This window comes from Aotus nancymaae, unplaced genomic scaffold (genome assembly GCF_030222135.1).
Source record: "Aotus nancymaae isolate 86718 unplaced genomic scaffold, 86718_ANA_hifiasm-v0.15.2.pri h1tg000036l, whole genome shotgun sequence".
NCBI lineage: Eukaryota > Metazoa > Chordata > Mammalia > Primates > Aotidae > Aotus > Aotus nancymaae.
In genome coordinates, this window is record NW_026988450.1 from 58,158,541 (window position 1) to 58,280,436 (window position 121,896).

Here is a 121,896-nt window from a genome sequence, read left to right on the forward strand (position 1 = left end):
TTTCATAATCCATCCTGTGTAAGAAATACTATTATCACAATTTACAGTGGTAACAAACTTGCACAAGATTACATAGCTAGCATAAGTCGCAGAGCTAGGAGGCAAACCCATGGCCCATACTGTTGTTAATCAGCACATTATATTATCTAGTAATGTTTACTTGGACTCTGAAATGTAGGTGAAACTTGAGCAATAGTTAAAGGCTTAACAATATTACCAAGTCCTAGAAAAATTTAATATTTGTAACATAAATATTATATTTAACATTCATATGGTATATGCAATATTATAATATTTTTATTTGTTGTCTCTGTACAAAAAATTCTACAAAATAGATTAATTATCACTTCTTTCTTACAGATGAGGCAATTACCACTTAGGCTAAGTAATTTTCTCATATGACAGAGCTAGTTAACAGTAAAATAAAGATTTCAATTCATGCAGTCTAACTTTCTATCAACATGATAAGCCTTGACAGACACAGAAGAGTAAGAGAGCATTTAGGCAAAAGTAGTAGCTAATTTAGAGCCAAATTAACAGCTAGAGAGTTAGGTTGGATCAGTTTTTAAAGAGCCTGGAATGCTGAGATAAGGAGTTTAAATTTCATCTGGTTGGTAACAGGGAGCTACTAAAAGGTGTTAACTGGAAATTCCCACCTTTAGGATAACTTCTAGGTAAAATTAGTAGTGTTAGTCTGTCAATGGAAAAATTCATGCGAAACCCTCTCACTACTTTCCGATAATGGTTATGAACAGTAGCTCTGGGGTGATCCAGTGCCAGCTGGGAGAATTAAACAGGGCTAAGACAGATCCTCTCTGCTATGGGATGACAGCTCTCTGCATGTGGGAGGCACTGCCTTAGATAAGAGAGAATGCCAAGATCTTTCCCAGATAGCTCCAACCTTGAGGGAGATAGCTGTCTATTTGTGATAAAACAGCTATTCTTCTTGGTCACTTGTAATACTTCTAACATCAAGACCAAGAGCCTCCTTTTCCAGAACTTAAGTGAGCCTGACCATGATCCTTTCAGACTTAGCAAAATCTTTTCAATTCCAACTTCTTTCCTGCTTAGCCAATAAAAGGCAGTGATCTTTATACCTGGTCCGTACCTCTTTAAACTTGACCGCTTACCTTGCTTCCCTAACCTTGATTAGCCAGACCCTTTCTGGTCCTTGTTTCTCCTCGCTAGTCTCAAACTGCCTTCATTCTACTTTGATTATTTTAGGGTATTAACTCTAGTGGCAGTTACAGAGCAAGCTAGAAGAGGAAAACACATGATACAAGAAGGCCAGATGAGAAATTACTATCATTGTTCACATGTGAGACAGGAGCTGCAACTAGAATGATGGCAGCATGAACAGGAAGCTGCTAAAGACTTTGCAAAGACATAAGAGGATCAACTGTCTAGAGGATAGAGGTGAGAAAGAAAATAAAGAATTCATAGGTGAAATAGCAATTTCAAGTCCAGGTAGGCTGGATAATGGTAGCACCTGAGATGTTAGGTTGGAAGGATGGGAATTCAACTGTAGACATGTTGAGCTTTAATGTGGCCTCTGAACATCCAAATGCAAATCTCCACTGGGCAGCTGAGAATGAAGGCCTTGAGCCCAGGAGAGCCATCAGAGCTGAAGCCATTGATTAGGAATTGTTTACATAGTGAGTATCGGAGAAGCAAGGAACCTGAAAAAGCTCTTCAAGGGAAAAACATTTAACGATCTCGTTTCCCTACAGATTTCCACTAGCTAAAATGTCAGAGCACAGTAGTACCTGTTATCCTCTTTATCTCAAATGGATTCTTCTGCATTTGCGGCTCAGATGAATGTGTTAGGGGGAAAAATAGAGGAAATTGAGAAATAATGAGTATAACAACAGCAACAACAAAGCGCTCCCTCCAAAAATATCCTCTCCACCAAATCCTCAATTATAAATCTTAAAATCACATTCCCACTTTCTCTTATAATAATACTGTTGCTTTAAAATAAGCTCTCTCAATTTCAGTCTTCTTATTCTTGACAACAAACTTGATTATATATTATGATAACAGAGTTTACTGATCTAGTTGTCCAATTATCCATTCCAGATAAGTATAATATGTACAATATGCATGGATTAATAATTTTTAAAGAACTATAAAAATCTCAAAGTATTACTTAAAAGAAAACATAAAGGGGCCTGTCAGGTGGTAGGGGGCTTGGGGATGGATAGCATTAGCAGAAATCTGATGTAGGTGACGGGTTGATGAGTGCAGCAAACCACCATGGCACTTGTACACCTATGTAACAAACCTGCACATTCTGCACATGTATCCCAGAACTTAAAGTATAATAATAAAACAAAGAAAACATTAGAAATACCATTTAATCTTTCTTTGATAATTCAAAAGGCAAATTAGGATTATGAATTCCTCAGGGTCATCACTGAGGCCATAAATTTTCATTGGGGCAGGCATGTGTCAAAGCATGGGATTCATTGGATTTTCTGATATAAAAAATTCTAGCCCATCATTTATTCTCTACCTGAGCCAAGGGACTAAATTAGACTGGCCACAAAAATGTTCAGAGTAGGTACAGTTATGAATTCTGTAGAAATGAAACACATTTGTAATGAAGTTAGCTTTTGCTTTATCAAAGATCTATTTAGTATAATAATTAGAAGGCTGTCACTCACTTTAAGATTGCATCTTTTGGTGCCCCCATTAAATGCAAAAGGTCTTAGTATGGGTCTACTGTTAATTTTATTGATCGATCATGCATTGTCTTTTTAAGCATCTCTTAGGTATTCTTGATTAAAATATATGACATTTAAAAACATATCTCAAGTATAAAAATATAGATTTTGTCATTAGTTCTGCAGTCTTAAGTTCCCTTAGAAAAAAAGGTGATAAAATTGGCAAACCTAAGGAAGTCTAAATGGGACTCATACTACTGGTTGGGTAACTTTCTGCTACTTTCACCCTAGGAGAAAAGGAGACATTTCTCTTAAACTTGAAGAATTTAACTACTTTCCTTCAGAATGAAATCTTTTTCTAGTGCTTCTCCAGCAGTACAAAACACACTAAATAAACACATGGGGGCAACAACATTTAAATACATGCACAGAAACCTCAGGTTGGATGTAACAAATAGATAACCTAAATAACCACCACCACAACAACAAAAAACCCAGAGGTTACCACCCACTCACCACATAGGGTGAAGAACTAGAAATAAGGTTAGTCTTTGTCTAAAAAAAAAAATCAAAATTTCAAAGTACTATAGGCAATCCTTCCTTAGTTATCAAAAGAAATGTACAAAGTGAGTACACAGTTCAGAGATGCACATATTTGAGTTCACATAGTTCCCATGCAAATCAAGAACTGCTTGTATTTCAAGCAGAGGCTGAGATCTGAGTTCAAGGATAGAGAATGCCAACTTACTTTAGTTGTTCAAATGAAATAAATTTGTTTCCATTTAATTTCTTTCTCTTTTGCTCCTGAGAGTGCAGGGAGGGAAGAGAAGACAGAAAAACTAGTCAGATATCAAGATGCCAGATGTCCCATAGAATGTCAGGGTCTTTAAAAATTGCTCAGAGAAAAGACTGTTGCAAATGAAAATATCTAATAACTAAAATTGTCTGTCACTCTAGACTTGCATTGTTCAATGTGGTAGCCACTAGCTACAGGTGCCTATAAAGTACTTGAAATATAACTAGAAAGAATTAAGAAGTACTCAAAATGTAGACTACACATTAGATTTTAAAGACAATATGAATATGAGGACTGTAAAATAAATCTCATTAATAATTATATTTTATATGGATCACAACTAATTATGATATTTTGGATATGTTGGATGAAATAAAATATACTGTTAAAATTATTTTTACTTTTTAAAAATGCAGCTACTCTAACATTTCAAATTATATATGTAGTTCATATTATGTTTCTATTGGATAGTATCGCTCTAGTAAAGCCTGCTACACACCTTGTGGGAACAGGTTTTGGTGAGAAATAAAAAGTCATTTAATCAAGGAAGCACATGTAAGATGGGAAGACCAGCACAAACTGAGTAAAAACATGCACAAGGCACAACTTAAAGAGCTCTGTATATATTTATTTACTTAGTCTTCACTACAACTCTTTAAGGACCTCAGTTTTCAAATGAGCAAACTGAGACACAGAGGGGTTAAGTAATTTTTGCCTTGGGACACACAGCCAATCAGTGGTAAAGATTTGAATCTATGCAATCTGGCCCTGGAATCCATATTCTTTTACAACTGTTTTATTTAATTACCTCTCTAGCAGCAGCAGACCTTAAAATAAAAAAGCACCATGGAATGTAAGTGTCTCAAGAAACTGCAGAAACATACAAGGAGTAGTGAAACTTTGCAATGTGTCTTGTGATGCGTATTTGAGCTAACCTTCCAAGACCTTAAAGGGAAGAATGGTATTCTCTAAGTCTTGGGTAACATTGAAGTTAGGTTTGCTATAGGTCTTCCATAACTCAATAGTTTGAACATAAACTTCATATATACTTCCTGTTTTATTCCCTTCCATTCAGAAGGTTCTATGTTTGGGCCTCACTCTTGGTGTAATCACATTTTCTTATTGGTTCTTTCTACTTTCAAATCTAAATTGAGCTTTCTCATCAAGCTAGGTCTGCAGAAAAGCTCTTCCTTTCTAAGATCCCAATCTAGTACTTTAATTTCTTTTTTATTTATTAAACATTTTTAAATACTTTATTTTTTAAAGACAGGTTTCTAGAGCAGCTTTGGGTTCACAGCAAAATTGAGAATAAGGTACAGAGATTTCCTATATACCCCCGTCTTCACACATGCATAGCCTCCCGCTATCAAAATCCCCCACCAAAATGGTTGATTTGTTACTAAGGATGAACCTACATTGACATATCATTATAACTTGAAGTTCACAGTTTACATTGAAATTTACTCTTCATTGTATATTCTCTGGGTTTAGACTAAAGTATAACATGTATCCATCACTATATTATCATCCAGAGTATTTTCAGTGCCCTAACATCCTCTGTGCTCTACCCATTTATCCCTCCTCCAGTGCCCAAATCCTGACAATCTGTGATCTTTTTACTCTCTCCATAGTTTTTCTTTTCCAGAATGTCATACAGTTGGAATCATACGGTATGTTTCCTTTTCAGATCGGCTTCTTTCACTTGGTAATATGCAATTAAGGTGACTACTTGTCTTTTCATGGCTGATAGCCTCATTTCCTTTTAATGCTGAATAATATTCTATTGATTGAATGAACTACAGTTTATTCATTAATCTACTGAAGGACATCTTGGTTGCTTCCAAATTTTGGCAATTATGAATAAAGCTGTTATAAACACCTGTGTGCAGATTTTTGTGGACATACATTTTCAAGTCCTTTAGGTAAATGCCAAGAAGCATGATTGCTGGACCATATGGTAAGAGGATGTTTGGTTTTGTGAGAAACTTTGAACTGCCTTTCAAAGTAGCTGTATAATTTTGCTTTCCACCAGTAATGCATGAGAATTCCTGTTGCTCCACATCCTCAACAGCATTTGCTGTTGTCAGTGTTCTGGATTTTGGCTATTCTAATAGGTGTGCAATGGTATCTTTTTGTTTTAATTTGCATTTCTCTGATGACATAGGATGTGGAACATCTTCTCATATGCTTATTTATCATCCGTATTAGTTTGTTCTCATGCTGCTAATAAAGACATACCCAAAACTGGGTAATTAATAAAGAAAAGAGGTTTAATTGACTCACAGTTCCATATGGCTGGGGAGGCCTCATGATCGTGGCAGAGGAGCAAAGTTACATGTTACATGGTAGCAGACAAGAGAGTTGGTTCAGGGGAACTGCAATTTATTGCCCCCATAATTCAATTAACTTCACCTAGGCCCACCCTTCACACATGGAATTATTACAATTCAAGCTGAGATTTCAGTGAAGACACAACCAAATCATATTCCACCCTGGTCCCTCCCGAATCTCATGTCATCACATTTCAAAACCAATCATGCCTTCCCAAAAGTCCCCCAAAGTCTTAACTCGAAAGTCCACAGTCCAAAGTCAATTTCTGAGACAAGGCAAGTCCCTTCTGCCTATGAGCATATAAAATCAAAAGCAAGATGTGCAGGCATGCCAAGATGGCCAAGAGGAGGCAACACTGGAATGCAGCTCCCAGCGAATGAGATGCAGAGGGCTAGAAGACTTCACGATTCCAAGTGAGGTGCTGGGTTCATTTTGGTGGGACTGGTAGGACACTGAAAATAGCACAGGAAAGGGTGAGACAAAGCAGGGTTGGAGCAGCTGAGGGAGGGTGAACCGAGACAGGGCAGGGCACGTCCCCACCTGGAACATGCAGCCAGCTCAGAGGGTCAGGGACTTCACCCCCTCGGTGTTCCAATTCGGATCCTGTGCTCCCCTAATCCCTCCTACAACCCATGGTCCACAAGAGCCCCACCAGATGAAGGGGCACCGTGGGCTGTCAATGCAAATCTGAGCAATGGCTCCCCCCCAGGTGCTGCAAGTTGTTGGCACGGACCCGGGCAGAAGTTTGGACTAACGCCAGCAGGATGGAACTACCCATCCCACATAAAGAGGCAGAGTTGAAAGCAGGGAAACAGGCCATAAGGCCTGGCAGGCCCCACCCCCACAAAACTCAAACTGAAGCCCACATGCCAGAGAGCTTCACAGTGAATACACCAGTTTGACCCCAACTGGGAAGATCGATGGAGCTTGGGGAAGGAGAGATGCCATTGGGAAGGTGGGGCTACTCTCACCTCTGTAAACAAACTCCAGGGGAAGACTACCCACCCAGAGGCCTGAATGAATCTGAGGCAGCCCAGCAGCACCTCTACAGGTCAAAAAGATATAGCTCCAACCTCAACAGAAAAGACCTCCACTCAGCGATTCCTCCTGAAATCACCAACTTCAAAGGCCAAAGGAAGATAAATCCATGAAGATGGAAAGATACCAGCACAAAAAGGATGAAACCATCAAAGACCAGAACACCTTTTCTCCTCCCCAGGATCACAACTCCTCACCATCAAGGGAACAAAACAAGACACAGAATGAGTTTGACGAATTGACAGAAGCGGGCTTCAGAAGGTGGGTAATAACAAACTTCTCTGAGTTAAAGGAACATGTTCTAACCCAATGCAAAGAAACTAAGAACACTGAAAAAAGTTTAGACTAAATGCTAACTAGAAGAAAAACCAGCTTAGAGAAGAACATAAATGACTTGATGGAGCTGAAAAACACAGCACAAGAACTTTGCGAGGCATATACAAGTTTCAACAGCTGAATCGATCAAGCAGAAGAAAGGATATCAGAGATTGAAGATCAGATCAATGAAATAAAATGAGAAGGCAAGATTAGACAAAAAAAAGTGAAAAGAAATGAACAAATCCTCTAAGAACTATGGGATTATGTGAAAAGACCTAATCTACGCTTAATCGGTGTACCTGAATGTGATGGAGAGAATGAATCCAAGCTGCAAAACACTCTTCAGGATATTAACCAAGAAAACTTCCCCAACCTAACAAGGCAGGTTGACATTCAATTCCAGGAAATACAGAGAACACCACAAAGATACTCTTCATGAAGAGCAATCCCAAGGGACATCATTGTCAGATTCACCAGGGTTGAAATGAAGGAAAAAAATCCTAAGAGCAGCCAGAGAGAAAGGTCAAGTCACCTACAAAGAAAAGACCATCAGATTCACAATGGATCTCTTGGCAAAAACCCTACAAGCTGGAAGGGAGTGGGGGCCAATATTCAACATCCTTAAAAAAAAAAAACTTTCAACCCAGAATTTCATATCTGGCCAAACTAAGCTTCATAAGTGAAGGAGAAATAAAATCCTTTATGGACAAGCAATTGCTGAGAGATTTCATCACTACAAGACCTGCCTTACAAGAGCTCCTGAAGGAAGTACTAAACATGGAAAGGAACAACCAGTAACAGCCACTGCAAAAACGTACCAAATGGTAAAGAACAATGATGCAATGAAGAAACCACATCAACTAACAGGCAAAACAACCAGCCAGCAACAAAATAGCAGGATCAAATTCAAACATAACAATATTAATGTTGAATGTAAATGGCCTAAATACCCCAGTCAAAAGACACAGACTGGCAAACTGGATAAAAAGTCAAGATCCATCAGGGTGCTGTATTCAGGAGACCCATCTCAGGTGCAAAGACTCATATAGACTCAAAATAAAGGGATAGAAGAAGATTTACCAAGCAAATGGAGAGCAAAAAAAAGTAGGGGTAGCAATCCTAGTCGCTGATAAAATGGACTTTAAACCAATGAAGATCAAAAGAGACAAAGAAGGGCATTACATAATGGTAAAAGGATCAATGCAACAAGAAGAGCTAACTATCCTAAATATGTATGCACCCAATGCAGGAGCACCCAGATACATAAAGCAAGTTCTTAAAGACCTACAAAGAGACTTAGCCTCCCATACAATAATAGTGGGAGACTTTAAAACTCCACTGACAATATTGGACAGATCAATGAGACAGAAAGTCAACAAGGATATCCAGGACTTGAACACAGAACCGTACCAAGCAGATCTAATAGACATTTACAGAACACTCCACCCCACATCCACAGAATACATATTCTTCTCAGCACCACATCACACTTACTCTAAAATTGACCACATAATTGGAAGTAAATCACTCCTCAGCAAAGGCAAAAGAACAGAAATCATAACAAACAGTCTCTCAGACCACAAAACAATCAAATTAGAACTCAGGATTAAGAAAAGCACTCAAAACTGCACAATCACATGGAAACTGAACAACTTGCTCCTGAACAACAAATGGATAAACAATGAAATGAAGGCAAAAATAAAAATGTTCTTCAAAATCAATGAGAAGGAAGACACACGTACCAGAATCTATTGGACACATTTAAAGCAGTGTCTAGAGGGAAATTTATTGTAATAAATTCCCACATGAAAAACAAGGAAAGATCTAAAATCGACACCCTAACATCAAAATTGAAAGAGCTAAAGAAGCAAGATCAAAAAAAACCCCAAAAGCTAGCAGAAGACAAGAAATAACTAAGATCAGAGCAGAACTGAAGGAGATAGAGACATTAAAAAAAAAAAAACCTTCAAAAAATCATTAAATCCAGGAGCTGTTTTTTTGAAAATATCAACAACATAGACTACTAGCTAGACTAATGAAAAAGAAAAGAAAGAAGAATCAAATAGATGTAATAAAAAACGATAAAAGGGAGATCACCAATTCCTCGGAAATGCAAACTGTCATCAGAGATTACTACAAACAGCTCTATGCATATAAACCAGTAAATCTGGAAGAAATGGATAAATTCCTGGACACTTGCACACTCCCAAAACTAAGCCAGGAAGAAATTGAAACCTGAAGAGACAAATTACAAGGTCTGAAGTCAAGGCAGCAATTAATAGCCTACCAACCAAAAAAAGTCCAAATCCAGATGGGTTCACAGCAGAATTCTACCAGATGTACAAAGAGGACCTGGTACCATTCCTGTTGAAACTATTCCAAACAATAGAAAAAAAGGGAATCCTCCCTAACTCTTTCTATGAGACCAACATCATCCTGACACCAAAACCTGTCAGAGATGCAACTAAAAAAGAAAACTATAGGCCAATATCCATGATGAACATTGACGCAAAAATCTTCAATAAAATACTGGCAAACCAAATCCAACAGCACATCAAAAGGCTTATCCATCACAATCAAGTAGGCTTCATCCTGGGGATGCAAGGCTGATTCAACATATGCAGATCTATAAATGTAATCCACCACATAAATGAACCAAAGACAAAAACCACATGATTATCTCAATAGTTGCAGAGAAGGCCTTTGACAAAATTCAACAGCCCTTTATGCTAAAAACTCTCAATAAACTAGGTGTCAATGGAACATATTTCAAAATAATAAAAGCAATTTATGACAAACCCACAGCCAATATTATACTGAACAGGCAAAAACTGGAAGAATTCCCTTTAAAAACTGGCATTAGACAAGGATGGCCTCTCTCACCCCTCCTATTCAATATAGTATTGGAAGTTCTAGCCAGAGCAATTAGGCAAGATAAAGAAATAAAGGGCATTCAATTAGGAAAAGAAGAAGTCAAATTGTCCGTATTTGCAGATGACATGACTGTATATTTAGAAGACCCCATCATCTCATCCTAAAACCTCTTTAAGCTGATAAGCAACTTTGGCAAAGTCTCAGGATACAAAATCTAAAACAGAAATCACAAGCATTCCTATACACCAACAACAGACAAACAGAGTCAAATCATGAGCAAACTCCCATTTACAATTGCTACAAAGAGAATAAAATACCTAGGAATACAACTAACAAAGGATGTAAAAGATCTCTTCAATGAGAACTACAAACCACTGCTCAAGGAAATAACAGAGGACACAACAGATGGAAAACCATTCCATGCTCATGGTTAGGAAGAATCAATATCATGAAAATGGCCATAGTGCCCAAAGTAGTTTATAGATTCAATGCTATCCCCATCAAGCTACCATTGACCTTCTTCAGAGAACTGGAAAAAAACACTTTAAACTTCATGTGGAACCAAAAGAGAACCTGTATAGCCAAGACAATCCTAAGCAAAAAGAACAAAGCTGGAGGCATCATGCTACCTGACTTCAAACTGTACTACAAGGCTACAGTAATAAAGACAGCATGGTACTGGTACCAAAACAGACATATAGACCAATGGAACAAAACAGAGGCCTCAGAAGCAATATCACACATCTACAACTATCTGATCTTTGACAAACTGGACAAAAACAAGCAATGGGGAAAGGATCCCTGTTTAATAAATGGTGTTGGGAAAACTGGCTAGCCATATGCAGGAAGCTGAAACTGGATCCCTTCCTTACACCTTATACAAAAATTAACTCCAGATGGATTAAAAATTTAAACATAAACCTAACACCATAAAAACCCTAGAAGAAAACCTAGGCAACACCATTCAGGATATAGGCACAGGCAAGGACTTCATGACCAAAACACCAAAAGCAATAGCAATAAAAGCCAAAATAGAAGAATGGGATCTAATTAAACTTAAGAGCTTCTGAACAGCAAAAGAAACTATCATTAGAGTGAACTGGCAACCAACAGAATGGGAAAAAATTTTTGCCATCTACCCATGTGACAAAGGGCTAATATCCAGAATCTACAAAGAACTAAAACAGATTTACAAGAAAAAAACAAACAAACCCATTCGAAAGTGGGTGAAGGATATGAACAGGCACTTTTCAAAAGAAGACATTTATGAGGCCAAAAAACATATGAAAAAATGCTCATTATCATTGGTCATTAGAAAAATGCAAATCAAAACCAAATTGAGATACCATCTCACTCCAGTTAGAATGGCGATCATTAAAAAATCTGGAGACAACAGATGCTGGAGAGGAAATGGAGAAAAAGCAACCCTTTTACACTGTTGGTGGGAGTGTAAATTAGTTCAACCATTATGGAAGACAGTGTGGCAATTCCTCAAGGACCTAGAAATAGAAATTCCATTTGACCCAGCAATCCCATTACTGGGTATATACCCAAAGGATTATAAATTGTTCTATTATAAAGACACATGCACACATATGTTCCTTGTGGTGCTGTTTACAATAGCAAAGACCTGGAACCAACCCAAATGCCCATCAATGATAGACTGGACAAAGAAAATGTGGCACATATACAGCATGAAATACTATGCAGCCATAAAAAATGATGAGTTTGAGTCATTTGTAGAGACATGGATGAATCTAGAAACCATCATTCTCAACAAACTAACATAAGAACAGAAAACCAAACACTGCATGCTTTCACTCATAGGCAGGTGATGAACAATGAGAACACTTGGGCCAAGGGAAGGGAACAACACTTATTGGGCTAGGTGAGGGGTTGGAGGAGAGGGGAGGGGAGGGACAGCAGGGGGTAAGAAGAATGGGAAGGGATAACACTGGGAAAAATGTCTGATGTAGGTGATGGGTTGGGGGGGATGGAGACAGCAAACCACCATGGCACATATGTACCTATGCAACAATCCTGCAGGATGCAGGATGTGCACAGTACCCTAGAGCCCAAAGTACAATAATAAAAAAAGAAAAAAAAATCAAAAGTAGTTACTTCCTAGATACAATGGGGGTAAAGGCAATGGGTAAATACACCCATTCCAAATGGGAGACATTGGCCAAACAAAGGGACAACAGGCCCCAGGCAAGTCTGAAATCTAGCAGGACAGTCAAATCTTAAAGCTCCAAAATGATCTCTTTTGACTCCATGTCTCACATCCATGTCACACTGATACAAGAGGTGGGTTGCTATGGTGTTGGGAAGCTCCACCCCTGTGGCTTTGCAGGGTATAGCCCCCACTCCCAGCTGCTTTCACAGGCTGGCATTGAGTGTCTGCAGCTTTTCCAGGTGCACTGTGCAAATTGTCAATTGATCTACCATTCTGGGGTCTGAAGGATGGTGGCCCTCTTCTCACAACTCCACAAGGCAGTGCCCCAGTGGGGACTCTATGTGGGAGCTCCAACACCTCATTTCCTTTCTGCATTGCTTTAGCAGAAGTTCTCCATGAGAGCTCCACTGCTGTAGCAAACCTTTGACTGGACATTCAGGCATTTCCATACATCCTCTGAAATCTAGGTGGAGGTTCTCAAAGCTCAATTCTTGACTTCTGTTTGCCCACAGACTCAACACCAGATGGAAGCTGCCAAGGCCTGGGGCTTGCACCCTCTGAAGCAATGACCTGAGCTTACATTCACCCCTTTAAGCCATAGCAGGGGCACAGAGCACCAAGTCTTGAGAGTGCACAAAGCAGCAAGGCCCTGGGCCTGGCCCATAAAGCCATTTTATCTTCCTAGGCCTCCAGTCCTGTGATGGGAGGGGCTGCATGAAAGTCTCTGACATGCCCTGAAGACATTTTCTCCATTATCTTGGTGAATAACATTTGGCTCCTTATTACTTATGTGAATATCTGCAGCAAGCTTGAATTTCTCCTCAGAAAATGGGTTTTTCTTTTCTATCACATAGTCAGGCTGCAAATTTTCCAAACTTTTATCATCTGCTTTCCTTTTAAACATGTGTTTCAATTCCAAACCACATCTTTGTAAATACATTAAACTGAATGTTTTTAACAGCACCCAAATCACCTCTTGAACTTAACATCTCATTTACTTAGCACTCTGCTGCTTAGAAGTTTCTTCCTCCAGATGACCTAAATTATCTTTCTCAAATTCAAAGTTCCATGAATCTCTAGTGCAGAGGCAAAATGTTACCAGTCTCTTTGCTAAAACATAGCAAGAGTCTAACCTTTACTCCAGTTCCCAACACGTTTCTCATCTTCGTCTGAGACTACCTCCACCTAGACTTCATTGTCCATATCACTATCAGCATTTTGGTCAGAGCCATTCAAAAAGTCTCTAGGAAGTTCCAAGCTTTTCCACATTTTCCTGTCTTCTTCTGAGCCCTCCAAACTGTTCCAACCTCAGTCTATTACCCAGTTCCAGAGTCACTTGCACATTTTGGGGTATTTTTACAGCAGCACCCCACTCTACCAGTACTAATTTACTGTATTAGTCTGTTCTCACACTGCTAATAAAGACATACACCGAACTGGGTAATTTAAAAAGGATGTAGGTTTAATTGACTCACAATTCCACATGGCTGGGGAGGCCTCACGATCATGGCAGAAGGCAAATGAGATGCTAAGTCATGTCTTACATGGCTGCAAGCAAGAGAGCTTGTTCAGAGGAAATTCCATTAATAAAACCATGAGATCTCATAAGACTTATTCATTATCACAAGAACAGTACGGGGGAAACTGCCCCCATGATTCAATTATTTCCACCTGGCGCCATCCTTTATGCATGGGCATTATTACAATTTAAGGTGAGATTTGGGTAGGGACACAGCCAAATAATATCATCTGTGTAACTTTTTTTGATGGGGTGTCTGTTATGGTGTTTGGCTCATTTTTTTCAGTTGGGTTGTTCTCTTATGGTTTAATTTTAATAGTTCTCTGTATTTTTTGGGTAACAATCCTTTATCAGATATGTCTTTTGCAAATATTATCTCCCAGTTTGCTGTTTGTCATCTCATTCTCATGGTAGTAAAGTAATTTAGATAATTTTTCTCCCTATAGTCAAATGACCCACTACTTAGCCCTATTTCCTAGAGTCTAGCTTCTAAACTCCCTGAGTAGGCTTTCTTCAGATTTATATCCACTGAGCATTAGTCTCATCTGTTCTGCTTCAGTTTCTCTTACATAGAGCTCCCACTTCTAAATCCACACATCTAATAGGAGCTCCTCATTTCTTTAGAACATCACTTCATAGTATTACCATTATGGTGTACCACTCTAATTCCCAAAACAGAATATAAATAACCCTGGAGGATGCAGGAACCTGGAGGATGAAGTCTGCAGAAAACAAGGATCCAAGGACCAGGAAAGGACTAATGCTTACCAAGTCTATGGGATACCCAAACCTAGATAATTCATATTAACCAGGCACAATAGGGAAGTTGCAGTGAGTGGGAAAAGGGCTCAGATGTTATTAAATAGGATTTGTTATAGCAGGCCCTAGTACTTAAAAACTTAGAAGAGAGTTACTGGTGGAACTTAATAGGTAGACTTGGGCTGCCTTCTGATGAGTAAGCTTAAGTCTTTCTGAGTGAGGTAACTTTCCTTAGAGTTACTTGAAGTACTAATAGACAGTGGCTTCATACTCTACATACTAATGAAGACAAATATTTCTTGCCCTTTGTGTTCCAAATTTAAATGTAGCTTGTGACATCCTATGAAGGTAACACAACCCAAGAGAACTCTTGAACTGAGTTCTTACCATAAGTTTTTTTCCCATTTCATTGAATAATGCCACTGTTCACTATTACTCAGGACAAAACCTAGACACTGGCCTTGATTCCTCGTTTTATTTCATACCTCACCCCTAATGTATCAGCAAGTCACGTCAACACTCTCTTCAAATATTTCTGAATTCTAACCATTTTTTTTTTACCACCACTATTGCTCCTCCACTTAGTATAAGCCACCATCCACTCTAACTTGGAGTATTTCAGTCACCTCTTAATTTATCACTTGGCTTCCCCTCTTGCCTCTCCAGTTGTGTTATGCTGTTCTCGCACTGCTATAAAGAAATACTGGAGACTGAGTAATTTATAAAGAAAAGAGGTTTAATTGGCTCATGGCTCTGTGGACTGTAGAGGAATCATGGTGCCAACATCTTCTCAGCTTCTGGTGAGGCCTCAGGAAGTTTCCAATCATGGTGGAAGAAAAGGAGGAACTGGCAGGCTACATGGCCAGAGCAGGAGCAAAAGAGAGAGAGTCCTTAGGATATAGATCTGGTATGACCAGATCTCGTGAGAACTCTATATCCCAAGGACATAACCAAGGAGATGGTGCTAAACCATTCATGAGACGTCCACCCCCATGATCCAATCGCCTCCCACCAGACCTCACAACATTGGTGATTACAATTCAACATGAAATCTAGAAGGGACACAGAAACTCTATCAGCAATTTCCACACATGGTGAAATTGATCTCTTAAAATGTAAGTCAGATTACATCATTCCCTTCTTAAATCCTTCCAATATGTTACCATGATACCCATAATAAAGTCTAGGTCCTTAACATGGCACACGAAAGCACTGCATGTCTTATCCCCTACCCACATCTCTGACCTCATCACCTACCTCTCTACCCCTTACTAACCACTCTCCAGCCACAGTGACCTTCTTCCTACTCCTCAAAATGCTAGAATCATTTGTGTTTCAAGACCCTTATACTCATTCATACCATTCAGGTCTTTACTTAAATGTCATCCCCTTTAGAAATTAATTCCCTCATCATCCTATAAAAATTAGCTTTCCCCTTGCTCCCCTCCCTCACTCTCTAGCCCTGTAATTTACTTTATTTTTTTCACAATACTTACCATCCATCACCTGAAAATAATTATTTGTTTCTATATTTATCTACCTTCTCATTCACCATGCCCATCCTCAGGAAATTATAAGCTATCACTTTGTTCAAGAAATATGGTTGTATGAGGAAAGAAATTAGTTTTCTTATCCAATAGAATCAATTAGTGACAAAGTTGTTTTGTCTTAGAACTTTCAGAATAAGCATCTTAAATCTTTTATAAATGCTTGAAGAGGAAAACTCTGATTTCTCTGAGTTATCTAAAAAATGGTCATGTGTGGGTTTTTGATGGATATAAAATGGAAACATGATTGAAACTTATTTTTAACCTAAATTAAAGGAGATTAGCATTTAACTTTTTAAATGTGCCAATTGCTGGAAGGCAAAAGTTCAACAGTATTTCTTGAACATTTACTGTGTGAGGCATTTTTCTAGTTACTAGCAATTAGTTCCTAGAGATAGTGTAATGACCAAAGCAGATATCATAAAGTTTCTCTTCCTTCCTCTACCTGTGCATTCATTTTCCATCTCAGCAATATTCTTCACAAATGAGAGTTTGGAGTAATGTTTCCTCTTTTTATTTCACTTTTTAAAGGAGGCAGTAGAGCATAATGGATGAGAGTGATGCTCTGTTGTTTTTAGACTGTGAGACTGTGGCAAGTTACTTGGCCTTTCTGCACTTCAGTTAAATGGAGATGAAAAAAATAGTGCCTAACTCATGTTATTGTGAAGATTAAGTGTGTTAATACATGAAAGCCCTTGGAACAGCACTTAGAAATAATTCATCATAATAAAATATTCTATATAAGGTTTGTCTATTAGTATTATTGGATAAACATAATGTTGAACTATCTTGTGATAACATGGATGGATTTTAAAACTCAACAAACATCCTATTAAGTATTTCAAAATAATGTGGAAAACCTGACTTGCGAACATATAAATGTGAATAGGGATACATCCATTTAACAATAAGGAAGGCAGGGCAAAATGGGGACATGTATAAGCAGGCTGGTAGACTTGTTAGTGGGAAAATATTCACCTTGAAATAGTTATTCAGTAAATATTTATTCAGTTCTTACTATGTACCAGGCATCATACTAGGTGCCCCTAGCCTAAACAGTAGTGCTGAGCCATACACAATCCCTGCTACGCTGAAGTCGCATTCTAGAGAGTCTGAGGTGAGGCAAATAGGTGAGGAAGAAGCTAGGGAAGCCTTAAAGGGAAAGTGAAAATTGGAAAAGTGAACACTTCAGGGAAATATGAAGTTTGGATGCTACATTGAGAATATATTTGAGTTTTAAATAAATTTAAAGTATGGCTAATTTGGTCCACTTGTATAATTTCTCAAACAGCATTCAGCTATTCTGGTACAAGCACAGAAAAGGTAGATAGCCAAGTCTACTAGCAGTGGTTGGCTGGATTTTGAACAGATGACCTTCAAATGAGAAATTCTAATGATTGGTCATAAAATGTAAGCTGGGTAGGCAGCAGTGACAGTTAAGAATAGAGTGTTTGTTAGATGGGGGAAAATGAAGGGATTAAAAAATTAAAAGTCTAGATGGTGTAAATTAAGAGTTTTGAGGCAGCTGGAGGATAAGAGAGGACTACTTGAAGACTTTGAAGGTGGTGCATTATGGGGGATAAGGTACTAAGGGGAAAAACAGAATTGTGAAACTAAAATGGAAGCAAAGATCACTTTGGAAGAAGGTCAAGAAAAGTGGACCAAGTTCCTGGATGGGTCACTGACAGGTTATCGAAATGGCTGAGAATAATAGAAAGGAAAGAAGTGAACCAGAAGCCCAAACTCGAATATCTACCAAGACCACATACACGCATGAAGCGGCCACGAGAGCCTGCTCCTCAGTCTGCTCCAGTTGAATGTTGCCAGGCAGGAATGTGGACTCAATATTACCAAAGTTCATATCTTTTTCCAGAAATTTTTTTAAAACATAGTTCTTTTAAATTGTCCAAGATAGTTTACCCTGAGTCTTCATTTTTTTCTCCCAAATCTATTCATCCAAATTCTTTGTGGTTTATTGGAAATGTAGTCAATATTTTAAGTGCTATATCTATGAACTCAAAGCTCACGTAAAATCAAAACATCAAAGACTGGAAGTAAGTAGAATCCTTTAGTGGTCTACTTCATTTGCTTCTCCAAGAAGGATAATTTTTCAGGAGACAAGAATTTATTCAACATAATGTTAAACACATGAAAGTTAAATGACACACAGTCTTTATTTGGGGTCTTCATTAGTCAGCTTACAGTTAATATGATTTTTACTTTACTTTGGGGAGAGTTGGTTATAGTTCTCAAAGTCATTTTTCCCCATTTTATTCTTATTATACAGATTAAATAACCTAAATCCTTTTCTTTTCTCATCCATTTTGTTTTTTAATTTTTGAATTGTTATCCTTGTGGGTAACACCCACCATGGGCACTGAGGAAGGAGAACTGCCCAGACCACAGGCACAACTAGTGCCTGAAGAATATCTTACTTTATAGTGTTATTGCTCAGCTGTTTCCTTTATATAATCCTTCATATATAATCATATTATTAGTGCTTTAAGTGTAACTTACTGGTTACATATATTTAGTTTATGTAATCATACTTAATACTTATATCTAGCATGCTTACTTCTATATAATCTTTCTATATAATCATATAGGTATTGTGGTTGGTACTGTACTGACACGTTTAGTGCTGATTTATATAATCCTTCCATATAACCATATAGTAGTTTATAGTAGGAGGAATGCCTAGAGCAGTCACAGAACAGAAGCAATACATGAGAAAACAGCCAGACCAGGACAAGAACCAAAGATCCAGGTGGTGGTGTCCCTGCTTGAAAGGGCATATGCTGTATGGCAGGCTTGGAGCAAGAGCCTCTCCTCCTGATAAAGCAGTTGCAGTGCCTTGCATCCAGTTCCTGTGGAAAGTAGGCCTCAGGCCCGAGATCCTGTAAGTAACTGAGGGAGAAGAACACCTCTGGTGCGACCAGTCATGGTGGCTGTACACCCTGTCAGTCTTTTCTCACTTCTGTGCTAGCTCAAATCATCCTCCCATAAATATCTTAAGAGAAGAGCACAAGTCTGTCAGCTCCTACTGCCTTAAGCTTACAGTATCCTTCTATTAGAAATCCTCTGAAGTCTCCAGCCCCCAGATAAGTGTTGCACACAATACCTGTTGCACACAGCCAACCTCCTTGCCTCAGTAGCCTAATGAGGGTGGACCCCTTTTCTGCACACAACTCTCTACTACTGTGCACAGCACAGACCCCTGCTGCTCACGGCCCACCTCTGCCCAGGTGACATAATGGGCTGGCCCCCTTGCTTGTGACTCATGTGATTATGTATGCCCTATTACTAAGTCTATAGATGATGACCTCACTCACAACCCTGCCCCCTGCTTGTACCTAATAAATACAGATGCTCTATAGTATTTGGGGGCCATCACTGATCTCTGCTGACAGGTGGCGTGGTCCCCTGAGTCCAGATGCTCTTCACCAGTTCTTCAGTGTCCTGTCTCTTTACTTCTCAGATCCTGCACCTCAGCACGGCATAAGGGATACCCCATGACCCTGTGGGGCCCCTACAGCCTTATAATCCTAGTTCCCTTTTAAACTATTGGGGGCTCCAGAGGGAGACAATACTAGAGCCATCAGGCCCCCTTTCGTATCTAATTATGACATCTCTAACGGTGTTATCAGGTAAAACTGAGAATCCAGGTTCAGTGTGTTCCTCTCTTGGTTCCCTCAAAGAGAATTGTTGGCTTTCGGGCCATAAACAGTATTGGGAACACTCTTACCTACTCCTGTACTTAGTCAAGAGGTAAGCAAATTTTTGCTGAAACAACAAAAGAATAGGACATAGAAAATATAAATTTTCTTCTTACTTTCATAGGTTGAATTTATCACTCTGCAAAGCAGAAAATTGTCTGATGATATTGTAGCCTTTCTACAGCCAGAAAAATTATTGCATCAAAGTCTCTGAGTTGGAAAACAGTTTCTTACAGATCTGGAGTTGTGCTGCGGTAATTCTGTTTTTGATGATAAAGTATCCTCAGCCAATCAGCTTCCCTCTAGAAGGGTCAAGGAAACTAATCAAACACACATTATAAACAACACTGAGAACAGAAGTAGAAACTAGGAAAACAAGCATAATGTATAATTGCCATTATTAACAGGTGGTGGGAGAAAGGAAGCCTCTGCTTAGTAGAAGGTCTATTTAGTGTTCTAAGAATATCATGGCCACCAGAGACAGGGCAGAAAGTGAGGGCAGCAGCCTAGTTTCAGTTAATGAGTTCAGACAAGGAAGCAGTTTGTACCCATATCCTGCAGTGTGTAGAAGACATTCAAGAGGTAACTTTTAATTTACAAAGCCTTAGCTACCTCTGGCTCCTTTTGCATGGCAACAGCAGGTCAAAATTAATGGAAGAGTTTTACTTTCAAGCAGCAGCTCTGGGAATTTGGGCCTCTTCAAGATCTATTTGTGGCTTTGTATCACTTGGACTTGAGTTGCTAAAATAGTCTCAGTAATTCTTACTTTCCAAGATGAAATTTCAGTCACATGAGATGAAGCAAATACAAATGATTACTTAAAAAAGGTATTTTGACCAAATCTCGGAATCACATGGTTTTCTTCCATATGCTTCTTCACCATATGCCTCAGTCATTCCTTCCTTTCTTAGCCATAATACAAAAAACAGTGGTCCCCACCTTTTAATCCACTTCCTTGCTATTCCCTCATTCCATAATGCATTGATCTTTTTCCACCTTCACCAAGACACAGAAACTGGCAAATGTGACCAGTGACCAATACCCTTTTCATTCTTTATCTTACTACACTCTTCTCCTGCTTCTGATCATATGGATTTATGTTTCTTGAAACTCTTTTAAAATAGAACTTATGAGAGGCCATTGTTTGGGACTGAGCTCTTGTACCAGGCCTCAACAGATCAGACCAAACCAGAATGGAAAGTAGCATTCATACTAGGTGCTATGTAAATCAAATTTGACTTTGAAAGGGGCCAAAATGGTTAATTGGATCTTTCAACTCAATTTGTTGAAATTTTGTTCTTTGACACTCTTTACTTCCTAGACTTCTGTTGTATATTCTCTCTAATTATTCTTTCTGAGTCTCCTATTTCTGTCTACTCCCTAAAATACTTTTGCTCTCATTCTATTTTCTATAATCGACTGTTTTAAACCATATTTGATTGCTTTAAACACTTATGCAATACACATTTACAAGTTGTATTCCTAGATCTGCCACCTTCTGTGAGATCAGACTTGACTATCTAACTGCCTTTTGGATACATCTGTGTGGTTGTACCATGGGCATACAAGCAACCAACCAACCAAACAAATCCCTCATATTCTCACCTTCTCTTTTACTCCAATTTCACTAAATGCTACCAAAAATCCACCCAGATACACAAGCCAGAGGCCACAAAAATTTGTTGATGCTTCCTAAGATCTCCTTCCTCTCTACCTCTACCTTAATTTCATCCACACCTTTGATGAAATGCAAGCAAAATCATCAAGACCTGTTGGTTACCTCTGCAAAATAGCTCCACTTTACTACCTCACTTGGGAAAAACACAGTCAATAGATGCTGATGCCAATTCCAAGACACAGATGTTGGAATTATCTGGAAAAAACTTTAAAGCAGTGATTATAAAACTGCTCCAACAAGCAATTCTTAACAAAAATTTTATTGGCATTATCAATCATTGAAAGAGAGGTTAAAATCTCCTGCTATGATTGTGGTTTTGTCAATACTTTAATAAATTCAAAGCGGATAAAAGACTGTAATATAAAGAACTGCTGCAGGACTTTTCCTTAGTTCAGCTAAAGATGAGGTCCTTGTCTGTCCCACAGTCATGAAAATTTAGGCTGGCAGATGGTTGCAAGGGTGAGTAAAGCAGGGTTTTATTAGGTGAAAAGGAAGAAAGCGGGGGAAACAGGGACTTTTAGGCCAGAGTCCCTGCTAGAGCACTTCCTACCAGGACTTTGGGATCCAAGGTTCCACAAAGGAAGAAGAGTCCAGGCTCCTCCCCCCGGCAAAGGGTGTGAACTTCCTGAGGTTTCACCCCAGTGGACAGGCTGTTTGGAGTTTCTCCAGGGACCCCTCTCCCACCTGGCTGTCTCAGTATACAACAATAAAATCTAGGCCAGTTCCTCAGTCTGTCCTTGCTTATTATGAACTTGATACTTCTGAAAAGTACTAATCAGTTATTTTCTACAATATCTCTTTAATTGGGGGTTTTCTGATGTTTTCTCCTGATTAGATTGAGCTTGTACATTTTTGGCAAGACTACCACAGAACGGATGTACCTTTATTTTTTCCTCTGTAATTAATATCGTGGGGGCAATATTTTGAGACTGTGCAAACATTCTATTTCTCCTCAAACATTAGATGACAAATTTTAGCATTGATTGATGGTTCTTGGCTGCAACAATTATTATTGTGGTATTTTCATGGTGACTCTATTTTCCTCATTCTGCCTACATTCATTAATTGGAATTCTGTAAGGAAAAGCTGTGCCTTCTTCCTTTTTAATTTATTCATACAATGTATTTATATCAGTATGGACGCATGCATTTTTCTTTTATTCTTTGGATTATAATCTAATAACTCTTGTTTTTTGTTTTTTCTCCTTTTTGCTCAAATTTTCCTATCTTTGGCCATTGGGAGCTCTTTCTGATTGGCTCCAGAGCTTTTCCAACATGACCAACTCCTTATCCTTTTTGAATTTTTAAAAAACTTTCAGATACTATAAGATGTTCTAGGCTCATCTTGTATTTTTCATGTTCCCGACCTGGAATCAAGCACTTCTTTAAGAAGCCCTGCTTCTTACTGGAGAACGGTACATCGTGCTCCAATAGAACCATTATCTGGGTCATTACTACTGGGCTGTCATTTGTTGTAGGCTTGCTTAGTGAACAGAGAATATATACACACACACATACACACACACACACAGAGGCAAATGCATGGTAAATTTCTTTGTGTATTTATCTCAATACATATAATTTTAAAAATAATGAGTTTGTACCCATACCTCAGATTTCAAAGAATTCTGTCCTTCCCCCTTTCCTTATTTGTAACTTCTTTCTCTGGCAGTAACTGGCTCTTGTTATCTAAACTATATTTGATTATTAACTAACATCACCATATACATAGTTTTTGAATTGCCGACCCATGCATTTGCGGACAATTCTTTCTCTTTTTATCCAGCTGAAATTATGTTTTGCAAAGTAGGTTAGTTCTTTACTTTTCCATCTCTCTCAGCATGCTTACATTCATTTATAACTCAGCTAGTTTCCTTTGCTCTTTTTTTCCCCAAAAATCTTTTACAATTAAAAAAAGGTTTATTTTTTAGTCTGTTTCCTTTTAAGTTCCTCCTACATACAGTTTTTTTTTAATGTTTGTTTTTAAGTATATATATAATAAAATTCACTTTTTGTGGTATAGTTTTTATAGGGTTTGAAAATGCATAGACTTTTAAGTTCACCACCACAGTCATGATACAAAATATTTCTATCAACCAAAAAATTCCCTCATAATCATTTTTAACATAAAATATCTTAAAAATGAAAAAGATTAACCATCAATAAGACAACTGAAGATGTTAACTGTATAAAATATGCTTCAAGTTCTTAATTTTTTAATTGGTTATTTTATCTTGGCATTTTGTTCTTCAAATATCATATTTGGTTTTATAAATTTTGTCATCTTTACTGAGATATATTTTAAATTAAACTTATCAAGGTCTAATTTATAAAAAATAAACTACACCTATTTAAAGCTTAAAATTCTATGAGGTAGAGGCAGAGGAGGTGAGCCAGAAGGAAAAGAAGGTGAGATTTGAAGTGTGAGAAGGATTCACATAGCCAGTACTGTCTTTGAATACAGAGAAAGGCAGCTTTCACCAAAGAATGCAAGAGGGCCTCTACAAACTGAGAACGATGTCCAGTGCCCGGTAAAGAGCCAACAAGAAAAAAGGGACCTCAGTCATATAACTACATTACTTATACTGAATTCTGACAGCAACTTGACTGAGCTTCAAAATGGATATATCCCCCTAACCTCCAGAAAGGAACACACCTTATTGCTCTCTGGATTTTGGCCCTGTGACAGAGAAACCAGCTGAACCCACCAGACTTTTGACCTACAGAATTGTAAGATAATAAATTTATATCAAATTAATCATCCAAATTTGACATAATTTCTTGCAGCAGCAATAGAAAACTAATACCACAGAAAACTGATAAAATCCAAAAAGTCCTTAGTTTTAGTAATATACCAATGTTACTTTCTTACTTTCAAGAAATATGCCAAATGTTTATGTAAAATGTTAACACTAGGGGGAACTGGGTGAATGGTATGCAGGAGCTCTCTGTATGTTGCAATTTTTTGTAAATCCAAATTTATTCCAAAATAAAATGTTCATTATAAAAAAAACATGAATTCTGATAAATATCTATTCCTGTGAAGCCAGCAACAGATTCAAGATGCAGAACATTTCTAACAACTGCAAACGTTTCTTCATCCCACTTTGCAACCATTCCCTCCTTCCACTTTCACCATGATCTATTTTCTGTACCTATAAAAATTTTATAGATGTAATCCATTTTAATTTTTCTATTAGTTTGCTGGTATATTAGTCAAGGTTCTCTAGAGGGACAGAACTAATAGAAAAATGTATATATGAAGGGGAGTTTATTAGGAGAATTGACTTTCACCATCACAAGCTGAAGTCCCACAATAGGCCATCTGCAAGCTGGGGAGCCACGATGCCAGTTAGAGTCCCAAAACCTCCAAAGTAGGGAAGCTGATAGTGCAGCCTTCAGTCTGTGGCCTAAGAGCCCCTGGCAAATCACTGGTATAACTCCAAGAGTCCAAAAGCTGAAAATCTTTGAGACTGATGTTTGAGGGCAGGAAAAATCCAGCATGAGAGAAAGATGAAGGCCTGAAGACTTAGCCAGTCTAGTCTTTCCATGTTCTTCTGCCTGCTTTTATTCTGGCCATGTTGGCAGCTGATTAAATTTTGCCCATGTAGGTTGAAGGTGGGTCTGCCTTTCCCAGTTAATTCACTGACTCAAATGTTAATCTCCTTTTGCAACACCCTCACAGACACAGCCAGGAACAATACTTTGCATCCTTCAATTCAATTAAGTTCCTGTTGCCACTCAATAGTAATCATCAAAACTAGCTATATCTTTTGCATTCATTTTTAGTTGTTCTATGGATTATATGCATCTTTAACTTATTCCAGTCTACTCAGAGTTAATATTTAATTATTTCAGGTGAAACACAGGAAACTTACAACAATACAATGTCATGTACCCCTATCTTTAGTACTGTTGTTATATATATCAGTGGATATATAGATGTATGTGCATGTGTAAAACCAACAGTACAGTGTTAATGTTTGTTTTATAATGTGATTTTAAATTATGTCAAAAAAAAAAGAAAACAAGAAAAGCAAAAAAAAAATTTATTGTCATATGTCCTTAAAAAAATTGAGAAGAAAAACTAAATATATATATAATTACCTTTAACCACCAGCTTATCATTTCTAGTATTTTTTCTTCTTGTATATTTGAATTATCATCTGGAGTTATTTTCTTTCTACCTGATAAACTTTCTTCAGTATTTCTTGCAGTGCACATCTTCTGGTTCCTGAGTTTTTGTTTACTTGAAAATTTCCATATTTTATATTAATTATTGAAGATTAGTTTCACAAGACAAAAAATTATTGGTTCCCAGGCATTAATGATATTATTGTTTCCTTGTCTGTGAAATGTCACCTTTTTCTGGTTACTTCCAAGATTTTCTTTTTATCTTTGGCTTTCATCAGTTTGACTCTAATAAACCTATTCTCTTCATATTTATTCTGCTAGAGTTTCATGGAACTTCTTGGATCTGTAAGCTAATGTTTTCTACCACAATTGGAAAATTTTCAGCTGTGATTTCTTCAAATGTTCTTAAGCTCCTTTTCTTTCTCTCTTCTTCTGGGACCCTGGTTACATATATATTGAATTGCTTGGTAGTGCTTCAGTGGTCTTTGAAGCTCTGTTCATTTCTCCATAAAACAAAATAAAATGTTGACACATGCTACAACATAGACAGACCCTGAAAACTGGTGAGTGAAAGAACCCAGGCATAAAAGGTGACACAATGTATGAATTTATTTAAAAGAAATTTCCTTAATAGGCAAGTTTATAGAGACAGAAAGTAAGAGTAGTAGGGGATGGAGGGAGTGAGGAAAAGGTGTATGACTGCTAATGGTTATACAGTTTCTTTTTGGGGTGATGACAATGTTCTCGTTTAGATAGTGACGATGGTTGCACAACCTTGTGAACATACTAAAAACCACTGAACTATTTTATGGTATGTGAATTACGTCTCTATTTTAGAAAAGGGGGAGGGAGGAAGAGGAAAATATTTCAACAAATGAAATCAACAGGAAATAGAGAGGTAGAGAAAGAACTAGGAGATAATCAGAAAAGAAGAGAGAAAAGAGCTTCAAGGAGTTAGTTTTCAATAGTGTCATATATCATGCTGATTAGAGGACTGAAAAACAACTACTGGATTGGGAACTGGGATATAATGTTATCTTAGTGAGAGGCCTTTCAGATTGGAGACAGAAACCAAGGAACAGTGCATAAGGAGGAAAATGGAAAACAAGTAGAAATAGGAATTATTTGTTACTTCTTCTGGAAGTTTTAATTGGTAGGAAAAAATAAACAGATAAAAGGAGGTATATGATTTTATATACAAACTAATTTCTCAGCTTTAAATTATTTTACATATAACCAATGAAAGTATAAAAAAACAACTATAATTTAGACTTTTTTAAAAAAAGAATAGCTTTACCTGGCTTCATTTATTATTATCATTATTTAATATCAATATAAAATGCATAGTGGTTTTCCTATAATTAACAGGCTTTAGGTATGGTTCCTATTTTATGTTTGATTTCCTGCTGATGTTCTATTGCTTCATACTACTTTAGTATTTTGGTAATATGCCAAGGCTATGAAAATTCTTTCTCAAATGTAAAGAATCAAGTAATGCATCACCGAAAGATATGTATTTCCTTTTCTATTTTCTGTTCTTTTAAAATGTCTATATATTGCAACTGATTTGTAGTGAAAAGTAATCAAGTAATTTCAAAAGAAAGGGTTAATGTGATTTAAGTCACTGCCAATTGAAATGCCTTAAGTTTGGCTTATTACACTTTCCAGTAAGAAAGCTTCATTAAATTTGTTCTGTGCTTTTTTTATAGACACGTTTACATTTTTAACAAACACTTAAAAAGCTTAGGAACAGCAACTCTCACTAAATAACTTCACTCTATATTTTTAACAGATCTCTTTTCTACACCTCAAATAGTCTTAAACAGACCAAGACAAAAACATTTAATATATATTTCTATACATTTAACTCATTCAAAGGGAGGATTATCTTAACGCTGTTCAGGTATTCATTTGTTTTCCTGATAGTAAATTTAAAAAAACTAGCAGCTGAAACAAATATAAATGATCCTTCAATATCTTTAATTGTATGTTCTCTAAGAAAGGAATTTTCTTATCATGGTCATTTCATTTCCCTGAACCTGTTTTCTTGTCTATAAAAGACAGAGATTGGATCAAGAGGTCCACAGACATTCACACCCTCTCTATATACCAGAATTAGCTCTTTCATGGTAGATGCTGGTGCCAGTCATTTATATATTGTCTCTGAAATCCAAATTTGTTCTTCTGTGTTCCACTCTGATACTGTGGGGCTAGGATTCTGCAAATTGCCCTTCCAAGAATGCCTGTGAAAGCAAGGTTTCTCAACCTCAGCACTACTGACATTTCAGGCTGTATAATTGTTTATCAATGAGAGCTATCCTGTGCATTGGTAAGATGCTAAGCAGGATCCCTGGCCTCTACCACCAGATACCAACAACATTCTCCACCCATGTTGTGAAAATAAAAAAAATCTCCAGACATTCCCAACGTCCCCTGAAAAGCAAAATCACCTTAGTTGAGAAACATTGCGCTAGAGGGAAACTGGGCCAATGGAGAAGGACTTCTGTACTTTTTTCCCATTCCTGTCAGCATTGCTTCAGTGGCAGCAGTTGCTCTCATTTCCAGCATCTTTTGGTAATACCAGAATAGACCTCATTATGCCCCCTCAGAGATATCACTGGCAGCCACAACTGGGAACTGCCCTCTTCAAAATTCTGATCATCAGCTCCTCAGGGCTTGTGCTCTAAGCTACAAGGTGACCAACTCTGCCCTACTTTATTCAACAGACATTTACTGAACATCTACAAATAGACTGGCACTGTACTAGGCTTTGGGAATAAAAGGTAAACAATATGCACTCCCTGATATCTGGGTAATAAAGAACAGAATTATCGAGAGCCAACTGTAGATGGATTAAGTACCTGCAAAATTGTTTTCCAATCTAGTGCTTCATTTTACAATCCACAAATCAGTGCCAAGAGGTGCACTGGTTTATCCTCATCTCTAGCAGTTTTGGTTTTTGGCATGTCCTATTTCTTTAGTTTAGCTTTTAAATAGAAAATATACACATTCTGACTCAACTCATTTTTTTCATTACCAAAATTGCAAGTTACTTCATTATTTTATAGTTGCCAAGTTATTAGTAAAGGTAGAAAGAGCTTAGAAAATACAAGTCTCTGTCAAACAACTTGGTTACAACTTGGAGGAAATAAGCCAGGTTTATTTAGAGAAATGGATGGAGTGTGAGGGAAAGATAGAAGCTGCTAACCAGTGATGGTAATGTTTAAAATTTCACAAAATCCTTCAAGATTGATTGAAAACACAGATATGTCATATGATGAGAAATGAACAATTTAAAAACTCTGTGTTTTTTAAAGCCTCTTGGCTTCCTAAGAGACTTTGAAAATTCAGACTTTTCTTTTCTGCTTGAATATGCCTGGTTAAAAAGGGAATGGACCTTATATAGTCACTGACTTGCCTTCTGATCTTGTTTGTTTTGAGATCAGTAACAAATGGCCTCTTCTTTCTTTTCTTCTGTGATGGAGTGGCCCTACCAGTGCGGTAACTAGGATACTTACTAGCCAATACCAGCAGCTAAACTCGACATAGCAAAAGCCAAAAGAAAAATTTATTATAAGGGTGTTGGGTGATCTCACCAATATGAGGAATATACTAAGTTTTGGGAATGAAATTCATTAGGAATCTTGATATTGTCTTTCCTTCACATATATTTATGTTAGTTTCTTAAATCTCCTTATAATCAGTTTTCTAACAAAAACTCCCAAGTTTTACAGGGTCCAGCTTCAGCTACCAGAGAATAACTGATATGATGTGTTCTGTTCCCAAGTCCAAAACTATAAGTGAAGAATCTCAGGTTGTATCCAAGCTTGTGATCCATCAAATATGACCTAGATAGGATCATTTAAGAATAATTTTAGAACTCAGTTAATAGAGACAGTAATTATTCCTAGGGACACCAGGAAATGGTCACAGAGCATTTAGGGATGAGCAGAAATCTGTTAAGTGAAGAGCATCCTATGCTGAAGGAACCACCTCTGTGGGAGTGTAAAGGCCTGGAAAATCTGGAGTATTGGGAGAGTTCAGTTTTCTGTGTGATTTCAACATAGGGTACCTAGTACATAGGAGCAGGAGAGTAAGCTGCAGAGAAGTTGGAGTTACTTTGCAAAGGGCTTAATGTGCTGTCAAGATCCTCATATGCCCTTTTACAGAGATTAAACTCAATCATAGAAACAATAGGGAGATGAAAGAGGTCTCTGATAAATAGCTATTACAATAGTCTCCAGACTCTAACCTAAGACAGTGATTCATAACTAGGAGAAATTTTGTCCCCTAAGGGGACATTTGGCAATATCTGGAGACATTTTTTATTATCAGTACCTGAGTAATGCTACTGATATCTAGAGGGTAAAGGTCAAAGATGCTGCTAAAAGCCCTACAAGGCACAGTACAGCCCCACCACAAAGAATTCTCCAGTCCAAAATGTCTTAACTTCAGTGGAACTGAAGTTAAGAAATCTTAATCTGAGATCACAGCTGTGAGTTTAGGAACTAAAAGCCTTTTAAAGAGAACCTTCTAAAATGGTTAGAAGTGGGGGTAAGAAAATGAGACGGATCCACATAGGTCCTGCAGCAGCTATCCCAGAAGCTTAGTCACTTATGCCTTTAAATGAGAGGACATGAAGCAAGGTCTTGTAGGGATGATAATGAAACATTCTGATACATTTTTATCCCATTCATTGCTATGATGCTCCTATCAGTAAAGTAACAACGGTTAACCAAGAAAATTGGGTGAGATTGGTTATATATCATCTCTTGTTTAGCAATATAGAGTAAGATTCTATTAGGTCTTTAGCTCCTACATAAACACAGTAGTAGTGAGTAAAGCCCACAGAATACCGGTCACCAAACAGCTAAAATGAAATACTCTTAAGGCTCCATTCAGGGAAATAATATATACTACCACTCAGAAATATTCAAAACTAATAGTGTCTATGCTGTTTCTTCTCATCTGATTACTTCTTGGTTCCCACTTTGAATAAAGGGGAATTTCCAAGCAGAAATTGGAAATTGGTTTATTAGCATGCCACAATATCCTTTATAATATTCATACCTACTACTTCTATTTATTAGCAAAAAAATTTAGACATTCACAAAGACTCTCTCCATGACTAAATTTTAGTTAGATTTTGGTAAGCCCTTTAAACCTTGATGTTGGCATCTGTCCTTGCTAGGCCTGAGTCACTCAATTATAGCAAGAATCTTGTTAAGCCTATTTCAAGAAAACTCCCTACCTTCATTATCTGGTTGAATTTCCCATCCTTCACCCTTCGTATCTGATGACCCTCTCCATTCTTCTTGGTAATTGTCCATCCTCTGACTCCCTGCTCTGCTACTTGGCTATAAATCTACTCTCCCTGCAGGGGATGGGACACATAGCCCAAGGTGCTGCAGGCAGTTGGCTGGTGTTTTCTACTAGGCCCCACGGAGTTTCCTCCTCCCTGCTCCAGGGAGACCAGCTCTGACGGCAATTAAACTTGTCTCAGCGGTGGAGGAACCACTTGCTTAAGAGTAAGGGGTTCTTCCCCAGACATTTTACAAACTTTCTTTTCTTTTCCCTTCTTTACACTATCAGCAAGTTAACTTTTAAAGTTTCTTCTTTTTTTCTTTTAGAAGACATTTTTACTAGGCCAGGCCCCTCAACTATCACTGTTTATAATTTCTGCAAAGTTTTGGTTATAAAATGAAACCTCCATCTTGTTTTACCTCCTGAGGGCATGGCTAGTAACTGCTTGGGAATGATTTGTTTAGGAATCCTGCCTTAGGGGATGAGCACGTTATTCCTAGCCCTGTCTCTTAAAGGGTTCCACCCAGTGACTGGGTTTTCTTTTGACTCTGTGTGTGTGTACTGTGTGTAATGTCTGTCTAAAGAGCTCTAATTAATTTGGCCTAAAGAAAGACATGCACATGGATCTAATATTTTTTAGAGGGAAGATAAAATCTGTGGTACCTTTCAATTCACCTGACTTTAATTTTTAAGAAATAAAAGTCCGGGCACGGTGGCTCACGCCTATAATCCTAGCACTTTGGGAGGCCGAGGTGGGTGGATCACCTGTCAGGAGTTCATGACCAGCCTGGCCATCATGGTGAAACCCCATCTTTTAAAAAAAGAAAGAAAGAAAATAAAAAGAAATAAAAACAGCCCTACAGACTATTAGTAAAATGCAGGTCAGATACAACGTTTGCTAAGTGTTTTGAGGTTACAAACTGCCTTTTGGGTTTTGAGAACTATTTGACTTGCTGACTTCACAACTGGTAAGGCCTGGGGGCGTATGGAACTAACTACACCCTTAACTAAGGCAAACCTTGGCTGCACTTAGCACCTAATCAAAGTAACTTAACAAGTTTTACCTTAAAAATTGCTAGGAGTTAATTGAAACTACTTGAGATAGATTTACACACAAGTTGTGTAAGAACAGTAAAATGTGTTTTTTTAGTAAAAAGTTACAAGGCATAGAAATGTAAATTTTTGCCTAGGGTTAAAGCATTGTTTTAAATTAGGAAAAAGCTGAAAGTTCAAACAAGTGGTGGAAGCACTGTGGAAATTAATCCCATGGAAGAGGTTCTCTGTGTGAACATATTAACTAAATTCAAAGGAGTTATAAAAGGTTTTTGCTTCTTGAAAATTTCTGAGCCATCTTTTTGGCAAAATAAATAACTTATGGTAATCTGGCATTCTATTTCATAATATCAACAAGTGCTTTAAACATATTTAACAGTCTTCCCCAAATGAAACTTCAGTATCAAAATTGTCTTCCCTGGCACTTGGCTTCTTGAATAATTTAGAGGGCCCCTGAAGTGTCCAGAAAAGAGAGGTAAACAGGATTATTTGACATGTTTAGGTACATGGGATTGCCAAAATGATGTTCAGTCTTCTTTAGGTTATATTTTTGTGAATAATGCTAATACACGTTCCAAAATTGTATGGAATTTTAAAAATTCTGATATCTAAAGTATATGTTATCAATCATAATTAAGGTTAAGTTACTGTAAACAATGGAAATAACCAAATTTCCAAATTTCTGTTAATTGTGTTTCTAATTGTAACTACTCTGAGCATTTTGCTATTCACAGACAATTGTCTTGTTTTAACCCGCTTTAAAAGATGGTTTATAATAAGCTGTAGAACTGTAACAGGTGCTCTTAAATACAATTTCTGATTGTATTTGAGACTATCAGGTTTTTCACAACTTTGGAGATTGTGACATTGGAATAAAGGAAAATGTATAGGACTCATGAAGAGCTGAAATGCTCATAAATATCAAGCAAAACAAGAGTTAACTAAATGGACTGAACTCAGAAAGCTGGAGCAAATTTTTGACTTTAGTTTGGAATATTGCTGATCCTTGTTTTGTCTTTCAGAGTCAAGGAAATTTATTTTGAACTATTTACAGCCTTTAATAATTAAGCAAGATATACTCCTATGATCAAAATTTGGAGCATGTTTGTTTCTCTCTGCCTGGTTCCTCCAGAATGTAGAACCTATCTGTGAGTATTCTTAACTATGGCAATATATTTGTTTGCATCAGTGCAATAAGAATCCATTTTTATTTTGCAACAGGACACAAGTGAAGAAAGTGGTTATTTTACCAAGGCTTTGACTGGAAGGGTATGCTTCCCTTTAAGGAGTCAAGATACCTGAGTATTTGCTAGGAAGATAAGGGAACCAGGGATGCCTGTTCTCTTCTTTCTAGGTGGGTTTCCATTCATCTTCAGTCCATACTCCTTTTGAATGCATCCTGAACCTCTAGGACTCCTTTATAAAAACAAATGACTTTTTTTTTTTCCTTTCTCCTGCTCTGTCCTCTCTTGACTGATAGGTAATTGTGTCTCTGTACTAAGGGACACTCCCTTCAGATGCATCCTCCAAACTGGAAAGAGTTAATTTCCCAAACCTTAAACTGGTTGGCTTAGGATTGGGCTCACAGAAAGGGAACCCAGAAGCCCAACATGCAAGCAAAAGGGTAAGGTTTGTTTTTTTTTGCCATTTGGGCTTTTGGCCTCCCTCTCCCTGTGCAAACTGGTACAAGGGCCTCAGAATTTTTGAGCTGTCCTTACCAACCTCCCCTTATTTCGTTTTGATACATGTTTTCTAATAACCTGATTTATCTGTTCTTGCCTTCAGGCCATCAAACTCTAAACAGTCATACAACCAAAGCTTGGGACGATAGTTCCTTCTGCTGGGAACCCTTAAATAGGCCACTGAGGGAGATCTGACTGTTGTTTCCCCAAAGCAGGCCCCTTGTCAGCAGGAAGCAGTTAAGATCAGTCTTCATCCTTATTCTAAGAGCAGTTAGATGTATTTCTTTAGAGGGGGGAATGAGACAGCCAGGTGGGAGAGGGTCCCTGGAGAAACTCCAACCAGCCTGTGTACTGGAGTGGAGGCTCAGGAAGTTCACAATGTTTACAGCAGGGAGGAACCTGGCCCCTCTTCTTCCTGTGTGGAACCTGGGATTCAAACAGTATAGCAGGACTCTGGCCTTGTGAGAATCCGTTTCCCCCTTTTCTTCCTTTTTACTCAATAAAAACCTGTCTTACTATTCAAATTGTCTGTGAACCTGAATTTTTGTGGCCAAGGAACAAAGAACCCTGTCTTTAGCTAACTAAGGAAAAGTCCTGCAACAGCTCAGAGGCCAAGGGTTCTCATAATGGTACACCTGGCCAGCAGTAACTGACCTGCAGAAGTTGACATCATGGTACACCTGACCAGCAGTAACGGGCCACAAAGGAGAGAGACTGCTGCAAGATATGCTACTTAAGTTGGAAAAGACTAGGGATTGTGGGGATTCTCTGGCTTATCCTTCCCCTACTCCTCTAAATCCCCACCAGGAACATTTATTGATTGAACCCAGCTGAGAGCTGGAAACCCAGGAAATGCAGCCTGCAGGGGTCCCCTTACTTGCAACACAGAACAAAGAAGAGGGAAAGGCAAGGCATGGATCTGAGGTTGGAGACACTACAGGCTAGCAGAGTGGTTTACTCATATCTTGTTGAATTTGTGCAACACTCAGTAAGGTCTTATCACCCATTTTATACCTGAGGAAACTTAAGCTCATGGAGGTTAAGTGACTTGTGCAAAGTCATAAAGTCCATAAGGGGCAGATCTGGAAGTTTTACCAAGGTCTATCCTGATCCAAAGCCCCTGCTGCTTCCTCAGCAGAGGCTTGACCATCACAGCAGGGCTTTCTGATTTCTAACTTTGGAAAAGCAACTATAAGCAGTAGTAGCATTCTCCTGGGAAACAAAATAGAAAGATGGTCAATGTGACAGAGAGATGCAAGGTTGCAAGAGCTCAGTACCTGGCTGCAGGCTGTGAACGTTTTTATTAAACAAAACGAAGATTCTGGTCTAACTTCATACATAAATCATTATTGTTCTGCTTAATGGGGCTACCATAAACCTAATAACCCAAAGGATGTGCAAGCATTTTAATGAAAAATACACTGGTATTTCAGAGGAAAGTAATTGGACTCAGGGGGACAGTCTGGATACAAAGGAGATTTATCCTTGGTAGTCAACAATGAGCTCTGTTACCTGGGAGATGTAACACATTAGCAGAGATGAGTTTATGTGATAAGCTTCTGCCAATGAAAAGCAGAGCCTGAAGACAAGTAGAAGGGCACAGGAGAAATGGTTTTTATGAAGGATAAGAGGTGGTTGGTAAGGGGAAAGGAAGGAAAGTGAGTTGCCCTGCAAAGAGATAAAGGGTGCCTCGAGAATGCTGGATTGGCTACGGAAGTGTATTGGATTTACTGTTAGAAAGCTGTTAATCTATGACTAATATGTGTGGGTTTAAAAGGTTAAGTAACAACATTTTTCTTCTTTGGTGCTTGTAGAATATGTATCCATATATTCTGATCTCCATAGCCTGATAGGTTAATAAAACCTCAGTCCATGGTTTTGGTTATTTTCCCTGGAGCCAAGTGAGAGTTTTTTAAATTCCTGATTTATGATTTTTTTTGGTACTCTTTGCAATTATGTTAGCTTTGGAGTTTGTACTGCTTGCTTGTGTTGTGGAGACAAGCTAGGCTGAAAATTCTCCCATGGCCTTTGTTTGGTTTCCTGTAATCTGGTAACAGGCCTAACCACCACTCCACAGCCGAGCCATTGGAGAGCCTTCCTCCTTAGGCACAATGACTGCAGAGATGGGCACACAAAACAAGGCAAATCCATCTGAGGCTGTCACTGGGATTTTTCAGATTTAAACAGATTATGAAGCTGTTACAATGTAGCACTTTAAACTATTGGTAGTCACATTACCAGCAGATGGACAAATCCAGTGAGCAAGAGGAGAGAATAAAGGTGATACACTAAAAAGCAGACAGGACCAAGATGAAGTGTGTGACAATGGTAAAGTTCTGGTTGAAACTTTGAGGTCCCAGATGGTACAATGTTCATGCAGCTCTGATCCTTTTAACAAGTGCTTCTGTCACTTATAACCCAAGTCCTTATTTAATATAGTTTGTCATGCAAGTATAATGCTGGTGATTCAAATATAGGGGAAATGTCCTTAAACCCTCCTTTTCCAAATCCATTGCTGTAGAAATCAAAGCTGTACTCCTCCTCACTTTCCACTCTTCTGCCAAAGACATTAGCTAACTCTTGGGAAGTCTGTGTTATCCTTGCCACTCTAGTGATTGGGACCCAGCCTCTTTGCATATTACCTTCATATTATACTATGAAGAGATCACACAACTGGACAACCTTGTCTGTGGATAGCCTCCATAAAATCCACTCATCCTAGTACATAGGAGTTTAGCAGACCATACTAAAAATTTGGTGGAGTCCTGCAATACAGCCATGTCACATACCACATGGCCTTTTAACATCACCTCATTTACCCCTACCCCCATCCCTTTTTCTCTCTCATATTTATGATTATATCAGTATTCTTTTCATTAAAAACCCAAGTAGTTTGTTGGGATTGCATTTCTTCCTCTGTTACTACAATAGCTTAACCTTATTAATTCCACTCGAAAGGAAAACTAAGGTTAACATGCTGAACTTCATACTAGGTGCCAACTAGTGTAGTATTGAACCATGCCTTTCTTCAATAATTTTTCTCAGGGATGCTATCTGCAATTTGTTCTTTTGCATTAATTTTATTTAGCATACCTTGAGTTTTTCCTAAGCTCAAACATTGATTTTATTCTATGAAGTCTTCCTTTATCCTAAAGCTCTCCCTCTTAGAGCCCCCAGTACTTGTGTTCCTAACTGGATTGGTTGCTCTTTAATCTACTACACAACAGTCCTCATGAGACCCTTTTTACTTTTTGTTTGGACTTACTGTTTTCAGCATCTCATGTGTGTCCCTGTCTTGGTTCATTTTCTCACTTTGTTGGAGTATATCCTTATAATGAAGATATTCGACTTTCTGAAAATTTACAAGTAGGATAATATATTTATTCTGCACTTACATTATCAAGTTAATAATTCATTGGACACAAATTTCTAGATTGGAAATAACTTTAAGACAGAATTTTGAATTTACTATGTCATTGTTTTCTACACTCCAATACATTTGAAAAAATCTGTTGTCAATATGACTCTTAATTCCTTGTAAATTATTTTTTATCTTTGAACTTTTTAAAATAAGTATTTAATCTTGATATTGTGAACGTTTATGACACTATCTAGGCGTGGTCTTTGACATAGTTTGGATGTGTCCCCTTCAAATCTCATGTTGAAATGTGACCTCCAACATTGGAGGTCCAACATGGGAGGTGTTTGGGCCATGGGGGTGATCTCTTATGAATGTCTTGGTGCCATCCCCATGATGATGTGTGAGTTCCTGCTTTGGTAATTCACACCAAAGCTGGTTGTTTAAAGAAGGCCAGAACCTCCTCCTTTCTCTTGTTCCCTCTCTTGCCATGTGACAAGCCTGCTCCCCCTTCATCTTTTGCCATGAGTAAAAGCTTCTTCACCAGAAGATGAGCAGATGCTGATGCCACACTTGTATACCCTGCAGAACTGTGAGCCAAATAAACCTCTTTTCTTTATACATTACCCAGTTTCCAATATTCCTTCACAGTAATGTAAAATGGACTAATACCATCTTTCTGTACTTATATATGCTGAACTATAGGTAGGTCTTTTTAGCCTGAAGACTCTTCTTAAATTCTAGGAAATTCTTTTCTATAATTGTTTGGCTAATCCTCACCACTACCTTCACTACCACAATTATTCATTTTTGTTTAAAATACATGGGAAAGCTGCCACTGTTAATTTTCTCTGGTACTGGATGTCTTGGTCTTTTTTCTAACCACATCTCTCTCCAGCATAAAAAATTTGGGAACTCCATTGAGGAAATTCAGGGTATAAACATTGGTAATTTCCTCCAGTTAAGCTAACAGAGAACCTATTGTGCAGCTACACATCTGCCCAAAATCTGGAATGAGAAATATTTTTCTTGGAAGCATCAAAATCTTTGGAAGCCTTAGTTGTCTCCAGATAATCTTTTTTTAAAATAATAATAATAAAGGCAATACAAGTTATGCTTTGGAGAAATGCCATCTTCTTGTGATCCATAAGGTAGAGGAAAAAAAACGGGCGCCCATATACATGTACAGTTGGCCCATAAACAGATATTTAATTAATCCCTCTCATTTCAGCCTCATTTGCTTTCCCACTTGATTGAATCTGAGCCCAGGTTTCCCTGGGGTTCCATTTTGGTAAACTGGTTCTTATCTCTTCAGTGGTACTCTCCTAGTGTATTACAGCTCTTTTGTTTCTTTGTTTCATCAACTGACTTCCAAATTCTGTCTTTTAGAAATTGTTCTGAAAGATGTTTAATTTGCTATCTATTTATTTTGAGGGTGGTCTTTAGAGGTTTATACTATCCATTTGTATGATCATTTCATATCTGACTTTTTGTCATAATTACAGCAAATATTTCTACCTTTTTAAAATACATTGTCTTATTTCAAACAGAATTAAAGGTAGAGATTAATATCCAAGTATGTTAAGGTGATACATACTTGGATAACAAAAATAAACAATGAAATTAAGATATATTTGAAAGCTTCAATCTATAACACTAATTTAGGAATCCAGATATTCTAGATAGCAGGCTATCAGACAGCAGTAATAGGTAGAATAATGCCTCCAACAAAGATGTTCACATCCTTATCTTCAGAACCTGTGAATATGTTATATTATATGACAAAGAAACATTTGGGAAATTCCTTTCTACTAGGGAGTAAGCCTGATCTACATAACACTGACACATAGTAGGACGGTTCGGCATTCCTTGAGGCAGCACTTTCCAATGGAATCAGCAAGCTGGTCTTTCATTATTGATAGCTGGCGATGTAAACGCAAATTTTTCTCTGTCCTGTTCTGCAAGTGGCATTGTATAAAAAGTCTTTTAAGTCAATGACAATTATAGGCCAATCTTGAGGAATCGCCATGGGGGAGGACAGCCCCTGCTGAAGGTCCTGTTATCAGAAAGAGGTCTTTCAAATTCTTAAATTTTACTTAAATCTTAGCAGAGAATTATAATCTGGTATATTGCTTCTATACAAGGAACATGAAATTTTGCTGTGGCCCACCTGTGGAGCAAGAGAGCGGTGGCGTGGGTCCTGGGTGGCGGCAGCATTGTGCTTGCCTAAGCACCCACTTTTTGCTTGTGTTGCTTTTTGCTTGTGCCCTCCTTCCTCCCGCTGCCGGGCTGGGCGGGCCTTCCCACATACGCCTGCCCTACCCTAGCAGGCTAGCCTCCACGCACTGGACCTGGGTCACTGTGGCTGCTGCTGCCACGGAGGCCAAGTTCCTGGGAGCATTTGCTGGCTCCAGATTTGTGAGCTTTCTTGTTGTCGAGCCTGTCCTTCCGCCCAATGCTCACTCAGCCTCATGGCTTCGGCCTCTAGTGCTTTTCCTTATCTTGTTATACATTTGATTGCCTTGTCAATCTTGCACTACCGGGCAGGCTAAGAGCTCACCTTCTAATGCCGCGTGCCTATCTCTTGGAGGAGTGAGCTCAGGCAAAACCTCCATTTCCTCTTTGTTATTTTTGTCTGGTGATAACAATTCTGGGACCCATTGCCCTTCTGCATGATGCTGTTTAAGATTTCTTCTCACTTGTTCCTGGAGCTTTATGTCCAGTGTACTTTCTGCTGGGAATAATGGGCTTTGGGAAACAACAGTTTGCATTAGGTCCCTTAATTGAGCCTGGGAAACTGAGGCACCACTGGCTTTAAGCAGCTGTTTCAATACTTTTATATACTGTTTTTGTTCAGCTGATAACTGTTGTCCCATGATGAAACCTTAGCCTGAACAATCCCTCTGAACTTGGATATCCTAATTGGGTTTCAATGACTTACTGACTACACAGTTGTGTTTTCCTTCGTTTTGGACCTTCTATTGTGATTCGCCACAGCAAAACCTCAGAAGGGGCACCATTGATGAGTTTCCTCAGATGGGGCACCACTGTCAGGGTCCTACAGGCAGACCCCGACCCCATGATGAATGAATTCTCTCAGATACAATATTCAGTGAATGAGCAGGCTGGGGTGTCCAGGCCATCCATCTGAAGGAGTTAATGGCCACCGGCCCCAACTCCTGGGCCTTGCCAGCCTTTATTTAGCACACATTCAATGACAAAGGCTTTGAGTCAACTCCACTAGAAGGTAAAGATTAAAGGCCAGGTTCCGAGGCCTTAAGCAAACACCATTTGAAGGTGATAAATCTGGTTGGCCTCCCCCCATTCCCCCGAGAAAGCCACCTGGTCGGTGAAAGATTAAAGGTTAGTTTTAGGACCACATGAGTAAACAAGTTATTCAGATAAACTCTCCCACATTCCTTAGCTATCTGCTTTTCTTAACTAAAGATAAAGGGTAAGCCTGCCTTCAGCCAAAACTTCTACTGAAACTATGCAAACTTCTTGGCTTTCCAAGAAAATTTGTGACTATATTCTATAATTTTCTCTAATACTTTTCCCTTCATATTTTTGCCACCACCCTGACTGAACTACCACACATATTAAGGCTGGAGATAGAACTAAGGTTACTAATCTGATAACTTTAAGATAGATTACCCTGGATTATCTGTGTGGGCTCAAAGCCAGTGTAATCAAAAATGGCCCTGAAAAGTGGAAGAGGGAGGCAGAATAATCATTCAGAATAATGATGCAGCATGAGAAAAATCTGACCAGCAATTGCTAACTTTGAATATGGAAGAGGGCTGTGAGCCATAGAAGCAGCTTCTAAAAACTGCAAAAGGCAAGGAAACAAATCCTCTTCTAGAGCCCCCCAAAGGCATGCTGTCCTGCCAACACCTTGATTTTAGCCCAGTGAGGCCCATTTTGGACTTCTGACCTCTAGCATCTAAGATAATAAGTTTGTATTGTTTAAAGTCACCAAGTTTGTGGTATATTGTTATTTTAGTAATTTGTTACATTCAGAAACTAAGATATCAATAAATATACCAAGTTAAAGAATCTCTCTAGCATTCCTACTGTGATTAACATTCTGGAGTCTAGAATGCAGAAAACTAGAAAGGGAGTACAATTTAGACAATGCTATCTTTTGGCACATTACCTCATTTAGGTGAAAACAATAATGGCATCAAAATATAATAGTCCTTATTTTTTTAATGTGGTTTTTAAAATACAATTCTTGGAGAAAATTGAGAAGACAAGTGCCAAAAGTTTATCTTTAAGTAACCTTAAATGTGTATGAATTCTCTAATTTGTTAAGTAACATTTCTGACCCAATCCATGCTATTTGGTGTTTTTTGGTCATGGACTACTGAAGTTTCTAATTCCATATAAGTGTGAAAAGCTTGCATCACTTGCCTTTAAATTGCTGTCAGACCTAGGATCAATAATTGTTAACACCAAACTGAGCACATTTGGAAGGGGACAGATGGCTTGCACTACTCCTTTCTTTAATTCAACAATGAGTCAATTCTTATGAATCATGATTCCAAAGTCGTATCAGAAATACAATGGAAAACACTGGTTAAATCCCTACTAGAGAAGTTCACTCATATAAAAAAATATGCCTTCACAACTGTCTCTACAGTAGGCAGACTCAGCATATAGGTCAACAAACTTTTCTTCTTTCTTAATGAGTCATGATGACACCAGGTAGATCAGAGAGCTTAGCCTACTGCTATCTTTGTAAAACAAGACCTCTGGGTAAGTAAACAAGTACTTTTAGCCCAGGATTCAACAAAAGTCAAAATGATACCTTAAGAAAAACACATCAAGGGAGGTTAAAAAAAAACAAACACCAAGATTTGGAGAGAAGAGAGTAAAAAAACTGAAAGAAGCATTGCCTAATGGATATTGCTCATGAACAGTTGAATGGCAGTTTTCCTTCTCTTTGTACCAAGTTATAATAAACCTTTTAGGCCTAATTAGGAATTATCACACAGCTGGGGTGAGTCAATCTTTAAGTCACAGGGAAACCATTCAAAAGCATTCATTTGGAAGGAATTCAAAAACAGTGCTATGAAAATCACAGTAGAGATTATCCTGACCCACTCCACAAAGCACAGGTGAAAATAATGAGCTTCTAAAATCATACACCAAGTTTTCCCACTTACTTTCCTAAAATCTGTTTTTATTACTTACTTTCCTAAAACCTCTGTCTCTGAAGACACTGAATACTGACAAATTGCAGAAAAAGTTAACCAAGCAGCAAAAGGAAAGCAATGATTGAGAAATACATTTGTGCCCCAAACTCCATCTGCTTAAAATTTGAGAGACTTAGGGCACATATGATTTAAGTCATCACCACAATTATCAAAAAGTATGTAAACAAATTACTACCTGTGTGTGCAAAGCAGGTTTCAAAAGTGGCTGAGAGTTCAGTAAAGTCTACACTGCCTTGGTTCAAATCCAGGCTCTGTCATTTACTGACTGTAATTCAGACAGATCACTTAACTTCTCTTTGTCCCAGTTTCCTCTTCTGTAAAATAGGGTTGGCATGAAAAAACAGTTAATAAATGCTACAACAGTGGCTAGTATATTGTAGCTACTATATGTGTATTAGCTGTAATTGTTATTATTTTTAAGAAATAGAATTTTGAGGCTGGGCGCAGCAGCTCACGCCTGTAATCCCAGCACTTTGGGAGGCCAAGGCAGGTGGATCATGAGATCAAGAGATTGAGACCATCCTGGGCAACATGATGAAACCCCATCTTTATTTAAAAAAAAAGATACAAAAATTAGCTGGGCGTGGTGGTGTGCACCTGTAGTCCCAGCTACTCTGGAGGCTGAAGCGGGAGAACTGATCGAACTCAGGAGGTGGAGGTTGCAGTGAGCTGAGGTTGCACAACTGCACTCCAGCCTGGTGCCTGGTGACAGAATAAGACTTGTCTCAAAAAAAGAGAAAAAGAAAAATAGAATTTTGAAATGTCCGTGGCTTTATATTCTTTAAAACATTATAAACTCTTTTGAGTAAACTACTATGTACTAAAAATTGGGCACTCTATATAACATATAACCCTCATAAAAACTGCCAGGAATGTATGCAGCATTGTCCCCATTTTACAAAGTAGGTATTGGGGGAAGTCTGACTCCCTATATCATGTTCATTTTAGAAAACAAAGTTCCTTGAAGATTTGTGTTTATATTTTGATCCTTCTCTGCACTAGCAAAGTTACACAGGAGCATAAAGCTGCTACTCAAAAAGTAGTGATCATGAGCTGGGCATGGTGGCTCACGCCTGTAATCCCAGCACTTTGGGAGGCCGAGGCAGGTAGATCACTTGAGCCCAGGAATCCAACACCAGACTGGGCAACATCACAAAACCCTGTCTCCACAAAAAGTAAAAAAATTAGCCAGGAGTGGTGGCATGTGCCTGTAGTCCTAGCTACTCAGGAGGCTGAGGTGTGAGGATAGATTGAGCCCAGGAGGTTGAAACTGCATTTTGAATTACCTCTTCATCGAAGTATCTCTTACTAAAATGAACTGACCATATATGTGTCTGAGTCTCTATCTGGACTCTTTATTCTGATCTATGGATCTGTTTGTCAAAATTGGTGCCAATACCACATTGTCTTGATTACTGTAGCTTTACTGACCATCTTTATTTCCTTTTTTGTGAATTAACTGTTCATATTGGTTTGTCTTCTTTCCTTTTGTATAATTTGTTTGCTTTTTTATTCTTTTTACATTCTAGATTTTAATATTAATGCATTATGCATGAGTCACATATCTTCTCTCAGTCTGTTGTTTTCTTTACCTTTTACCAAAAGTAAGTCATAAAGAAATTTTACATTTTGTGATGATCAAATTCATCAATCCTTTCTCTTATATTTTTGCCTTCTGGATCTTAAGAAGCCTTCTCAACCTTGAGAATACAGATATTTTCTTCTTATGAGTACAGGACAATTAAATATGTGTCTATTTTGTTTACTAATGCAATGATGCCACCTCTTTTTATTGCTTCATGATATATCTTGATATTCGGTTGGGTACCTTCTACCTTGGCTCTTTTTGTGCATCTATTCTTTCTTATTAATTTTAGAAGGCCTTACTTCTCTTTGCTTTATTACTTCTATACCTCCATCATTAGGCCTTTTTTTCTTTACCAGCTCAACTATAATTACTTGTTCAGTAAGACACACTTACTACTAAGAATTAGAATATTCTTCCAGTAATAATCAGTGATGAGTATAAGTTTTGCTTTCTTATGACTTGCTATACATAAACTTGCCATTTGTTCTTTTCTATAATTAATAACATAAAATGTTAGAAATTCCTGTGTAATGATGGTTTAACCTGTTTTTACAGTCATTTCCCTTTTATGTAGAAATGTGATTAGTATTCTTTATTTAAGAGCGTTTTTTTTTTTAACATTGTTAACCATTCCTAATTTCCTGACACTCTTTTTTCTTTCCTTTTTTTTAATTGACACTGATTCTTTTTTCTAACTCTTCCCACTGGCAACTCTTCTGCCTGACTCTTGTGGGCAGTCTTCAAGGTTCCAGTCTTGGTCATACTTCCTTAGCAGAAAAACAACCACTCGATCTACGCCATCCTCTCCTCTTCCCCCCCGAAAAAAAAATTTTACCTGAAAATCATTAGAATGTATATTGTTTCTTTATCCTTAGTAATAGATGATCCTTATTACTGAAAATATCATGCTAAGGTATATAGTTGATGCTTAAATGTGTTAAAAGAGTGAGTATTGTTAAATGACTCTTAATATGCTAAACACATAAAATACTACTTTATTACTATCATATTTATGAATTCCTATTTATAATATGATAAAAATCAACAAAAATACAAAGTACTACATTCTTAGCACTTGTAGTATATACCTCAATGTTCTAAGTATATGCACCTTGGAACACTGAGTTAAATGTTTATGGAATCCCTAAAGCATTTCAAGAAAATAGCTTGAAATCACTGCTCTAGACCTATTCATCTTTTAACATAGGTCAACATGCAACAGTATTTAGGACTAATTATCCTAACAGCTTTCAATTCAACATTAATCATGCAAAAAATCACATGCACAAAGAATACTGATTACTAAAATTTGCAGTATATACATAGTCATGGTTAATTAAGCACCACATTATTATTAGACATTTTTCTTACATTCCCTAAGAGGGTATTTATTATCTTTGGGGAAAATTTTAGAGAAAATTTAGATCAATTTTCACATAGTAAGATTTTTAATAATTCACTATCTAAATGGTCTTTTGTTTCACAAAGTTTTACGACGACACTAAAAAGTTCTGGAAATATCGCTGTTTTGGTTTTTGGTTACTATAGAGTTTTCTATATCTATGATCTCATGATGTTTGGTACCTAGACTCTCTCTTTCCTAATACTAACAGAGTACTATTAGGACTCCAATTGTCATTACCAGTCCTCAAGACTTTTCCTAAGTTTTTACCTAGCACCCCAATACTTTTCTCTAGGAAACTGCATTCTGAAAAAGGATTTAGAACATGTATGTAATCCTCATCTTTTTTCCTCCTCTTCTATCTCTCAAACCTTCATTCATTAAAATTTAGTTGAGTCAAATACTTGCCCAGACAGGCAACAGATATGTTATAAACAAGTATTTTCTATCTTGTATTTCTTATCTTAATCTTCTGCCTCTTAAATGAAGGTCTTAACTTCCTTATTAAAATATGAAATCCAACTTGGGGTTTATATAAGATACATATCTTGAAATGGTATAAGAAGTAACAAAAATTTCCAGGTGCATACAAACTAAAACAAACCTGAAAAAATAAAGTTTGAAAAACCAAAGTTTGTAGCAAAAATGTGTAACGTATAAACAGGGTTGTTTTGTTTAAATTGTTAGAAAAATAAAGAGAGCTACAAGGATAAATTATAATTTGTCCTTGTGTGGTAGACTGTTCCATCAATGGCCCCAATGAATCACACCACCCGCTATCTGTCAGCCTGTGTAGTACCCTCATATTGACTCTAGATTTGGCCATGGGATTTGCTTTGTCCAATGGAACAGTAGTAAATATGACAAATGTACAGGATCAGTAACTTCTTGCACATTAGGGCTTGTTCTCTTAGGATGTTTACTGTGGGAAGAAGCCCCGTCTAGCCTACTGGAGGCTGAGAGGCCCTGTACAGCAGAGACAGCCAACTCATTGAATCATGAAAAACAATAAATGTCCTTGTTTTAAACCTGAGTTTTGGTGTGGTTTGTTATGCAGTGATGGATAATGTGAAATCTTATCTCTCTCTGTCTATGTCTGTGGCACAGCAACGGCTAAAAGTTACATAAAGCTATACTTAATTGAAAAAAAAATTAAGGTCTCTCAGTAAACTTTAGAAGCATTAGACCTGCTGTCCTCTAACATTTCCCCCTCTATGTAGACTCAGTTATTCAACCCATTTAAATAAGTAGTACAATACTCAACATTTAACTATTATCCTGTACATTTTATAGGTACAGACTGTACCAACTAATCAATGAATAAAGAGTACACAATAAATATTTTTATTTTTAAACACTGAACTGTACATGTTTAATATAAAAGATGAGATTCTAGCCCTGTTTTTAAAAAAAAGTATACTTGCTAATATTATCTTTACATTGTTTTACAGAAGGCAATATTCTAAATCTGCAGCTTCATTCCATAGCTTTATAGAATTATAATCTCTTGAATATATTTCCAATGTTGTTTAAAAAGTAAAAAATCATACAAGATATATTTAGCACGCTAAAACTTAAGAGGTTACAGTATAACTGCCCAGAACCTCCAGGTACCATTGAATACTTTTCCAGTACAAAGAAACCAACATGTTAGAATAATTAATTCTCTGTATTTACTTTTATTAAAAAGAGATTTCTGGTAGTAAGAACAAATAATCTCTCATTTGTTGCCTGAAAGCCTAAAATAGGATCATTGGTTTCTAGGCTTGCTACTTGCTGCTTAGCAACCTGTCCTACTTGCCTGCCTTCCTTTCTGTTGTAAAGTACAGTGGACATGGGAGCAGGCTGACGATAGATGAATACTCGACGAAGGCACTCACAAAGGGCTGCATAGGAGTAATTTGGAGCACAGGCAAAAAATTTTTTGTCTCTCTTTGATGCTTGGACGTAGCCTGCCAAGAATATGAGACAAACAAACAAACAAACAAAAAACTATATATTAATCAGAAGGGGAAAAATCATGATTTAACATTTAATATTTTGCAATATTTATTACAAATTAAAATTCCCAAGTAAAATATATACCATAAGGTATATAATTCTGAATCATTAATGATTAGCCATAATCAGTCTCTCCCGACTGGTGCAAAAACATAACTTTAACTCATAAGGAACAAAACAGTTTTCTCTCTTCAAAAAAGCATAATATAGTTTAATTTCCATGAATAATTGGAACACTAAAATTCTAAAATCTAAAACACTAATTACATACCAAAATATCTTTAAGTGCCAATTTAATATTTAGCTTTATGAATTACAGATATGGCATCAGAGAATCTTTTTTTTCCTCTTAAATATGGGAAAATGTGTATAGAATACCATCATAAAGTTATTTCAGGTTTCTGTTAATAATGTATCCCTGAATGTACTGGTATTCATGATTCATTATCTTATTATCCCTATAATGTTGGTGATATTTTTACACACCAATACCAACATTATAAATGGATTCTGTTGTACTTTCAGCCCTCAGAAGTAGAATGTTGACCACTATAACCTCAAAAATAATTTCAAGTCTCTAAACTGAAAAAATCCTTAATCTTGTCCTAATTCATGTACATGTTTAAAAAGTATCTTTTTGGATTAAGAGAACATTTATGTTCCAAAATATAAATTATGATTTTCAGATTGTGACATGGTTAGCAAACGTTAGATATTTATATTCATATAAGATAAAAATATAACACTATTTACAATTGAGATCTCATCAAACAATGAATAAATAAAGGAACCACTGAGCACACAGATCAATACTGCTTTTAAAAATATTAAGCAGGACTTGAAGGGAGAAAAGTGAAGATTTAGATACCTATTTAAATAGTTTAAAGTAGCTATCCAGGCTAACCTTGACAGAATTAATAAAGTGTATAACATTTCAAGTATATATCTAATGTAATGTTGATTTAACTTAGAATTAAGCATAGAATTCCTCTAATATAGGGGATTTGGGGATATGTATAGAAGATCTGAGCATCTAAAGATGATATGATAGAGTTTTCTTCTGACTAAAGAAAGTATAGATCATTAAAAAATAGCATCATAGTAGGGAGGCTAAAAATTTTATGGTTAGTCAACTAAATTTTTTCAGGTCATAAAAATCCATTTTTTTCAGACTACACTGGAGTCTGAACCAGTTTAGCAGCCTACATTATTAACTATAAGGGATAATTAATAAATTTCTTCTACAATTAGGGTTGTGCATATATAGCCATCAAAATACATAATTTCACTTCTTGCTGCCAGTTTAAAATAATCTTTCAAGAATGCAATAACTGTGGCTAATTCACATAAAAAATCTGTCATACAATAGTAATGGATTTTGACATAAAATCAATGATTGCATACATCTACAATTAAGCAGTTTAAAACATTTTCAAGCCCTAATTTTAAAACTGGTACTTTTTTCCTTTTATCCTACCAAATAAGTTTAATTTCTGCTTATCACCACTTTCCAAAAGTGTTTTCATTATAATGGCTCCCTTTTGTGCTTAATTTTGACAAAGATGTCTCCTAATGTGCATTACACCTTAGGGGGATTCTATGATGTTTCTGAAGATTATTCTGAAGAAGCCTGAATACAAGTTCCATGTAGGGTATTATCAATCTCCTTGTTCAGAGTCCAGTATTATATGGCTTACAGAATTAGAAAAAGGCAAATCACTTAGTAGAATTATTCAAGTGGTCAGATAACCAATTTCATTTCTATTCTGTTTTGATCTTCTGTACAAGCATAAAAACAGATTAGTCTAAATGTTCCAACAGTGCTAACACTCAGCAACTAGTACAAGCAACCAAATCATAGCATGAATCAATCTAAATGTAATCAGGACAGCTCAAATTAAAAAGAAAAAAAAGAAGTGAACTTTTGATGACTGTACTTCTGAATTCTTGGAAAATGTCAAAGAGTTTGTTTATACCTAAAGCATTGAAAGTTGCAATGTGCTCCCACATATCATCTTGTTTGCTGGAGTGTGGTTGCCAGAGTAGGGCATCAACATCATGGCGCAAACAGAAGCAGGGCATTTCTTTAGGATCCACTATGACAGAGAAAAGGTACTGGTTGCTTCCAAGATTCACCTAAAAAGTGATTTGAAAAAATTTACTCAACAACAAATTAATAATAGCAACAATAATAACAATGGCAGAAGCTGAAAGCCAGCACTGTCAGCAACTGTTTTATACTTTTTATATACTTAATCTCATTGACTCCTTATAATATCCCTGAGAGAAATGTGCTACTGTCATGTTCATTTTAATGCTGAGGAAAGTGATGTAAAAGGCATTTAGGTAACTTGTCAATGGTTAGCCTGGCAGTAAGTCATGGAGCTGAAATTTGGACCCAGAGTCTATGTTCTTAATCACCATGCTATAACTACCTCATAATTGTTAATAACTAGTTTAAGACATGATATTAAGCAGGGGTGCCCCCACTGTGCCACAGACCAGTACCAGGCAGTGACCTTTTAGGAACTGGGCCTCACAGCAGGAGGTGAGCAGCAGGCAAGGGGGCATTACTGCCAGAGCTCCGCCTCCTGTCAGATCAGCAGCAGAATTAGATTCTCACAGGAGCGTGAACACTACTGTGAAATGTGCATGCAAGGGATCTAGGGTGCATGCTCCTTATGAGAATCAAACTAATACCTGATGATCTAAAGCAGAACAGTTTTATTCTGAAACCATCCATCAATACCCCACAGGCCTGTGTTCCACAAACTGGTCCCTGGTACCAAAAAGGCTGGGGACCACTGATACAAAGCACCAATTTAAGCAGACTATTTTTAAACCATAGAATACACGCATGAAGTTACTAATGCTAACTTGTAATAATCACCAAGAACAATGATACTACCAGAATTTATGAGCATATTCTACAAGCCAGGCATGCTACAAATACTAATCTTCTCAACAACACACAAGGCTGTTATTATCTTCACTTAAGGGATGAAAGAACAGACTTGGAGAGCTTGAGTAAATTGTTCTAGGCTAAAAAGAAATACCACAATGCTGGAATTCACACTCAGACCTGTCTATAAATTATTCACTTTAACTTATTGCTTATTCTGGTATCAATGTCAACATGTCAATAATGTCAACATTTGTTACTGTAACACATCAATAATTGTGATTGCAGTATTGATGCCTAAATAAATTCATTCTAATATAAAATCATCAAATTGAAACTCACTGGATTTCATCTATAGAAATACTTTTTCTAAATGGAGATATGTTGTAAGGATAGTCTTCTTTATGAGAAATGTCATCAGTGTTGAAAATACCAAACAGAATAAATGCTAACAAAAATCACATCAAATGTAGAAAATATAAAATGTGAACTTGACCTGAATTCAATGGGGAAAGCTATGAAGTGGCTCTCTAGCAAGAGGACCTGTTGGTAAAGCTGTGACAACACAGGCTACTGGTCACAGGAGAGTCCAGTGTCAGTGCAATCCACCTTCTGCTCCCCAGCAATGCCAGGGAAATAGGGCTTTTGAGTAGGGCCAGGGCTTGCTCTCTACAAAAGAAGGGGAGCAGGCCAGCACACAGAGACCACAGATGGTTTCTTTTCTCTCCTTACTCCTGATGATCAGTGGCTAGATGAGGTTTATTTTCAAAGTCCCCAGTACCTAACTGGCCTTTTATTATTATAAGTTTTGATGGACCAAACATTGCTTCAGCTCTCTTCCCTGTACTCTAAATCTGATGTTCTCACTTTTTGTTTTTTAATCAAGGTCTTTCAAGAAAAATAAACTATAGCTAAAATAAAATACAAGTTGAAATAATATTTTCACAGAAACACACCTACTTTCACGAGCCAAGTGCCTAAAGAATGTATTGAGGATTAATATAATTGAGTGATCTCTTGTCCATCCATACTTGGACAGCAGTGAGAAAAGAACAGAGGACCCTGAACCACCAAGCGAAAGCTGACCACCAAGGGAGATCAATCATGAAAATAAGAGGATGAAGATGAAGGCAGGTGCCTTATTAAGAGCCCCTTACTCTGACTTAGGTGTTTCTTCACTTCAGCAGCCACTTACCTTACAAATATCTCCATTATGGCAATTGAGTCAACTGCTGTTAATTATAAAACTAGCAATTTCACATAGTTTGTCTTTTCCATACCTTTGACATGGCATTCTGTTTGGACTCTTGTATTTTTTTTACCTGATAGATTCCTACTTATCCTCCAAGACTCAATTCAACCATCAGTTGCTCCCTGAATTCTCCTATTCTCATGGATATATGAGATGCTTGAATTGAGAATTCAAGCATCATCTATGTTATTCCTATCAAATTATTATCATACTATATTAGATTAGTAATATTTTTGCATACCACCTGTGGCAGGCTAATGTCCATATCTAAACCCCTTGGAACCCATGAATATGTTACCTTATATGGCAAAAGGGACTTTGTAGATATGATTAAGTTTAAGGTCCTGAGATGCAAAGATTATCCTGGAATATGTGGGTAGGCTCAATGTATTAAAAAGGGTTCTTAGGGAGGGAGGAGGGTCACAAACAAACACAGAAAGTGAGATGACAACAAAAGCAAAGGGGATACACAGAGATATATAAAGAATTGTTGATTTTTTTTTTTTTTGAGATAGGGTATCACTCTGTCACCCAGGCTGGTGTCCAGTGGCACAATCATGGCTCATGACAGCCTTGACCTCCTGGGCTCTAGCATTCCTCCAGTTCCAGCCTCCTGAGTAGCTGGGACTATAGGCACACACTGCCATGACTGGGTAATTTTTAAATTTTTTATTTTTTTGTCAAGACGAGAGGTCTCACTATGTCGCCCAGGCTGGTCTTGAACTCAACTCAAGCAATCCTCCTGCCTCAGCCTCCCGAAGTGCTAGGATTACAAGTGTGAACCACTGGTGCCTGGCAAGAATTGAATTCTTTCCTTATTTCTATATGTAGTAAAAGACTACGTGATACTCATTTTACTTAATAAATTCTAGCTTCCCTATTTTTTACTTCAAAATTGAGTATTTCACACAGCTAAATATAAAGATTATGTCACTGCCAGATGTTTGCTACTTCTTAGGTTGGACAGATGCCACAAAAGGAAAACAAGTTTTCCATTTCTGTTCAAAGATGCCAAGCAAAGAGTGGATAAATGAACTGAACATAAGCATTATTTTAAGATAACGCCTAAAAGGTGTTTGGCTTTATTTTTGTCATGTGGTATTAGAATCTCTTGATAACTGTTTATGCCTTTCACTACTATTTCTTACCTCTCTGCCTACCTGGGACTCCCAGTATGATGCTGAACAGGAGTAACGCAAGCAGACATCTTGGCCTGTTCCCAATCTTAACAGAAGCCTTCAGTCTTTTACCATGAAATACAGTGTTAACTCTAGGATTTTGGATGATAAAGTTTCTCTCAATTCCTAGTTTGCTAAGCATTTTTATCATAAATGGTTTTTTTTTCATATTCTTTTTCTGCATCTACCAGGATGATCAATATTTTTCTTTAGTCTGTTGATATGAATTATACTGATTGACAATACTTGAATGATGAAATCAGCTTTGAGTTCCCAGAATAAACCCTACTGGGCCATAATGTAATTTTCCTTTTTACTTATTAATGAATTTCATTTACTAATTATCTTATTAAGAATTTTTGTGTCTGTATTCATGAAGGATATTGGGTGTTTTTCTTCCTGTTTTCTCATCTTTTAATGTCTTTGGTATCAGGGTAATGCTAGCCTCATTAAATTGGAAAGTGCTCCTTTCTCTTTAACTTTCTAGAAGTTTGTTGAGGCAGGAGGATCACCTGAGGTTGGGAGTTCAAGAACAGCCTGACCAACATGGTGAAACCCTGTCTCTACTAAAAATACAAAAATTAGCCTGGTGTAGTGGCAGGCGCCTGTAATCTCAGCTACTTGGGAGGCTGAGGCAGGAAAGTTGCTTGAACCTGGGAGGTGGAGGTTGCAGTGAGCTGAGATCGTGCCACTGCATTCCAGCCTGGGTGATGGAGTGAGATTCCATCTTAAAAAAAAAAAAAGGCTTTGCCTTTTAAGATTCTAGAAGGAAAATAATTAAATATCCTAGCTAAAACAGCAGATTGTGGGAACAGTATATTCCCAGAGAGAGGCTCTGTATATATGAACACATATTCTTTAAAAAAAAAAAAAAAAAAAAGTATCAGTTAAACAAGCATTTCATTGATATCCCAAAGAAAGGACTGAATTCTAGTGCACTGAGAACTTGACACTGTACAGAATTTTAAGAATCAAAAAATATAAGATTTGCAACTAAAATCATGTCTTTTCAGAGGAAAATGAAAGGCAAAAATGGAATTGCAGACTTCTGCAAACAAGTTCATCATAGGTAATAACAACTGGCAACCAATAATTAAAAACATTATTCATTATACTCCCACAATCCTGAAAGAAACTAAAATGTCTTCAATAAAACCACACTCATATTAGGAGGTCAGACTTACTGTGATATCTGAACTTTAAGCTGCTGGGAGACAATTATCCTAAATACTCACATTTTCTGCCTATCTTTGAAGCAGAGGCACTAAATATAGTCCTTAATTCTGGACTATTTCAAGGATGTTTGTAAAACAAATAACTTTGGAAGATATAGTATCTCACTCCAAAGCAAAAGGCAGATTGGTTTAAAGTCCAGTAGAATAATGTCTCTTCTAAGGAAAGTGCAGGAAGGCTTACTGGCCATCTCCATATTTCCCTGTGGAAATTGAGGATCAGGGAACTGGTCCAAATGCTGATACTCTGGGTTAATGCTTCTGCTGTTAGTAACAAACTATCCTTTGTCTCTGACATAGGAATCTCATGTCTTTTTACCAGCATCTATAGGCTAATTTGTTAGCTTACAAGCAGGTTAAAAATCTCAGACCCACTGCCATTCTGGGGAAGATGGGATTCTGACAGAGAAAGGGCTGTCTGGAGGAGAAAAATGAGAGCCTTATAGGTTTATTAACAAGGTTAGAGCGTGTCTATGAGATTATCCGGTTAATTGGGCAATAAATGTCCTCCACTTCACTGCCTATTAATGAAGTACTGGAAAGGCTGTTGCAGGTTGAGTTGTGGGAAGATGGTTGACAGCTGCCGGAACAGAGCCCTGGTTGTTGCTAACTCTCTTCTAGAAGAGAAGATCTTCTCACTGATCTAGTGGTAGTGCTTTAATGAAAGCATAATGTGCTTTAATTTCTGTTTTGCTACAAACTAAATACCACCACCTGTTTTTTAAAGATTTTCATGACAGCATAGTAACTTCCACTTTCTCAAACACAGGGGCAACACAAATTAACTTTATTAATAAGTTTCTTCTAAGCAAATCAAGTGCTTGCTAATTCATACTTTTAAATGCTTACTATTCAAAAGATTTTTCCATATACTAAAAGTAAACTTCAAAGAGTCACACAAAAGATTAGGACATGATAAAAATATCAAAAAACAGTATGAATATTTAACAGATTTTTATGAGGGCAATACTATTCTATTGCAAGTGCAAGAAGGCAAATACATAAACATTACTCAAATACATAAACATTTAAGGTGTCATTAAAGTGAGAAAAAATAACATTAACCAAAAACAGCAAAAGGGAAATGTCCACAATTATGACCCAAAATCAAATCATATGCTATTTTTTTCTTCTTTTTCTGAGAGAGGGTCTCACTCTGTCGTAGGTTGCCTAGGCTGGAGTGCAGGCACCATTATAGCTCACTGGAACCTTCAACTCCCGGGCTCAAGAGATCTTTGGGCCTCAGGCCGCTGAATAGCTAGAGGTACATGCCATCACACCTGGCAAATTTTTACATTTTTTGTAGACAAGAGGTGGGGGTGGTCTTGCTATGTTTCCCAGACTGGTTCTAACCTCCTGGCCTCAAGTAATCCTCCAGCCTTGGCCAGCTAAAGTCTGGGATTATCAGCATGAACCACTGCACCTGGCCCATATGCTATTCAGAGATTAAAAAATAAATAACAGGTACAACAGGAGCAAACAGAATTTAAAACAAGTATACAGAAATCAACTGCACTTTAAGTCAAAGAAATTCAATGTGTTATTCACATATCTCAGATGTCAATTCATAACCATTAAGTTGGAAATAATATTAAGTAATATTTCTACACATACACATACACATGTCTCTTTGAGACTATACTCAAAGAGTGTATTAAGAAATATTAATGCCAAATTAGTGCTGATTCTTCAAAAGAACCATCATCTCTGAGATATCACATAAATTGCAATATTTGATACAACTCTCTTTCTTGACTTTCCTACACTATAATTATTGTTATAAATATTAATTACATGCTTGTTTTCCTCATTTGACTGTATGTTTTAAAAGTAGAAACTGTTTGATTACCAATAGGTCTCCAAAAGTGAAAGTAAGTACTGTATACATTTATTTGCTCAATGTTGGCATGATTACATTAAAAGTGGTGACAGGTAACGTCTGCAATATTTGTAAAGCACTTTAATCCAAGGTCAAGACTCTAAGATAATGAAAAAAAAAATACATGTAAAGGGGTATTTTTAATGATTATATTTATAGTTTTTAAAAAATCTAAGGTAAATAAAAATTCATTAGATAATTGATTAATTAAATTGTGGCATAAGCCTATTTGATAGCATGTAATATATTAGTATTTCAAAAATATGGACTAATACATAAAATGCTTATGGAAATACTAATTTTTAAAACAGTAGGCTATAAACTGAATCTACAGTATTGTTATGGACATATACAAATTATACAAAGAATACAAGGTGAAAGTTTCTTGATCTAGCACTGCTAGATCAAGAAAATGAAAAATCCACACTAGAATGAATAAATCATACACACACACACACACATTCACACACACAGACATAACAATTATGTAAGAGTCAAAATGAATTAAACTCGGCTATATATGACAATGTGGTTGACTTTCATAAACTTAAAGAAAAAAGCCACAAAAGAATACCCAAGAATATGATTCCATTCAAGAATGATTTCAGTTCAATAAAATTAACCTATTATTAAGAGAAGGACTGTTAAACATATCAGCAGTAAATATTAACAATGAAATATTAAACATTTAGGACAGCTCTCTTGGGCAAGAAGAAAAGGGAATACACTTACAGAAGAAGTTAGGGGATGAGATCTAGAAAACATAAAACATAAATACACTGATTCATTGTTTATTTTGACTTACATTAATGCTATTTAAGCAATATATATTTTTATAAATGACTTCTACTTAAATTTTATTAAAATGATGCCTCTATACCAACATAATTTGCCCAGTTTAATTATTTTTCTAAATGTAAATTTTCATGTAAATTTTTCTCAAGTAGGACTCAGAGGCCCTCAGCATCATGGTAATAGTTCTGCTAAAGTGGAGGTTGGCATCCTTTTTCCATAAACACCAGACAGTAACTATTTTAAGCTTTGCACTTATATGGTCCCTGCTACAACTCAACCTTGCTAAGAGCACAAAAGCAGTCACAAACAATGTGTAAAAAATGGGAAAGTTTGTGTTCCAATAAAACTATTTACAAAGGCAACACACCAGATTTGATCTATGAGCCATTATTTGCCACCCCATGTGCTAAATAATAAATTATCTATATGACTCTGTATAATTGCCACATGTAAGAGTGAGGGCTTGTACATACCATAAACAAGTATAACACATACCTGTACATACACAACTATACTAGTACACACACACACATACACACACACACACGGAGCATTGCATTACACGGTATTATAAACAACAATTACTGTTGCAACAAATATCTTTACAGTAAAAACTTTTAGTTATCAGAATATTAGGGCAGGAAAATAGACTACTCACATCAGCTACTGTCTATGGGCTAAAGGAATCTACCAAGAAAAAAAAATAATTACCTTTATATGTGGTTTTACTTTATATTGTTTTAAGTTAATTCTGCATGTCTCTTTAATTTCTGTATGTTTTGGAAGCAGAGATATTGACTGCTCTTTACTCTCTACTACATTTTCAAATGTTAATGCCTCCAGCTGACAGACAAAATGGACTCCCACGGCTGAGATGCTCAAAGTTAAAACAGAAGCAGGCAGCGATGGCTGGGTGAGGAAGTGGGGTCATCTACTGTGTTCTCAGAAAGATGTTGTAAAAGTATGACAGGAATTCCTTTTCTACAACCAAACCAAACCCAGTTCCTACTGTCGGTGCCAAAATAAACTGCAGTCAGAATCCTCTCACCTATCACTCACCATTTGAAAGAAATATTTGACAGAGACTTCCGGTTTTATGCTTGAAAACCAACCAATCAGAGCTCACCTGCCCCAGCTAATCAGGGCTCAGCTGTGGTTATTCAGCTCAAACTATGGTTATTCAGAATTGGGTATTTGGCAAACATTTTTCCAAAGTAAATCAACCAATCACGGTTCAGCTATATTGACCAAGGGTTGCAGCTATGCTGACTGAACAGAACTAAGCTGTCAGTCATTCATTTGCATAAATGGATCTGCTTGGGAACCTGGGCAGGAACTGTTGCTATAAAACCTGAACCCTCTCTTTGTTCTCTGGAACGCACCTTCATTGAAGGCTGCCTAAGGCTATGTCTTCCTCAGTCTGCAAACTGTTCACTGGAATAAAAGTATCTTTCCTCCAAATTACTTTTCAAAGAACTTTGTTCACACAAGGATGTTTACATAGTGAACAGCCTTAGAAGACAGAATGCCTCCCTCCAGTACCATTGGCAAAATGCTTATGGCAGTAAGCAGTTAGACATGCTAACTGATCATTATAGCAGATTTAAGTTCCCTAAGCTCAAGTTTTCTCTCTTCTAATACAACCTATTGATGTAAGTGGGAATCCATCTGGACCCATCTGTTTTGCCCAGTGGGAATTTCAGACTTGAGAAATTGGCATAAATATGCTAATGCTTATGCTGTTTACTGTGCAAGGTAACAGTCTCTGACTCAGTAATTTCCTGTCTCCCACCAGCATCCATTAAACTGTGGCAGGTTAACTTGTTAGCCTGCAAGTGGGGTAAAATATCAGAACTTCACAGTTTTTGATATATCTACTATTCTGTAACTTTTTAAAAATTAGTGCTGTTATTGTGTGAGTGCCATATACACACAATCTCTGCTTTAGACAAGCCACTCTCAAAATATGATATGCAGAACACACCTGGGTTGGGAAACAGGATGTTGGGAGACATCTTCAGGGGGTCCATAGACTTAAAACTATTTTCATAATAATACTAGGATGTAAATTGCTATCTCCCTATTTTTAAATTTGTATGGATGGCACAAAAGGAAAAGTAGGTAAAATTGCTGGAGTGATAGCATAAATTATTGCAGCAGCACCGGATACCAGTAATTACTTGAAGTTGCTGCATTCTTCACTGCCATGCACTCACTGTAAAAAAAAAAAGCCCAGTTTCACTTTTAAAAGTTCTTGGGAAAGAAGTAAAAATGATTAAATTTATTAAATCTTGACTCTTGAGTACATGTCTTTTAGTATTCTGCATGACTAAACAGGAGTACATATAAAGCAGTTCTGCTGCATACTGAAGTATCATGGTTGTCTCAAGGAAAAGCACTTGGGAACTATTTGAGTTGCAAACACTGAAATGGCCATTTTTTCATGGAACATAATTTTTACCTGAAACAGCGGTTGACAAACTATGGTTATTCAAAATTGGGTATCTGGCAAACATTTTTGCAAAGTAAATGACCAAATTCTGTCACTTCAAGAACACCTGAAAGTATTTGTTGCCAATGATAAAATTTCAGCTTTTGAATAAAACTTAGAATTTTGAAGAACTCATTTATCACCATGAGGATGATAGCCTGCCAATCCTTAAACACTTTTCTGGTGAGATTAGTGGTATATTAACAAATGCTTAGGTGTGTATGGGTTTATATAGAATAATGAAATAGATTAGCATTTGGACTGTGCATAACTCAAAGAAGCAATACTTCCTAATTATCGTCATGGGTAAAACATCCATTCAAAGTGTCTGAAAAATCAATACATTTTAAAATAATGGTATGAAAAGTTTATATTGCAACTAATATTTAAGAAATAGACATGCCAAATTTTGGTGTAATATCAAAGGAAACAACTCACCATTAACTGCAAATGTCAATTAAATATCCCTCTTTTTCCAATTATATGTCTATGGGAATCTGAATATATTTCAACCACAGTATCATATTGCAGGAGATTGAATGCAAAAGCAGATATAAGGATCCAACTATATTAATGCAAACATAAGAGAGATCTGCAAAAATGTAAAACAATGACATTCCTCCTGCTGGTTTCTGGCTCTGGAAAATGTCCTAATTTTCATTAGAAAATATGACATGTTAAAAATAGGTTATTATTTAAAAAATATTTTTAAAATTTCTTAATTTCTAATATAACACATTTTAATAAATACAATCCAAATATAAATATTAAGAACACCAAAAAGCTTAAGGAGGCAAAGTAAACCCATGGGGTGGTTAAAAGGCTTCTTAAGAATACTAATAATTCCATCAAACATAATTGCAAGGACAATGCTTAACCTAATTAAAAAATAAATCGCAAATCTTCTAACATTAATTTTAATTACAAATGAATTGTTAGTAATTAAACAATTTTGTTGCTTAAAAATGCCATTTACATGAAATTACGTGATTATTCATTACTTTGAATGACATTTTTTGTAATGGATAATTCTATATTAAAATAATTTAAATTTTTCATTTCCAAATAGTTTAATAAAATATGGAGGGGGAAAAAAAGAATGTAAATGGGTACTGAGACCAAAAACCACTGGTTTAGATCCTTCTTAAATGTTATTTAAACTATTATAACTATTTACACTATTATAAATGCTCTAATAACTTCTAATCCTATCCTTAATATCTTCTTGAAAGAAATATAGAGCACTTGCCTTTCCTACCTCCTTTCATAATGACATTAACCTAAAAGAGTTATTTTCTGTTTGTAATTCTTCTTCTTCCTGTCTTGATGAGTTTATTTAAAAGTTACAAATATTCTTTCAAGTGTTTCAATTTTATGTCTTAAGCCAGCGGTCTCCAGCTTTTCAGCACGAGGGACTCATTTCATGAAGGACAATTTTTTCACAAACAGAGGCAGGGGTGCTTGGGGGTTCCAGGATGAAACCTTGATCGTCAGCTTCTTAGAGTCTCATAAGGAGTGCATAACCTAGATCCCTTGCATGTGCAGTTCACAATAGGGTTTGCACCACTATGAGAATCTAAGGCTGCTGCTGATCTGATAGGATGAGGAGCTCACTCACTGCTCACCTCCTGCTAAGTGACCAGGTTCCTAACAGGCCACAGACCTGTAGGGTCTGTGGCCCAGGGGGTTAAGAACCCCTGTCTTAAGCAATAGATGAATACCATCTGATCTAAGAAATTCACCATAATCAAATACTTAAAAATATCCTACCACATTTTGGTCATTCAAGTCTATATAATTTGATTACAGATCAGTGTTGTCCAACAGAAATAAAATGGGAACCACATATATAATTTTAAATTTTTTAGTAGCCATATTTAAGCATAAAAAGAAACTGAATAAATTAACTTTAATGATGTATTTTATTTAACCAAACATATCCAAATGATTATTTCAACATAAAAATTAATATAAAAATTTATTAGTATATTATTTTATGTTTTATATATTTCATATGTTATCAAAGTCTGGTTGTGTATTTTATATTTATAGCACATTTGAATTCAGATTAGCCACATTTCAATTGCTCAATAGTCACCATGTGGCCAGAGGCTAGTATTTTACACAGCACAGCTCTTAGAAGTAAAAATAATTCATCTTTAATTCTATCTGAATTCTGACTTGTGCTTTACACTTCAGTGACCAATTTAGTATTTCAGGGAAATATTAAATATTCAGTTCTTATATTTAATATTTCTTTTTTATTGTGTTGCTTCATTTATTTATTTAACATTTTATTTTCCAAATGGCAATTCTAACCCTAATGTCCATGTCTTTAAAAAAAACATATTTTGGGATTTTTGTCATTTAAAATATAGAGTCTGACCTTTTTGTTACAGCATTATTTTCTAAAAGGACATATACTAACCTTCCCATGTAAGGTAATTTCAAATTTCAAACATTGTAAGAGTATCCATTCTACATATACATTTATGCATTTTTACTTTACTGCATTTTTGTTTATATTTATAAAAATGACTAATAGAAAAACCAAAATACTTATAATTTTTAACTTTTATGTTGGGAAAAGCAGCAAAGGAGAAAGGACTTACAGAGTGCCTACATAAATTGGTTATGAGTAACATATAAACAAGGAACAATAAACTGAGGAAGGTCTCAGGAGGCCTCTGAGGAAGAAGGCCTCTCAATGCCTCATGTTCCAGTGCAGGGTGACCTAGGCTCTGTTACCATAAATATTGTACTCAAGGATGTAAAACCCCTTTGTAGCACTATGACATAGCCAGAGTTGTAGGCTCCATGAAAGGCCTGAGTTCCACTAGCTGCACATAGATAATAACTTAAAGATAACCACATGTTCTTGTTTTGTGAAACTCCCAAACTGCCACTGTTAGCTGTCTTTAGAATGACACACCAGTTCCCGCTCACTGATTCAGTTCCGGCTCACTGATTCACTCCACCATCACTCCACTCCTACCCTATTGATCAAAGTGATTGCAACCAATAAATAGAGTGGATGATCAGAGCTCAGGGCCTTCACTGCCTCCTCCAAAGTAATAAGTGATGGCCCTCTGGTCCCACTATCTCTCTTAATCTTTTTCTCATTCCTTTGTTGCCACTGAACTCAGGGTACCCACGAGTGATGTAGGGCTGGCTCCCTACATTCTGGTGCTCAACATAGGGCTCATGGATCCCTGCATTCTGGTACCCAATGTGTAGGGCTCATGGATTCCTTACAATTTTATGTTCAGGGTTACATGTGTAAGTTTGCTACAAAGGTAAATTTCATGTTATGGGGGTTTGGTGTACAGATTATTTCACGCCCAGGTAATAAGCATAGTTCCTGACAGGTAGTTTTCCAATCCTCACCCTCCTCCTTCCCTCCATCCTCAAGTAGGCCCTGGTCTCTGTTGTTTTATTTGTGTCCGTATGTACTCAATGTTTAGGATCTCACACCAGTCAGAATGGCCATTGTTAAAAAGTCAAAACACAACAGATGCTGGTGATGTTGGGGAGAAAAGAGAATGCATATACATTGCTAATGGGAATGTAAAATAGTTTAGCCATTGGGGAAAGTAGTTTGGAAATTTCTCAAAGAACTCAAAGCAGAATTATCATTTTACCCAGTAATCCCATTATTGTGTATATACACAAAGAATAAAAATTGTTCTACCATAAAGGGCTTATAATTATAAAAAGAAAGTTTGGTTTCAAATCCAACTGAAACAAAGATAAGAATCTTTAGTTTTAATTATACACTAATTGAACTTAAACCAGCAATTAAACTCTGAACTATCATTAATAGTTAAAAAGGTATGGGTGGGTGGGCGGCCGAATCGTGCGCAGGGTTTAGACAAAGGAGGCCGTGAGGACCTGCATGCTTTTCTTCCCCAGGCATGCTTCGAAAACTGGACATCAAAAACAAAGACGATGTCAAATCTTTGTCTCGAGTGATGGTCCATGTTTTCAGCGACGGCGTAACAAACTGGGGTAGGATCGTGACTCTCATTTCTTTTGGTGCCTTTGTGGCCAAACACTTGAAGACCATAAACCAAGAAAGCTGCATTGAACCATTAGCAGAAAGTATTACAGACGTTCTCGTAAGGACAAAACGGGACTGGCTAGTTAAACAAAGAGGCTGGGATGGGTTTGTGGAGTTCTTCCATGTAGAGGACCTAGAAGGTGGCATCAGAAATGTGCTGCTGGCTTTTGCATGTGTTGCTGGAGTAGGAGCTGGTTTGGCATATCTAATAAGATAGCCTTGTAAGTGCAACAGTTGACTTTTAACCAACCTTACCACCACAAAAACCAGATAACATCTGTGACATCAGCTGGACTCCAAGCCGTAACTTCCAAGAGTTGCCCTCTAGCAACCTAGCCAAATGGCCGAAGATTATGGCTAACAAGAATAAATACATGGGAAAAGATCTCCCCTTGACTGAAGAGTCACTGTCTGAAAGAAGCAAAGTTCAGTTTCAGCAACAAGCAAACTTTGTTAGGGAGGCTATGGAGGAGGACTTAGAGATTTAGTGAAGACGGTAGGGTGGAAAGAATTTCCTTGTTGAGAACAGGAGAGTGGCCAGTAGCCAGGCAAGTCATAGAATTGATTAAATATACCCGCCAAATTCATTAATATTCTGTAGTGTTAAGAGAAGCACTAACAATGCCAGTGAGCTGTGTAAAAGCTACAAGTGATAGAACTATGACTGTAAGCCTCAGTACTGTACAAGGGAAGCTTTTGCTCTCTGTAATTAGCTCTCCCAGTATACTTCTTGAAATAGAAAGTCCAAGTGTTCAGGACTTTTATACTTGTCATACATTGGCTTGGTTTCCATGATTCTTAGCTTGTTAGCCTAGTTGATGGCCAAGAATACTTGACGGAAGGCTAAGTAGTTATGAATATGGATATCCTCAGATTTTAAGACAAACAACTTGTAAATGTATTTGTAAAAATTGTATATATTTTTACAAAAGTCTATTTGAAACAAAGGGACAGAAGTCTTAAATTTACATTAGTTTTTTTCATGCCCTTTGAACTTTGCAACTTCTGTAATTAGGAATCTGTTTCTTAAAGCTTTTCTATGCTAAACTTCGGTCAGTCGAGAGTGTATACAGAACTAGTTGATGTGTAACTGTATGCAAACTGGTTGTAGTGGAACCAATCTGATTGATAAACTATGCAGATTTTAATTTTCCTATCTGATTTTGGTAAGTATTCCTTAGATAGGTTTTTCTTTGAAAACCTGGGATTGAGAGATTGATAAATAAATTAATCTTTTCACTTAGTTATATGCAGGTTTTCAATAATTAGGTCTAAGTGGAGTTTTAAAGTTACTGATCACTTACAAATAATGGGCTCTGATTGGACAATACTCATTTGAGTTCCTTCCATTTGACCTAATTTAATTGGTGAAATTTAAACTGAATTGATGAGCTCATCTTTAAAGCTTCTACTAGAAGATTTTCAGCTGTTCCGAATGGAACTCATTAGCCGTGTGCATATAAAAAGATCACAGGTGGATGGAGAGACATTTGATCCTTGTTTGCTTAATAAATTGTAAAAACGCAAGCTAGTTTAACCATGGTGCAATTATTAGGCTTGCTTGTTATACACACAGGTCTAAGCCTAGTATTTCAATAAAACAAATATTTATTGTTTTGTTTCTAAAAAAAAAAAAAGGTATGTACAAAATGCTGGAAATATCTCGTTGAATATTGTCTATATCTCATTGAATATTGTCTATAAAAGCTATGGTAAAATGAAGGATTTTTGTATATTTCTTAAGTTTCTGAGGATAGAACCTGCTTGCCACAGAAATCTATCATTCATATTCCTTAGACACACATTTTATTCAGAAGTAAGGACTAACTGTAGTAGCTTAAATCTCCAAATAGAAATTTAAGATCCTGTTGTTGAGGGAAAATTATGGAAAGCATACTGGAAGCTCAAAAGATCTAGTTTCTATTACTGACTCTCTCTTTGATCCCATATAAACTTTATCCATCTCGGCTTGTCTTAATAAATCTGTAAAATGAAGAAGATGAAATATAGGTAGTTGTCTACTGGAATTTCTTTGAAGTTGGAAAGACTGACACTGTTTATTATATATTACTCTTCTTCCCCACTCTTGATGTTCCCATCCACAACACTGGGAAGATCCACTGCTATAACATTCTAGCTTTTATAAATTCCTCAGGAGTGAAGTCACATCTGATTGGTAAATGTAAGAAAAATCAGTATATTTTGCTTAGTTCTATCACTTTTTCCTATGAGGAGCTAGAGGCCTCAGGAAATAAGAGGTTTCCACTGCCCCTCCAGGGGCAGCCAGAGCTGATTTAACATCACCTGTGACTACAGTTAAATCTGCTAAACTCTAGGACTTAGTGAGTAGATCCACTAAGCTTTTGTACTGCAATTTATCAGTAATAATGGTTTTATTTTGCCATTCCTTGGTTTTAGTTAATATAGTCAAATACAGGAAATGAAAAAAGTATCATTAACTGCAGGTATCTCAGTGACCAACATTAAACTACTGATCAACACTACTTAGGAGTACTAAGATGAACTGACATTCTCAGGGAAGCTAAGTTTAAACCACAGCATTTTATGACACCTAAGCCATAGCTGCCTTTCCTATAAAAGTTAGGCAGAAAACAGTATCTAAGAGTTACAGCACCTAAGATACTGTTTATCTATACCTTTAAGAACAACCACCAGATTCTTCATTATTAGAACAAATAATCCTCAGTTAGTCAGATTCAAGAGGCTTCTGTGAGTCACACTTGAAAGTGGTTCTCTAAAATTTAACCCAAGACAATAAAGAGAGGAGTAGCTATGTGATGGCTCTTATTTATCACAATTCAGGCAATCATCTATGGAATTATGTCAAAACTAAACAACATCTAGAAGTAAAACTCCTAAAAATTGAAACAGCTCTGATAATCTAGGCTTTTCACTGGTACCCAGACTGGATATGATAATCTGGGGAAATCATTAACTGCGGGTATGTCAATGACCAACATTAAACTACTTATCAATGCTACTTAGGAGTAAGAATACTCTTCAATTAGAAGAATAATTGAAGAGTATTCTTCAATTAGAAGAATAAGAGAAGCAAGGGGGAAAATAAAAGCCTAGGCAAATTTCTTGACATCCAAGATGGACCTAAAACCATTTTTTTTTTTTAATTTAATGACTGAAACTAAGAGATAAGTCAAAGAAATATACTGAGCACCTATTGTGAATCAGAACCTTTGGCAGGTGTTGAGGACAGTGGTAAAATGTCATCCTTGTGCTTTTTAGAACTTACTGGTGTCAAAGGGTGGTGAAGAAGAGAGCAGTACAAAGATAAAAGTTAATTGTAAGAGCAAATACTTAATTTCGATACAGCTTCAAATGGTACTTCTGCCTAGCCATTGGTCCTATGCCATTCCGCCTCATTTATCTGCATAGGTATAATCTGGAAATGATCATTTTACAACTTCTTTGAGCACTAACTAATGTTCAGCCGTTAAAGAAAGCTGATGAGTATCCAAAAAGACTAGGAAGGGATAGCGAGTAAGAGGAACAGTTATATTACCTTTTAATCAGTAAGATGTTGGGCCAGAATTTAGTCTGGTAAGCCAGCTTCCCATGATACTTTTAACTTCGATTATATGAATTCTGCTAGAATACACTTTTCCCCAAACCTCTACATGACAAAGAAACAACAGGGCAAACTTGGCAGAAATTTTTCTGGTTTTTCTTGAAAACAGAGCCTTTGAAACCTACATCAAAGACTCACAGGTCTAAAAACAGAAACAAAAGACCAACTTGTTCTCAATCTCCTCTGTTGCTTTTGCTTGGAAAGAGTCTCCTAAATTTCCTTCTGGTTTCAGTAATAACACTAAATTAATTTCTATATGCACAGCTCTAAATTAGCCACTGATTTGTTGAGACATCCTGCTCACATAAAGAACTCTATGAAACACACACTTATAGTATTAACTAATGGTTAAGGATTTCCCTAAGAAGGACTATCTAACCAGGTTCTAAATTTAAAAAAAAAAAAAAAAATCTACATTTATTGCACCAAGCCACTCCAGGCAGTCTTCTTTAGTATCTTAATACACATCTGTCAAAGCTTGTAAACAGAGTGTAATTTTGGGGGAGGGAATATATAGATATATTAGCCACATATATATGTGTGTGTGTTTATATATATATATATATGACTCTCTCTCTCTCTCTCTCTCTCTCTATATATATATATATATATACATATGGCAAACCAGAGAAAAGGTAAAACAAATCCCACATGAATTAATGAGTTGAATAAAAATATTCCAAAATAGAAAAAGAAGAAAAATATTAAGTCACTTGATACGGAAGCACTTTCCAAATTTAAAACACATCATACAAATTGGTAAGAAACACTAAGACAAATAAATGAAAAAATTCTTCACAAAAGAAGAAATAGTTATTACATGAAATAGTCTACAGTAAAAAAAAAAAAAAAAGATTGGCACAAGTTTATTCTGTACAACAATTAGTAAAGATCAAACAAAAAACTGAATCAGGCAATAACTGCAAACATTACTAATAAAAATGTAAGTGGTGATCAACTTGTCAGAGGCTTATGAGTCATTAGTTTGAATTCTGTAACTGTTAATAGATAAATATCTCTGGAAATAAAAAAGGCTTCATATAACAGATTTTTAAAAATAGCATCATTACAAATAATGCAGTTTAAAAAAGTTATTAGTTACTGTAATGTTTAGAACCACTACATGGAGACATGATCAACATCACAGTATAGTCCGACCATTAAACCAGAGATTTAAATAATATGAGGAAATGCTTCAGTCCATGATGTTGAATGAAAAAAACATCACCAGGTCACAACTGTATATTAAAAACCTGTACAGAAAAGTGCCAATTGAAAGATATCAATACACAGTGGTACCAAAACTATACAGCACTGTTTTGCTGAATGTGGTAGTATGAAAACATGCTACTTTAGGGAATGATGAGATTTATCAAAGCCAATAACTGCTAATCAAGTATCTTTGCAAAACATATATTGACCAATCATCATCTGAGTAACTCTATTAACAAAATTTTAGAAATATTAACATCAATAACTTACCACATGAGTAGTTTTTAATGTACTGCCATCAAATCTGCATAAACTGAAGCTCTCCTCAAAGAAAATATCACATTCTTCTAACTCTTGTGCATTACAAGGTGGTTTTTCTTTATCTGGATTTGGATTCTTAGTCCAGAAAATAAAATAAGTAAACAAGTAAAACAAACAACAAGGGAATGGATTTCTTCATCTTTAAAAATGTTAAGGTTATAGCAGTAATTAAAAATAAATTGCAAACCCATGACCAATAAAATTATAATCACACAAAGAAATAACAGAATGATGGAATCAGCAAAAAAGATATGAAAATAGGTATTATAAACATGCTCCATATACTCAAAGATGTAAAGGAAAACATGAACATGTTGAGAAAGAGAAAGAGGAAAGATTTTCAAAAGAACCATACTGAACTTCTAGATATAAAAACACAAATCTGAAATGAAAAACAAAACAGATGTGACAGACAGCTGATTAGACACTGCAAGAGAAAAGGCTAGTAAACCTGAAAAATAGCAATAGTGACTGCAAAATGAAGCACAAAGACAAAAAATAAAAACAGAAAAACTCATTGACCCAAGGAACAATATCAAATGGTCTAGCATATGGGTCACTGAAGGAGGGCAGGAAGAATGGGGAAAAAAATTGAATAAGTAATGGCCAATACTTTAAAAAATATGAAAATATAATCATACAGATTCAAGAATGTCAAAGAACTCCAAGTACAACAAACATTTAAAAAAAAAAATCAAAAATCACAGTAAGTCATATTATAATTACATTTCTGAAAAGCAGTAATAAAGAAATTCCTAAAAGCACACAGAGGAGGAAAAAATACATGATTTACAGAGGAACAAAGATATAAAAGACAGCTGATTTCTCATCAGAAACTGTAGGCCAGAATACAATGGTGTATATTTAAAGGTGTAAGAGGAAAAAATAATCTGTCAACACTGAATTATATACATAACAAAAATAACTTTGGAAAAGGGAAGAGAAATATTTTTGCAGGAAAAAGCTGAGAGAATTTATCACCAGCAAATCTATACTAGAAAAATGCTAAAAGAAGCTCTTCAGCCAGAAAAAAAATAATATCAGATGAAAATGTCAATCAACACAAAGGAATGTAGAATAGAGGAAATGGCAAATATAAGATTAAATGAAAGATCTTTTTTAACATTCTTAATCTCTTTTAAAAGAGAATTACTGACTATAGCTAAAATAACAGTGTATTATTAATTTTAATAGAATATAAAGTATAAAACAACAGTAATACAAAGAATAGAAGAATGGAAAATAGAAGTTTCTTCAAATGTAATGAAGTGATACAGTTTTTAAAGATAGTTGGTGATAAGTCAAAGATGCAACCCCTAAAACCACTAGAACACACACACACACACACACACACACACACACTCTCTCTCTCTCTCTCTCACTCTCTCTCTTCCTCTCTCTCTCTCTCTCTCAATCCCCTTAACCAAGCAGAAACATGGAAATACAATTAACAATAAGCCTAAAGTAGACATAAATAAATTCATAAAAGCAATTTTTTAATGTTCCCTTGCTTCAATGGAAGGGCCACTGTCTGCTTACATCACAGAGTAACAGGATCACAATAATTAAGCAATAAATTATACAATTTTTGAATATAACAGAAATACAATTCTACAACTGACCAAATGTGTAAACATCTAGTTTGCTAAAATACAGAGTTATGTTAATTCTCATGTTATTAAGAATTTAATGAAATGGTCTGAGAGAATCCGAAACTAAATGGATGGGAGTTCTAGAAGATGAAAATACTCAACACGTGCCCATGCCCCAGCTGGGATATGGAGCCCCCTAGTTGTGGCTGTTGCCTCCAGTCTAAATATCAATGGGAACAATTACGGCTGCTATGGCTGGCTGTAAAGGCATTGCCGGCAATCTCCTAGTTAGTTGATGCCATTCTGTGGAGTGACTCAAGGAGATATCTACGTCCAGAAGAAAAGAGAAAGTGCCCTATTGATTTCTCCTTCCCTTTCCCTTCCAATTATCCCTACTTTAGAAGCAGAAAAAATTAAAAGTTCAAGACTATCAAGGCCACCAGTGCCTCACAGGACAAGATTAGAAAGAAAAGGAAATTGCAGAGAAAAGGGTCAAACATGCTATGTGGCTTTCCATGGGCCATTTACTGATTTCTAAACTGAGTTGAAAAAGACAGGTGAAAAGCAGCAAATAAGGAGCTAAGAAGCTGAGTTTGGGGTATTAAAGTGCTTGGGCGTCAAAAAGTAGACTTCAGGGTCCACATAGTAGGAGAAGCCCTAGTAAATATCTAGGCTTTCAGCTGAGATAAATGAAAAGTTTTGCCTTAGGTATAAGAACAAACATGAAATAAAGCAGTCATGTAAAAGACTAAAACCCAGCATCAAATCAAATCAATCCCTTGTGGAATTAAGAAGATAGGCTAAAAATTTAGAGAAGGCAGCTACAATAGTGTTTAGAAGGAAGTGTACAACATTAGTGCTTTTACTGGAAAAGAAAGGTCAAAAATCAACTATCTAAGCTATCACCTTCAAAAATAGAAAAAAAAAGAGCAAAATAAATCCCCAGTAAACAAAACGAAGAACATAATAAACATAAAACAGAAATGAAAAAATTTAAAGCAGAAAAACAAAGACAGTGGAAATGGATGCTCACATTAGACCTGTATCTGTTAAAGAAATTAAAAACATTAAAAACTAAGGCATCATAGTTAAGACCTTCCAAAAACGGAAATTCAACGTCCAGATTGTTTCACTGACAAATTCTACCAAACATTTTAAGACATAATACTAATTCTATACATTTTCTTCTAGAAGACAGAACACTTCCTTAATCTTTTAATAAAGTTATTATCCAGATACTCAAACTGGAAAAAAACCTGTCCAATATTCCTCACAAATAGATGTAAAAATACTCAAGAAAATATGAGCAAATCAAATTCATCAATATGTGAATGGATAATACATCATGATCAAAAGGGGCTTATTCCACCAATACAGAAAATTCTAATATCACTCATGATAAAAACTCTCAGCACACACAAATAGAAGAAAATTTTTTCAATGTAATAAAAAGAATCTATCCTTCTCAATGATAAAATAGTCAATTATTTTCCCTAAGATCACAATAAGGGAAGAATGTCTGCTTTTACCATTCAAGAGTACTATATAGCTGTGGAGCAGACGTTCTAACCAATGCAGTGAGGCAAGTATGAATATTTGAAAAATGTAAAACTGCCTTCAGCTGCAAATAAGACTGTATGTTTGTCTTTTCAAAATGTAACTAACACACTGGTGTTTAGGCATAAATAACTTTCTCATAAACATTATATTCAATTTTAAACCATCAAGTTTAAAAAGTAGTTGACAGTAATTATCTACAATCACAAAACATGAGATATCTCCACTACTGTCACTGTTATTATATCCCCAGAGCCTGAGGCAATAATACTTGCCGAATGAGTGAACATAAGGCAATGCAGCCTGCATGGCTTGTTGTAAACAGGGCTATGAAATCAAAGTTTTGTAGTCCTACATATGAATTACAGTGATTCCTGAAATTCTCAAATACTACCGGCAAACATGAAACTTGGTTTCTCTATTTAGCCATGTTTCCTTTTGACAGAGACATTCACTTTCAATATTCTAATCTTTCTATCTTAGGATACAATTAACATAACGATATAAATAATTCTTTATCGGTCTTCCTCATCTCTATAATTCAAGATGGCAAAAAATCAGACATCTTCTATATGCTGATATCATTGTTAGAAAATGAACATATAATTTAAAATTCTGATGTACTGTTTGCTGTATTCATTCACATTCTTAACATGATCTTACAAGTCATTAGAGTGGGAACATATTCAACCTCATGATTAAGTATTGTGTTGTCACTGTAATCATCACAATGAATTACATTATCAATAAAAAATAACTATACTATATATGATACATATATCCTTGCAATATTCTAGGATCACCTCAAAAATTTCAGTGATAAGTAGATTCTTAGCAAATAAATTATAACATTATAATTTTTAACCTACCAGCATTGGTCAGTTGATTCTTCTAAAGAATACATGGAGGGGGAGAGAGAGAGAAAAAGAGAGAGAGAGAACACAATACATACACATACATTCAGATGCACACAAACCCTCTATATAGTACAACCACACATACATGTATGAATTTACATAGTATAAGAAATAAATATTAGAACTTAGGCCGTATTCAAACATCAGTCAGATCAGTGGTACCTAATCTGTATCTTTTATATTAGGAAAAGCAAAATAATGTTTGAAAAGCATGGCATAATCCTCATAATACATATATTGGGACCCTTGGAAAGTTACACTACCATTCCAACTACTTACCAATTCTTCAGAGGTCAAATGCATCAAACGTTCAGCTATTGCGGCACACTGGGTTGAATCTCTTATAAGTTCCCCTTGTTTATCTCCAACTACTAGCTCTGGCCAGGTCAGTCCTTCATTCTTCTTAATCAAGGAAATCTCCAAGCTGTAAGTTCAAATGAGAAAAGTGATGTTACATTAAGCAATTATACAAATTATACAATCAGTAACAACCATTGTTTGTTTCTCTCTTCTATAGAAAGTACCCTCCAGTGCCCAGAGGATGGTCTACCAAAAATCTTGTTCATTTAAGTTTTGCATGTGATGGAAAACCTATAATCAAACAGCAAATCGTCCAGATTTAATAAACAAAGAAAGTACCACTGGAAATGGTAAATCAAATGGCTTGAAGAGAGGATTGGCTGGAAAGAGAGAGGCCATCCAGAAAGCACTGGTATGCACTATGTTCCTGAACTTAATAGAAATGCAAGAAGCATGGATCTATAAGACATCTGGGGAATGGTGGTAGGTGTGGGCATGTAAGCAAAGAGGAAAAGGCCTGTAACTAAAGGATAATTCTTTGTGTCTGGAACCAACAATTAACTTTATTTTCACAAACTAAGAGCCATAATATAGATTATTAACCTAAATATCAAGCAGGTTAAATCAATGCAAATCTTAATTTTAAAATACAGACTTTAAAGACTTGAAAAGTATAAATAAGGAAAAAAAATTAACTTTGGTAATACAGAGAAAAAAGATGTTAATGTGTCCTCTATTAACTTACTTAAAATCTAATTCTGTACATTTAAGCCATTAAACGATTCCAAATGCACTAGGAACTCTGAGATCAAGGACTGATGCAGCAGGAAAGGGAAAGAGAACAGAGTTGAGGCAGACTATAGACATAGGAGAAGTAGTAAGTTGGCCCATGTAATAGGAAGGAAAACCCAAGTAAGATGCTTTGGGAACATCCACTGTTATAACAGAAAGAAAAGGGGACTGGTGGTAGCTACTCCACAGAAAAGCAACCTTTTCCACGTGTCATCTTTTGTACACATGTACCATATTAGCTCATGCCCTGGAACACAACTGCAAGAATACTATAATTATTAAATAGGACACGCAAACTTATCAGCTGTTCTTTTTCAAGACTGTTATAATCACTACCTTATGAATTAATTACAGTATTTAACATTTTTGTGAAACTGCCTATTTTAAGAGATGATACAAAATAATAATATGATACTTATCATTAGCACTGAAAATTACTACCACAATAAAAGCCTAGATTTAGTTACATTTTTTCTTTTTTCATTTTTCTTTCTTTGAGACTCAGTCTTGCTCTGTTGCCCAGGCTGGAGTGCAGTACTGCAATCTCTCTCACTGCAACCTCTGACTCCCAGGTTCAAGTGAATCTTGTGCCTCAGTCTCCCAAATAGCTGGGATTACAGGCTGTGCCACCAGCCTGCCTTGCTAATTTTTGTATTTTTAGTAGAGACAGGGTTTTGCCATGTTGGCCAGGCTGGTCTTGAACTCCTGGCCTCAAGTGATCCGGCTGCCTTGGTCTTCCAAAGTGCTGGGATTACAGGTGTAAGCCACTGCGCCTGGACCCCAGATTTAGTTACATTTTCTAAGGAAAAAGCTAATTCTGATAATAATGATGATGATGAAGATGATGATAATAATAATGACAATAGCTTATATTTATGTATATGTCAGGTGCTATCTTAAGCACTTTACATGTTTTAACTCATTGGTCAAAACAACCAAATAAAGTACTGTGAATATTATTATCATCACCACTTTACAAGTAAGAAAAAAAAGTACTGAGGTTAAGCAACTTGCCAAGGTCACAATCTAGTTAAGCAGTCTGGCTCCAAGTCCATGTTCTTCGCTACTGCACTATTCTGCCTCTCTGAAAAAATACATGTAAACAACTATTAAAGAACATTTACCCAGTGAACTGTTCTTAGTTTCTACCTAAAGAAGACTGAAATTATTTGGATTACAATAATTGATACAATCTGTTACAATTTTCCAAACCATCATTAATTTGCAGAGCTAATCAGTGCACCCTTCTTGTAAGACTGAATTTACGCATTTTAAAATTAGTATTGTATCCTACCATCCAAGCAAAAAAAAAAAAAAAAAACACACACAATGGCAAACATAATAAACTACAGATAAATTAACAAATCTTTCTCTCACTAAGTGCGAGAATACTAACTTTTGAAAATGTAATATAAATAATTTAATCAAGTACAGAAAATTGTGTGTTTTTAAACCAAGGATACCACCTACACCACATTGTAATTATCTTTCATAACACAAAATAATAAACACCTCAAATTTAATGGAAAAATAATACTATTCTATGTTCCCACATTGAATGCTGAAATTACTTACATGAAGTCAAGCTATTCCCCTGGACCTTTGCTGGGTTACTTTTTAATGACTTACATTTAGCAATATGTTGTAGTTAGTTTGCCAATTTGTAAATGTGACTCACATACACATAAATATAATTAAATAGAGTATGTGGAGATACAAAATACTTTTTTTTTTTTTTTTTTTGAGACGGAGTTTCACTCTTGTTACCCAGGCTGGAGTGCAATGGCGCGATCTCGGCTCACCGCAACCTCCGCCTCCTGGGTTCTGGCAATTCTCCTGCCTCAGCCTCCTGAGTAGCTGGGATTACAGGCACGTGCCACCATGCCCAGCTAATTTTTTGTATTTTTAGTAGAGACTGGGTTTCACCATGTTGACCGGGATGGTCTCGATCGCTTGACCTCGTGATCCATCCGCCTCGGCCTCCCAAAGTGCTGGGATTACAGGCGTGAGCCACCGCGCCCGGCCGATACAAAATACTTTCAAAAGAATCTTTCAAGCAATTGTTTTTTATATATTAAAAAGTATAATGAAATCACCAAATGTCTTCATTATTGAAATATAAGCTACCTGTTTTTACAACTTCAAACTTTCTATGAGCTAGATACATTTTTCTTAGATGCTCATGATTTAGACTCGTATCAGACTCACATGGATCATATACCACTAATTAATAACTATGCTTTGTGTAAAAACATGTAAGTTATCCTTTATGCAACATCAACTTAATTCAGAAGATTTAGGTCATATTCTAAATCAACTATTTCTCATTTCTGACCAAATTTGACCATTTAAAAAATTGACTGCCTAACTCTATTCATTAATCCATCACTGAATTCAATAATTACTAAGACCTGATTTAAAATAATTTTATTAATCCAAATAATTGGGGAGTAAACTGTCTGGAATAATAGATTTGCAAAATGGTGAGGTAGTGGGGGCATAAGATTAGTTTTATGAGACACTTAACTTTATATATATATATTTTTAAATACAGTTTTGCTCCTTTAATTGAGGTATAATTCATAAATAAAATTCACAGATTTTAAGTGTAGAATTTAGTGAGTTTGACCAACGCATATCTCTTTGTAACCCAGTGAAGACTGAATTATTTCCACCATACAGGATGTTCTCTTGACTTTTTTCGAGTTGATCTCCCTATGCCCTAGAGGTAACAAGTGATCTCATCTGTATCACCATAGATTAGTTTTGCCAGTTCTAGAACTCCGTATGTGGAATCATACAGTAAGCTTTTTTGTCTTTGGCTTCTTTCACTCCACATGTTTTTAATTCATTCATATTGTTTTTTTTTTTTAATTGCTAGCACTTTATTACAGAGTAGCTTCCATTATATGAATATACCACATGTACTTATCCATTCACCTTTTCAGTAACACTAGAGATGTTTCTAGTTTCTGGCTTTTATATCTGCTATAAATATATATTTGCAAATTTGTTTTGGCTTTGTTTCTTAAAATAAATTTTCACCTGGGCATGGTGGCTTACGCCTATAACCCTAGCACTTTGGGGGACCCAGGCAGGCTAATCGCTTGAGGTCAGAAGTTTGAGACCAGTCTGAGCAACATGGCAAAACCCCATCTCTACAAAAAATACAAAAATTAGCACTGCACCACTGCACTTCAACCTGTGAGATGGAGTGAGACCCTGTCTCAGAAAAAAAAAATTTATTTATATTCATTTCTTTTGGTTAAACATCAAGGAGTGGAATTGTTGGATTAAAAATAGGTATGTGTTTAACTTGATAAGAAACTGCTAAACAGTCTTCCAAAGTGATTGTATTATTTACACTCGTAACAGATATGAATGAGTTGCTGGTGCCCCACATCTTTGACAACGTTTGATACTGTCAGTCTTCGTAGTTTTAGTCATGTATCGGTGTCTCACTCTAGTTTTAATTTCCTTAATGTCTAATGATAATTACCTTTTGATGTACTCACTAGCCGTTCATATATCTTCTATTGGGACACATCTATTCAAATCATTTGACCATTTAAAAAAATTGCATTCTTTTTGTTATAAATTTGTAAGCCTTCCTTATATACTAATGCAAGTCCTTTGTTTAAGATGAGTACTGTGAATATTTTTTCCCAGCCCATGGCTTACCTTTTTGTTTTCCTAATGGTATCTTTAAAAGAACAAAAATTTTTATTTTGATATGGAGAAAATATTTGTTTTGATGAAATCTAATTTATGTATTTCTTTTTTCTTTTTTTTTTTTTGAGACGAAGTTTGGCTCTTGTTGCCCAGGCTGGAGTGCAATGGCCTGGTCTCCGCTCACTGCAACCTCTGCCTCTTGGGTTCAAGTGATTCTCCTCTCAGCCTCCCAAGTAGCTGAGATTACAGGCACTGCCACCACACCTGGCTAATTTTTGTATTTTTAGTACAAACGGGGTTTCACCATGTTGGTCAGGCTGGTCTCAACATCCTGACCTCAGGCAATCTGCCCGCCTAGGCCTCCCAAAGCACTGAGATTACAGGCGTGAGCCAGTGCAACTGTCCACTTATGTATTTCTTTTATGGCTTCGTGCCCTGAACACACAATTCACAAAAGAAATGTAAATGGAGAATTTATATAAAAAAGATTACCACAATTTACAAAGAAATATTAATTATTCCACTTGTAGAAATTTATCCTTCATATATATTTCTACACATATAAAATAATATGTACATACAAATAAGTTACTGAAAATAACCTAAATGTAACAAAATAGAGGAGCAATTGTCTAAAATAATGGTGCAGTTGATAAAGTAAAATACTAAGATGTCATAAAAGAGAATTTAATAATTTTTATATATTAATTATGTAAAGATCCCTAAGATTTAACATTGCAAGTGAATAAAAGTGAGCTGTATAACTGTGAAAGTATGTGTTAAAAACTTTTTTGTTGTTGTTAGAGACAAGGTTTTCTCTTTTTGCCTAGGCTGGTCACAAACTTCTGACCTCAAGTAATCCTCCAACCTCAGCATTCCAAAGTGTTGGGATTACAGGTGTGAGCCACGGCAGCTAGCCACCAAAGGTAGTTTGTTTCCCTTAAAGAAAAGGAAAAAGTATGTGCAATGCTTGAATATATATAAAATATCGTTGAAAGTATACTAACAACACCGATTGTGAGGAGTGGGAGGATGGGTGACACATAGGTTTGTGTTGGTAGCAGACTTCTCACTCTATATCCTTTTGTATATTTTAAATTTTAAAGAATGGAAATATGTTATCAAGCCAGAAAATTAAAGAATGAAAAATTATTTCTATTAAAGAGTTTGAAAAGTTCAATTTAACATACCCATTTTCACCTATTATTATTATTGTATCCAGAGCTGGTAACAAAAAGTACTACCATATTCTGCAAGTAATAACTAAGCTACTACCTTTAATTTCAACTAGAAACATGTTTTTTGACACAATTATTCTATTTTTAATATATCTTAAGAAAAGTAACCAGCAATACAGACAGAACTACTGTATTAATCTCTGATGCAACAACTGTGGAAAGAGTAAAATGAAAAGGAAAACACATAATAGAACATTAAAATAAAACTATAATAATACCTATTATTCTCTTTAATTATCCATGTACTACTTTCATGATCAACAGATGAATAGAGTTTTCCTTCTAAAAACTGGTGATCCTTCCATACAATGTTGATGTGATCAGGCCAAAACTGTACTTGAATGTCTTCCTTAGTACTGTCTTCTGGAAGCCGTATCATTACTGTCAAATCATCTTCAGTTTGTTGCCAGTAATACAGAGGTTCTATTAAGAAAAGAAAAATTCATCATGTAATAAAAAATTAGAGAGAACAAAAACATAAAAAAAAAACCTAACTAAAAAACTTTTAGCATATTTACTAGTGATCATCTCACAAAACATAATTATAAACAAATATATACAGATCTCTTTGAGGAATTTTTGCTCAAAGATTTGTAGCAATTAACATGATATTTTCTCCTTCCAGATTTACCTAATGCTTGAGGAGATAAAGCACTCATAAAATACTAATGATAGTAATCCTTTATCCTCATTTCTTCCCTCTCTCCCTCCCTTAATCCCTCTTCCACTCCTTCTTTCCCTTACCCTCTTCCACTCCTTCTTTCCCTTAAACACACGCACACACACACACACACACACACACACACACACACACACACAGAGTGAATCCCTACTTCAAAAGAACATAAAGTATGTTACCCAGAAAAGTTAGCAAAGTTGTTATATAATAATATCTCAGTGGATATCTTCTGCCAGATAAGGGAATGGAAAGATGTGCAAAATCACATGTACTTTTAGTATAAAGGCCATACTAGTCTAACCCTTCCTATGCATACATCACAGTGCAACAGGGTCCCCTCTACTCCACACCTAAGCGGACCTCCAGACATTCAATACACCTCTTTGCCCAGATTGGCAGCCTTAACTGCACCACCTTTCCTATGCATAGATCTGGTGTTGGGGGGGCCCTCTCTGCTTCACACCCAGGCAGACTTTCAGGCATTCAAAGCAACTGTTTGCCTGGTTCAACAGCCTAAGTTAACCTACATCTCCTGTGAAGAGATTTTCATACAGAGGGCCCTCTCTGCTCCATGCCCAGGCAGAGCTCCAGGCACTTGGGGTACCCACTCTCCTAGATTAGGAGTTCATGCCATTTCCTAAACCCTGTCCAAAGAACTTGGGACTGGTGGCGGTGGGGGGGGCTTCCCAGCTCCACACCTAGGCACACCTGTGGGCATTCAGTGGCTGCCAAGTGGATTCTCCCTCGGTGCTGGTGCTTGCACCTGCCCTTGGGGGATATGTAAGCAGATCTGCCCAGTATGGTCCTGCCCATCTTGGTCCACGCTCCCCAGGGCTGAGCAGGGAGCTCAGACAACTGTGCACTCCAATAATCAGCCCATTGCCTAAGGCAACAAAGAGCTTCTCCCAGTAAACAAGGATTAAATATATACCCAGCTGCACTGGCTGCAATTGGCTCTTACTAATAAGCACCATCTACTGGCTTGTAGGTTAAAATGCACAGCCAATATATAACCTGCCAACAGAAGTGCATAGGGCTATGAAAAGCAAAGCCCAAAGACCCTACTCAGCAGTCACGCTCCCTAGAGAGGGAAAGAGAAAGAAATAAAAACAACAATATTATAAGGAAAGAAAGAAAAAGAAAAAAGTCCTACCTGCAGAAAAATATTACAAAAATTAGAAGTGGCAGCATCTCTAGATAAGAAACCAGTGCAGGAATTCTGGCACCACAAAAAAATCTGAATGTAGTGACACAACAAAAAATATCACTAGCTCTCTAGAAATGGTCCTTAACCAAAATGGAAACCCAGAAATAGGAGATAAAGAATTCAAGGCATGGATTGCAAGGAAGCTCAACAAGATCTGACACAAGGTTGAAAATCAACATAAAGAAACTTCTAAAGCAATCTAAGAAATCAAGGAAGAGATAGATAAACATCTTTAAAATAAATCAATAAGAGCTTCCAGAATTTAAAAAACCTCACTTAGGGAATTTCAAAATACAATTGAAAGTTTTATCAACAGACTGGAACAAGCAGAAGAAAGAATTTCAGAACTTGAAGACCAGTCTTTCAAATTAGACAAGCTAGACAAAAAATAAAGAACAAATTTTTTTTTAAATGAACAAAGCCTTTGAGAAATATGAGATCATGTAAAGTAACCAAACCTATGAACTACTGGTGTTCCTGAGAAGAAACACTAAACAAATAGAAAAACATATTTGAGGGAATAATTCAGAAAATTTCCCTAATTCTGCAAGAGAGGTAGACACCCAGGTACAAGAAATCCAGAGAACACCTGAGAAACACCATACAAAACGAAGATCACCCAGGCATATAGCACTAGACTGTCCAAGGTAAACACTGAAAGTAAAAACCTGGCCAGGTTGTGATGGCTCACGCCTGTAATCCCAGCACTTTGAGAGGCTGAGGTGGGCAGATCACGAGGTCAGGAGATTAAGACCATCCTGGCCAACATGGTGAAACCCCGTCTCTACTAAAAATAGAAAAAATAGCTGGGTGTGGTAGCATGCGCCTGTAGTCCCAGCTACTTGGGAGGCTAAGGCATGAGAATCGCTTGAACCTGGAAGGCAAAGGTTGAAGTGAGCCAAGATTACACCACTGCACTCCAGCCTGGCGATAGAGCAAGACCAGTCTCAAACAAACAAACGAACAAAAAACAACACTTAAAGGCACCTAGAGAAAAGATATTATATACAAAGGGGACTCCAATAGGCTAACAGAAGACTTCTCAGCAGAAATCTCACAAGCCAGGAGAGATTGAGGGCCTATTTGCAGAATTTTTAAAGAAATTTCAACCAAGAATTTCATATCCCACCAAACTAAGCTTTGTAAGTGAAAGAGAAACAAAATCTTTTCCAGGCAAGCAAGCACTAAGAGAATTAGTTACCACTACACTAGCCTTAACAAGAGATTGTTAGGGAAGTTCTAAACAGGGAAACAAAAGAACAATATCTGTTATCACAAAAACGCAAGTACAGAGCCCACAGTCCCTGTAAAGCAACTACACAATAGAAACTACAAAGCAACCAGTAACAACTTCATGATAGAATCAAAATTTCACATAACAATATTAACCTTAAATGTAAATGATTAAAATATCCCACTTAAAAGGCACAGAGTGGCAAGTTGGATTAAAAACAAACACCCAACTGCATTCTTCAAGAGACCCATCTCACACATAACAACACCCACAGGCTCCAAAAGTAAAGGGCTGGAGAAAAATCGACCATGCAAATGGAAAACAAAAAAGGGCAGGGGTCGCAATTCTTACATCAGGTAAAACAGACTTTAAACCAACAATGGTAAAAAAGGACAAAAGACATTACATAATAATAAAGGGTTCAATTCAATGAGAAGACTGAAGTATCACAAATATATATGTGCTCAACAGTGGAACACCCAGATTCATAAAACAAGTACTTCTAGACCTATGAAAAGACTTAGCCACAAGACAATAGTGGGAAACTTCAACATACCATTCACAGCATCACACAGATCATCAAGACAGAAAACTAAAGAAAAAATTCTGGACTTAAATTTGACACTTGATCTAACAGACATCTATAGAATACTCCACCCATCAACCACAGAATATATATCCTACACATCTGCACACAGAATCGATCCAAGATCAATCACATGCTCAGCTATAAGGCAAGTCACAATAAATTGTAAAAAAATCAAAATCATACCAACTATACTCTAAGAAATCACAGTGGAATAAAAATAGAAGTCACTGATAAAATTAAGTGATTCTGCCCTTAAGGAACTTCCTTTTAGTTTAGTATAAAAGGTAAGAACGTGTACATTAACTTATTTTAAAAAATTAATATCTTCAATACTATTCTACTAATACCATCAATACTAATAGCAAATAGATATTATTTATTTGATAACTATTAAGCATCTAATCAAGGAAGCTAATAATGATTTTTTTAAAAAACTTTTTTTGGTAATGACAAAATGATCAAATTAAAGCAGTTCATACTCTTAAGGTAGCATATCTTACAAGACTTCTGGAAAATATATGAGAAAATAAAGAAAAAATTATGCATCTATCTTGCCTTTGTAGAACTATTAACCTATTTGGGAAAACAAAAGACATAAATATATGTTTACACAAATACAAACAAGCTCTGTTAAGATTAAAAATTACCTTTGATTTTCTGTGACATGTCTTCATCCATATTTTCTTCAAGATCTTGACCAACCTGAACAAATGTGAAAGACTTGTAGGAGACAATCATTAGACCATTTCCATCGGGCTCAATAGCAGCATAATGTGGCACTGACTTTCCATGGAGAATATCATGCTTAATAATTTCATATTTTTTATTATCTGTAAAAAATAGTATTTTTAAAAACATTACAAATAAAAACTATCATCAAAATATTCTGATATTGAAATATTGATTTTAATTATAATTAAATACTTTTAATGTATTATTAAAAGGTACACTATTATGAGTCTTTTCATAAGGATAAACAATTTACAACCTAATTTTCTGTAACTAAGTCCCTATTTTAAAATACTAGGTCTGTTGAAATTTGTTCCCGATTGTCCTGTCCAATGTGGTAGTCACTTGCCACAAGTGGCAACCTAAAATTAAGTAAAATTTAAAAATAAATTCCTCAGTCACACTAGCCACATTTTAATTGCTCAATAGTCACACATGGCTAGTGGCTACTGCAATGAATGGTACACATATAAAACGTCCATCTTGGAGAAATTTCTATTAGACAGCAATGCCCTAGAACTCCAACAGAACTGGCTTACTTGGAATAATAGCTTCTATATGACCAACATCTCCTTGACTAGATCCTGTCTGTCTCTTCATCAGGTACATGATTAGCATCTTCTGAAAAGGGTCACAAATTGAAGACAAGGGGAAACATGCAGTGTGGACTATTTTTCTGCCTGCTCTAACTCCTGATAAGCGGCATTTTAACACTGAAATACATTTACAGCAGAAATGATTTTTTTTATGAACTCATTTATCTATATGCTTATAATTAAACATAAATTAGTGCCACTTTTAACTTTAAGATATAAACAATTAACTGTATTCCAAAAGTTTCTGACAAATTATATTTTCCTATAAAGACAGTAATTTTTTTGCTTTAAAATGTACTCAAACATTTTAGCTGACCCATACCTTTACGTAACAGTTACTCTATTAAAAGTGGGTTGTACTTGTAGGCTTCATACTGAGTAGTCAAAAATCACAACTCAATGTCATAGTATTATGAGTTATACATAGTAGTATCATCTGTTCTAAAATGTCATTGTTTTCACTCAAAATCCCCAACTACATTCACACATTCAATTCACACATTCAGAACAGGCTTGTAATTTAATAAATGAACAAAACTCCTATACTTCCTCTACAGATACCTGCAGAGGCAAGAGTCCTACTTGGCTTTAAAGATTCAAACATAGACATTACATTATTTATAGGGTGGCCTTTCCCAACATGCATGGGACAGAAAAGAAAAGGAAGGTCTCAAACACTGGATTCCATGGTTAAATACTTGTAAGAAATGCTAGGTTAAAATTAAATGCAAATTTTCTTTCTTTTTCTTTTTTTTTGTTTGAGACAGGGTCTTGCTCTGTTGCCCGAGCTAGAATGCAGTGACACGATCACAGCTTACTGCAGCCTCAAACTCCCAGGCTCAAGTAATCCTCCCACCTCAGCCTCCTGAGTAGCTGGGATTATAGGTGCATCCCACCATGCCCAGCTAATTTTTTTGTAATTTTTTTGTAAAGACAGGGGCTCACTATGTTGTCCAGACTGGTCTCAAACTCCTGGGCTTAAGTGATCCTCCTGCTTTGACCTCTAAAATGTTATTTTAGAGTAATATTTAAATATATGTCAAAAATGTATAAAATACATAAAATTCAAATTTCAATTTCAATGTCCACAGGTAAAGTATGACTGGAACACAACCATACTCATTCATTCATATATTGTCTATGGCTGCTTTTGCACTGTATCAGCATAGTTGGATAGTTGTGACACAGATCTTATGGTTACCAATTGGGACTTCAAAAAAGTTTTCTAATATCTAATCTAAAGTTTAAAGTTACTGTGTTCCTCCAGAGATGAAACTACAACACCAAAAAGAACTAATAAATTATACTGAATACTTCAAAGAACAAATCTAGGAAACTTATTCAGTTTCTTTATAAACAATTCTGAGATATCTATTAGATAGATGATAGACAGACAGATAAATAGACAGATAGATAGATAGATGTTTGCTTTAGAATAAAAGGGAGAACTCTCTTAGGAAACAAATACTAATAGTCTTTATTGAATTGCAAACTAGCAGCTATGGTGAAGAAATTTCTATAGAGAAGAATGATAAGTGAACTTACATTAACTTATTCATAAATGAGTCAGCTTAATAAAAACTACTGAGAAATAGAGCATAGAGTCATTATAGAAACAAGCATTCTCAGTACTCAACTACAATTAAAAAGAAAACACTCGATGAGTCAGTAGGAACTAAGCAAAGGCAAAGAGATTTCTTAACACTACAGAAATCCTAATTAATTCACGAGATCGTAATTTCTTTTTTTTTTTTTGAGACGGAGTCTTGCTCTGTCACCCAGGCTGGAGTGTAGTGGCATGATCCCAGGCTCACTGCAACCTCCACCTCCCAGGGTTAAGCAGTTCTCTGCCTCAGCCTCCTGGCAGCTGGGACTACAGGCACCTGCCACCACACCCAGCTAATTTTTGTATTTTTAGTAGAGACGGGGTTTTGCTACCTTGGCCAGGCTGGTCTTGAACTCCTGACCTCGTGATCCACCTGCCTCAGCCTCCCAAAGTGTTGGGATTACAGGCGTAAGCCACTGTGCCCGGCCAAGACTGTAATTTTTAATGTCAAGTTAGAAGCTTGACAGACAGCTTCAAACAGACCAAGGTTCAGGACTTTTCTAAACATGGGAATATTTCAGGTGAGAAAAAGTAACAGTTTTCCTAAATGTAGAAACAAATAATGAAGTTCAATTAGATTTAAAAGAAATCATACTTGTAATTTAATAAAATAAAGATATTAATTTCCAAGTAGGTGTTTATATTTATTTACATTTAAATAATACTATAATTTATTAATTTACATTTAGTTTTAGGTATAAATTTTTGTGTATTATACATATAAATGCATGTATTTTTGAACACATTAAAAATATGTCTGTTAAATTATTCAAAACTTATATAATAATGTCTTTTTTAATACAAAAGGCATAATTGGTTGTGGAAGCACACTGCAATTTTTTTTTTAACTATACCTGAAGAAAAACGATCTATACATATTCATTCCACCAGTGGTGGCAGGTGCCAGAATTGTAACACAATGCCTAAGAAAAAGCAAACAGCATTTATAGGGACAGCTTTGCGTTTCAACATCTACTAAATAATGGCAACCAATAGAGAGAGTTTCAGAATTTTGTTTTACCTTTATTTTTGTTACTAATAGTGACCCACTCCAGAGAAACATAGAAACCACTTCCTTTCATATCCAATTCCTCTTTCTCTATTCGAAGAAGTAGGGTAGCTATAGAATGTTCTTCAGCATTTAGCAATGAGATACTGTGAATTATGATAAAAGGATTCCCAAGTTCTTCATTAAACATAATCTATAAAACAAAATGACACACATACCAAAGTGTACATAATTACATGAACACAGATAGCATAGAGGGAATACACAGGATTCTGGCAATGCAACAATTATTTTGGAGACTATTTATTACAAGAAATTAAAAAAAAAAAAGGCCTTTACATAAAGACTGAAAGATAATATTCCTTGAGGACAGAACTTTAAAGAAAATATTTATTTGTACAACAACAACAAAAAAACTGATCAGCAGTCTTGGCTAAAAACACAGAAAACAGGGCATCCAAACAGCATCTAAAGGAGAAAGCGAACTAAATGTAATCTCCCATAAGAAAGAAATTATCAAGTGAAAAAAGGGTACTACACAAAAAGAGGAGGCAAGGGCAGGTCAGTGTTCATTCCTCCAATCTGTTCTCCTGTCTCTTACATGATTTATTTCTACTTGCTTCCTCTCAGTTTCTGGATATTGTATATGAGTGTGCATGTGTGTATGCCTTTTTCCTACTCTGTTTTGTTTGTTTGTTTATTCTCTGGAAGTTTACAAAGGTAAGAGTCAACAATATTGAAGAATAAAGCACCAAAACATTTATTTTCTCAAAAACAAAAGAAACCTATTAGCATTTAAGAATAAGTTAACAAACTCTATTTAAAATATAATCCTAAAGTGTTTTTTCAAAAGCAAAAAAGCATCATACAAAAACACACAAAATCTTATCAAATTCTTTCTTATGCCACAAACAAGATCTCAACAACTGTTAAATTTTTAAGAGTAAATACAAAATAGAGAACGTTTTAAGGCTGCTTCCTAAACAAGATTTCCAAATAAAATATGGATAGGTGACAAAAAGCCTAACTGAAAAAAAGGTAGCTCTTTAAAAAACAAACAAACAAACAAACCAACCCCCGATACCTGAAATCTCCACATATCTGCTCCTACTTGGAAATCTTATAAAGAAAAGTGTGCTTTAATTTCATCAACTTTCCTATGTATTTGAACATCTGCCAAAATCATTCAAGTAGGAGGCCTTTAGAATCCATTCTAAAGATTTCCATAAACAGAAAAAGCAAAAATTGAAAAAAAATTCCTTAAATACGCAAAACAGAGATGATAGATGAAGACAGGTTTTTACTGGTTTACTGGGTTTTGCTTTTGTTTGGAGAACAGTGGAAACAAAAAAAGGAGGAACAGAAAATGCCAAGTTTTGGCATGTACAAGTAGCTAGTTTATTGTTTCTTTCTTTCCTTCTAGTATGAGCGAAAGGAACTGGAAAGAAACCAAAGGAGTAGACTGCATACTTCTAAAAACTGTTAGGCTAAAGTTTCTAGTTTTCTGAACTAGCCCAGCATCTAAATTGTGATACAGTAGATACATAGCACTTCCATGGTATTAGAGGCAACACATTTGGAAAGCAGGCTGTCTCCTGTAATTTCTCTTTTTAAACTTCAGTAATCACCACCACCACCCTTGGCCTCCTTTCCCCCTACCATGCTCTGTAATAACTTACACTTTTAGCTTCTTAGCTAAATTACAGTAATTCCCCTAAAGTCCTAAAACCCTCCTGAATTGTTTCGTAAAGCGACCAATATTCCACAGTATCTCTCCCACCTAAATTAATGCCCATGTCTCCTCCCTCTCTCACAAGTACCTAGTCAAAACTATTATTAACTGAAAACATCTCTGAAGGATGCTTATTTACTTAGAACACTAAAGAAGGCACAAGGTAGATTTAAGTTTCTAATTGATTAAAAAGATATTGAAGGCCTAATACGTGCCAAGGGGATACACAAAACAAAACCAAAAAATATAAACCCATATGAATCTCCTTCCAGTGGAATGTGTGGTATTATTTTTAAGATGAAAGTGAGCCAAGTAGGTATGTCCTGTTCAAAATCTACAGAATCCATACAGCTCAATACCAGATAAATTCCCACTCCTATGTCTCCTGCCCATCATTCTCAAAATACCTTCCAACTGTTTAAGGTAGCTGAGCTACATACCGCATTACTTCTGTTTTTCAGAAAAATAAAAGTTGTTACTGGAGACCAGAAGAGAAATTGTCACAGTATCCAATGAATATTTGAACCTGTGAATGCAACAGGCTCTTGAAAATAGGCTACTGCTCTTCTGGTTATTTACTGTGTGTGTATTTTGGTAGTATAACATTTATGGAAACTTATTAAGATAGGTAAATTTCGTAAGACACTATTTACTATATTTAGTAAATATAGTAAGATACTATAATTTGGTAGTATAACATTTAGGGAAACTTAGTAAGAGAGGTAAACCATTTGGTTCTAAGACCTCCCTGGTATTTTTCAAGTAATTAAAGCCTGGTCTTTGCAGGCATCTGTTGGTCAGATGAAATTATTTTATAAGATGTAAATATATTGAGCTCACATCTCTTTATTTATCTAGAACTAAAGGCTACCTGCTTAGGTTCAGACAGTAGCAATATTACAATACACTTCTTAGTGTAATTCAAAGGAGCTGAAGTAGTAAATCTTTTGTTATCTACTTGGCATCATTTTCTTCTATTTTCAAAAACTGTAGTTCTAAAGAAAGTAATTCCTTATTTATTACTATTAAAACCTAACCTATCCATCAGATTCATATCTATTTTTTTAAATTAAAGTAAAAATGTTGTCTTGGAGATTGGCATGTAACTACATATTTATATCATGTATTTTTCTAAGTAGAGAATATTCTGGTAATTTGACCAATGTAAACATCCCGGGAAATCTAACATAAGAGTAGAGGAGAAAAACATCCTAATGTAAGCTTTTGGTCAACTCTTCTTCAAGAAGGAAGAGGCAATGTCAATGCTTAGTGAAGTGCTCTACTTATATAAAATATCTGCTGAAAAATGAATGCAATTCTTGACAACTGCACTGACTCCAGATCAAAACAGGAATGGTTAATGTATATGTTTGTGAAAAATACACATTTTATAATTTAGTTAAAATGAGATCCAAAACATCATATACAAAACAAACAACAGATCATATGTAAACCATCCTTGAAAAGCGTCATTTTAAAATAAGTAGGGTGTAATTTACATGTACTTTCTGAACTTTGCATAAGTCTTAAACACATCCTCACCTCCCATTTTTCAGAAGCACTATTTCCACGTTCACCTGTTCCAATGACATACAATCTTCCAGTTCCATCTGACAAGGTAACCCAGGTAGAAGATGTGAAATGGATAGATGCACAGAGGCGATTGTCACATGCTGTCAAATCTGTAGGAAGTCGAAACACCTCTCGTGGTTTTCCTAAGGCAGTGTCCTAAAAAGAAGACCAAACATTATATATGAATCTCTTCCTCTTCATTGATCCCCACACACACAAAATAAATACCTGTAGTGTGGTGGTTTCTCTGCTCTTTAAGAGTTGGAGTCTAATTCCTCTTCCTTTGAGTGTAAGCTGTCCTACTGATTTACTTTTAACAAAAATATATAGTAGATGTGACTGATGGTATGTGACTTCTAGAACTAGGCCATAAAAGACTTTATATCTTCTACCCCACTCTCTCTCTTGGATCGCACATTCTGAGGGAGGCTAGCTACCACGCTGTGAATATGCTTAAGGTAGCCCCATGGACAGAACCACATGCGGAGGAAATGACAGCTCTTGCCAATAATCAACATTCCATGAGTTAATCATTTCAAAAATGTATCCTTTAGCCCTAGTCAAGGCTTCAGAAGACGGCAGCCCTGGCTGATATCTTAGCTATAAACTCATGAAAAATCTTGAGCCAGACCACCTACCTGAACTACTACAACTACTCCCTGATTTCTGACCATAGAAACCATGTGATATAAGTGGTTACTGTTTCAAGTTACTAAGTTTTGAAGCTGTTGCATAATGACAGAAAATTAATACAATGCAGTAATCCAGGTTTCATTCTCTTAATTTTAAAGTTAAAGGTAAGTATTTTTAACCCACTAGTTGGAAATACCACATCATGTTCAAAATGACTACAGAGACACCAGTCTACAGTATGAAAACACTACATTTAGCCTACTAAGAATCTAGGTTTTTGTTAACAAATTTTAATTATGTCTATGTAGTTACAATGTAAAGGCTATGAGTTGCTGCTATGGTTTGAATATGGTATCTCCCCTAAAAGTTGGGTTAAAACCTAATCACCAAAGTGATGTTCCTAGAAGGTAGGGCCTCTAATCATTAGGGCTCCACACTGGTGAGTGGGATTAAGTAACCTTAGAGAAGGGCATGAAAGATAGTTTGTCGCTTTTGCTCCTCTCTGCCTTCTGTCATGTGAGGATGTATTAATTATGCCTCTTTTCTGAAGAATGCAATGTTCAAGGCATATCTTGGAAGCGGAGACTGAACTCTTACCAGACACCAAACCTGCCAGTAACTGGATCTTAGACTTTTCAGCTTCCAGAACTCAAAATAAATTTCTGTTCTTTATAAATTTCCAATTCTCAGGTATTTTGTTACAGCAGCACAAATGGACTATGACAGTTACATTGCTAAAATGTTTTACAAGAGAATACATTTTTAAAGGTCTATAATTCAGAAAATAAACTTCCTCTCATATACCAAACTGTACTCAAATTCAAGAATTTGTTTTTGTTGCTAAACTTTACAAGCTTTGCTATAGGAGAAAAGTAATCCTTTATATCCGTATTTCATTCCCTTCTCTTAGAACTTAGATCTATCTATCTATATGTGTCTGTGTGTATGTATATATATATATACACACATACACACACACAGACACATATATATATTATAGAATTTAAGAAAACTATATACAATGTCCTTATTAGCCACAAAATTTTTGGACACCCATTTTTTCTTTCTAAAGCACCTAATTTAGCTTTCTCTGAAACAGCACCTTTCCTCCCTTTCATATTTTACTGCTTTATATAATATTAAATTAAATAATATACAATGGCAAGCAGAGCTCACATTAAGTTCGTAGAATGATTAAATCTGAGTATCAGTGATCTAAAACCACAAGCAAGAAACAACTATGCCAGCATTGTACTAAGTAGCCTAATAATAGTAAACATTAAGCTTACTGTTGTCTTTCATCAGTATGCTTTACAGAGAGAATAGAGACTATCAATTAACCTATTCAGTCTGTTAAGTGGAGGTCAATCAAGATAAATTTTACTGTAGTTCAAGTCATTTAGAACATGATGTGGTATTTCTAGTTAGTGAAAAAAAGAAAACAGACTAGTCCACAAATGTTACTGGGACACCAATAGAACTTCTTGGAAAAATTAAACTTAATCTTTCCCTCATACCACACGAAAATACTCCATATTCCAGTAGATCAATTGTCTAAATGTGTTACGGCTAAAGAAAAATAATGTTTTTATAATCTTAGGATGGAAAAAGTCCTTCTATATGCAAATAAAAGACATGTAGGAGAAAGGGAGATAAGTATTTGTCACAAATATAACTCAGGGCTAATATATATAACATAAAAAGAGTCCTTAAAACTAAACAAGAAACATGATTAAAATGTTTAGGCAGATGAGCAGATCATGGCAGACAGGAGGCAGGAATAGACTGCAGTTTCAACTTTGACGGACAGAGCAGCAAGAAGCCTTGCATCATGATTTTTTCCTCCAGAATGACAGCAGGAATAAAGCAGGAAAACTGAGAGGACCCATAGACACTCTGAAGGAAGTGGATTGCTCATGCAGTACACAGTATTTTTTCAGGCTACTATACAGTATTTTTAAGGCTGATTCCTGAGTCAATATAGATGTAATATAAAAATTATAATGCCCATATATTATATATAAAGGACATTGTAAATAAATAGTAAATATTTAATAAACTATACATATTTATAAAAAAATCTTTAAACACATTTTGGGGCCCTCTTAGTTGCAGCTACAAGTAGAGACTCTTTGAACTAACCAAGTATTTTTCTAATAAATATAGATTTATAGAAAAGGTTACTAAGGTTTAAAAAAAAAGATCAAGCAAAATTAAGTGGGGATACCATTTACTAGTATTATTAGACACTGACAGTTAAAATTTTGCCCTTTTAAAAGGAAGTGATCTTTTTCTGATGTAAAGTAAGTCTTTATATCATTAATAACCATTAATTAATTTTTTTTTTATTAAACATACAGTTCTAAGAAATTGCCTCCCCCTCCTTTTTTTCTTTATTCAGGCATTGCAGCTCAGAAAATGTTACTCTGAAATAACGGCACTTCAACATGAACCAGCCTCAAAGTTTTACTGGTCTCCCCTTCCTTCCTATGTCTCCCAAGAATGAAGCTATTCTTTGAACTTCTTTCATCTGCCTATAAACTGGACCTGCCAAAGAGAAACACAACTGCTTTCTCTGAAATTTCATTAACCAGAGAACATTAAACTTCTATCACAGAGGAAGAGGCTGAAAATTAAAAACCCTACCTAGAGCCCAGATGAACTTAGTCACAAACCACTGCCTGCTCTCCATCTCATTCAATTTCCAAAGAAAAGTATTAACTAATCATTGTCTGAGCATTAGGCTCATTCATTCATTTCACCCTAAAAATAATTTGCTATCCTGCATTTCCCCACGTCCCCTTCTGATCAAGCACAAGAAGGGTATGAACAAGGGTATATAAGTATCTGTACCCCATTGGGTTACTGGGTAGTCATTTTCCTGGATTCCCCCATGTACACACGTTAAAATACATTTATATGCATTTTTCTCAAATTAATCTACCTTTTGTCAACTGATTTTCAGCACACCTTCTAAGAATAAAGAGGACACTCTTCCTTCGTCTTTACACAGGTAAGTAAGTGGTCCCCTAGTAATTAACTAAACTGCGAAAAACAAGCTGACACTCAGACCTAGAGATGAGCATACTGACATACAACTGAGCTCCTCTAACAAACAGTTGTAACCTGTCACTCCAAGATGCAGCCACAGGTACATTCTTGCAAATGAAATCCAGTAACTGCCCCTTAGACCTTTAAGTACAAATTAAAGAGGCACTACAAGATGGCATTCTTATTTAGTAGCAGAAACAAATTAGCTTTTCAGGTAAATAGAAAAAAAATTATGACAGAAATAATTTCCTAAATATTAAGAAACGGAACAAATTACTTTAAAATGAGCCATAATATCATAAAAAAAAGATAAAGAACCAAATTTTAAACACTGTTTAGCTTTCCTAAGGCATTTTCTACTTCCTTAGCACACTTCTTCCCAAGGGACATTTCTCTAAAATTAAGGAGCTTAAACCTACAAGTTAAACTTTCTTGGAAGTATTGTATTCTGTCTTTATAAACCAGTATGTAGAACTGCTGCCACCTGCTGGCTCCAAAGTATGAAGACCAAGCAACCCATGGCTTTCAAGTCTTGGGTACCATAGCATTCACTCTGACTACAGCTCAGGTTTAACAAAGGTGATCATTTGTATGTTAGCCACAGAAAAGGAGCCTGTCTAGGATCTGTGCATGTGTGCCTTTGATGAAAACAAAAAAAATTATTAAACAAGAAAATGAATATTGGAAGAGCTGTTTTCTGCTATATAAAGGCAATAGTCTAGTCAGTAGTCAACATTCTCTACCTGCCCGCACCTGACAGAAACTCGGAGTAGGTTGACTTGTTGCTGATCAGAAAAATAACAAGAAATAAGTATAGTATTGTTCTGTATCCGAGATACAGAATTTTTTAATACCTGGTCATCCCTGGACTACAAGCAAAACCAATGAGGTGCTTGATAAAATGTAAGTTCCCTGTCCATGACCAACACTGACATACTGAATCAGAATCTTAGGAAATAGTACCTTGAAATTAGTTTTTGTTTAGATCAATTACTCCACAATTATTCCAAGGTACAATATGGTCTGAGAACCAAAGAAAATTAAGCAGAAAATAAGCTGCAAGAAACTAAAATATGGTTCTTTAAAAACAAACTAACACCCTTCCTTAAGTTTGATTACGTAAAAAGAGAAAAAATACAGAAAGCAAAGAGAAAAGAGAGAAAAGACAACAATAATCTTGAGAGCATAATGCATGCCACTTTAGAGCAGTATATTTGGAAACCTAAGAGGAAACTGATGGTTTCCTCTAATAAAAATACATATTACAAAATTACCACAGAAACATACTTCGAATAAACCCATTACTGCACAAAAAACTGAACAGGTGATTAGAGAACTAGCAGTGAAAAGGATAATAGAGGCCGGGAGCAGTTGCTCATGCCTGTAATCTTCCAGCACTTTGGGAGACTGATACGGGCAGACTGCTAGAGCCCAGGGGTTCACAACTACCCAGCCTGGGCAACAGGGTGAAACTCTGTCTCTATTAACATATAATATGTGTCTCTATTAACAAGTAGTAAGAACTGGTAGAGCATTGTGGCATTCTGGAATAAATGAGTTTAAATCCAGACTCTGCCGCTTACTAGCTGTTTGATTTAGAAAAGGTACAAACAACCCTATGCCTCAGTTTATTCAACTAAAAGATGTGGATAATAATGGTATCTTGTATATCAGGATAATATCAGGATATCCTATGTGATAGGATCCATAGGATCCACTGTTCTGTGGATTAAACAAATACATACATTTGTTTAGAATTTTTCCTGATATGTAATAATTTCTACTTAATAAATGTTACCTGACATTATGATTTATTATCATACTGCTCTCAAAGAAGGAATATGTGCAAAAAAACTAGCCAGTGTTTGTCTCCCATAAAATGATATCCCAAGGCATATGCCAGTAATACGTCTTTATATTTGCATGCTGCCTTCCACTTTTCAAAGCATTTTCACATACCTTGCTTTAACATCTAAAAAACCTTATCATTATTCTTACTTTCTATGAGGAAACTGAAGCCAAGGATATATGGAGACTGTTGTACCCTTTTTCTCAGCTACATATTACCATGCAATGTTACCTGTACACTCATATTAGCACCTAAAAAGTATAACATATAAGTTACCTGTACTTGTATGTGTAAGCATACATATAAGTATTTGAACATATTAAAAGTAATGGCAAAACCATGATTATTTTTGTACCAACTTATATATCACTGTCCTACAAGGAGTAGGTTCTCAATAAACATATTAAAATAAACTCACCTGGTAAGTCTTAAATTTCTAGTTTCCTTTCTACTAACTACCCTACCTCCCTAACAACGAGTGTTACAGTTACATCACATGTGCCACAAGATACCTATGGAAAAGTAAAATAAATTATAAATATGGATGGTACTTCAAAAATTAATACTTTCAGACCTACCATAATGTCATCCGACTTCTTGAGTTAGAAAATTGGTAGGATAAACTGGCTAGCCATATGCAGAAAGCAGAAACTGGACCCCTTCCTGACACCTTACACTAAAATTAACTCCAGATGGATTAAAGACTTAAACATAAGACCTAACACCATAAAAATCCTAGAAGAAAACCTAGGCAAAACCATTCAGGACATTGGCGTAGGCAAGGACTTCATGACCAAAACACCAAAAGCATTGGCAACAAAAGCCAAAATAGACAAATGGGACCTAATCAAACTCCACAGCTTCTGCACAGCAAAAGAAACAGTCATCAGAGTGAATCAGCAACCAACAGAATGGGTAAAAATTTTGGCAGCTTACCCATCTGACAAAGGGCTGATATCCAGAATTTACAATGAACTAAAACAGATTTACAAGAAAAAAACAAACAAGCCCATTCAAAAGTGGGCGAAGGATATGAACAGATACTTTACAAAAGAAGACATACATGAGGCCAACAAACATATGAAAAAATGCTCATCATCACTGGTCATTAGAGAAATGCAAATCAAAACTACATTGAGATACCATCTCACGCCAGTTAGAATGGCGATCATTAAAAAATCTGGAGACAACAGATGCTGGAGAGGATGTGGAGAAATAGGAACACTTTTACACTGTTGGTGGGAGTGTAAATTAGTTCAACCATTGTGGAAGACAGTGTGGCGATTTCTCAAGGACCTAGAAATAGAAATTCCATTTGACCCAGCAATCCCATTACTGGGTATATATCCAAAGGATTATAAATCATTCTACTATAAGGACACATGCACACAAATGTTCACTGCAGCACAGTTTACAATAGCAAAGACCTGGAATCAACCCAAATGCCCATCGATGATAGACTCGACAGGAAAAATGTGGCACATATACACCATGGAATATTATGCAGCCATCAAAAATGATGAGTTCGCTTCCTTTGTAGGGACATGGATGAACCTGGAAACCATCATTCTCAGCAAACTGACACAAGAACACAAAATCAAACACCGCATGTTCTCACTCATAGGCGGGTGTTGAACAATGAGAACACATGGACACAGGGAGGGGAGCACTATACACCGGGGTCTGTTGGGGGTGGAAATAGGGGAGGGACAGCGGGGGGTGGGGAGTAGGGGAGAGATAGCATGGGGAGAAATGCCACATATAGGTGAAGGGGAGGAAGGCAGCAAATCACACTGCCACGTATGCACCTATGCAACAATCTTGCATGTTCTTCACATGTACCCCAAAACCTAAAATGCAATTAAAAAAAAAAAAAAAAAGAAAGAAAATTGGTAGGATAAATTTCATTGGCAAATTTTATGGTACACAAATGCTATCAACAAATGCCCTATTCATTTACGGAAAAAGGACTAAGGAAAAATTTACATGCATATACACACAGAACCCTATATCAAAATCTATTTGATCATTAAAACCTATTTGATCAGAGAGATCAGAGCATAAAATGCTTCAAACATAAAAATGCATGTCGTATCACTTTAGTTGGCTTATACACATTGGGCCTAGACAGTAATTCTTAGACAGTAATTCTAGAACATGGGGCTAGCAATAAAAAGCAACTAACACTTAAGATGCCAGACTGCATCTCTTCTGATACAGCAAGAAACAACCAGAATTTTATACTATCTGTTTTAGGGGTCGGGTCACCTGGAGGAAAATATTTATCACTACCATGAAATGTCTAACTTCTTTCCAAACATTTGAGATAAACACTGCATCGCCAATACAGAACTCATACCTATACTTGGATTAGAAATAATAGGAGAAAGATCCTATACAGAATGCCAAGCCAACTCCCAACAGTAATAACAAACTTTACAGAGCTATTATCCATTCAACAAACATATTGATCAAGCCTTCTGCTGGGTGCTAGAACCCATGGCCTAGTCCAGAGGTTGACAAACTATAGTCCACAAGCCAATTCCTGCCTATTTTATGTTTTTGTAAATAAAAGTTAATTGGAACACAGCCACACTCATGTGCTTATGAACTGTCTATGGCTGATTTCACACTACAACAGCAAAAGTGAGCAAGAAGAGACTATCTGGTCCACAAAGCCCAAATTATCTGGCCTTGTGCAGAAAAGCATATCAACCTCTAGACTAGAGGGAGTTCATAGCACATGTATATCTGAGAGCCAATGGTGTGAATATTCCTGGGGGAACAGAGGTAAGATGTCAGGCAAAGCTTGCTAAATGATGAAATGGTTACCTGGGACTTAAGTAAAGACTGCAAAGCAAACTGACACTAAATTAAAAGTAGGCTTTAGGTAGATAGGTAGAGTTAATCAAAGAGAAAAGGGCCAGAAGAAATAGGATACAGAGCATGTCTCAGGAACTGCAAGAGTTTAGTATAGCCAGAATGTAGTATACAAAGTGCTGGAAGATAAGGTTGGAGAAAACTTGGCATATAAATGTATATGCAAAGATGAAAAGTTTATTTTAAGCATATATGTCATTTGTGTTTATACTTGCAAAAAACAACAAATAACCTACCACCTCTGGAAAGACACACAAAACCAATAAAGACATTGCAGGGAAAATAATGGATACTGAAGATGACAGGACAGATAAAAGATGGGATTATGGAGATGTCACTAAATACCTTTAATAACTTTTTTGTTTTTTAAATTTCATGGACACATTGCCTATTTTAAAATTATATATTAAAAACATGGATTTTGCCATGAAGAAAATATTAAAAAAATTTTAGCAAGTGAAACATGCAAATTAGACTACTCTGTAGATGCAACACACAGGAGGGCTAGAAGGAACAGGGAGTACTTAGGAAGCTATTAACAGATTATTGGCTGTTTGAAGCAAGTATATTAACAATGTACTGTGTATTATTGTAGGTATTAACAATGTACTGAGTTTCCAACAATATGAAGGCGTAAAATATACGGTAAAATTAGCTCAAAGAGTGAGAGGGTAAGTGAAAGGAATTATAGTATTGTAAGGTTTTCACATTGTTTTTAAAGTAAAATAATATTAATTAGAGGCAGACTGTGGTAAGTCAAGGATGAACACTATAATCTCTGTATCAACCATTTAAAAACTAAAAACAGGTTTAAATAAAAAGCCAAAAGAGGAAATTAAATCGAGTTCCAAGGAAATTTTTTTTTTAAAAGAAAAGCTGTGATTAATTCACCGCCAAAAAAATAGGAACAGAGACATCAAGGAACAAAGAACAAACAGGGCAAAATAAGAAGAGTAAGATGGTAACATAAACCCACCAGGAATGAAATTAAATGAAGTATCAATGTAAGCCCTCCAATTAAGACAGAGACTGTCATATGGAATAAAAAACAAGAGCCAACTATATGCTTTTTATGATACGTATTTTAAAAACAAGAACATTTTATAAACTGATAAAAGGATAGAAGAAAAATACTAATTCATAAAAAGCCAGAAATACCTGTATTAATACCAAAGATTTCAAGACAAAAATTATTCACAGAACCTAGAGATAAACAGAGACATTTATAATGCTAATAGAATCAATTTATTATAGACAAAACATTCCTAAATGTTTGTACCAATTAACATAGTTAAAAATATATAAAGTAAAAATTAACTAAAACAAAAACAAATTCACCATTATAGTTGGGGGACAATACCTCACATAGGAAAAGCAAACATGAATAGTTACATCAGATTAATGATATATGAAATCCATAAGAGTTGTTGTCCAATGATGAGAGTGGAGGTGAGTAAGTGTAAGTAGCAGGAACAAAGAGAAAAATTAATTTGAAATAAGAAATGGAGTACTATGTAGATAGGATTGCATATACTACAGGTATGTGCACCTCACTTGTCTGGATATTAGAGTCAAAGGGAAATTTAATTATCAAATTTACTTGATATTGCATACATATATTTATTATTACATATATATGTTTCTCTTACCAGCATTACTGTTAAATTCATAATTCTTCCAAGGGTATCAATATAGTAGACACTGTCTTGATACCATGAATCACAGTGCAGGTAATTATACATTCCAAAAGCATGCATGTGTTCCAGTGTATATTGATCATCTCGAAGTTTTACTTCTGCCACAGCTGAAATACAAGAAAAGCAAACATAAACATCAATAGCTTTGCCTCAGATAGTTTCTTTCTGTAGAATGCCTATAAGGCAAAGAAATCACAGAATGCCGATCACGAAGGCCTTCAGGACAATTCACTGTATCATTCATTCAAAGATAATATCTGGGTACTGTGTACATAGGGTAAATAGTAGCTAAAACTGACATGATCCCATATCCTTATTAGACTTAGACTACAGTGGCCACAGGAGATAGAGCGTTTTATGTCATGACCCTCTTTTAGGCACCTCTAATAATTACGAATAAAAAGAACAGAAATTCTAAAATGGAAGAATTTCCCATCTTTCAGGAAAATATTAAGCCCAATTTATAAAATGTTTATATACTTTAAAAATGTTTTTATATACTATTATCTTATTCATTTTAATACACATTAAGAAATAAACTTAAAACCTCATTAGACAGTTATACAAATAAATGCAAACACAAATAATGACTTCACCAATGTTATACTATATCTTTTCGAAGAGTACAGAGCAAAACAGTATCACAGCTAGATTAGAAACAGATCTCCTACTTAACAGAATATGGTTTTCTTCACTTAAGCATTAGCTGCTTCCCTAATTTTAAATCTAGGAAATGTGATCTCTTCCTCTCACTCTTACTGCCCTTCCATGAAGATGGAAACTTTTATAGCTCAGAACTGCTGATAACCTTGAATTAATTTCTGCCCCAACAGGAAACATGTAAGTGAATTATGCTAGGCCAATATCCTACCCTAGTATAAAACTCACTTTACTGTATTCTGATTGCAACTGTTTTCTTCTTTTCCCCAAATGCTCACCTGTTCCCACTTCCAATATCTGCTTTGAGTCCTGGCTGACTTATATTCATTTATATAGCAACTAATAAAAATCTAAAAATAAATAAAATTTCAATAGGCATCGATGACACAGTGATGAGCAAAGAATGGAATCTAGCTAATTAGCACTTATGATACAGTGAGGAAATGGGCACTAGTCAAATAAGAATAAATATTTTAACCAAGAAGGTGAAAGACTTCTACAAGGAAACTACAAAACACTGATGAAAGTAATTGAAGAGGACACAAACAGACATCTCATGCTCACGGATCAGAAAAATTAATAATGTTAAAATGACCATACTACTCAAAGCAATCTATATATTCAATGCAATCTCTATCAAAATACCAATAACATTCTTCATGGGAAGAAAAAAGCAATCCTAATATTTGTATCGAACCACAAAAGACCCCAAATGGCCAAGGTAATACTGAGCAAAAAGAACAAATCTGGAGGCATCACATTATCTGACTTCAAAATATACTACAAAGCAATAATAACCAAAACAGCTTAGCGCTGGTATAAAAACAAGCATATAGGCCACTGGAACAAAATAGAGAATTCAGAAATAAATTCATATACTTATAGTCAACTGATTTTTGACAAAGGGGCAAAGAACAGACACTGGGAAAAGGACACCTTCTTCAATAAGTGATGTTGTGAAAACTGGATATTCATAGCAGAAGAATAAAATTAGACTCCTATCTCTCACCATATGCACAAATCAACTAAAAAACTATAAAAATACCAAAAGAAAACAGAGAAGAAATGCTTCAGCAGAATATAGGCCTGTGCAAAGATTTTACGGTTAAGATCTCCAAAGCATAAGCAAGAAAAACTAAAAGACCAATGGGATTATATTTAACTAAAAAACAAAACAAAACAAAACAAAACCCTTCTGCACAGCAAAGGAAACAAACAACTGAGTGAAGAGACAACCTATAGAATGGGACAAAATATTTGCAAACTATTCAACTGATAAGGAACGAACAACTTTTTTTGCCGTTGAAGTAAAAAAAAAAGTCCTATAATAAAGTGGACAAAGATCTTAATAGACATTTCTCAAAAGAATATATGTGTTTGAATCTGAGTCACAGCACCAAAAAAAAAAAAGAATATATGTAAATAGTCAACATGTATATGAAAAAAAGTTCAACATTACTAATTATTGAGGAAATGCAAATTGAAATCACAATGAGAGATCATTTTCCTCTGGTTAGAATGGCTATTGTCAAAAAATACAAAAAAATAACAAATGCTGGCAAAAATGCGGAGAAAAGGGAATGCATAAACAGTGGGAATGTGAATTAGTACAGCCATTATGGAAAACAGTACTATAACTACTATACCACAATCAGCACTCCCACAAATGAATATTTATCCAAACAAAAGAAAGTCAGTATATCAAAGGAATACCCACACTTCCAAGTTTATTTCAGCACTATTTACAAAAGTCAAGACATAGAGGAAACCTAAGTGGTCATCAAAGGATGAACAGATAAAGAAAATGTACCATATAAACACAAGGAAATACTATTTAGCCATAGAAAAGAACAAAATTCTGTCATTTGCAGCAACATAAATGGAACTTGAAGTCATTAAGTGAAATAAACCAGGCACAGAAAAACATCATATATGCAGCTAAAAAAGTGAATCTCATGGAGGAGGAGAGCAGAATGGTAATTATCAGAGGCTGGGAAAGATAGGAGTGAGGAATGAAGGGAGGCTGCTTAATGGGTATGAAAATACGATTAAAAGTTCTCATGTTTGATACCACAGTTGGGTGACTACAGTTAACAACAATATATTGTATATTTCAAAACAGCAAGTACCAAGATAGGTAAAAGATTTCAAATGTTCCCAACACAAACAAATGGTAAATATTGAAGGTGACGGACACCCTAAATACTCTGATTTGATCATTTCACACTGCATGCATGTATCAAAATATAATATAAAAATCCCACAAATATGTATAATTATGTATCAATTTAACATATTTTGAAAATAAAAAACATAACTATGTACAAGCACACCCACTCCTCTACTTACACCAGACAGAAGGACACTCAGTAAAAAGTAGAAAGAAAAACTTGTGTTCAAAGAACCAAAAGAAGGCCACACTGGCTGAAAAGCAGAGAAACAAGGGGACTGTACAGGAAAGGTTGCAATAAATGAAAACTGGGCAAGAATTGGATTATGAACGACCTGTCATTTACTTTTGTTGACAAACTCAATTTAAAAGAATTCATTAACAGTTTTTAAGCAGGAGAGTAAAGTTCAGATTTGAGTTTATAAAAGAGTACATATAATTACAATATGGAAAACAATTAGGAATAGAGCAGGGTAAATCCAGGAAAATCCGGAAACTATTGCAATCATCTGGTTGAGAGATCATGGGAACATTTCACAGGTAAAAATCCTAATTACGATAGATTCGATAGAGGTTGAGGAAACATATAACACAACTTATTTTACAAGGAACAGTTAGAAACATGTATTCTAATGATTAGGAGGAAAACAATGATCCATTCTTGGTTTTCTAGCACCACTGTGTGGATGAAACGCAATACTGCAGGATACGAGCATGGTAGCACAAGGGCCCAAACAGTAATATTAGACAACGATATAACAAATACATTTTCTTCATATCTGTGGAAAGACCTCCAGGCAATCCTGAACAAACTGGAGGCTTCTTAGACATCTGCCTTATTACAACACCTCACGACTGTTTCATTTCAACAAGATAATTTACATAAGTTATTAGGACACAGACGTGAGTCTACTCCACGTTACATGCTATTTTGTAAAAGCCTTATTAGTGCATAGAAAAATGATACCTCTCTGGCCCCAAATGAGAAAGAAAAAGGTATCACATGATGATAATCATGTCAATCATCTTGATTATAAAAGTGGGAGGTAGAGCAACTGAAAGTAGAAAAGCAGTGTCCAGAATGTGACAGTTCTTAACTACTGGCAGAGCTCTTTCATAGAGTCCTCCCAAAAAAAGTAGGGGCAGGGAGGCTTTAATCTCTGCATCAATCTTTGTAAGGTTGAAGAAGAGGAACTTTTTACAGAGAAGCCACTCTTTTGTTTTCAATGCAAGACATCATTATTACTTAATGATATCTTGCATTGAAAACAAAAGAGCTTTGCTGAAAAATCCTTATCTCTTAGTCTTTTAAAAAGAACCTAGGGGCCAGGCACGGTGGCTCACGCCTATAATCCCAGCACTTTGGGAGGCAGAGGAGGGTGGATCACGAGGTCAAGAGATTGAGACCATCCTGGTCAATAAGGTGAAGCCCTGTCTCTACTAAAAATACAAAAATTAGCTGGACATGGTGGTGTGCACCTGTAATCCCAGCTACTCGGGAGGCTGAGGCAGGAGAATTGCTTGAACCCAGGTGAGGCGGAGGATGCGGTGAGCCGAGATTGCACCATTGCACCCCAGTCTGGGTAACAACAGCGAAACTCCGTCTCAAAAAAAAAAAAAAAAAAAAAAAAAAACCTAGGGCCTGACAAGGAATCTCCCTTAATATTTGCCCCAAATCCTATGACCCTCAAAACCTAGTTTTCCATATGAAAACCACAAAAGCCTCATGGAGCCTCAAAAGCCTATAGTTTTTCATTCATACATTATTTACTGAATGTCTAACATATGTACCAGACATTATGGTTGGTGTTAGGCACACACAGGTGAATAAAACAGACCTGTCTCCTGCACTAATGGTGCTAATGCAATAATATTCATTACTATTTCTTGGCTTCTCAAAATATACTATTACTTGAACCACATGAAATTCCAATATTCAACTCTTTGACATCAATTAAGTATGATTCAATCTAATATTTACATAAGGAAAGTACAATGATTTTTAAAAAGGGCGGAGAAGCAAAGAACATTAACTTACAGACAAAGGTCACTTCATAGACCACTTATCTTCTAGAATCAATCCAATAAGTCTTCTTTTCACCTAGTTATGGAGCTCGCTATTTGTATATGAAGATGTAAAAAAGTAAAAGTACAACCATGTAATGAATTAAAAAGCAAGACTTAAGGAACATGGGAGGAGTAGAGTTAAGAGCACTGCTCCCATAAAATTTTACGCATATTTCTCTGACCATAACACATTCACGTGGCTATCTTCCCCATCTTTTCCTCCCTAAGAGTAGAGAGGAGTTTTACACTCAACTCTACATAAATAGAATGGTTACATGGCTTTTCCCTCCCTTTACTCTAACTGTAGTGTAACTCTTTATCAGCTTTTCTTCTCCCTGCTCTGAAGAAAGAAAAAGGCCAGAGTGACCACAAAGATCATTAGAAAAAGCCTGATCTTTAGGGTCAGCTTTGCCACTGATGAACAGCTTGGTTAAGTTAGCTCACCTTATTGCTCATTTCCTCATCTATAACAAAGGTTATTAACACTAAATGTACAAAGGCATTGACAAGCTTCAATCGAAATATGCAATGTATTTACTATTAATGTATGGCACATAAGATTAAGCGTTGATTTCCCTGTTCCTTTTCTCTCATCCAAGGCTAATTCCCACACAGGTGCTTATGACTCAGTTCTTTCTGCCAGAAGTTATCTCCTCTCCAATGGTGTTTCCCCTCCACTTAAATTTGCTGAAACTTCTTCACTCACAAAATAAATTAAAAAGGCTTCCTTTTCTCCGTCTGGCCCCTAAAGCAGAGCTCTCTCCTACTCTGTTCTTCTCAAACTTCTTTAAAAAGCCATCTATACATCCATTTCCTCACTATCCTCATTAGCCCTTTTCAATTGTTTCTAGCTCTATTATTCTACAGAAATTATTTTTTCACTTAAAAATACACATTGAACAATTTTTGTTTGCAGCGAAGATGAGAGAATAGGAACCAGATTTATCTTTCCACCAGAAACAACCAATAAGATGAAATAAACCAGAGAAAGTTCAATGAAACAAGTTTTCAAGACATCAGACATCAAGCAACAAATGAGACTTAATGAGGTTAGCTCTACCACCAACCTAGTTTACTGCCTAGACAAATTTCCAGACCACAGCACAAAGAAGGGAAAGTGAGATAGAACCTGGCAACCTCCCTGAGTTGAAGAAACTGGGCTACCTGGGGCCATCAAGGGAGCTATAGTTTATCAGACAGAGTAGCAGAGAAAAGAGAGAGGCAGAGAGAGGTCCAGAGATCTGAGAGTCTGCCTCAAGTACTCAAGAGTACTAATGGCATGTGTTGGAGATGATTATCCCAGGCTAGAGAAAGAACCATCTGAAAGGGTTAAAGAGAAATCTTGGGCACTCAAGCAAGGCCAGGAGCCATAACTACTCCCAAGAGGCAAAACGGAAAAAACCCTTAATTTGTGGCCAGTAGGTAGTATTCACAGGAAAGTCTTGCCTCAGTAGCGGGAAGTAACCCTAGACTGAGCACTGCTCCAGACCAGACTAACAAATCATAAAAGCAAGAACCAATGGAATTAATCTGTTTCCAAGTAACTCAGCTATATCCCAGAAAAAAATCCCAAGAACATTATAAAAATACAAAGATATCCTGCACCTAACAAGGTTAAATTCACAATGTCTGGCATCCAATCAAAGATTATCCGGCATGCAAAGAGGAAAGAAAACAAAACCCAAAATAAAGAGAATTATCAATCAATAGAAGCCAATATAAAACTGACACAGAAGCTACAATTAACAGAACAGGATATTAAAACAATTATTGCAAGTGTACTCCAGGTATGTTCAAAATGATAAGCAGAAGCATGAAAGATTTAAGTGAAACTTCTAGATGTGAATATTCATATGTGTAATACACACAATAAATAAAAAGTTTCATTATTTTTTACTTATATTTATAAATAAAGAAGCCTTTTTTATATATTTTGTGAGTGGAGTACACTTGCAATAATATTGAAAAATACACCAGATTGGATTAACAAGAGATTAATATTGCCAAAACAAAGAAGATAAACAAAATTAAAGGCATGAAAATGGAAACTATCAGCAATAAAACAGAAAAAAATATAAAGAAAAAATGAAATGGGAATTCATGAGCTGAGGCCAACTTCTGTGATCTAAAAATGGGTAACCGGAGTCCTCAAAGGAGAGAAGAGGAAAAAAAAATGGGAAGAAATAATGGCCAGAATATTGCCATTGATCTTGATAAAAACTATAAGCCCAACAAATTCCAAACATAAGACTCATAAAGAAAACCACAACTGGGCACAATATTATCAAACTGCTCAAAACCAATGTAAAAGAGAAAAACCTTAAAACAGAAGAAAAAGGGCATGTTATGTATAGAGCAACAAAGATAGGATAATGTGAGATTTCTCATCAGAAACAATATAAGCAAGAAGACTGAGGCATAACTTTAAAGTATTGAAAGAAAAAACTGTCAACCTAAAATGCCGAAGGAACAGAGAGATGGTGACAGAAGGGCACAAAGAAACTTTGGGGATGATAGCTAAGTTTAGTATCTTGATTGTGGTGATGATTTCACGGGGGTATACATATATCACAACTTGTTAAGTTGTACATTTTTTTTTTTTTTTTTTGAGACGGAGTTTCGCTCTTTACCCAGGCTGGAGTGCAATGGCGCGATCTCGGCTCACCGCAACCTCCGCCTCCTGGGTTCAGGCAATTCTCCTGCCTCAGCCTCCTGAGTAGCTGGGATTACAGGCACGCGCCACTATGCCCAGCTAATTTTTTTTTGTATTTTTAGTAGACACGGGGTTTCACCATGTTGACCAGCATGGTCTCGATCTCTTGACCTCGTGATCCACCCGTCTCAGCCTCCCAAAGTGCTGGGATTACAGGAAGTTGTACATTTTAAATGTATACTGTCAATTATGTCTTCATAAAGCTGTTTAATGTATAAGATAAATTTATCTCCTATTTACCAGACATGCTCCAACCCTGGAGATAAAGCACTGAAAATAATGGACATAGGACCTTCAATACAAAATCAATAATCTTAACAAAGAAACATACTGGATGCTACGAAGTATGATAAAGTCTATGAAGTACTGGTTACTATGGCAAATTATAGTACAGATTCTTTACTGTAGATTCTAACTAGGTAGTCAAGAAAGGAATCCCTGAGGAAGTAACGCGTAAGCCAACACGAAAAAATGAAGTATAAATTAGTTGGGTGAAATATAGGTGGGAAACATATAAAAACATATAAAATGGCATGTGCTAAATAAAGATTTTAGGAAAATGATATTTATAAATGCCTAGGAAGGGAACTGCCGGATAAAAGGGCAATTACGATTCTATTAAAAATAAGTTTTTTGTTTAGTTCTTTGGAATAGAAAAAGACAAAGTGACATTTACTGCTTATGTAGCAAAGTAAATTTTGGTATGATTTAATAACATTATTTAAGACCAATAGAATAAGCCTCAGTGCATCAAGTTCTTGACATCAGACACCATGTCAGCTTTACATCTTAAATGCAGTGTTTCACCTAGCCAAGGTGCCCATCAAAGGTTTGTGGAATTAAAGTGAACTCCTTCGGTTAGAATAAAGGAAATCAAATTATCAGGAGCTCCTCAATTATACTTCATATCTCTAGAAATGATAGTTGTTAAAAGAAATAATCTCTTTTTCATCATCCTCAAGTAATTCTTAATGAAAAACCCCTTCTGTGAACTATTGCATAGCCTCCTATTTTGTCTCCAGTCCTCTCATCTTCCAAACTCAACCTCCACAGAACCCGAGGTAAGCTTTTCAACTCCTAAATCTGTTCACTTCCCTTCTACTTAAAATGTGGTACTCATACACCATGGAATATTATGCACCCATGAAAAGGAATACGATCATATCCTTTGCAGGGACAGGGATGGTGCTGGAAGCCACTATCCTCAGCAAACTAATGAAGGAACAGAAAACAAAACACCACATGTTCTCACTTATAAGTGAGAGCTTTACAATGAGATCACACAGACACAGTGAGGGGAACAATATACACTGGGCCCTGTTGGGGGATGGGGTAGGGGGAGGGAGAGCATCAGGAAAAATAGCTAATGCATGCTGGGCTTAATATCTAGGTGATGGGTTGATAGGTGCAGCAAACCACCATGGCATCCATTTACCTATGTAACAAACCTGCACATCCCGCACATGTACCTTAGAACTTCGAAGAGAAAAAAAATCAGCCCAAAGGGGTGGCTTATGCCTGTAATCCCAGTACTTTCTGAGGCCAAGGCAGGCATATCACTTGATGTCAGGAGTTGGAGACCATCCTGGCCAACATGGTGAAGCCCTGTCTCGACGAAAAATACAAAAAATTAGCCAGGCATGGTGGTGGGCACCTATAATCCCAGCTACTTGGGAGGCTGAGGCAAGAGAATCCTTTGAACCCAGGAGGCAGAGGTTGTAGTAAGCCGAGATCACACTACCGCACTCCAGCCTGGGCAATAGAGCAAGACTCAGTCTCAAAATAAATAAATAAATAAAATCTTCAAATGGCACTTGATATCCTCCAGTTGTACATCCCAAACACAGAATCTAAGATTAACGCTGATGAAACGAGTATGGAACAAGAAAAACTTTGTGAGTTTTTTCTAAAGTTAAAAGTATTCAATGGATTGTTTATTGTGAGATTTTTGCTTCCTGCTTTCTTGGTGTTAAAATATCCTTTTGTTTATGAAAAGATGGGTGAGTACATGATAGTTTTTAAGAAACATCTCCACCTAGTAAACAGAAAAGTTGACAGAACTATGGCAGCTGAGTTTTACTTTGTATTGTAATGGCTCAATACAAAAATGTCAGGGAAACACTGAATGACTGAAAGTCCAAAAGGCAAACAGGGCCCTCACTGATCTGTCTCCTCTCACTTTCCCAGACGTTTTGCTCCAGCAATCTAAGAGTGCAATAACATCCAACATACCACCTACTAATTATTTCTCTTTCCTCCTGCTTTACCATGAATGGAATGACCGCGACAATTTCTTCTCTTCTTCATACACTCAATTTATTGAGTACCTACTATGTGCCAAACACTAGATAAAGGGTAGTGAGCAAAAGAAAAACATCACTGTTTTCAAAGAACTCATAGTCTAGTGGAGGAAACAGACAATAAATCAAGATAGAATTTGGGCCGGGCGCGGTGGCTCAAGCCTGTAATCCCAGCACTTTGGGAGGCCGAGGCGGGTGGATCCCGAGGTCAAGAGATCGAGACCATCCTGGTCAACATGGTGAAACCCCGTCTCTACTAATACAAAAAATTAGCTGGGCACGGTGGCGCGTGCCTGTAATCCCAGCTACTCAGGAGGCTGAGGCAGGAGAATTGCCTGAACCCAGGAGGCGGAGGTTGCGGTGAACCGAGATCGCGCCATTGCACTCCAGCCTGGGTAACAAGAGCGAAACTCCGTCTCAAAAAAAAAAAAAAAAAAATAGAATTTAAAAGGCCGATAAGTACTGTTCTATGGAGAATGCAACGACGTAGCCTAAAAGTGAAGGCAGGAAGGCTAGTCAGGAGGCTACTACAGTTTACGCAAGAGATAACTCTGATTTGGACTAGGGTGGAGGCCTGGAGATACCAAAATGTGGAGCTGCCTGGACTTGCTGCCAAGTAGACAGGGGCCAAAAGAAATAATTCCCAAATGACTCCAGCACAAGTTTCTCTTGGAACCAACCGGGGCTAGTCCCCTAAAGGATAAGAGACCACATGGAGAACATCTGAAATAATCTTAAACCAGCCTGTAGTCTGAGACCCCATCCCCACCCTCCAAACATATGAGGAAGTCCAGCCAAACGAGCAGAGCTGCCTAGCAGATCCATTACTGAACAAAGATGCATCAATGAGCCCAACTAGGACTAGAAGAACCACTCAGTTAACAGACCTGTAGACTTGTGAGCAGTAACAACTGTTTCTGATTTTGAGCCACTGAGTTTTGGCTTCACTTTTTAATGCACTAGCTAACTAAACATAGCGGTACCATCTACTGACATGGAGTGACTGGAAGAAATATGGTGGCAAAGAGGAAAAGGAAGCAAATAAAAAGAAAAATCAAGCTTATCCTCTCTCATCCTAGTCAACTCTTACCCACTCTTCAGAGCTCAACTTAGATATTAACTCCTCCAAGAAGCCTTCCCAGATCCCCAGGCTAGTTTAGGAAAGATATTCAAGTACTACCATTGCATTTTGTACATATCCCTATCACTGCCTTCCCATATGGTTTTATAATTATCTATTTACAATTTTCTTCCTGTTAATAGTCCTCTTCCGTTATGGAAGGTGTCTTGTTCATTTTGATATTATCAGCACAAAACAGGCACTCGGTAAATATTTCTGAATTTTATAAATCAATTACCAACACCTGTTTTATATTTTAATGTCTGTTATTATAATTAACTCTAGATCACTATTTCTCAAAGTGTGATCTCTGAGAACATGCATTAGAATCAGCAGGGGTTTGTATTTTAAAATGCACATCTCTGGGCTCTATCACAACGAAAATGCAGTTCTTAAGTTGTAAAAACAAGAGTAAGGATATTCTACCCAGCTACAGATAAAACAAAAAGTAGCAGCGTGGGAGCTAAATCAACTTTTTCCTCACGATCTTCTAGAGATGTTCTCTACCACAGAATTCTTAATGTGCCAGGACCTGAGTAACTAAAAATGCTATGACTGGAATGTAGTTTCTCTTCTAAGAAACGGCTGTCAGTCAGAGGAAAGAGGAGCTGCGGGTCTTCCAAGGAGGTGTGGTTTCTCAAAGCACACGTTCATAAGCGATGCTCCAGGAGGAAGTTATGTCCTGAGCGTCCCCCGAAACAGAGGCCAGGCTGTGAACACAGAGCGGCCAGGGCCCGAGGCAGCACCCACACGCCAGACCCCAGACCTCAGAGGCTGGGCTGCTGAGTGGAGGGTCCCAAGGTCCCGTTACCGAAGAGCGCGCGAAGGCGGCTCACACCGGTTTCTGGGATGGGTATCATTCCCCAGAAGCAGCGGCCAGGGTGAGTCCACCCAAGCCAGATCCGCTGTGAGGAAGGCCAAGGTGGCCTCGCTTGCCAGAAAGAAAGAAATTGCGGGAAGGGCCAGGCCAGAGGCAGCCGAAAGGGGAAACGAATGGAGTACGAAGGGCGCCGCCGCTTCCCACCTGCGTCAAGCTCCAGCTGGTAACAAGGCAGCGGCTCAAGAGAGAGCTTGTAACCCTCGAAGCGGGGATCCAGCAAAGGTCTCTTCACCCGTAGGGAGCAATTAGCCGCCACCTCCATCGCTTTCCAGGCTCGTAGCGTGAGAATTAATAAAGCTCTCGTTGAAAGCTCCGCGCTTCACGCCTCGCACTGAGACTGGGAAGCGGCGTGGTTCCCATCCCAGAAAACACTGCGGTGCGAACTGCCTTCTGGGAAATGTAGTGTTCGCGGAAAAAAGCTTAGACTGTTGCATGCTGGGCTATGTAGTTCTCCCGGTACTTAACGCCTGTGCGACGGCAAGGTCTGAACTCTCTTACCCACAGGGCCTAGCGACCAGGAGGCGGCCCGCGCTGGTTAAATTCTCACATTATAGGCAGGGTGGCGAGACCCCGCCCCGGAAATGCGTGTTCTAGCTTTCTGTGTGCTTAGGTGCCCGAGCTACTGAGGGTCTAAGTCCGGGCAGCCGAAGAGTGTGGTAGGTAACGGTCGTCAGCGCAAGGGTCATTTCGTCGCTGGGAAGGGACGGCCCTCGCCCGCGGTGATGGTGGTGAGCTATGCCCGTGGTCCTCAGGGCCGGGACCCGGGCCCAGCCCAGGCTCCTTTCGATGTACTGTCTTTCGTTAGCGTCCCCAACCCGCGCTCGCGGGCCTATAGGGCTCTCCGACAGGGCGTGCTACCGGTGTTGGCCTGAAGCCAGTCCTCGCTTTGTTTTCTGGCTCCTCCCCTCCCGCCTCTCCCGCTGTCTCCGCCCTGTTCTATTTTCCCTAAGAATGTCTGAACTGGGAGGGATACCCTAGCGCCCTTGTTTTACCAGTGAGAAAACTGAGGCCTTTAAGAATTAAGTGACTTGTCCAAGGTCACTATCCGTATTTTAGGGGCCAAAACGAGATCAATTCAATATTCCAGGATCGGTATTGACTAGACTTTGTAGTTGTATTGAAAATGTTAGCCTCCAGTTACAAAAGCAAGCATTTCCTAGTTCTTACTCAACTCCTCCTTTTCCGTGTTCTTCTCAAAAAAGAAAATCAAAAAATCAACTCTGAAAACTCATTGCCAGTCTGAATTTTCATTAGGCCAGATGGGAGACAACAAAAGTAATCTCGTTAGTTACAGATTAGATGGGAAAACGTTAGTTTATGCGAAGTTTTATTTAATTTAAACTTTTAAGTGGCTTGAATGCTTTCAAAATCTAACTTTCCTTTCAGCATCTTTTTGGTTTGGGTTGTTGGTTTTTACTGAAAATTGAGGACTTTGTAGGTTAGGAATTAGTTTGAGTTTTGTTTTCTCCTTATTCCACCAGCAATGTGTGTGTAAACACACACACACTTAGTTTAGCACTTGTAATTGTGGGTTCATTCTAGTGAAGAGTAAAGCAAAGCACTTAGAGTCTTATCTGGTATTTATTTATTTATTTGTTTATTTGAGACGGAGTTTCGCTCTTGTTGCCCAGGCTAGAGTGCAATGGCGCGATCTTGGCCCACCAGAACTTCTGCCTCCCTGGTTAAAGCGATTCTCCTGCCTCAGTCTCCCAAGTAGCTGGAGTTACAGGCATGCACCACCACGCCCGGCTAATTTTGTATTTTTAGTAGAGACAAGGTTTCTCCTTGTTGGTCAGGCTGGTCTCAAACCCCCGACCTCAGGTGATCTGTCTGCTTCGGCCTCCCAAAGTGCTGAGATTACACGTGTGAGCGAGCTCGCTTGGCCTTATTATTATTATTTTTTTTACTAATAGTGTTTAATCTTTTTTTTGGTATTTTACATGATTTCTCCCAATTTTTGGTTGCAGCCAGTGTGCAGAAGTGATCGGCAGTTATGTTCAGTTTTGGAGCTTCAAAGTACTTGAGTTCAAATTCTGCCTTTACCACTTTCTATCTCTGTGCCTCAGTTTCCTCATCAGTAAAATACAAATTATTTTATTAACATAAATATGTAACAATACGTTCTGGGAATTAAATGTGATCTTTTTTTTTTTTTTTAAAGAAAACCCACACTGCATTAACCCAGTGCCAAGTACATAAGTGTTTAATAAAGAGTAATGATATTGTTAACACATTTGAAATGTATCACCCCTTCAACTGATAGAATGGTAAACATGTTAGGATGCTTGCCTAGAGGATTTAAAGAAAATGCTTTGTAAATGTTCTATATCTGAAAATTAATGTTGATATCCAGGTTAGCAAGATGAACAAAGATGCGCAGATGAGAGCAGCAATTAACCAAAAGTTGATAGAAACTGGAGAAAGAGAACGGTAAGTAATAGACTGTGTTAATAAATTACATTTCACCATCTTTAGTAGTTACCTTCTAAGAATCTAAGCAAGAAATGAAACATATCACTGGAAAGAATTACAGACTATTGAGATTATAAAACGTTTCTATTTCTAACATCTGGAAAAAATAATTTAGGTTTGTTCAGTATTGAAGGACTTGGAGGGAAGTGGTGATGTAGAAAGATGAGCAAGAAATGACACTTAAAGGATAATTTGACGGAGAAGAAAAAGCACATACCTTAATTACAGTTGGAGATATAATGATACCCGGGTTTTAACAGGGAGACAACGTTGTGAAACGAGCTTTGTTTATCAGACTCTTAACCTTGAAGTAGCAAGTGCTGTTTCTACTCTCTAAAACACTTTTCCTTCTTTTCCTTTTTAGCTAATTCTAGCTCATCAGGTCTAATTTATATATTGCCTCTTCAAGGAATGTTTTTATTAAGTCCCAAATACCTTGTTCCAAGGTAGCGTTTAATCATCATTGTATTCTCACCATCTACTTGGCTAGTTTGTGTCCTCCAGTATAATCTAAGTTCTTTAATGGCAAAAAACAACATTGTATACTCGGTGTCTAATGCTTTGTGTGGTTCATAATTAACCAAGTAAATATCTGCAGAATGAACAGGTTTAGAAGTACAAAGAAGGGGATGAGGAATCAAGAAAGGCTACCAGAAGCAGAGTTATAAAGTGAATAAGACAAATAGGTATAAGGAAGAGCGGGGGTCTTTCAACTCTACCTGGGCATTAAGGCAATCAGATACGAGCTTACATAATAATAAAAGAGGTACATCTGTTGCGGACTTTATTTTTGAATGATGGGCGTCATTAAAAGGTTTTAAGAAAGGGAGTGACTAGATCACGTTTACACTTTTAGGAATCTTACTCTCTTGGTGTGGAGCTTGGACTTGAAAGGGTCAAGATAGATGGAAGAAAAATGAGGTAGAAGATTATATAGGGTTGAAAATGGAAAGCTACAAAAATGGGAAAGAGATTTTAGAATTTTAATAAAATGTAGAAACAGCAATCCTAAAATGAGAAAGGAGGCATCTAGAACTGTGTCTTGGGTAACGTAAGAAGATAGTACTGCTGGTAATGAGTATGGATTATCTATTTTTGTTTGTTTGTTTTTTCATTCATGCAGCTTAAAGTTACTGAGTTTCTATTATATGCCATGCCCTGTTAACGTGTTGGAGGTAACAGTAGTAGTACTGCTGGTAATGAGTATGGATTATGTATTTTTGTTTGTTTGTTTTTTCATTCATGCAGCTTAAAGTTACTGAGTTTCTATTATATGCCATGCCCTGTTAACGTGTTGGAGGTAACAGTAGTAGACAAAAATGGAGTCTTTGTTTCATGGAGCTTACGTTCTTATGGGAGGAGACAGTTAAAAATGTGTAATATGTCAGATGGTGATGAGCACTAGAGAAACAATAAAGCAGAGAATAAAGAGGTGTAATATTTTAGATAGAAAAAACAACAAATCAGAAGGATATGAGGGAGTGCAGGGACTCTAAGTTCCTGAGATAGGAGCTTGCTTGGCATTTTTGAGGAGCACAGGGATGCTAGGGAAACTGAGTAAATTGGGTGAGGGAGACAGGAGGTAGTCAGTGGCATAGCTGGGGAGAAGGCAGATCATGTAGGCTGTCATAAAGTCTTGGAATTTTATTCTGAGTAAATTGGGAAGGCACTGGCGGTTTTTGAGCAGCAGGAGAAGACTTAAGTGTACAAGGGAAGAAGCAGGGAGACAACCTAGAATGCTGTAATAGTCTAGAGAAGAGATGATGGCTTGAACTAGGGTAGTAATGGCAAAGATGGTGAGAAACATACGAATTCTTGAACCCAATAGGATTTGCTCATAGATGGGTGTGTAGTGTTAACAAGGCAGCTGAGTGGAATGATAATGCAGAGATTCCTAGCCTGGAGAACCAGAAAAATGGAATTCCATTCTCAGAAGAAGAATGAACAGGGATGAAGTGTTATAGAGTCAAAAGTTTGATTTTGGCCCTATTAAGATTGAAATTCCTAATTAAATATCGAGTGAGAATGTCACATAGTGGATGTCTAGGTATAGCGAAAGTGGTTTGCTGGGAAAGAGAATTTGTTTGGGATATGACCTTTTTAAGCTGAAAAATTAAATGATTTAGGTTGAGGATTGAAGATTTGTAAAAGTGGGTGTGGCAAAAGGATTAGAAAATATTTTATTGCAACTGTGATGCCATTGGTTGCATATACACTGCTACTTTTTTCTTGAGAAAAAGAAAACACTGCCAATTAAATTATGAGAGGCATGCCAATTACTGAATCATTAAAATGTGGGGCAACAACAGTCTTACAGTCAATGAAATACAATTGTCATTTTGTAGTTCAGAAGCCCCATAGGCTGGGATCAAAAAAGGGGGTAGTCTGTGAAGTTAGAGGTGATGGGGGAAATAGAAGAGTGAAAGGATAAGAAGTTGAAGTTAAAGATGGATTTTGGAATTTGAAGATTTCAGAAGTGCAGCTGCTCCAAGTTCAGTTAATACTCTCTAGATATTGTAGAAGACCCATGATATACCTGTTGATATAGGATGGTAGAAAATATATAAGGTGGCCAAAAAAATAGAGCTTCTTGAAAAGTATTTTAGCCCCTCCACTTCATTTAATTTTACTCATTAAGTGAGACCCAGATGAAATGAAAGGCCCAGAATTTAAGTACTTGGCATAACATCAAATAATTAGCAATAGAACCAAGATTAGGCCACAGTTAAAGTTTTGTAACTGGAAGGCAGGAAATTTTTAGTTGAGCACTGAACCTTTGCTTCAAACATTCCTAAGATATTATACATTATTCAATTTGAAAACACTTCTTTTTCAACAGTCTCAAAGAGTTGCTGAGAGCTAAATTAATTGAATGTGGCTGGAAGGATCAGTTGAAGGCACACTGTAAAGGTAATCAGTTTCATTTGGAAGATAAACGAATCCCATTTTTCTGATCTGGATTGGTTTGGGGGTTATTTTAAGGTATATTGAGTACTCAAGCATAATTTTAAACAATATGGAATTTAATCTTGTAATGGTTTCCTCTTCTCAGGGGCATATGTAGACCTAATTCCCAAAGTTTTAGAAATTTTATCTGTTTTAAAACAAGTGAAGCATGAGCACTTAAGATTTTCTCTGGCATCAAAATGTGGAATCTTCTGTCTTTCAGCAACATTGTTATTTCTTATATTTTAATTTAACAAATGGACCACTTTAGATTGACAGACTTACAGAAATTATCTCTCTTCTGTCTTTAACGGTGTAAATTTGAAAAATTTGTCTATGAAAGCTCTTAGAGATTAAACTTAAGAAAAAAAAGTAGAAGGGAAGCTTGTTAAATTGCTGGGTATTGTTGATACCATTTGATAGATTACACTTTTCGCTAAGAGGAGCCTCTTTTCTGGCTCAGCTTTTGATATAATGGAATTCTGGATATTTTTAATGAGTCCCCATTGTGTTGTAATGGTTTCTACAAATAAAAATAATAAACTCTATGTAAACTGTGAGAAGGCAATGTGACAAATTAGCAAAAGCATAGACTTTAAAGCCATGCAGATTTTCATTACTAAAAGAATAGAGCTGGATTTCAACTCATGTCTGGATGACTTATTTAATCTTTAAGCCTCAGTTACCTCACCTGTGAAGTGGTAAAATGCCTAGCTGGTTAGATCATTGTGAATGTTAAATGTTGTAAAGCACTTAATAGAGATCTAGTAAATGTTAATTATAACAGTTTTAAGTTTCCAGCATTTTACAGATGTTAGACTTGAATATTACAGTTTAAATTCATTATGTGTTGCAATTATTTATTAAGTTACAAGTTATTTAGCTGAGACGTATGAACAGATTTTTATCTTTTAGATCTAGAGAATACTTGATGTGTTTGTGAGGTTGAATTAAATTTTCAGTGTCCTTTTTTTTTTTAAACCAGTCTGCACTTTAAAAACATGATCTTAACCCTTCCTCTATGAAAATCTTTCTTACAGATAATGATTTTAAATGATATGATTTGTTTTTTGCTTTTGCATAAGAGGTAATTAAAGAAAAAGGACTAGAACACGTTACTGTTGATGACTTGGTGGCTGAAATCACTCCAAAAGGCAGAGGTAAGGAATACAGATTGTGTTAAAGGAGACATGCTGCATATGTGATTTTTTTAAACTCTTGCTGATTCAGGTTTTCTTTCTTTTTGTAAGGAAAAACACTCTTTCCAGAATCATTTAGGTACCTGAATTGCCTCTTGTGGAAAGAGTTAAAATTGTCTACCTGCCTCACTAGCATAGTCTGGGAAGTAACAAATGAGATACTAGGTTTCAAGATTCTTGGACTCTAGAACAGTGCACCAATGCAAGTTGATACGGTTGTTCAAACAAATAATTTTTAAAATATGGGATTTTGTAGAGACAAATAGTACATAAATCTAGGATTTATAAACCTTATCAGATATGGCATGACTCAAATATTTAATAATTCAAAATCTTATTCCAGCCCCTGAGTCATTGCTTCTCTATCTCTTTCCTTTTTAAAAATTAATGAAGGTCTGTCTTCTTGAATGTCTACTTAAGAATTTGGTAACTCCATGACTTCATGTTCAGAGTAATTCATATTTAAGACTCACAATGCAGCGTTCTTAATTTCAGCCTTTAATGGGCTTGTTTACAGAAGGCAAGGGTAAGATAGGAAATATATTAAAACTGATGATGTGTAGTAAATGTTGTCAGGAGCTACATCATTGTTATCTTAGATATAACTACATTATTTTCATTTACTCTGATGAAGTTGGGGTTGTAACTGGAAGGTAAATTGGATGGCCTAAGTTGTTTTCTCACATAGAAATTGTGAAAAGAATTTAAGTGTAAAAAGTACGTAAGTTTGAAAATTATTACTACAGAACATGAATTTTTAACTCTTCCCTGCTGGGAATAAGCTACAGAATCCCGTGGTCCTTTTCAGCCATCCCTATAGTCCTGTTTACAACTGGAAAACCTGACTTTTTCTTCACATATGTCTCAGGGAAAGGGAAAAAAAATTATTGTTCCCCTTGTGAATTTATATTTTTAAATTTCTCTAATTTCTTTTTGTTGTTGTTGTTTTGTTTTCTTCTGTGACTTGCACTTAGTCTGTTAACATTATTTAGGAACCAGCTATACTGGTTAGAAACTATCCTTTACTTCTCCTTCTGTACTTGAACCTTGAATATTTCAATGTCTTGTAGCTCACCAGCTAGAGAATAAGCAAATACAGAAAAGAGAAGTAAAAATAGATGATTTAGCTTATGTTTTTAGTCTTCTTACAGTTACTAAGAGTAAACTTTTTTTTTCAGAGTTAATTCACTTTATTTTTCTTGTATAAAAACCCTTTGTTGTAGCCACAGCTGGAGCCTGGGTTCTCTGCACAGAGACATATTTTTTAACACGGTAAAATTGTCATTTTTTTAGTTCACAGTTCTGTGAACTTTATACATATGTATAGGCTCATGTAGCTACCATATCAGAATACAGAACAAACAGTTCCCTCACCCCTAAAACCTCCCTCATGGTATTCCTTTATAGTCACATCTTATTTCAAGGCAACTAACTGCTCCTGTTCTCAATCACCATAATTTTGATTTAAGCTATTTTTAGTATACATATTGATAACATTTCCAGTAGACTTGAATTAATTATGTGGTCTTGATTTGTAGGTAGGCTTAAACTAAACAGTTTATAAAGAGGAAAATCTTTCTTATTAGATTTGTATAATTTTTAATGGAAATATTGAACTGTATCTGAGATTTTCCATTTCCCCTGAATACAAGTAAATACATTAGACGTTTTAGTTAATCCCCTTTTTTGCATTTATGATTTAATGTTCTGAATAGATAATTGTCAAATGGATCAAAAGTATAACATGACTGTTGTAATTTTTTGGATTTTTGCTAGCTCACAGTATATATAAATACAGATATCTTCTAAAACATACCAGTTTATACTCCAGCTAATATGAGACTGCTTCCTTAGTCTTGCCAACACAATGTTGCCAACACAGTATGTGTATATACATATATATTTTACCTATGTATATACTTAAAAAATATATTATAGGTTTATATGTATTACATATGAATATATTTAAATGCATATTTTTATATATGTATAAATATATATACCTGTATATTTTTTTATTTTTGAGATAGGGTCTTGCTTTGTCACCCAGGATGGAGTGCAGTGGCATGATCATGGCTCACTGCAGCCTTGACCGCCCAGGCTTAAGTGATCCTTCTGCCTCAGCCTTCCAAGTAGCTGGGACCACAGACACACACCATCATGCTCCACTAATTTTTTTAGTTTTTGTAGAGACAGGGTTTCACCATGTTACGCAGGCTGGTCTTGAACTCCCAGGGTCAGGCAGTCCTCCTGCCTCAACCTTCCAGACTGTTGAGATTATAGGCATGAACCATCACACCCAGCCAACACAGTATATTATTGACCTTTGTATCTTTGCCCATGATTGGTAAAATATGCTATCTGAATGTGGTTTTAATTTCATTTCTCTTCTGAGATTCAGACCCTTTTATGTTCAGGATCTCTCCTTTTCTTCATTTCTTTTGCTATTAGCTTTTTGATCTTTTCCTTATCAGTGTGAAACAACTGTACAATAGAAAGATCACCTTTTTCTGTAAGAACGTTTCCCCAGTTTTTATCGTTTGGATTTGCTTATGGAGATTTTTATTAAGCATAAATTGTTACTGTGTTTTAATCAAATATTTCCATCTGTTATAGCCTCTGCATTTAAAAATGGTGTTCTTTACTCCTAGTTTAAAGAATATTCTCGTGTTCCCATCAACATGCAGTGCGTTTAGGTATTGATAGTTTATTTTAAAAAATGAATTGCAAGTAGACACTTTGCTTTGTCAGATAATGTTACCTATTTTTTAAATTGACCTTGAGGGTTATTTATGAAATTCTTATGTTGTTTATCAGATCTTAAATTGGCATGTATTAATTGGAACCTTCTTACTCTTATTTTTTTTTATTTTTGTATTTCAGCCCTGGTACCTGACAGTGTAAAGAAGGAGCTCCTACAAAGAATAAGAACATTCCTTGCTCAGCATGCCAGCCTTTAAGATTGAATTAGATTGTGTTGTTCTGTGGTTTTATTTCTGAAAGTAAAACTTGCCATAAATTAGAAAACAGTTTCCCAAAATAAAATCCTTTTTTGTATGATGGTATACACTTTTCAGTAATGATGTATACATTGTATTGATTTTTTTCCCTAAATGTGTTATTTTAATAAATATCTCATGAATGAGTTTGAAGTTTGCTTGGATTTTGAAATGAATGGGACTTTGTCTTTATTACTAATTCACCAAATTTGTTGAGAGAGAAAGCAATTAATGTAGTTTAAGTATTTAGTATGTACAGTTCTCTGTGTTAACAGCTGAGAAGTAAGCAACCTTTTCTGACTGCATATGGTGTATTCCTCTTTTGAGTCCCCATAATATTTTATAAATTGTAATGCCCCATCTTGTACGACAGTTGTCTTATTCATATTGTTTATATACTGAGGGATAGGACTGGGTCTTACTCATCTTTATGTGCCTTCCTTATGCTTCAAAGAATTTACCATCTAATGGAAGAGAACATTTGCAAGTTGGCTTCATACCAAGCTCCTTCCACATACTCTACTCATCTGAACTTTGAATGCAGAATCTATAAATTGCATCCCCACATACTAAGGTCAAGGAAGAACTTAATGGGAAGTAATCTCCACCCATTAGCTTTACTCTGACATCAGGATTGCCAAATCCAATGGATTCCTGTCTGTTATGTGACTTCTACTGGAAAATGCGAATGTTGACCATCCTGCCACTTGGAACTCTCTTCCCACTCCTCACATTGCTTTTCCTACCACTGGAAGTTCCTTCTGTTTCTTGTGGAGTACCTTTCGCTGTCTGGAACTTTTAGATAATGGTGTTTCCTAGGGCTTTCTCCAGGGCCCTCTGCCTCACTAACTGGATATATGCTTTTTCTGGGCAAATCCCAGGAAACTTGGGTCAGACCGTGTCTTCAAATACAGGTTGAAAAATGCTAAACTGTATCTCCAAACCAGACTTCATCCCAGCCTCCAGACCCATATACCCAACTGCTATGGATCAGCTTTTTAGGATTTCCTCACTTCAAACTGACCTTACCTAAAATAATGATTTTTTTCCCCAAGTAACTGCCCCTGCTATATTCCTTATTTCTGAATGGTACCTCCCAGATACATAGATAACCTGAGGAGCTTACTGAAATGCTGACCTGAAGATAAGGGCCAT

General features: G+C 36.4%; 2 protein-coding genes across 3 annotated transcripts; one reads left to right on the forward strand and one right to left on the reverse strand.

Moving 5' to 3' along the window:
* Window positions 1-46,485: 46,485 nt before the first annotated feature.
* Window positions 46,486-111,481, reverse strand: NUDCD1 (NudC domain containing 1). Its single transcript, XM_012443301.2, has 10 exons — window positions 111,270-111,481; window positions 99,168-99,322; window positions 89,076-89,261; window positions 85,814-85,994; window positions 82,509-82,691; window positions 78,371-78,575; window positions 72,430-72,574; window positions 68,034-68,159; window positions 49,135-49,294; window positions 46,486-47,109 (listed from the first exon to the last, which is right to left on the reverse strand). Exons 1-10 carry the CDS (start codon window positions 111,385-111,387, stop codon window positions 46,817-46,819), a joined length of 1,752 nt encoding a protein of 583 aa, XP_012298724.2. The 5' UTR covers window positions 111,388-111,481; the 3' UTR covers window positions 46,486-46,816.
* Window positions 111,482-111,705: 224 nt separating this feature from the next.
* ENY2 (ENY2 transcription and export complex 2 subunit) lies at window positions 111,706-120,894 on the forward strand. Of its 2 annotated transcripts, none has more exons than XM_064384532.1 (5): window positions 111,706-111,781; window positions 113,479-113,555; window positions 116,437-116,507; window positions 117,629-117,703; window positions 120,626-120,894. In XM_064384532.1, the coding sequence occupies exons 2-5, from the start codon at window positions 113,488-113,490 to the stop codon at window positions 120,700-120,702; spliced, it is 291 nt and encodes a 96-aa protein (XP_064240602.1). In that variant the 5' UTR covers window positions 111,706-111,781; window positions 113,479-113,487; the 3' UTR covers window positions 120,703-120,894. The 2 variants fall into 2 exon arrangements, with proteins under 2 accessions (XP_064240602.1, XP_021527009.1); XM_021671334.2 differs by having other exon boundaries at window positions 111,708-111,853.
* The last annotated feature ends 1,002 nt before the right edge of the window (window positions 120,895-121,896 follow it).

What these genes read in the sequence shown, in the direction of transcription:
- NUDCD1 (XM_012443301.2), bottom strand. Translation starts at nt 111,387, where the DNA reads ATGGAGGTGGCGGCTAATTGCTCCCTACGGGTGAAGAGACCTTTGCTG. An exon ending in TGAATTTAACAGTAATGCTG is followed by an intron (nt 89,262 to 99,167) that starts GTAAGAGAAACA and finishes TCTTCTTTTTAG; the next exon opens with GACACTGCCTTAGGAAAACC. An exon ending in CATGTCACAGAAAATCAAAG is followed by an intron (nt 78,576 to 82,508) that starts GTAATTTTTAAT and finishes TTTTCTTAATAG; the next exon opens with AACCTCTGTATTACTGGCAA.
- ENY2 (XM_021671334.2), top strand. An exon ending in GAAACTGGAGAAAGAGAACG is followed by an intron (nt 113,556 to 116,436) that starts GTAAGTAATAGA and finishes CTTTTTCAACAG; the next exon opens with TCTCAAAGAGTTGCTGAGAG. An exon ending in AATCACTCCAAAAGGCAGAG is followed by an intron (nt 117,704 to 120,625) that starts GTAAGGAATACA and finishes TTTGTATTTCAG; the next exon opens with CCCTGGTACCTGACAGTGTA.